This window comes from Cydia fagiglandana, chromosome 3 (genome assembly GCF_963556715.1).
Source record: "Cydia fagiglandana chromosome 3, ilCydFagi1.1, whole genome shotgun sequence".
Classification (NCBI taxonomy): Eukaryota; Metazoa; Arthropoda; class Insecta; order Lepidoptera; family Tortricidae; genus Cydia; species Cydia fagiglandana.
In genome coordinates this window covers 10,902,930-11,026,272 of record NC_085934.1, presented here as the reverse complement: position 1 = coordinate 11,026,272, position 123,343 = coordinate 10,902,930, and the positions used below count along the sequence as shown (strand labels likewise).

Genomic DNA, 123,343 nt, shown 5'->3' with positions numbered 1-123,343 from the left:
TGTGCATTAACACGCCTTCCAGATGGGTGTGAATGTGTGCGAGTTTGTGAATGTGTTGGAATCTGGAGGTCATGAAGTGATTGGATGCTTGAAAAACATTTTGAAGAATGTTCATACTAAACTTTAGGTAACGCAAGGCTTACATGATAACAATGCTAACTTGCGAATTGCAGGCGTCATTTGTTTTACATGGTTATTTTCAGCAATGTTGTCATTGGCAAAGTGTCGGTAATTAATTCCATACCGCGAAATATTCCGAAGAGCAGGAATGAACAGCATCCCCGATGTATTTTGTAAGGGAAATGTGTAGTGTATAATACATACTTACCTATGCAATTAGTTCCTTATATAAGTATGCAGCAGTTCCAGTTCGTCCAAATAGATCGTCCTCCAAGAACTGAAGGTGGTGATGATGATGCTCCTGACCTATGTCGGCCACAGCGACTGTGCTCGTCTGGAGAAGAGCATTTTTAATTCACGTTAAGGTGATCCACTCTCTGGTGCGCCCTTAGGTGGCTCACGTACTCTACTTCTTAGACAGCAATTGACCAGCGGCCGCAGCTCTAAAGAGATAGACGGTCGAATTCGATCATCTTTAGAGAGAAATTGTCAGAGAGAAGCTACGTTTTCTACGAGGTCGCGATAAAAAGATGGAGCCAAAGATCAGACGCTATTAATGCCGCATTTAATATGGGGTTATAAATCTACATCAGTATTTACATAGATGTTTTTATTAAGCAACAATTTAACGATCTGTTTTATGGTATTTTTATCGAGTGACCTTTCGTGACTTTGACCAGAGTAGGTACATTTTCCAACCTTGGAGTTTAATACTATAGGTATCGAAGCGCGATGACGCTACCAATTCGGAATATAAATTAGTGTTGACGCAAATCATCCAACGTCTGCCTATCTATGAGTCTTGATTGCTGTCCATTAAGTTTTTTGCGAGCAATTGACCCCAATTTTCAGATGCGCACGAGCATTGTCACAGGCTATTCAACGAACAATAACAGTTTTTTACTGTTCAATCGTGCAATCAACGACATACCCCTAATTCTAATGATGGTACCTAGACACGAACCATTTTATAACTGAACAATGCCTTATAAATCCGTGAACCGGTTTTTTCTCAGTATTTTGTATTTTATGTAGGGTTGGAATCGGTTGGACCTATTCAATTTTTTTGCAGACAAAAAACTATTTATCAACAAGGTTATATTTTTTTGAGTAAAGTAGGTACTTAGTACTTTATACCTACTTCGATATTTTTTGCGGTTTGTCTTATAATTTACCGATAAAATAATTAATAAGTACCGGTCTAGGTTCATAAATTGCACATGTGTTGCATTATAATTACCCAAAAAAATGTGGTGCCCAAGTGAGAGAAAAATGAGGCTGACTAATTTATATTAACATATTTCCGTAATACCTAACCCATCTTTATAAATAAAAGATGTCTATTCTGGCGGCTAGACAATTTGACATTTTATATGTTAATTTACTGACATTGAATTGAACAGAAATAAGTATAAGTACATATTAACTACCTAGTTCATTCAGATTTTTTCCTCGTGGAAACAAAGAATTACTCACGAAGAGAATAAAAACAAATCATAAATTTAATGTAAGTAAGTAAGTACTAAGTACCTACAGTATACTGTAGGTCTGTATATTAAATTTAATGTATACTGTAGTGTATTTCCATTGCCCAGTTTGGTTGGTGAGGACGAAAAATGGACATAGTTAGTAATTATAGAGCTCATAAAACCTACTCTACGCGTTGCTGAATGTGCGAAGAAGAACAGTCCGCCATTCAAAATGAAATTCTCGATAGAAAATTATTCAATCTCACAGTAAGAGACAAGTAAATAATACTTACTTACAGATTATGTAAATACTAATTCCTCAAAATCGATGTTATGGCACCGTGTTAGCACCATCAAAAGAAACAATGTCTTATTTTCCACTTTGTTTGCTTTGCGTCTATTGTAGATGGCGCCAATGGCGCCTCGAAACTAAGAAATAATAGTTTCTTGGCGCTATGCCTCTACCTACGCGTCTTTGTACGGAGTTTAGAATTATTTGTTATTTTTACCTTATTTTGGTTTCTCTGGTTTCATTCTAATTTCTATTCTATTCGTAAATTAGTTGCCTATTCGCTTCAGTAGGTAGCATGTTGTTGGTATTTTCATTGCAATCTGAAACTCATTATCTACGGTTGATCGTTCAACAGCAATAAAAAATGATGTTTAGGTAGTTAGTTAGTAGTTAGCTATTCAATCACACCCCCACGCGGTTTTTATTGCTTACGATGACGATAAATCTCTAGCCCTGACCAAAGTGCGACTGGACTATTGCACTTTTGTCAAGGTGAACAATAAACATATAATATACCTACGTATTCAGTTATTTAATTACGAGTATAAAATTAATAATCTATAGTTAAAAACTAAATTAAAGCACCCACCTGCTTTAATTTAGTTTTTAACTATAGATTATTAATTTTATATATATAATTTCATTGTTTTAACGTCGGAATTAAAGGTAAAAACAATGAAATTATATCGCGGTAGACCCGTTTGTGTAATTAAATATGTGTACAAAACGCGAGAGTTTAAAGTGTTATAAAGCAGGTGGTAAAAATAGTCAGAACAAAAACAAATTGCCTAAGTAGGTATGTTTCTAATTTGGAACATAAAAATGTTTTTTGATTTCTAAGAAGTACTCATTTACCTAATAAGGTAATAATAGGAAATTGCGTCGATTGTAAAATCAACAATGCCCTAATTATCAGATTGGCACAGTTGAGTTCCAAACACTTGACTTTTGTTTTCTGCAATTATCATAACAATCAAATGGCCCTGGCGATAAAGATAAATAGTACCGGTATACAAGTCATTGTAGCCATCAAGCCAAGTGATGGCCGACTGATGACGTCAACGGGGGCTTGGTTGAGCCGACCAATCACAACGCACCACCGACTGAACGTTGCGTCAGAGACGGAAAAACGACAATAATTAAACAAACACTTAATGAGCTGAAATAATATGTAATGCTGATAATGAATGTAGGTGTAAACTTTGAACAGAAAAACATATTGCCAACAATTGCTCAATTTCTAGTAATGAGTCGATCATAATACCTAATAAAAAAACACGTCATCACAAACTAGGCACCAGGTACCTATACAAAGGTAAATTAGGTATCATCAATTCTATTATGTTTTTACAAAAATTCGCTTCCTTGCTGAATCTGCCATTATGATGATTTGGCGAAATTGGCGAATATATTGTGCAATTAAACCATAGTCGCGGTATATCTGCCACGGTATATATATTTCATTATTTTTCAGGCACGTGATTCTCTTATAATCGCGTCGATTGATAGGTATTTTGCCACCAAACATTCTTAGGTTTTACGCGGTGTCTACCGTTTGGCCTTGCCTCGTTGTTTGATTATTTTATTTAGAACTTTATTACCATAATATTAAATGCTAGGATTCAATATCTCTGTTTTGTGGTGCCTATACTTATTTTTACCATTGCTGATGCAATAGTACGTGCTGTTGCCATGTGCTGTGACGCGGTAGGCGCGCGCGCCACACCTCCACGGCGTACAGAGGTATATTCTGAATTATTTCGCGAGCGTAAGCTAGGCGAACCAATTTAAAGCCAGCTAACTACTCAAACTAAGTAGGTATTGCCGTGTAGCCTGTATATAGGGCTTATCGGCGCGATTCGGGAAATGAATTAGACATTCACTAGACATGAAATAGTAACGATATGTGACGTTCCACGGCAAAAGGTACCTTATGGCCGCAATAATATTGGAACGGAGTTAATAATAGAGCCTAAGCGCCAACTGTAGTACCTAGTATGAGTAGTATGAGTAGCCGGTAGTGTGAAGTATCAACTTCACGATGCACGACGAATGACGATGCACTTTTCTATTAAACTAAACTGACTAAAGTATGGCCACCAGGAAGTACCACTTAAGTTGAGCAACTTACTGTAGGTACACATACAGCGAATTGCAAAATTGTATGACATAATTATGCAGCTGGGTGTACATACAATACATACATGCCTGCCATTTAGTATAAGGACTATGAGGAGTATGAGGGCTAACGTCAAGGATATACATAGAATAGAAGTTGCCTCTATTTTCGCTTCATATGTGGCAATAGTAACCTTGTAGGGCCGATAAAGATGAAAATGAAAAAAGATTTATTTCGGTATCAAAAAATGCAGCTTTTTACATAGTAGAAGAGTATTACATTTTTAATAGGAGTAAGTATTCTATAGTTCGACAGCCTAGGATGGATCTAGGGATTTAAAATAGGGGGGTCTTACACTCTTATGTCACTCTGCCTCAGGAGTTTACAGGGCCAATCTATTAGGGATTCTAGGGAATTGTCCATGCTTGCCTATCCATCGTATTTGATGTCATATCATGTATGAACTCAGGGATTGTAAGTAAATACTCTATAGAGAGCGGAATTTATATTGGTTCTCTTGAGCATTCGACTCCCTCGAGCACGGCAAGCGACGACGATAATCCAGTAAACTGTGGGAGACTTGGACATGTGTATAAGCACGCACGCACCCAAGCTTTCTAAGCTGACGTCACTGACCTCCACATACTGTTTTTGAAAAAACACGAAAAACTAATAATTATGTTTATGTGTGTCGAAGGTTCTTCGGTACCTAATTTCATATATAACAACTTAACTTTGAGTTTTCTTAGTCGCTTTATGAGCTCTAATTTTTTAGGAGACAAAAAAGTCGCACCTTCATGATATAAGTATTATTACCTATAGTACTAATGGTAATTTAATTTTGTTAATTTACTGATATTGTATTTACAGTATGACGCCTTATTAGTATCACTAATTGTAGGTGATGTAACTATTCTACCTTGGATATTCTAACATTTCTATCATGTATTTTACAAAAGTGAAGGAAATCAAATATACCCTATACCTACTCGTAGATAGCAGAAGATTTTGTGTTTTTTGCTACTGGCTGGTTGTGCATCACGTGCATTGAATCTGAAACTTAACACCATATTCAATATTCACATGAATCACATGATAGATTGTTATTGAATTTATGGCTCCTCTACACGATGGACCAGCGCCGGCCACTCCAAGGGACGCATTTATGCGTTAGAGGGAACAAGTGATATTGCTACCTCATTCTACCGCATGTCTGCGTCCCTTGGCCGGCGCTGGTCCATCGTGTAGAGGAGCCATAAATTCAATAACAATCTATCATGTGATTCATGTGAATATTGAATATGGAGCCATTACATGTTGTCCTCGGCCACTGAAAGCCTTGGCTTATACTTTTTCTTCCGAAGGTATATGCGTTACGTGAATATATGGTATTGGTATCTAATTACCACTGTAAGCATTTCAATCTGATTAAATTACGTCATATCAAAATGCAAAATCTTATACCAATTACGAAAACAAAGTTCTACAGCCCCTTTCCAATAGTTGACACCCTGTTTGTGACCTCCACTGCTTGGAATTAAGAAGATTGGTCGCAACTGATAGAACCGTGTCCAGCCTAGAGCATATATAGGGTTGCCAGATCGAAAGGCGCTAGTATCGGGAAACAATATAAATTTTTCGGGATTTTGGGACTTAAGTCGGGAAAAAAAAACATTCAAATTAAAGTAAATGTATTAAAACAACGATATTTTACATTATTGGCACTACGTCAGCTGCGCTGCCCATAGACGTATTTAAATCAAAATAGTATACATTCTTTGAGATCTTGAGTCGCTCGCTCGCTCGACGACAGTTCGGTACTCGAAATTATTGTTTTATAACGTGAAGCTGTTTTTCGGGACGGTTTACACTTTGTCGGGAATCGGGAACACGTGCTAAAAATCGGGAGAATCCCGCCAAATCCCGACCATCTGGCAACCCTAAGCATATACGTAAGCTGTCGCAGAAAAATACAGGAGAAATGTCTGCGAATTGTATACAGGCACATGTGTGCTATGTATACGAGTACGTGTGCCTCGTAACCGCTCCCGCTGGGCCCGCCCGGCGCCGGCGCCGACTGGCTAAATTGATTTAATTGCTGGCCAACGATCGTGAGCGGAATTTTCCGATTGTTGCAGATTGGCATAAACTGCTGCGAGACGTTTTCATTTAACGAAAATTGTTTACATTAACGCGTATGTTACATTCACAGTAAGTATGCATACCTAGTTTGTCATATGCAAAGGAACTCTAAGGAATTCGGCCAAGGCCTGTCCGGCCGCTGACAATCAGCGAGAACATAGACATAGGTAGTAATTAAATAGTAACAATAAATGAGTAAGTATTTTTCTTCACGAGTGACTGTTTTCACTTAAAAAGTAGGTACTCCCCAGCAGCGGAGGTGGTGGATGGTGATTGATCAATGAACATAAAAGACATTAACGCGTACTCGTTCATTTCTTTTTTCTTTTTCCTCAGTGGTCGAACAGGTACCTACCTAAATGTATTAATTTGATTTTAGACTCTACATTTAATTAAATAGATTTTTTTTAATACATTACGAGTACATTCATCAACATCATACTAGATATAATGTAAGCAAATTTTATTATCATTATTACCTGCTATTACTTCACCTAACACTTTTTAAATTTCTATTAGATTTGTTTTATTGCTAAAAAGCAATGAGAATTGTACGAGTAGGTAAGTAATAGGATGAAGTTTATATACCTATCTACGACATGATTTTTTCGGCTCAGGTCCAAATCAGTTAAACCAGTTAAACAAAAGGTATTGTTTCCTATAGGTAGATACTTCTGCTACTGCTAAAGACGCCGTCATAAGTAAATGGGAACAAGTCGTTCAAAAACCAATTTTTCTATCCTATTTATACCTATAAGCAGCAGAACTTGCTATGCGGGTGGGGTGTTTAAAATGATCTGCATTCGCTCTTATTTTATTTCCTTAACAATAAAATTGTGCTCAGCTTCGAACACCTCGCCTGCTTACTACTTCTGCAGCTAGTATAGATATATTAGGTACTTACTCATACATTATATTTTAGGGTCGGTCACGGATGTATTAAATATTCAATATTACATAAGGATTTAACCAGTAAATATTAGATGGGTACATAATACATACATAACATCCGCGACACTCAATCCTACGAGTGGTTTACCAAATATTTTGACAAAAACCCGATGTACGAGAATATGAGATCTATGTTTACTTTGTTCTTGGTGACAGTGGTGACACCAGTTTAGTGTTTTAAATGTATAGCGTCGAGACGACACGACAGCTTTCTAACTGCTTAGCTTATAGGTATTATTAGTTATAGGTGTTACATAACAAAAGGGTTAATAAATTTATAATGGGTATTAGTCTATATGTCGGCGGCTGATCGTAAGATCAGGCATATCGTGAAATTCCTAGGCATATTGTGAAACGTGGAAATCTTTGACCCGTTCTCGGAGTCCTATTTCTGGGCAGTTTGCCCTTCGGGCATATAAAGCAACCTAACGAACCTATCCTACCTATATATATATTGGTTTAATGTGACTATCGTCAAAACATTACACAGGAACATTACGATCTGCCTGATCTCACGATCGGCCGCGGACATATAGATAAAAGACAGGATTATTCTCGTCAGTGCATTAGTTTAACAATCACGAGCGGATGCATTAGGGATCTAATATCCCTTGTTTTAATGTGCCTTTGCCTTGGACATTCAAGAAATGAACGTCCGTAATGTCAGGATTTTTAGGGTGACGTCAGGATATTTTTTTCTTATAGCAGCTCTACGTTGGGGAGTCATCCACCAAGACAGTGGAAACACTGCATGTGGTGGTGGTATTATAGTAACTACCACGCACCCTTCATGTAGGTGCAAAACAATTGAAGACTAATTGTGAACTCTATGAGAAACAATGGTAACGGGTGAAGCTATCTATTAGGTATGTAATATGTTAAACTCAAATTTCAAGACATAACAACACCAAAACCTGCTTTTTGTGTCATCAGTCAGAGTCGTCATAAATTCGTATGAAGGTACCTATTCAAGTGAGTTGATGCTTGAAAAAGATAGTTGTGGATTTTCAAAAAGATAGGTAGTTAGATACTTATTAGGTAGGTATCAATTAAATGCTCATATATTATAATGTAATATCTCGTCTGCCAGCTATAGTCCTAATTCAAGTTATAAATAAGTGATTAGTATTTTACTATACGTGGTATCAACATAACATATCATTTCTAAAGCTTTCCAGGGTTATCCAACAGATTCGTTATACCGGTTATAAAGTACGAAGTTATAAAAATTATAAGTAGTCGAATCATTTTAATCATCTTAATAAAATTTTTATCACTAGTATGAAAGAGCTGAGTATGGCGATTACGAAAGTCAGCCCTAAATACAAAGCAGATAAAATCGAGGAATAAACTCTGTCATGGTGACCTATTGTGCACACGCAAACCTATTCTGCCATTTATTGCCTAGAAAAGGGTCAAATTAACAACATGCTATAGATTCTGCGCCTAACAGTGAGATATACCTACATCTACTTAGTTACAAATCAAACAAAGCAAGTTTCTCTACTTTCTATCTACAAGTGTTTGCTTGAAGACTCCGAGGATACTTGGTTGGAGTGTGAAATTTATGACGCATGTTTATAAGCAGTTCTGCAGCTTGTGACTTAGGTATTTCGCTGACCATTTTAAATCTTAGAACGACAGAGATGATTATAGGATAAGCAAATATTAAAAGGACAAAATAAACTTGGTAAACGACAGTAGGTAGGTACTAAGAGGTCAAAAATAGTACTCTGAAAGTCATCTGCGAGAAGATTGACCAAGGACAAAGAAGTAGAAGAAGACAGGATATTCGGCTATGCCTGCTCTAATTTGTGCTTCCTATTACCTACAGTAAGTATGTATTGTTATTGTCTTTTGCACCACAAGGAGAACGTTCGACGAACGTCGAATGTGACTCCATCGAATTTTCTGGTGCAGGTTCGTATTGCCAGTACGTGTGAACCGCATTGGTATACAGTAACGTTTTGTTTCATGAGCGTCGATTATTAATTCATCGGCGATGGAAAATTACTGTCGCGACTGCTGGTGAACCACTGTTTACATAACAGCTTGAATTGTCTCACCTTCGAATACTTAGGTACAAAGAACTTGCTCGAACAAAGTAGTATGTTACAGAACAGGGTGTTTTGATTTAAAATTACTAAATACATTACGCATTATCATAATCAGAAAGATAATCTCGAAATGCAATCAACGAGATAAGTGGGAAAGCCACATAATCCAGTCTTATCTGTTTGAAATACCCATAGGTGCGAGGTGCGATACCTAAATAATAGGTAGGTATTTATAAAAAGTAAGCTAAGCAAACGGATGCGGATATGCGCTTAAGCGCAAAGTCCATATTTGTGCATGTTTTGTTTTGTCTTTCAGCGAGAATATCTCTTTTACGAGGAAGGTTGCAACTTAAAATAAAATAAAATAAAATGTCTTCGTTCACATGGAGAAACGGTGACAGTTAATATGACTAGCAGTTTTTCCACATAGGTACCGATTGGCTGACGAGAATTATCAAATGCTCATCGTCAGCCTGACGCAACATTATTCACCGAGGTTGAAATCCAACACATAATCGAAAGTAGCGATTACTGCTCATGCTAGACGGCAGCCTGTGATTGGCGCGATATGGAGGCCTGGCCGGGTGTGGCGAAACGTGTTGTTATCCGTTCGGTACAAGGTGAACTGAAGAAGCAAAAACCGGGCAAGTGCGAGTCGGACTTGCGCACGAAGGGTTCCGTACCATAATGCAAAAAAAAACCAAAAAAAGCAAAAAAAACGGTCACCCATCCAAGTTCTGACCCCTCCCGACGTTGCTTAACTTTGGTCAAAAATCACGTATGTTGTATGGGAGCCCCATTTAAATCTTTATTTTATTCTGTTTTTAGTATTTGTTGTTATAGCGGCAACAGAAATACATCATCTGTGAAAATTTCAACTGTCTAGCTATCACGGTTCGTGAGATACAGCCTGGTGACAGACGGACGGACGGACGGACGGACGGACGGACGGACGGACGGACGGACGGACAGACGGACGGACGGACGGACAGCGAAGTCTTAGTAATAGGGTCCCGTTTTACCCTTTGGGTACGGAACCCTAAAAACTAGCCACCAGGAACTATAGTCATCTCAAATATCATTAAGACTAAGCGAATATTTAATTTGCTATTTAGTCGGGTACGTACGACACAAAACAAAAGTGGCTAGACAGACCTGATGTTTTTGCAGGTCGTCAAAAATACAAACAGACAAATTGAGTCATTCGAGGTCGGCTCAAAAATAATCAGGAAGTTTTGCTTTCAGTCGCCACTCACCAGTTACCTACCTAATTAGCTATTTGGGTTGAATTAGCAAAGAAGCCCCTTAGGTATTAGTTAGGTAAACATACTTAGCCAAAGAGATTAAGTAAATTGGTAGTCAATAAAATTTTGTATTCTGCTACAATATAAATTTACAGTACACATGGTGCTACTTTCCCGCCCTAGGGCGGGATTAAGGGCAATATGTGCCTATGTCAAAAATTTAAAGATTCATATAAAACGGACAATACACGTGCGAAAAGGTAAATCGCGACTCGTGTCGATTTAAAATACTCCCTTCGGTCGTGTTTCAATTTATCCCCACTCGTTGCGAATTTCGTACTTTTCGCACTTAAATATATCGTAATATACTATAGATTTTAAAACTGACGTTATTTTTGTATTTACTTCTTTATTATATAACAAGCCTCTTTTTATACTGATAGCACTTACCTACTCGTAGGAGAAAAGTGAAAATTTATAACGCAATTTCATGGCTCCACGATGGGCCAACGCCGGCCACTCCAAGGGATGCGTTAAAGGGAGCAAGTGATATTGCTATCTCATTCTACCGCATGGCTGCGTCCCTTGGAGTGGCCGGCGCTGGCCCATCGTGAGCCATCACCCTCTCGATAATTAATGATATATCTAGGTATAATATATTGTGCTTAAATCGTGTGCAATAAGTTTGTGTTACCCTGGCTCTGGCGCCTGCGGCTTGTCTGCGGTATGTCCTAGATCCTTGATGAACACTGGCCGCCTAGCCAACATGCCAATCGCTTACGCTCCGTAGCGATCGACACGCAACTGTCACTGTCGCACTATTATGGAAGAGTGATAGAGAGACATAAAGCGTTTCGTTGTCGAAGCGATAGCGATTGTCACATTGACTAGGCCGGCTGGTACCTACTCACTTAGCGATCACATTCAGCTAAAACTATGAATCGTCAGACTTTACTCGTATTAACCGATAATTCTAATTCTTTTAATTTATTTCCCCTTCAAGTATTACTAGTTTTCGAAAGGGTTAATTTGATATATAGCTATTCCAAGTTTAACTGGCAGATACATTAAAGCATTTTTGAGATAGGTACGGACGGATCATCTGCCACGAGGAGGCTACCCCTCGATTTTACCGACAAAAACTAGTTCGAGGTTGTCTGGATCTAGTCGGTTTGGTTTCAGGATAACAGAATAAGTACACGTGTCGAAAACTCGTCTCTCTCGTTCGTAAGGCGAAATGAGAGAGCTATAACCTTCGCACCTCCATTTGTAAATGTAAGGAGAGCTATTCGGTGTAATATCAACATAAAAATTACCTACCGTCTGGCCTGCTCCAGTTTCTTTTACGACTTTGTCTCAAACATAACCATGTGTGTCGGGTGTTCAAGTTTCTTTGCAAGGCGCTCATTTGAATGCGAGTTGTTTTGTTCTAAAGCCCCTTAGGTCACCCTACACGGTCGCCGACAAGCCTTCAGACCGCGTGGCCTTGGTCTGTCCTGGACTGTGTAGACAGTTGTTACCAACAAAATTTGACCAAAACTGACCAAGGTCAGACGGTTAGAAGGCTTGTCGGCGACCGTGTAGCAAGGGCTTTACATTATGTAGGTATGTAGTTCAGTACATTTTCGCAAATTTTCCGCGCTAATTGCTAATAATGTAGTCTAGCGTTAACATGCAAATGTTGTTCAGTTTCACTCGCCTAAGAGGCATACAATATGACTATTTTTCGTCGTACGAATAGGTATCATCATTTGAATAACAATATTTTTATTCTTTGTGCCTACATGAGACTATTCACAATGATTTAAATTGTTTAATAATTTATACATAATGTTGTATTACTTATTAGATTTATAAGAGTTCAATGTGTTTTGGCCATGAAGGATAGCGACTTAAGTACCCACGTTAAGGAAATACACGGAAACCCATGAGATATTCTTTTTGAGGATATTTTATTGCATTAAGTCCTTCTTTTTGATCGGTAGCTATTCCCTTTCTCTTCATATATCATTTTTTTAAACATTTATTTACATACAATATATATACAGTGGTACAACTAAACGAAATTAATAACTAGCTTAAATCTAAAATAGGCCACCTATATATGTATATTCATTTTATTTGAATTTAATCACCAATTCACCATATACCTATCCTATCATGAAGTCTCATCAATACGTAAAGTCACGGCTGTAACATGGGTAATTAAACAAATGAATGTTGCTTGTTGTCCTTCGTATTTACGGCTAAGTAAGAACGAATTAGTTACGTAACCGATTAAATAATGTCATTCTAACCATAGGTACTTATTTAATGATTCCCTGAGGTGAGCATGAATCTTGATGAATATTGTGATTTGTGGTTGGCTTTTATTTAGCTAGTTTAGTCAGTTCATTTATTAGCGTAGGCTTACACAGGCATTCCTTCTTTTAGGCTTAAAAAACACCTAAATAGTTGTAGTTGCTAGTTTTTCTTGTGGTAATTTGATAATTACGTGTGATAAGGTCTACAAGATTCAATATTTAAGAGAAGTAGATATGTATTATCTTATATAACGTACCTAAATGTCCGAATGCTTGACACTGCTTCATTAGTAGCCACTTAATCTTAATTATAACAATAGAGATCAAATATAAGGACGTTTACCTTACATGGCAACTTTGGTTGAAAATTAGGTATCAAAATATTGATCGAAGTCCTTCGGTCAAATAAGTCATATGCTCCTTTCCAAATCCACGAATCAATCTATACGAGTAGGAACCAAACAAAATTACACAAAAATATATAAAATTAGAGTTGTGACCTGATGTTTCAACAAAGTGCTAAAATATTAAGAAAATATGGTCACTCATTATGGTACATTTTGTCCCCACTATAATACAATGATCTAAAGTGATGGTAATTGATTTGACATTGTGGCTGTCGATCACATCGATGAGTTACGACGCAATATGGTAAAACACATCCAAAGGATTCGAGCTTGAAGCCGTTCATACATTATGGAGTCCAATAAAGGTTGATTTTGTTGCTCGTATTGTTCAAGGTGCTTATGATAATGAAATCAGGGTGATACTAACAGAAGTATTAAGCCCGATTTAGACGATGCGAGAACTCGCGTGCGAGTTTCATTACATTGCGGGTTTTGATCGGTGGGTTGAATTGGACGTAACCAACAGTCCGCAATGTAACTAAAATCGCATACGAGATCGCACGCCGTCTAAATCAGCCCTAAAGTCAAAATAAGCCGCGCCCGCATACATATACCTAATAGATGTGTTTGCCAGTTTGCCACCTAACAAACATTTCGCTCGCTTAGTGATAAACGGGAATAAGACGAAAAACAGGAATTGTGGTAAAACGCGTTTAAAGATTTCTTCGTCAACGCATCTCACTTTCTTTCAATAATTTAGCAAACTTTAATTGCATATGTCATTGTTTGTGTTGTAATTTACATTATATATAGTAAATGCTTATATATTTAATAAAACCTAGTTCATTGCATTATGCTGCATGGCATTTATAAGACCTTAAAAAATAAGTTATAGTTATATTACGCTTTATTATGAAATGAAATTTTGTGTTTAGGTTTTATTAAAGGCTCAACTCCTAAAGATGCTTTTTAAGATAAAAAGTCAGGGCAATGATTAATAAGTATTTCGTAAAAATACAATTTACGAAAAAATATTATAGGAAGGAAGACAGTTCAATTGAATATATTACATTTTAATAATATAACAAAAGAGTTTTAAATGAAATTACCCACTCGTTTTATCATATTTTTATTACAAATCGAAAAAATGGTGATTTTCTAGTCATTTGAATAGGGGGTATACTATTTAATATCATCATCATCATCATCATCTCAGCCATAAGACGTCCACTGCTGAACATAGGCCTCCCCCTTTTTTGGGGGGTGAATGCCATAATCGCCACGCTTGGCAGGCGGGTTAGCGATCGCAGTCGAGTACACCGAATTTGAGGGACGCTGCTGCCCGTCCACCGGTGGTCTTGGACGTGGTTTAAGGACATACCCGGGTCCTGGACGTAGTTTAAGGACATACCCGGGTCCACTATTTAATATGACCTGTATTAATTAAGTTATTTCAAGTCTGTTTAAGGGAACTACAAATCAAAAAATAATAACACCAATTATAAAGTATACAACAACGCATAACCTTCTCTTGGGACACCATTTGAAAAAAGCTTTTCATCTGAACTAGTTACGTTTTCTACAACTTACACATTTTTAATAATGAATGTAAAACATACTTGCTGAAACAGAAAAAAAAACATTTTATGTTTCTAATATCCATGAAAAACTTATACATGTAAATATTTATGATTATTAAGATAATCAGCCTTAGCATCATCACAAAAAGAGATCCAAAGTAATTAGCTACTGTTATTGCATAATACTTATTTACTTATATTTATTTCAGTCTCTCTATGGCATTATGAAAACGCTACAGGGTAAAGAACATTTTATAAAATCGTATTATAATAATCAGCGTAATAATTAGGTATAAGGTGTTTCGAGATCAAATCCCGTAAATCTTTTTTCTTGTTTTCAGTTAATTCTAATTTTGCACTGAACAACGTTTGTAAATTGATTTCAGTTATACTAGGCATCTTCTTCCTTTTATTGCGTACAGACACCTTGCTGTATTCTTCTTGATTATATGAACTTTTGTAGTAGAATACAAAAGGATCTTCTTTGGTGAATTTCAAAACTTTTATATCGTTCCACACAACGCTTTCACCTTCATCATTCACATTATAATTGTAGCCCCACTCCTTTTGCAATAATTCCATATCCCTGAAAAAATTATAGGTCAGTTCGTGGACAACAAACGGTTTCTTACTTTTTTTTAGCGCTTTTTATTATAGGAATATATTGTTGTGGGCAATATATTGGGCCTGATTTTCTATTCCTTTTGATCTCTTTTTCGATTAAGCTATGTACATTGTCAGCCTCATTCTGAGTATGCCCTGTAATTAAAAAATTGTGAGTGATAGTTTTTATGTTAGCCAAAGAATGGATCGCGTATAAATACATGGTTGTGACATATTTATTTTTATTTTGCCCGCAGCAATTATCAGAATAGAAAATGATATCAATGTCATTTTCCACTTGTTGCGATGCAAGATTCTGTAGGTAGATAAACGCAAGAACCGATTTCATTTGCGCCTCTTTTACCATCAGTCTCAGTCCAGAAATAACAATCGACTTTTTCATAAGCTGTATATTCTTTGTTTTTTCGAGTCTGGTGTTGAGGATTACTATTTTTTTTGGTAAGTTCAGTCAAAGTAAAATTGAAACTATTTAATTTTGATTTATAGTAAAAAGCAGAAGTGTCACCATTAGGGCATTGCATCACGGCTTGCAAATCGTATACAACTACTCTTTTTTTTGGATTTATATTATGGCGATCAATTGCTTTTTCGATACGAGCCAATCTTTTTTCATTTAAGTGATTTTCTTGTTTTTGTTTTGATTTTTCTTTCTCAGCAGGAGTGGAGTTTTCAAATTTGACAGATTCATTGCATAGATCTTTTTTGGGCTGAAAAAATCCTAAATTGAACTCAGTTGTAAAAATTTTGTAGTAGGATCTTTTCCCCTTTCAGCTTGTTGATCTTGAAAGTCTTTGTATAAATCAACAATTGTTTTCGAACCATCTATGTAATATTCTCTTAACGCAGTTTTTTTCAAATATTGTGATTCTATGTGAGGTATAGAACTAATATGCTCCTTAATGCCATTCACTAACTCTTCTGAAATCTTTTTGTGATTTTCATGTCTACCACGTAAATCATCTTGTAAGAAACCGTTACCATCGTGTTTATTTTTTGTTGTCTGAATCATTCTATCCGTGATGTCTAAAGTATTTTTAAAAAATAATTTACAGACACGAATACGTCTATTCTCTACAGTAAAGTAATAAGCTTTATTGTAGCTTCTAGGATTTTCAGCGTTTGTGTATCTATATTTAGGTTGAACATCTACCATGCATGCACTTATGAAAGCTCTTTGCTTGTATAAGTCAGCTAATTGCCAAAAAGAATTAAATAAGGCTGACCTGGTCTCCTCATTAATTTGTTCCGAACACTTGTGTTTGCAATTATGTGTGCAAAATGGTTTAATACTGCGGCCGGGAAATGATTTACAAGATGCAGACATTGACGTGTAAGGTTGGCCACTGTTTCTTAGCTTCTGTACCTTGTTTTGTTTCCAGTTCTCTGGATTCCGAGATTTTTTTCTGCCACGTTTTTTAGGGGTATCTGAGTGACTTGAGTGCTCCGAATCCGAAGAAGAATTTCCTGAATCTGAAGACCTGCTAGATGACGACTCAGAGGATGATGACTTAGATTTAGAAGAACTAGATGACGAATCTGCTATTACTCTTGGTGCGATATGGTTTCGTGACGAATTATCTGTATATGTTGGGTCTGTATCACTCAAATCGACATCGCTCTCATTGGAATGAATGGGTGAGAATACATAACTAGGGCCAGGATTTTCATCTCTTAGCTCATAAGATTTGCGCTGGCGTGTGAGCAGGCCTGGATTCAATTCAAATACTTGATCAGTAGAAGAATTTTCAACAATGTCAGTTTCCTCTTCTCCTGTAGTTTCAGTTTCATGGTGGACGTTAATAGTTTCCTGGGAACGTCCACTGATATTGTCATTAGACTGTAAAAAACAAAACAGTGAAATAAGGTAACGTTTATAAAATATATCGAATACGGTCATTTTCGTACGCTTGGTTTCATTTGTAGTTACAATAGTTCCATAGTGATATTTCAAACATACAAATCACATGATTTAGCAATTTTAGTCTAAATCAATTCAGTGTTTAAACGTGAAGAGGTAACAGACAGACAGAGTTACTTTCGCATTTGTAATATTAGTAGGGATAACAGTGATTATAATACTTACTAAATAATCGATGCTATTTTCTTTGTCAGATGTCCTCTGTTCTAACTGGACCTCTTCGGAATAATTTTCTTTTGTCCGTTTTACCTAAAATGGTAATTAAGTGATCAAACAGATAAGTATTTTAATATAATGTACATAATGTTATAGTATTTTTATAATGAAAGTTACCGTTATAGTATCATCCGATGTTGCATCTTCTTTTTTTCTTTTTTTTGACAGTGACACCCGCAAGCCGCATCATTTCTTCTATTCTTTTGTTCATACTAAAATAAAATGTAAATAAAAAGAAATAAACACATATAAACCACAAATAGCCTGTTTTATTTTATGATAAAACTAACCGATATCTGAATGTTAAAATTATTTTAATACATTATAAATAAATTAACGAATCATCACAAATAGTTTTATTCAACTACCTTCTTTTAAAATTATGAAATGATGCATGTCTCAATAGTACATTTTGTATTCAATAATTATTTGTGGTAAAGTGGTATATTCTTAATTACGTCAGTTTATGATGCACACATTTTTTAGTAAAACGCGCTAATTCGTAATGTTTCAATATTTTACAAAATATAGTAAGCAATTACTTACGTGGTTTTTGATAAAACAAAGATTTATCTCCCAATACGACACGAAAGTGATGACTTCCTCGCAATCAACTCACAACAAGACTGAAGTTGGCTGCTTTAGCATGAAATGCAATATACCTTCCATATCAAAGTAAAACGCAGCAAAATGTGCTATCTCCTTTTAACCCACGGCTTAGGCCGGTTTAAGAAAGAAATGTGATAGTACTACTCGTAATAGGCTGTTTTAATACAAAAACAAATTATACACGAATTTTGAGTTAATTCCGTTTATCACTAAGCGAGCGATTTATTACCCAGAAGATATGGGTGAATCGACTACATATTTCTTGGTTAGGGTCACTTTTAAAACCCGTTTTATGGTAGTTAAAATAACTAATCATACCTACAATTTTATGGCAGTTATAAGCCCTTTACATAATGGCCATTGGCCAATGGCTCATTAGTAGAAGGTAGGTATAGCATTTTCTCAAACATGCAATGAAATATTGATGTTATGTTCCTTATAATAGGCTGCGAAGTATGACGTTTCAGGTGCGGCTAGGACAAAAGGTATTTAATGGAATTTCATACAAATCTTGCAGGCCTAGGCCGGCAAAGTCCTCTTTTTTAATTTTCATTTCACAGATATTTGTGACACAGCATCGTGGCATTCATCCATAAAAAAAAAACTAGAGGCAGTATTGGCTTTATGGTTCGTAATGACACTACGCCTATAAAAAAAAACAAAAAACAATGTTTGCTATAATTTGCAGTTTTATTTGTATAAAATCAACACGAACTTAATAAATAATACATTATTAACCAAATTTTATAATTTTAAATTATAAATTTAACTACACAAATAAAAACATTTAAAATATGTCATCTAAACGTTAGCGGTAAAAAGGTCTACTCAAACACGCGTAGTTATTTTTTTTAAATTGTTATGGAGGTAAAGTTGAAAAATTTTCATTCTGTTTTATTGGATTTATGGTGCGTCGTTGATTTTTTTACTTTAATATGAGTTCCGACGAAATAATGAAATTAATATTAATTGTAATCGTAGGTGTTGGAATTGGCAGCGTAAGCAGAATTGATTTTAAATAACTTGCTGCCTCTGTCAAAGACGAAGTATGAATATGGTTGCTTATGGCAATTTTATTATTTGAGAAACTAAGAAAAATGGCTTACAGTTTATTAGAAACAGTTTTGTGGCATATTTTAAATGAATGTAACTACAAATTCATCAACACTGTGGAAATTATACTTATTTACTCCATGCATAAAGCAACGATGTATGTGAAACATGATATCAATATGAAAGACTATGTAAACTTATGTGACGAAAACGACAGTCAGACGGATACAAGGGGAAAAAATCAAAGATACATGAAAATATACGGGTAGTAAAAATACACGACTCGTGTAAAACATACGCGTGATAATGATATAGGTACGTGTTGGTTATATTTTGGGTGTAGTTTACTTTTAGTTTTTTCTATAAATAAAACTTGGGTTTCGTGGATTTTTTATTTTATTTATTTCATTGCATGTTTGAGAAAAGCACTATACATACCTCGGCGGGAAATGGGGTTGCCCGCGCTCAGACCTATCCGGCCTCGCTTCGCTCGGCCGTCTATATGTCTTCGGCCGGCAACCCCTTTTGTCCCGGCCTCTGTAGTAATGTACTATTATTCTAACAAACTATAGTACAACTATAGCCTAGCTGATAGGACAGAATAACAACAAAAAAGTAGATCCACTCAGATATAGATCATCATCATCATTGGCCTGTAACATCAATAAGATGATGATTTAAACAGCGTCCATAAGAGTGCGGCGCTTCCGCAAATGACTATTAAAGTGACATTCCATTTCCAACTGCAGCTGCAATACTGTTCATTTTCTATGGCAATTGACAATGACAGCGACGCGTTTCCATAGTAAAATGAACAGTATTGCAGCTGCAGTTGGAAATGGAATGTCACTCTTAAGTTCAATGCGAGAGCGGTAACCGGCGTAACCGCGCATATATAAATATACTAATACATATACCTCTATAGAGTACTCTTCATTGTTTTTATCCAGATTTCCAGATCCATGTAATATTTTCCGACATTGGATAGTTGAAGTAGGTCTTTAGTTAGTTTGAATTTTCCCAAATGTGAAAAGAAAACTAATAAAACGATACGATATGATTCGAAGTCAAGTGTCACCCTGTATACGACCGTTGCAATTATAGCACTATTGTTAGATTCTTGGTCTTTGCCAATTAAAAAGTTAATTGCATTACTATGTTACCTCGGCACGGGTTTTCCATGATAGATACTTAGAAGGTTCTTTATTCATGAGTTTAACTAAACCGTTTAACATTACCGATGAGTTAAGTACCTAAATAATTGCAGGCTATAATTAAACACCAAACAGTCATGGTTGTTGCGCATAATTCAGCGTCGGGCCGGCAATGCCTGCATATAGGCGCGATATGTACAAGTATAAACGCGGAAATATGATGATTATCCTGTTTTCTTCCTCGTAATATTTTATTTGAAACCAAGGTCCGTGTTTTTTATACACTATGTTTCTTTGACAAGGAAAAAAATACAAGTTGAACGACTGACCTAATGACACCCGTTTCCGAGGTTTTATAAAAGGTCACTTGGATAAGGAAATTAAGACTGTCAATAACTCAATATCCATACAAATTCACGATGTAATAGTACAGATGCTCAGGGTTTTCATCTCCGCTTGACGAAGTAATGCTATCAAGTATACAGTGTAGAAAGATAAGTCGGGCCCTGGAGGGAAACTACCTTAAATCCTTAAGCTGGCTCGTTTTACTTAAAGGAGACATTCCTTTATTTTTAAAACTGCATTCAAAGATTTTCTAAAACTTGCTTGCCTCGCCCGGGACTCGAACCGACTAAAAATTCCAAAAAATAAACACCTGCTATTTTATTCTACTAGTCGATACAATTAAAGTTAATGATAACATTTCTCCAAGAAACATTAGGTCTTACTCTCGTCTGTCGTATAAAATATCCATAAAATCTAATATTTAGTACTCAAGATGTTTTTTAGACAAGCCAAATTGAAGAAAAAAAGAAAAATCTTTAAATGCAGTTTTGTTTCTTTTTAAAAATAAAGGAATGTCTCCTTTAAGTAAAATGAGCCAGCTTAAGGATTTAAGGTAGTTTCCCTCCAGGGCCCGACTTATCTTTCCACACTGTATGTATATGGTAGGTTGAGGTTGACCAATATTCATTGAAAACAAACGTTGAAAGAGATTCTCTATATTCATAGTTTACAAACATAAAAATACCGATTAATATACAACATATGCGGCTATACATGAATACACATGTGCCCTACACAGAGACGGTTGTATAGAGAATATAATTTTTAAGCCACTTAGATGCCTCGGCCGTAAAACGTACGCTCAGGACGTGCACGACTGCACGCTCGACGCTGAAGGCATATCGCGAAACACGAACTTCGAAATTACGTTATCTGTGTTCCTATCGTTCGAATATGCAAGAGTAATAGAGAGCCAAATAACAAAATTTCAAACCTCGTGTTTCGCGGTAGGCCTTCTGGCGCCGATCGCTATATATTTGATAAAACAAAAGGGGGTCAGCATCAGCGTCCATTCCGTGGCCATCGGGAGAAGCTTCACTTGCCCATCCGCTGTATGGACCACTCCTGCTGGCACAGCGGGCAGCGGTTGTTCTGTTTGACCCACAGCGACATGCAGCAGAAGTGGAAGCTGTGGTTGCACTCGCCCCACACCACTACGCAGTCCTGTTTGCCGTATGAGTCCTTCTTGCTTTCGCCTTGGCAGCGGAGGCAGGCATCTGAAATAAAGTTGAGAATGTTGAGATATTAGACTGGCAAAATTCTGTGATATCGATTTCGCCTAGGTACTACCAAGTAGTACTACTAAACAAAAGAGCTCAAAATACCTACGCCGACAGGGTGTCAAAAACCCGACAGACTAAACCGGTGGCGTACATTTAAATGTTTTCAGATAGGTACATTTAATTGCATATTTTGACTTTACATTTTAAATGACCATGATGGTTTAATTTGGTTATGAATTTGATCTGAATTAGGGATATAGGGGCCGATTTTTGAAATACGAGCGATAGAGATTTGGAATCTAGTGGTATTGACCACACGATTTCAATTCTATTAGTAGAATTTAAATGCCTAGTAGTGGAGATATTATTGAGCGAAATACACGAAATCGAGCGGTCGAAATTCAAAAATCGGCCCCATGATCTGTCAGTGTTAAAAGTGAGGTTTTTGTTGATTAGCTAAATGTCACTGTAGACATTATCATATCATATTAATAATAAATAACAAATCCTGTATTAATTAATCATAACCTGTTATTACAATCAGAATAAGCCTCCGTGACCCAATTTGACCCAAGCCCGCTGTTGATTCAGAAGGTAGTCTACAACACAAGCCATTGTATTTTATGAAAAATCCAATAGAATTACGAAGCTACCTATATGTAGGTATAAAATATATAGAAAAACTATACACTATCATAACATGTTTATTTACAGAGAAAAACAATAAGTTTTGCACATTATTATCAGACAATGACAAATCTCTTAGGTAGATTAAGTGTAGTAACAGCTGTTAGAAAAAAAAACTCGACTAAATTATACCTATTTTAGGGTTCCGTAGCCAAATGGCAAAAAACAGAACCCTTATGGATTCGTCATGTCTGTCTGTCTGTCTGTCCGTCCGTATGTCACAGCCACTTTTTTCCGAAACTATAAGAACTATACTGTTGAAACTTGGTAAGTAGATGTATTCTGTGAACCGCATTAAGATACACACACAATACACAATAGAAAAAACAATAAATTTTGGGGGTTCCCCATACTTTTACTCAAAAATTTTTTATCATCAAACCCATACGTGTGGGGTATCTATGGATAGGTCTTCAAAAATGATATTGAGGTTTCTAATATATTTTTTTTTCTAAACTGAATAGTTTGCGCGAGAGACACTTCCGAAGTGGTAAAATGGATGTCCCCCCCCCCCTGTAACTTCTAAAATAAGAGAACATAATGATAAAACTAAAGAAAATGTGATGTACATTACCATGCAAACTTCCACCGAAAATTAGTTTGAACGAGATCTAGTAAGTAGTTTTTTTTTATACGTCATAAATCGAAAACCGCAATTTTATTAGGTATGTTACTTGCTGTTACGGAACCCTTCATGGGCGAGTCCGACTCGCACTTGGCCGCTTTTTTTAAGTTGAATGCACATATATGCACACCAAGGTTCCTTTTAGTTTTGTTTGAGTTGGTTTTTTTCCATTTACAAACATGTTTTGCCATAGAATTATTCAAATAATATTAGTCACCTCATCTGAACGCAGGCGCGGATCCACCGTTGTGGGCACGGTGGGCATGCCCACAACCCTAATAGGGTGCCCTATTGATTCCCCGAGTAGAATTACGCCGATTTTTGTATCGCAGACGCTTTGGCTGAATTTCATTAGGTATAAGTACGCAGAGTAGTCAGTTGATCGATACGCAGATTTACTTTTCATAGTTTTTTTTTTTGCAGATTTAATCTGACAATAAATGATTACTTACTTACTTACTTATAGAATTATCGTTTAATGAACGTCAAAATTGCCCGAGTAAAGTAACCATTGGCCGAAACACAGTACCTAGGTACTTAGTGAAATAGAACTCCTTGCTGTATTTATTTCAGCTGACAACTCAAATTATTAGTGATACAGAATAAACAGCAAGTTTTTAAATTGTTAACTTATGGAGACTTAAATTTAAACATTCAGAATTTTTTGTACATTTTCTTAAAATAATTCCAGCTTTTAATTGACTGTCATAGGAGTTTTAGAGCGCAGGTCTATATGGGTATGGAAAGGGCTCCATAGACCTTACAAAAAAATCGCCATTTTTGGTAAAATTCCGATTACTTAAGTGTAGGGGCAAGTGCTCTACATGTGGACATTTTCCAGATTTTGGCCTTATTTTGTTCATAAATCATAAACTATTTACAATATCAAAAACTAATTTTTTTTAACAATTATTACATAGTCTATTATTGCAGACTAGTTTTATCACGTTAGCTAAATAGGAACCAGATATATAAAATAAATGTTAAATAAAATTAATATTTTTGTATGATATTAGGCAGGGTTCGTAGTCTTCGTACCTATCGACAATATTCTTGGTACAACTTTTCAGCAAATATTTTGGACTTGATAATGTCTCCGGGTCTATAAAGACCTCGGAATCATCGTTTAGTACGCAAAGCTTTAGACGAATTAAGCTTGATTTTTCGCTAGTCAGGGTTTCCATCCATAGGTAGGTACACTAGGTACACTACTCCACCTCCTTTTTATTAACCATGCTATTTAGTTATCAATTAAACATCTGGTGAAATGCGATAACTGTAGAAAACAACAATGAAACCTTGAAGCTTATTTTGTGATTATTTACACACTTGTATCATTTACCGAATTCACAAAAAAACATATTACGAGGATAAAAATTTAGTTATTAATAATATAACACTTTTATTATATACAATTACAAGTTATTAACATAAATATTTTTTCAGCGCCAAAAAAATCTCCGTACATTTATAAATATGGTGTAAGTAATATAAGAAAACGCATTTTTTTAAGTTCACGATCGTTAGTAGTTCTTTAAATACCGGCAGTGTCCACAGGTAAAACCGTCCACAGTACTTCTACTTAATATGTAGTGTGATCCTGATCGAGTGCCACTTGACAAAAACTTTAAAAAAGTTATAAAACGTCACTCGACTGAAGGTTGCTTGATGAAAAGATTACTCTACCAAATGAAATTCTTCTAATAATTGGTCTGCTAATTTACACAGAAGCGAACTGAATGATATGTGGATCAAGAGTCTACCAAAAGTTAGTCGACCAAAAGTTACATCTCCGAATAATTGACTCTATGAAACCATTTTTGGCGAAACGTTACGTTACGTTACAACGCGAATAGACAATCTGCTAAAAATTGGTCGGAGAATCATTATTTGCAAGAATATAGATTATTTACTTCCAGGGGCAATTATTTCCAGCTTATTGCCAGCTTTTAATTTACAGCCGAAGGAGTTTTTTAGCGTAGTTATCTATTTAAGCGCCATCACTTGCATCATCACACTGACCGGGGTTAAACCTGGAGTTACCATGGTTACTAGTACAATTTGACACAGCGTTAACGGTTTAACGGGTTAACCCCGTGTTAGTAAAACCCCTCTGCGAATTTATTGGTCGGGGAATCATCAGGTATCCTCGACTCGCACTTGGCCGATTTTAGAGTGGCTGTGACCACAACCTTTTTTGAGGGCTGGATCCGCGCCTGTCTGAACGAAGATATTCAGGTTCATTTTGGACCACACTTGATCACAATTGGGAGCCTTTGGACATTAGGTGGGTGATTTTACTGTAGCTTATTCTTTTATAGGTACACATATATAAATAGTATAGGTATATACGTTGTCTTTCTCGCAGTACACAACAACGATCTTCGGGAGGACATTTGAGAGGTGTGCGCAGAGGCGAAAAGGTAGAGGCCCTTTCAACAATTTAATGAAAAGTCCTTACATTTGCATTAATCGGACACCATTTAATTTTAAACCAATCTTATTATCATTTCATCCTGTGGCTTGCGGAGTGAAAGGAAGCGCGTGCAACATATGGCAAAAAGGAAACCATTATACGATATGGACATTTTGAGTAAATCGTTATTGTATTTATATAATCTGCAGTTTATATATAAAGTTTCACACCATCGCGTCGATAAGGTGTTCGTCTATTACGTTACGGTCTCACAGTGTCGGAAACTGGCATATACCTACACCAACAGCCAAATAGTTTTTAACCCCCGACGCAAAAATACGGGCGTTAGGTGTTACTTAGGTATATTATGTTTGACGCCAATGTCTGTCTGTGGCAAAGTGGCTCTCAAATGGATGGACCGATTGCGATGCGGTTTTTATTAGATAGGTACGTGAAAGTGAGTTTCCTTGCGGTGGTTCTAAGCTATGTTTGATAAAATCGATCCAGCAGTTTGAAGAGTATCAGCTCTTTTCCAAAATGATGTAAGGCATTTTTGCCATATAATGGATTTGTTTGGCATAATGCGCAGGAGGATTAATTTTTTATTTTTTTATTATATTTATTTTTATTTGAACAAAAATGTGTTATACAGGGTGGAAAGGCACGACGAAGGCACGGCCTTTCCGCAAAGGGGGGATTGTTTAGCCTAAGCTCTATATTTTCTCCATAGAAACTATGTTAATATGGGCAACCGTTACTAAATTATGGCCTTTTAAACATCCATGCAAAAAACTACCTTGTTCTAAGTAAGAAGTCGGCGTGTTAAATATTAAAGCATTGTGAAATAGATTCTTAACCTCGAAAATATCGTCCGAAGTCACGTAGAAAGTGTCCTATGGCTTGATTAAGTGATTCAATTCCACGAGCTTCTACTAATCTACATCCGCGTCGTTACGTGAAAATACACAATTATTCATAACGCCTACTTATGGAAACTACGTCACAAAATACCTTAAATTGTTGGTTAGGTAAATAAATTGGTCGCTTTTTCGCAGTTGTGCAATCAAGTATGTATTTTAATTAAATTTTTTCATACTCAAAGTATTTCCTCTTTCTACTACTACTTGCATCCAATTATGTTAAAACATTTTCTGTAATATCAATATCCAGAGAACTAAATGGGGATTGGGGACTATTACATTTGAATGGAGTAGCGGTCGCGCTCGGTCGTCAACTTTCCTCTTAAGCTAAGAGGATAGTGGACGACCCATTCTCCATAATGATTATTAATCAATAAGTACTAAAACCTCGACCTCATTTTCATTCAGGATGCTTAATCTAAGTGTTTTTCTTAAATATTTAATGTATCAGGTTAATACTCAAACTCATTAGTAATCTTAATAGAAAATTTGGAATGATTCAAAAACATGATACGGACACTTTTTTCACTATTTTAATGAATATATAGTACTGCAGATTAATAAGTATGTACGTGGAAACAACGAAACATAAAACATAATATTAAAAATTAACTAACTCTCAAAAAAAAAAAGAGTTCTCAACCCACAGCGAACGACTTTAAATAATTAAAATGTAAATTTAATTGGTACCCACTTTTCTATGTAATTGACATGAGGGCATATTAAAATGAAATACCTAACAATTTTACCTTCAATGTTATTGCAATGGAGGAAAGAACACTCAGGTATTTCTAGGTGACACATTAAAATTTATTAATAGCGAGTTTTAACATATATCTCTTCTATCTATGCCATTACCAATACTCAAAAGATAGTGTACAGTCGCCATCAGATATATCGGAGCGATCAAGGCGCTCACAAATATCTGAACACGCCTTTATTGTCAAGGCGTTAGAGCGCTTGATCAGATATTTGATCCGCTCCGCTCCGTTATATCTGATGGCGACTGACCGTATAAATATGTTATACTTAATTTGCAAGTTTATTGTCAAGGCTTTATTTTTTTGTTTAATAAAAGCTTTAAAAAAAGGAGAGACAATAAAATTAAATCGTATAGTTAAAACTATAACTTATAATAGTTATAATAAATATAACTGTTGAAGCACAAATTTAATAATGTAGTAATTTCCTTGACACTTTACGATAATATTTTTTTCAATGTGTAAACATTTTTACTGAAGGTGAACTAGTACAGTCACGCTCATCACACGACAATGTTATCTTCGCCAAGGTGTTAACTTTACAAAAAGGCGTTAAAATGCACCTTATTTGTACGTACGAAACCAAAGGTTTGTTTATTTAACAAGACCTACGGCCTACGGAGTACAGGGCCGCTCAAACAATATATTTAGATTATAAGTACCTATCTTTGAAATGTAATTGTTATACTATCTAATCTAGTATTAATTAAGTGTTTACAACGTAAGTACGTAGTTATAAGTATTTACACTTTAACTAAGTTCGAGGGCAAATAAAATTATAATAAAATTTTACTGCGATTTTAAGTAAGAATTCCTGACCTGTCATTTCAATACATTTAGCGGTTATAATATTACCAACATTTATTTTGAATTGATAGTTGATAGTGCGTAGAATTGACCTTCTGATTCGCTTATAAAAAAAAGTAGGCATATTTTGTATTCCATTTTGGTACAACATACCTAGTAATTCCTGGCAGAAATTTGCTATCATGTCAGATTGCAATTTGCAGATTTTTTTGTATATTTTTAAATCGGACGCTTCAGATTTCAGTACGTACGAATTTCAATTACCTATTACGTCACTTTACACCCATTGCTGTTATTCATCTTATATATGTATTTGTGGAAGTAGGAAGGAATAAACCCAATGATTCATACATAGTCGCAAAAAGAAATCTTGAATGAAAAACGAATGCTCCATCGCAAGTTTTATGGTCTGCCAATAAACCTGTCATAAACTCCGAACGCAATGTAATGCGAATTCCGTCGTCGAAATCAATTATTTATTGCTATAGTTAAACGGAATGGAATCCACCATTACGGGTAAGGCCATCAGAATCGGAGACGATCGTATTATTACAGAGTTGTCGTTTGTCACCGAAAAAATTAAGATCAATTAACTTTCGTCACTTTCTAAGTTTGGGTCTAGTTTTGCGGAATGACTCTCACTTTTAAGTAATCTGAATAACAAATAATTATGAATATTCATGCGGCTGTCCTCGGCTAGACCTACCTGCGTGTACACGAACGCCTAAGGCTATGACTATTTCAATCGATTCAATAGTCGATATGCAAACTCACACAAAAGGCCCGATTCAGATTTTGAAATAGACATCTATTAGATATCTTTTAGACATCACCAAGATACGATAACGATATGTTTAAGATTTAACCTGTCAAATTTGAGATTTGCGGGATTCTGGTGATACTCTTGAACGATTTCCACAGGATATGACTTAGAGATCCAATTCACATCTAATATATATTTTACTCTATCTAACGTAAAAGTGACATTGGTTGCCCGAATTACGCTGCAAAAAAGAAATAGTTGATATAGAATGGATCTAGTACGTGTTGTCTCTTGTGAATATCTTGAAGTTCGAATTACTTCGAATACGGCAGAAAGGTATATTTTTGCATAATTATTTTCCGATAATCACCGTAAATCGAGACATCAGTAAATAAATGAATAATAAATATTTCCTGCCTTTTGTAATTAGTAAGTACCTACTATAAAAATGCTTTTAACCGATTTGCAAGACCGAAGTGATCCCATAAGAGCTCTGTCAACAAAGTTTTGTGTGGAGCTCTAAAAACTAACTTTGCATGATAAATTTAAGTGATAATCTGATAATTACACGTAAATTATTAATAGCGATACCAATACGTTTATTTAAAAACTGCTTTTAAATATCAAAAACACGGTTTACATTAATTAAAAAAATGGCAGGCTACCCGTAAGACTGGTCTATCACGGAAAAATAACTCAGTGAGATTTATTATTCCTATTATCAATATTATATACCGTCGTGCAAACTAGCTACCTACCTATAGGTATGTTTAGCAACACAAACGCTTCCTTGTGATATTATTAATTTTCTATCATTTCCTATCTATAACTGCCACAAGACTTAACATCCGCGTAGCAAGAATTGCCGAGCAAATATACAAATTTGACACACCTACTTTCACGGTCGGGAAACCATCAGAAGATGGCACCCGAATCAAGCGATAATAGTCTTTGTATCAATGAATTTAAGGCTAAACGTATGGCTTTTATCAGTAGGTTCGTCATGCGGGTGTTGCTGACATAAATTGCAATGTTTGTGGGCACAACCCGCCCCCAATCAAGATCAATCAAAGCCTCGTCAGTGCCTACGCACGGACGGCGTAACTTGATATCTTCAATTTGCTATATTGACCTCGTTACGAGATGCAGAAAAACAACCTACATTTTGTTTGCGATTCTAGTCGGCTAAGACAATGAAGTCCTTTGTTTATGTTCAATGACGTAAAGAGTTACGTATTTTATTACCTGTCTGTCGTCAAGCAAGGTATTGCTTAACGCTGTGGCCTAAGGCTAGTGCGGTCTAAAGGCATAATGGTCAGAGCTTAGAACATGTAACTCAATTAGTGATTAGAAAAACTGGGAAGGGTCAATGGAAGCCAAAATAACAAACTTTTATTACAACAATGACGCCATTATGGTAGAATCAACAGTGTTAATTTAATTTATACCTTGTCCAGTCTACATATTCAGACAAACAAGGCTTGTATGGACATTGGCGGTGCCGTAATGTTTGAACGAGATAATTCTAAGAATATATGATTCACGAATAAAAAATCTAAAACTATAGTTAGATTTTAGTAATATTTAGGATTAGGTATGTACCTACGTAAACGTAGCTAAACCACAGAGCTAAATACTGGAATCAGTTATGTAACGCTACCATACATGATCCAAAATTTTTTTATTAAACTATGAGCTTCATCACATCTGATATTTGAGTAATTCTAAGCATTTCTAGCCTGGGGTGGGAGGGAGGGTGGGGTACAAAGACGGCCGCCACCCGTCATCTTTAAAAAAAATCTATTCTGATCCTGGTGGGTACTAGGGCAAGTTTGGTATCATTTTCGTATAAACCAAAGACGTAGAATTCATTGCTGATATTTGTTTTTTTCAGTTTCATAGTGATTTTACAAGAAAAACGTAAAAAGGTGAAAAATTTGGTTGGAGATTTTTGCTACGCGGAGCCGTAACTATAAAAGATAGAAAGTTGAAATTTGCACACTAGATTACATTTATAAAGTGTACAAGAGATAAGAAGCGATTTTGAGAAATTCAACCCCTAAGGGGGTTAAAAAGGGGATGAAAGTTTGTATGGGGTTCAAGTTTTATTTTAAGCTAGGAATTTGAAACTTCGTAAAACGATATGTTATTAAAATACAAGAAAACTAATTTCAGCGTTTTTGAAAATTCATCCCCTAAGGTGGTGAAAAAGGGATTGAAAGTTTGTATGGATATCAAAAAATTTTTCGAACGCGGGACATGAATCTTTCTTTGTATTTGGGGATATTATTAAAAGACAGGAAAAGTAATTTCAGCTTTTTGTAAAATTCATCCCCTAACAGGGTTAAAAAAGGGTTGAAAGTTTGAATCCATTACAAATCCGAGTAGACACACATTTCTTATTGCCTCCCAGGCTTGAAATGCTTAGAATTACTCAAGGAACATATGTGATGAAGCTCATAGCTTAATAAAAAAAATTTGGGTCAACTTTATAACTGTATTTTCGCTTTTTGGTGCTATAAACGGTGTAAAAACAGTCGAATAAAAGTCCTGTAAGCGTTTACTCAACGCGAAAAGGCGCACTTATACAGACTAAAAGTGTTATAAAAATAGAGTAAGCGCTGTATAAGAAGCAAATCGATGCTGTAAGAGTTGATATAAAGCGCTTCTAGTGTTTTAATAGCAACGATAGTGCTTTTATTCGATTATTTGTTCTATAAACATTATCAATTTGCTATTACGCAGTGAAAGTGTTCTATAAAAGCAACCGCACTGCTTTTTCTCAGCAAAAATGTTTCGTAAAAGTAGCCGAATTGCTTTTACTCGGCATTTTGAATGCGTAAGAGTGCAGTAAATGCTTTTATTCAACAAATATGTGCTAAAAACGATCTCAGGTAAGCGATTATATTTCAATTATTTGATTAAGTTTGAAGCCTAATCGTCTTCACGTATCTAATAAAACAAAAAGGTACTTAAGTATTTTTTTACTGCTGTCATCCATGACATTTATTTTTACCGTGATTGTGTACATAAGTTTTTACTGTCTGTAAGTACACGTAATACAGTAAAACCTAGCGCGAAAAATACTTTATTGATAAAACCAAAGGCACTGGTTCATATATATTCATGGGCCGCCTATTTTCTTAAATTTCAATAAAAAAATATTAATTAAAATAAGTAAAAATTTGCTTACACGATCTAGTTTCTGTTATATCTCATTAATTCGACTATAAGTCGAGTAACTGCGTTTACTGCTACACTTATAGCACATGTTGTCGCCATGTTTATGGATTTATAGTCCGGTGGCCGACTGCATGAAACCCTACCTGATAAAAAAATAGAATAATCCTACTCTGTGGGGGTAGCTGACTTTTAGCAGCTTCAACTGCTCTTGGTCGGCCGTGGCTTAACTTGGCAAATTTTGCGCAAAGGGCAAAAAAGTGGTACAAATATTTATCAAAAAAACAAAAGTGGTCAGCTACATCCTGTGTTGGCAGGTTCCTGTGTCCGACCGAATTTGTGGTACCACGTGAGCTACAATTTACTTCATCGAAAAATAGAATGTCACTTGTATGGTAGGATTGCTGCCATTCACATTTTTTTTAATGCGGACGGACTGCAAAAGCTATCAGGCTAAGGTGAGGCCGACCAAGACATACGTCAACAAATTTAATGTAGGTATTACAATCAGTTTTTTTCATTCTATTTTTCGATGAGGTAAATTGTAGTTGTCACGTGGTACCACAAATTCGGTCGAACACAGGAACCTGCCAACACAGGATGTAGCTGACCACTTTTGTTTTGCTGTCCTCAAAGGCAGCTATCCTACCCTGCAAGTTTCATTCTATTATACGATGGGGTTTTTTTTTGATGAATTTTTGTGCCACTATTTTGCCATTTACGCAAAATTTGCGAAATTAAGCCGCGGCCGACCAAGAGCAGTTGATGCTACTAAAAGTCAGCTACCCCTACAGAGTAGGATTTTCTATTTTTTTATCAGGTAGGGTTTCATGCAGTTGGCCACCGGACTATATTGAAACGTACAACATGGCTGACTTGTGCTGTTAATGTAGTTCAAAACTCTTTAAAAGTACTCTAAGCTGAATACATTTTGAATAAAACCTGTAAATACACTTCAGCTCCTATAACAGCGGTTTGAGCCCCATTACCCGAATTATGATATAAGCGCGCTGTTACAGCAGCATTGTTGCCAAATGGTTATTGGATTGCTTTTAATAGGCTTTTATAGCAACAGAGAAGAGAGTTGAGTAACAGTTGTATTAAAGCGCCTTATTCAGACAATTAGCTATTCTATAGCTGTTATATGATTTTAATAGAACAATTATGCTGAATAAAAGTGATTTAGTAGCGCTAATTCAGCATTTATTAAAAGGTGGAATAAAAGTGCTAAAAGATAGAGCTATAAACGTTTATACGACATGATTATAGCACTAATTAGCGAAAATTGCTAAATAGTCGAGTTAACCGCTATTATACGATATATTGGTGTTTCAACAACCGTAACTCGGCTGTTATACGATTACAGGCTGAGTAAATCAATTCTTATACGACTATTTTGCTAGTTGGGTGCTTCCGCTACAACTGATGTTTGCTGGCGGGTGTTTAGAATCCCTATTCGCGTTGTGGTTTAAATCTTATAATTAAAAAATTAAAGGAACTTTATTCGTGGTTTCTGCCCGCGACATCGTCTGTGTGTGTACAATGTATGTACATAGAATTAGTATTTCCAATATTTCCATAAACCACTTCCATAGTAATATCCATACCATTATTACCTCCTTAAACCACAAGGGATGATTTCCGGGTTATAAACTATTCTATGTCCTTCCCGAGACTCAACTTATCTCCATGTTTTCAATGACAAAGTGTGAACATGTCATTAATGTTTAATTTATGAAAGTAGGTATGACGTTTACTTTTACAATTACTCTTTCTCATTTTGTTCCGTTCAAGTCGGTGCCGAACTGCACAGTTAGTTTAGACGGACTCTAACTACTCAGTATTCGGCGTAATACCGAAGGTAGCTAATCTAATGGTAATAATGGCATCATCTTCGCAAACAATTTAAGCTGCGACCGGTCTACATATTTGTGCTGGGCGCGGTCGGTAAGTATAAATATTAGTCTGAATTTGTCTCCCAATTGTATATAGAGATTACATCTATAATCTTACTCTTTATACTGTAATATTAATAATCTACCTACGAGTATATATTTTTTATTGCGTGAAGCTCAGACGCACAACGACAATATTTCCTGCATTTATTGCAATACATTACCTACATGTAACCCTGAGTAATTGGCGATATGTACGAATAAATACGCATATCGATGAGAATGTGAGAAAACTTCCTATTACGAAGATCAGGAAATGCAGAATATGAAAGAAATGTTTGACATATAACTTGTATTTTTCCGAGTAGGTGTGAAATTGTGAATTTAAAATGACTCCTTTTCGCATTGTTTTCAATCCCATAAATAGTACCTACAGTTGACACCCACATTGAAAATGTTCCAGATGTGACGAAGAACTAGATTATGCCGCATTTAAAACCTTGACTTATATTATTGTTTTTCTTTATAATCCATGTAGTTGACACTCATAGCAAATTAATTAAGCCTATTTAGTTTAAATTAATACTAACACTAATCAATTAGGAACGAAGTGGCAAGTCTCAGTAGTAATGTAGACTAAAAAACACAACATAATAGACGAGATTACGTGAACGACGTCTTAACATGACTTGCGATGTCGTCAAGGCATGCTAAGCGGTCATAATATGGGATTCCCAACCTTTTTCGTTTTGACGAAAAATATGAGCATTGATTTTTATTTTGTATCGAAAAGATATAATATCGATGGGATAATGAAATTGAGTTTGTTGTATTATTATTGCTTTTACGTACTGTTGGCAATGTAAGAAATTTATTTGGATGATCATTCCTGGACTTAGGAATTAGACCGTAACCGTAATACACTTTACACTTGTCACCTAAAATATTAAATTCTCACAAAACTGTTTTTTGTTAGAATTTGTGTGACGTAAATGTCTAGGAAGTGTGAACAGTTTTGACAAAACATGAACTCATCCGATTCGTTTAAAATATATGTAAGTGGCATAGCATTAGCACGTGGCTGTTATGTGCTAATATCCTATGCGTTAAAATACTAGGTATATATTTAAGCCTTTCTTGTAGTGACTGTTTGTTTATCTAAATAAATAAATAAAAACTAAATATTTTTCACCACACCAGCTCCTAAGAGCTCATACTAAGAAAGTGTATTATAAAGGTTAGTGAGTACTAACTGTCTCTTTAACGGCTTTTAGGGTAAGGCAAGGTCGCAGAGTCGTTGCCAGTAAAAATTAGCTAATAAATAAATAAATATTATAGGACATTTTTACACAAATTGACTAAGCCCCATGGTAAGCTCAAGAAGGCTTGTGTTATGGGTACTCAGACAACGATATATATAATATATAAATACTTAAATACATAGAAAACAACCATGACTCAGGAACAAATATCTGTATCATCATACAAATAAAATGCCCTTACCAGGATTCGAACCCGGGACCATCGGCTTCGTAGGCAGGGTCACTACCCACTAGGCCAGACCGGTCGTCAAAATAAAATAACTATAAACTGAAATACACATCTATTATAGACAGAGGGTTTGGTCTATATAATAGACATCTATTATATAGACCAAACCCTCAAGTGGCGGAAACTGGATTCGAAATTTGTTACCAACAAAATATTTTAATGTTTAATACTGTCAAAAATCTATAACATAAAGAGTGGGTTATCTCTTCCATCAACTGCCGATCACCTGTCAACGTAAAATATTCCTACTTCAAAGGTACTCGTATTTTTATCTAGGTATTTTTAGTATTTTTACAGTATTTAAAATTAAATATTTTGGAAGTAACAACTGGGAATAAAAATTCCCACAAATTGGTTGGTGGTAGGTAACTACTAAGATTATTTTTCTCAGTTGTTACCACTGGTTTGTTCCTAAAATTGAGTATCCAAGTTTACCGTAGTTTCAGGCATTGACGTCATAGATCAGCGGGGTGATTGATCCGTTGCCCGACGGAGACGTCAGTAGAAAATGAGGCGACATTTATAAATACTAACTACATACGTGGACGCGATCGCGAGTGCATCCATATGATGGACTACGTGATAGGCCCGGCGTGCGTGTTTTTGGTAATGAACTATGGAGTCAAGATCCACGTATTGTTTCGATTGGGTTCTATGACAATGGCAGATGAGATCCATACATTTATAACTGACCTTTATCTACAAGTAAAAATCGATAACAGCGGGCCAAAACAAAATCGCCTTAATAAGTTTATTTTTTTATGTCTAGTAAACGCTTTGCGTGTGGTTGCGTCGTTTTCGTTTGCTATATGAAGGAAAGAGATACAAAACATATTTGGACAAATCCCGGTTAGGTACCACGAAGTGAAGAGGCTAACTTATACCTAACCTACGTTCATATACTGACTTCTGTTGATTTAAGGTGACAGTCCATTTCCAACGACAGCTGCATTACTGTTCATTTTACTATGGAAATTGACAATAACAGCGACGCGTTCAGTACTAGGAGTGCAGCTGCGGTTAGAAATGGAATGTTACCATTAGGTTACAATTGCGTGTCGCCGGTGACGGAAGGAGGTGACTCTTTTATCGCAAATCGCATCAATTAAATAAAAAAAAAGCTTAATTAGGATTTAAGATAACGGATTACGAAAGAAATAACTGTCACTATCAATTTTTTTTTGATAGAAAATTAAATTGTTATCATGACGTTTGACGTCTGTTTGTACAGTTGCTTGTCCCAAAAATCACGTATAAGTCACGTACTGTTACGTTTTATTATGTAAAATTATAAGACAGGGTTTCTGAACCTTTTAATATTTGTTCTATACTGGGTCAAGCAAATCTTGTCAGCAGCAAACGGCGGCAAATTTGAAAAATCGCGGGTTAGCAACACTGTGTTCGAAAATTTCGAAAATCGCGTGTCATCTGTGCTTTATCTGTGGAATGTGGATCGCGAATGACAGCCATCATCTTTGTTTACATTCTGAATCGATTCTATTTCAAGAGATATTTCTGCTGTGTCACCATTAAATACCAATATATTAAATAAGATTGTGCTTAATCAAAGCTAAGATGCCTACAATGCCTACGGTGGCAACTGAGAAATCTAATAAAATATTAAAATCCAGTAGTAGGACATCTACCTGCTGAAGCAATGATTTTATTGATACATTCTTGTTTAACGGCATAGTCCACTTCTAATTTTATTTTGAGATCTTCAAATTAGTTTTTATCAACATCACACACATTTCAAACATTTTCAATAGAGAATCCGCGAGTGACAATTTGAATTGACGGGCGCGCTCAGCGGAAAAAAAAGTTTAGGTTCGATGTACATTGTACATTGCTGCTTTTCTTAGCGCAATACTACTCTTTGAGTGTTGCCCTACTTTAGTTTGCTTTACATTGCTACTGACAAGATTTGCTTGACGCACTATAAATGTATTTATAATTTTTCGAAAACGCATAAGGTAATTCGCACATAATTTGACTGCATTATTTGTGTGAGGATTAACTCTGTTATTTTTCAACAATGAGTTTCACGATATAACTTCTGATACACGTACATACATAAAATAAATTGAATGTAAATTTTCATTATTCTGTCTTTGGTTACGGTTATATGTACCTAATACATTCTGGCAAAATTTGACGGTTGTTCTAACAGTTTGTGGTCAGTAAGCGTTCGTTTTCCTTACGAGTACAGTACGCATTTCGGCATCATAAATTTAACTACTATTTAACTTGGCAAATCTTCAGTTGATAATAACTAAATAATGTTGTACCTATCTAAAAGTATAAGTATATTGAAAATTATTTAGAGGTACGCTCTCTCGATAACACGCTCAGAAATCTCAGAATACAACATCCTGCTCGCTTACTTTCATTCCGATGAGAAAGGATATATCAAGCAAGATGCAGTAAGACAACATTGTTTCTTCATATTACGGTTAAATTAAAAATACATTTTTAACGGTCAGCGCGCGAGATAGCCGTGTGTCGCCATATGTATTCTCCTTATCTGTGCGACTCGAGTAATCGGGGTACAATCTACCGTAAACCTAAGAACCATTACAACTTTGCGCAAACAGAAAGCACTTTTATATTGGTTCGCCGGATCAATCCCTTAGCACGCGCTATAGTTCGTTTTTTTTAGCATTAGAAAGAACTCCACAGAAGTAAGCGTACAGTTTTTATCAGGCTCTTTAATTGTTAATAATTATTGAATTATCTAATGTAGCATGGTCAATACGTATAATTTACTTCAAATTATTACCGCTATAAGTGCGGGATTTGGAACCACAAGCTTACTTCTGCGAAGTTCTTTCTAATGCTAAAAAAAACGAACTATAAGTAAACGATCGAAAGAACACTATGTGTGTAATTTTCTTCGCTTACCGAACACTTGCCCCTCTTGTAATCCAGTGCAGTTGTAATTGTAACCTTTAACCCTTCTTTGCATGGTAATGGAAATTTCCATCATAACATTGTCCTATGAATTAAAGATACTTTTGGAGGTGATTGAAATTTATTTTTAAGACTGTCAACTTTCAACACTAATCCATTTTCTGACTTTTTACTCTAATTTACTCAGTATTTTAATTTATAAAAATTACATTTGTTTTAAGACTAAATATCGGAAAATATGGAAAAACCCAGAAGTTGATGATTTTCAGTATGTTATTTTGGTCGTTTTTTTCGGAGTTTGTAATTGTTTTATATTTATATAAACTTTATCATAGGTATCACTGATAATAGTGTACCATTTTGATGGTACTAAGATTTTTCATATATCTGTTACTGACAATTATATATTTAACACTGTTTTCTCAGTAAAAATCGATGTTATATTTTTTTAAATATTTGTCCCAGAATCAGCAAACAATTACATGACAAATATATTAATTTCCTGAAAAATGAAAAAATCATGCAAAGAAGGGTTAACTCGTAACAACTACACTGAGAGAAAAGTAGGTACAACAAAAACACACTTAGAATTACAAAAATAAACTTAATCCGGGGACAAGGAGAGTTAACTAATAGGAACAAATTGACTTTTGCAATTTCTATTAGTTCTTGCAATTTCTATTATCTGTTTGTTGAAATTATATTTGGGATTACTGAGCTGTTTGTAGAAATAAATAAACTTTACAGAAATAGTGAAACGTCCATAATTATTACTAGTACTTCATTTTTTCCCCCAGTACAGAACTGTTTTTTAATTCCTGGTGATGATTTTTCTCTCAGTGTACGCTTTATCGAAGATCCAACTTAGTACTGATTCTTTTAGGTCGAATACTTAGGAAGTGACGGGACAAACATTGCTGCGCCAACGCGTCGTCGCCACGTCGCCAGGTACATGCATTCACTTTAATCTTCAGGATCTCATTATAATGAACGCTACTTATTGTATTTTGCGGGTCAGTCCTAAAGGTAAAATATATGTTTATCATGAGTCATGAGCTTATAATTCTTTACAACTAGCAGAAAAGTCCTTATCTCCAATAACACTTACATATGAATGTGAAATTTACATTATAAAATACTTTTAGTAATTTTCACTTAAGAAAAACTGTAAATTATTTAATGGTTTCTATGAAATTTGCACTGTTATATTTAATTGAGGTTTAAGTAGTGCTTGTTACGCGTGTGTGGCCCCGCACACATGCGTGTTTTCAAGTTAGTGAGTGTAAAATAAGTTTTGTGGCTGCCTGAGTTTACATTTTAACACATACGTACTTCGAAGTACGTACACTTTGAAAATGTGTGTGTGTCGTGTCAATATTATGAAAGCTGTGAATGTGTTAAGCCTTTACGTCAGTGTTCGCTTGCTAATTCAGATTCGTCAGAGGTTAAAAACCTGTCTGAAATTATTTCAAGAGGAATTAGTGAACACAAGATTGCACACAAGACTGTTTATTTTTTATTAATGGCCCTTTTGTTATTAGTTTTTGGAATAAATATGAAATGCGAACTTTTTCAAATCCAAGAAACAAAGTCATCTTAAAATTAGTGTGTAACATTGACATAAGCTGAACCGTCTGTCCTGTATGGTGGATCAAATTTATTAAAAATGAAAATGTTTTCGATCCCTGCCATGCGGGCGAACCGTTGGTTTGCGCACTTTTCTTCCAGTACTTTTCCATCAAAACCTTGAGTGCTTATTTACGACTCGAAGGCGTTAAACTAGTATTTGTCTCTTTCGCACGCATGGAAAAGCCTAGCTAACGTAGCGCATTGAAGTCACTCAAAAGAAATGTTTATAAGTTGGGAGATAAGTAAGAAGTGCATGCGCTTTAAGTTAGAAAATACAGTGTCTACAGCATAACGGATTATTTCTGTTCAAATAGTGATTGATTTACCCAAGAAAAAGTTTTCTTATATTCATTTGCATTAATCTAGTAAGAAAAAAATAAGCTTTAATTTTACATTAGGTACTATAAGATAGCATTATCTACAATATTTCCGAGTAAGATGGCTGACATTCGGTTTGATTGACATATTGGACAATTTGGACATGACTTAAGAGATCTAGAATGACAACATGGTTTCCGGTTTTGCCCTTATGTTTGCGGAACCTAATCTTATACTTACCTTTAAACGAACAATTCTTGTACCTATATATTGTAACGGTGCGTGTAACGAAGCGTTACACTATCGACCTTCATACTATTTCTGGCACCATACAAATTCTAAATTCCTTTTTGAAATTCAAATCCTATTCCAAATTCCATTCAATGATTTTTATTTTCAGTTCGATCACATACTTTGATCGATAAACATCATTTTATCTAACGGACTGTACTTCCCAAGTTTCTAAACACGACCGTTTAAGTGTGATTTTTATTAGTAAACGTAATAATTCATAAGTGCGTGCAGTTCAGTATAGTGCTCGTTTTGTGGCCCTGCACACCTTCCAGATATATATCTACATCATCACCAAGGCACATATTGTAAGTTATTTGATTTCTAACCTTCTGAATTACGAAAGTATTTTTATACATACCTATCTGTTAACACGTAACCTGTATTGTTACAGGTGCCTTTTTATATAATTAATAAATACCCATCATCGCCCTGGTTCCCGACTTTGATTACCTTCCATCATCCTGGTGAGGCTCCCATCTGCCCCCTCACACTGGCGCCATCAACGTGATCAAACCCACCCGCCCTACGACGCAGAGCAGCCCTTCTCTTCGTGCCTCCTCCGCTACGCTCGTGCTCCTACTCCACGCCGACGCCTGCTACTTTTTGAAGACATATTTTTTTTTTATCAATTTTATATATCTTGTAATAGTTAGCATAAGATTTTTTTCAAAATTCTAAAAGGTTATAGTCGACCCAACTCAAATTTTCGCAATATCTCTTGGCCTAACATCATTTTATTTAATTTTCTATTTTACAACCAACCTTTTATCTAATCCTCAACCGTTTAACCAAAATTCCCCCCTTAAATAACCAATTACATATACATCTATCATCATTCATCATCTTATACCAATTTATCTATATCTATTTTCTAATCCCTATTATGCCAGCGTCCTACGCTTTTTGTCGCGCCACATAACAAAACTCTTAACATAGTGATTACACAAAACATCTATCACATACAATTACACAATCCAAGATTTCCACTGAAATCTCACAAATTGGTTTCAATCCTAAGTGTTTTTAAAACTCCTTGGAGTCACTGAAGTGCGAACCAATCCTGACTTACGGCAGTACTGTTGGAGATAATCCGATAGCTTATCCTTCACCCGATTAAATAAATATACACAACTAAGCCTAATATCACAATAAACTTCTCCTTTCGATTCAATAAAAAATAAAATTTAATAACTACATATTTCATTTATATTGATAACATCAATTATTCTCTTCGTAATAGGTATCCACTTTAATAAACAATGAATCCAGCACTATTAAATAAACCTGAACTCATCTATGAGCTCAAACTCAGGAACATTCAGTTCCCAGCCACCGCGCAGGCTGATGATTTAAGACAGCTCCTCACTCCAAATTTATTCGCGGACCCGTGTTCGAATCTCTCCAGCCCATATGATCTTGAACAGGATATCACCGAAATTAGCAGATGCCTCACAATAGTTTCTTCTCAGCTACAGCTTGCGACCACCAACCAAGCGAAGCACGATAGAATAGCGGTTTTCTTATTTCATTTATATAACAGAATAGAACGTCTCCATATTACCACTGAATTATCTCCAGAAATTATTGACAACTATTCGAAAATATGCGAATTTTTGTCAAAATGTCAAACAAAATTTAACATGTCACAACCGTCAACAACAACGTCAACTTACGCGTCAGCAACCTCTTTGATAGATGATTCCACAAATTTAGACCTACTTGCTCGAAAATTAACCAACCTCTCTGAAGCAAAACCAAGCGATTTTAAAAAATTCAACTATAAAGGCGATAGTTGCCCTTATGATTTTATTCGAAACATCGAAGAGTTTGCAATTGCGCGTAACATTGACGACAAACGCTTACACAAATATATATACGATTTTTTATCAGGCACTCCTTTAGATTGGTATAGGTCAAAGAAAACAACCCTTACAGATTGGAAATCATTTAAAACCCACTTCTTAAAAGATTTCGAATTACATGACCATGACCACAACTTACTACAAAATATACATTCCCGTAAACAAAAACAACATGAACGAATAATAATGTATTTTTCAGCCATGGAAGCCCTCTTTTCCAAATTACATGAACCCCTTTCTGAAAAACAAAAAATAGATATCCTCCGTAGAAACATGAGCCCTTATTACAGTTCCAGATTAGTTCCTACAGATGTTACGTCTATAGACACATTATTCCAATCGTGCAAATGGTACGAAAGCTGTAATACTACCTCTACTTATAGCTCTAGCAACTATACCAACATTCAACAAGATTCTAACCATACCCCCCCTTCCCAACCGTACATACCACCATTCCCATTTAATAAACCGGTCCATACTGTAACAGCACCACCTTCTACGTTACGTTACTCCTGTCCGCGTTGCAGAACAAACGATCATTCTTTAGATATTTGTACAAGTAAAAATATAGTATGCTTCCGCTGTGGCAAACAAAATGTCACTTTTGCAAAATGTACAGTTTGCCATAAATTTCCAAAAAACGCATAAAGGAGAAAAGTAACTTAAATAAAACTACTGCTACAGAATGGAACCAATGGTTAGATACCATTAAATTATTTATGTCATCATACAATACTACATCAGCACTTTTCACTCAAGATCCATACGATGAACGACCTTATGTCAACATCCAGACAAATAATTTAACTTTATGTGGCCTCTTAGACAGCGGCAGTGCTTTAACTATTTTCGGAAATAATTCCCATAAAATTCTCTTATCCCACAATTTTACCATAAATTACGACCATAAAGTCGTAGGCTCTGTAGCCGACGGCTACCCTATATACTCTATTGGTACAATTCAACTACCAATTTCGTACAAAAATATTGTGGCTATTATTACCGCTCATGTTATCCCTACTGTAAAGCAACCCTTGATTCTAGGCACAAATTTTTGGAGAAAATTCAATATAGCTCCCCACATATTACCTGACATAACGTCATATTCTGATAAACATATAGATACCCTAGTTATTTCCACCTGCGACCAACACATCACTAATTATGACAACCTTTCTGAAACTCAACAGTTAATTTCAGATACTATTATTGAAAAATTTAAAAATATTTCAACAGAAACCAAACCCTTAGGACGAACCCACCTCATTGAACATCACATAGATACCGGTGACCATCCACCAATCAAACAGCGATGCTATAGGCTTTCTCCAGAGAAACAAAAAGCTTTATGCAAAGAAGTTGATGAAATGCTAAAGCTTAATGTTATCGAACCCTGTGAAAGCCCATGGCTAAACCCTGTCATAATAACTCCTAAAAAAGATGGAACGTGGCGTTTTTGCATCGACAGCCGTAAACTAAATTCGATTACGCGCAAAGATGCCTACAAACTCCCACTCATTTCTGACATTCTAGATAATCTAAAAAATGCTAAATATCTATCATCGATAGACATAGCAAAAGCATTTTGGGAAATACCCCTACGCCCTTCTGATAGACCTAAAACTAGTTTCCATGTACCCTCAAAAGGCATGTACATGTTTCGCGTAATGCCTTTTGGATTGACTAATGCCCCTGCTACCCAACAACGCTTTATGGATGCGTTATTCCCTTCTGAAAACCTTGATAACTCAGTATTTACCTACTTAGATGATATTATCATCATAAGTAATACTTTCGATGAACACATCACTTTACTTAATAAAGTTTACCAAAGGCTAGTACAAGCCAACATTACTATAAACTTCCCCAAGTGTTCATTTTTCAAAAAAGAACTTAAATATCTTGGTTACATAGTTAATGAACACGGCTTTCAAACAGATCCTGACAAGGTTAAGGCAATACTTAACATCCCACCTCCCACAACTCCTCGAGAAGTTAAAAAGTTCCTAGGTACAGCAAGTTGGTATAGACGCTTTATCCCCGATTTCAGCACAAAGGTTGCACCACTAACTAAACTTACCTCCACTTCCAAAAAAGCACCACCATTTAAATGGACATCACTAGAAGACAATGCCTTCAAATCCATTAAAGAAGCTCTAGTCTCTACCCCTGTTCTTGCTTGCCCAGACTTCTCAAAACCCTTCGCAGTCCACTGTGATGCATCCAGCTTCGGCATCGGTGCCATGCTGACCCAAGAATTTGATGGCGTTGAGAAACCCATTGCTTATATGAGCAAATCCCTAACTGGTCCCCAAAGAAATTACTCAATTACAGAAAGAGAACTCTTAAGTGTCTTACTAGCCCTAGAACATTGGCGTTGCTATCTTGACAACGGCTTAAAGTTCACAATCTACACAGACCATTCCGCATTACAATGGTTTCTCCATCTAGATAATCCAACCGGACGTCTAGCCCGCTGGAGTATTCGTCTATCTACATTTAACTTCGAAATTAAACATAAACGTGGTAAAGATCATCTAATCCCTGACGCTTTATCACGCTTACCTTCAGTAGACGTTATTAACTACAATAGTTCTAATACCAATGACGACTGGTATAATAATATCTACGCTAAATGCAGTTCTAACCCCAACACCACTCCAGATTACATAATACATAATAATAAATTATACCGATACTCAAAAACCCCTTCGTTACTCCAATCTGAGTATAATTGGAAAGAAGTTATCCCACTAGAGTACAGAATACCCATTATCACAGAAAATCATTCCACCCCAACTTGCGCTCATTTCGGAACATTTAAAACATACAATAAAGTTAAATTGAAATATTTTTGGCCAGGAATGTACAAAGATATTTCAAATTTTATTGCCAAATGCGAGACTTGCTTAGCTTGCAAACACCAAACCCAACTAAAACTTGGCCTAATGGGTAAACCTAAGCAATGCTCTCGACCTTTTCAATGCATTTCAATAGATTTGATCGGCCCCTTGCCTACTACACTAAAACACAACAGATTCATCTTTGTCGTTACTTGCTGTTTTTCAAAATACTGCCTCCTCTTTGCGATTAAACGTGCTACGTCATCAGTAATCGTTCATATTCTAGAAAACCTAGTTTTCCTAGTATACGGAATCCCACAGACCATAATTCTTGACCATGGTCCTCAATTCGTTAGTCAAGAGACAACGGATTTATTCCACTCCTATCAGATCCCAAAAATACACTATTGCGCAATTAAATGCGCCCAACCAAATCCCGTGGAGAGATATAATAAAGTTGTTACCACAGCAATATCCTCATTCATACAGGATGACCACAGGAATTGGGATATCAACCTACATAAGATACAATTTGCTATTAATACTTCCGTAAATGAAACAACAAATTATACTCCTTCTTTCCTTGTATTTGGTCGCGAATTAGTCACATGTGGATCAGCATACGATAAATCTGATCTCACAGATGATATTATATTCGCGCCCAGAGACGAATACGCTGATAATCTTGGTCTTCTCCAGCCTGTCTTCTCCGAAGTACAAGCCCGTCTTTGGAGAGCACACCAAACCAATTCTTCATCGTATAATAAACATCACCAACATTTCGAATTCAACGAAAATGACATCGTCTGGAAACGAAATTACGCAATTAGTAATTCTCCTAAACACTATTCTGCTAAACTTGCACCCAAGTTTATTAAATGTTCTATCCTAAAAAAAATATCACCCTTAGTATATGTCCTACAAGACATGTCCGGCAAAATGCTCGGACGATGGCATATTAGAGACCTTAAACCTATCCCCAAAATTCTAAAATAAATAATATACTGTTTTTCCTTAATTAGATTCTTATTTGGCTCAAACTTAGCTACTTTTCTCCTAAGCTCCTAACTTGTAAAATATTGTATATAATGTTATACATTTATAATTATATCTCATCCCCATTATACATTTCGGACTCATTACATTTCGTACATACCTACTTAGTACGAATTTATACGTTCATTTATACTATTTAATTTATATAACGTTATATTACGTTCATATAACGTTACTCAAAACTAACTCTACCAGAGTTAGAACAATACTTATTTATATATTTCTTCCCTTGACATAACGTTCATATTTACGTACTTAGGTACATACGTACCGTACAGTACATTTATTAATTCCATTAAGGAATTATCTTATAATATTTTGTAGTAATCCTACATTCCATACGGCATTACTTTGTTGAATAAATTTCAACAATCGTACTCTTTGTAGGTACACATTATTGTAGATATTATATTTAGATTCATTAATATTCAGCGGGTGGTTACTGATTAATAAGCCTTAATACCAATGGAGAGCGATTTAATGAGTACGTCCTCTACTTAAAGGAGTACTCTATTGAAACTTATTTTGGTTAAACAATTAACCAAAATTTTATAAGATGATGTATGAATGACCTTTGGTATGCATGTTTAAATCGCCTCTCTTGTATGATAAACATTGTATATAACATCCCCACCTTCTAAATTTATCACTCATACCCATATTCATTACATTATATTTACATTACGGAAAAATCCTTTGGCCATAAGCCCCAGGATTTTCCCTTCCAGGGCGACCCCGGTAGTGTAACGGTGCGTGTAACGAAGCGTTACACTATCGACCTTCATACTATTTCTGGCACCATACAAATTCTAAATTCCTTTTTGAAATTCAAATCCTATTCCAAATTCCATTCAATGATTTTTATTTTCAGTTCGATCACATACTTTGATCGATAAACATCATTTTATCTAACGGACTGTACTTCCCAAGTTTCTAAACACGACCGTTTAAGTGTGATTTTTATTAGTAAACGTAATAATTCATAAGTGCGTGCAGTTCAGTATAGTGCTCGTTTTGTGGCCCTGCACACCTTCCAGATATATATCTACATCATCACCAAGGCACATATTGTAAGTTATTTGATTTCTAACCTTCTGAATTACGAAAGTATTTTTATACATACCTATCTGTTAACACGTAACCTGTATTGTTACAGGTGCCTTTTTATATAATTAATAAATACCCATCATCGCCCTGGTTCCCGACTTTGATTACCTTCCATCATCCTGGTGAGGCTCCCATCTGCCCCCTCACATATATATGTATAGTTATTTATATATATTTCGGGGATCTCTGAAACGGCTCTAACGATTTCGATGAAATTTGCTATATGGGAGTTTCCGGGGCCGTAAAATCGGTTTAAGTTACATAGGTCGCAGTGGCGGCGCGTCAAACATAGCTATAGGCAAGCCGGGGCTAATTTGGCTTACACATTTCCTTTACAACTTTGCTCAAACGTCCAAAAATAGGCAAGCCGGTGGGAATCGGCTTTTATGGACGCGCCGCCACTGATAGGTCGTGCACGTTGGGGAAACGTGCATTGTTTGAGTTTTTCTATGTTTTCCGAGCAAAGCTCGTTCTCCCAGGTATTTCATTTTTATACGCTGTATGTAGTTGGTTATTTACCTACCTATACACGGTGTAACATGAGGAAACCGAATAATTTTAACCACGCATTTGTGAGGTCAAAAGAAGGAAAAAATGTGATATGAGTTAAGGTCAATTTCGCCAAAAAAATAATTTTTTGTTTTGTTTTTTTCAAAATTTTTGAGTGTATTTGTACATAAAAAATAAATGTTATTGGTAAACTTGTTACTCAAAATTGATTTTTACATTTTTTTTTTCGTAAAACCTTCTTTTTGCAAAGTGTTACTTGTCACTTTTTGACATCTATCAATAAGGATATTTAGACTACGTCCCATAGCAGCAACATTACCCTCAAAAAAGTTTTTTACATTATGTAACAAGAAAAACTTGTTTATTTTTAAATTAATATTATCTCTGAAACTAGGCGTTTTTAAAAAAAGTTTATAGGACATTTTTGTCTCTAAATATGATCAGGAATACGCTGTTAAAATTATTCGGTTTACTCTTGTTACACCGTGTAGGTATCATAGGTCAAATACGAGCGAGTCAATGATTTTTATTTTATTACTAACCGGTTATTACATAACACACTTAATGCCAGTTTGTAGTAAGTATTTATATCAAATGTGTGCGGGTATTAGTTGGGTCAACAACATTAATTCGTATTTTTTTTCATCCAGAATTCCAGAATGAGGAGCTCTTCTAACCACCCAAACTTAATCCAAATCTAACGGAAAAAAAATCGACCAGTACGTATAATTTGGTAACAAAATATACCTGCAGCACGATATAAAGCACGATATTACATTAAACGTGACTTAATCAAAACCTGTTTTTCAGATAAAGCTTCTGAAAAGTAACACGAAGAACTTATTATCCGCTTATTAATAATAAAATAATAATCGCGACGATAGAGAATGTTACGGAAGGTAAAGGTCCATCGTACGCACTGTTAGCTGACATTTCGTTAACATAGCTGCAATGGCATGAGGACCATGAGGTTCACCGACGATCATTTCACAGTGCTGCTGTGCTGTGTGTGAGTACTTACATTTGTGTGAATGATCTATACGGCTACCATCAGTTTGGCATTGACATAAACGCTATCGTGAACGTAATTTACTTTCTATGCATCTCGCTCGTACTGACATATTAGTGCGAAAGAGATATATATAAAGTAAATTACGTGACGATAGCGTTTATGTCAATGCCAAACTGCTGGTAGCCGTACTAATGACTAATAGACAATCCGCTTTACGTAGAGTATTGATTACTTAACTTTTATACATTTTCATGCCAAACTTGACGCTTTTATTAGTAATGCTAATAAAAAGGAAGTATCTTATTGATGGCAAAGAAATGTCACCTAACATTAAGTGCACGTAGGTACGAGTAAAAGTTGCACTTCGCAGGCTCGAACGATGCGTGCGCAAGAAAATCTTGATTAATAAGCATTCCTGCACATGGCGCCACGATCGGACCACGTCTCGCGCGTCTAGTCGACCGACCAACCACGATCGACAACTCGGACAATTATTCAGAATTTAAAAATATGATAACAACATGCAAATCATCTCGGGGCGGCTTGCTCGCACTAATACAGGCACAAGACGTTCGAAGATTGACATCATTCTGTAAAATCCGAATACGTCTCCCGATCGCTTTCCGCACCACCATCAATGACGTAAAACAGTCGTAGATTAATTATATTCAAATCTGTTTCCTAACGAATCGCTAATAAGGCAAGGCATTCTTCCTTAGACGGGGATAATTGTTGCACGCTGTGACGTTCTTACTTAGCAGGTACATAGGTAGAAATCGAACGTCACAGCAGATGAAACAAGATTAATACTAGGTAATTAATTACATTTCTAACGACAAGACAATTAAAGCAGTTATGTGGAAATAATACTACGAATCGTTCTGTTCTGTTTGTATTTCTATTAGTAACATACTCTTCATCATGTGACAGAGGATAGGTAGTACAGCGGCGGTATCTTGGTCGCATTTTTATCACTTGTCATGTCGTGAGTCACTTTCACACTTGCAAACTTGTTAGAACATGGCAAGCATGATGACAGATGATATAATAATAATTATATAATTTAGCCTATATACGTTCCACTGCTGGGCACAGGCCTCCTCTCAAGCACGACAGGGTTTGGGCTATAGTCCCCACGCTAGCCCAATGCGGATTGGGGACTTCACATACACCTTTGAATTTCTTCGCAGATGTATGCAGGTTTCCTCACGATGTTTTCCTTCACCGAAAAGCTAGTGGTAAATATCAAATGATATTTCGTCAGATGATAATGATGATAAAACCGAACCATGTTAGCGCTACAGGAAATAAAATTTATTTACGAGTAGACGCTTAAAGTTTAACACGAAAATCTCAAAGATAGGTAATTAAAGTTCTGCCTCGTGGATGATACCTTAATGCGGGGTAAGGTAATAAATAGGTAACATACCTACCTACTTTATCTTAAGACGATAGGTACATATTAAAGCATCTAAGCAAACCTTGGCTATGAGATAAGATAATTTCTGCAAATTTAAGTTCAAGGGTATTACGGTCATTAACCTACTGCTGTATGTTATATTCATAGCGTTAACCCATCCGTTGGCACGCGTTTGGGCCAAACTTATTTTAGGGAAAGGTCACTTCTATGGACAATACCTACAATAAAAGGTATCGACTCTAGTACCGTTTTTCTTATTTGACTCTCAAGTAGGTACAAAAAAAAATCCCGCCTGTAAAAAAGAGGCAACAAAAAATTTACTTTATCTAGATTTCTTTAACGAGTTAAGCATACTATAAAAAGTTTATGTCCCGTTTACACTCGCTTGAAGAAAAATCATTATTTTGTTGTTGCTGCACACTATTGAAATAAAATGTATGCACGGTGCGCACTTGAGAAACATTGTGTCTACTTGTTATCAGTAGGTATATTAACGTCATAAAGTACCCGTGACATACAGACACACATTACTTAAACCAACGACGGAATAAATTTAAACGAATCTCTTATTACGTTTTTGACTTCAAAAAACGGTTCACATGACATGACTGACAGTTTTATCCCTTCACCATAAATATACCCCGCCCGCAGCTTTCAAAATTACCCAATAGAGCCTGGGCTATAACCGCGAAAATCGAAGTTCGCAAATTGCGGGCATTTTTCTCTGTCACTCTAGTTACGCCTTCATTGGAGTAAAAGAGAAAGATCCCCGCAATTTGCGAATTTCGGTTTTCGCGGTAGCCCCTCTGTGCGGAAAGAGAAGAATCGTGGAACGTATGGAGCTCAATACATGCCACGACTCTTCTTTCCGAACAGACTCTACACAATTTAATGCTATTAAAAGTTGTGATTGGTCACTAATAGTTTTGATTGCTAAAATAAAATTCTATTATGTTAAACATTTTGCACGGCATTACAATAGCGCGCAGTACACAGTTGAGTCGCTCTCGGCCTCCTCTCGGCATATACACGTGGGGTCATTTTAAAGCTACTCAGACTTACATAGGTGTTATAGTTATAGTTATCCCAGTTCGTTGCCTTAAATATACTTCTACTTATAGAAAGATCTAAAACCAGAATACACTGGAGTTTATTTTGGTATGGACATGTTACGGAACAGCATCGTTGCATCGGTTATGTCGGAGATCCTTTTATAGTGGGTTACTCAGCGCGCAAGCATCCAAGATCAAGTATAGAAACGAGGTTTTTCTTGGCGTTCCGATAGGCGGGTCGCACGCTATAAATAAATACGCAGAATGCAGTACGATCGCTCCTAGCCGGATCGGTTATGGGACATGGGCTGTGAGTATAATCGCTTATCAAGAAGTGGCGATGGCGTCAGTATTCGTTCAGATAAATCAGACTAAGTGAGCTCGCGCCCAATAGCATAAATCATACAATGTCATTTTAATAATTTAGTAGCAGAGATGCATCATTTTAAAATTCAGAGATTAGCTGATGGTTTCATTGGAATCTTTCCGCTGTCCAAAGTAGATAAATTATTGAAAATGGAAATCGTGGTAGTAGTTATTGAAGTACATAATATACATCAAGGACATTCTTTGACACGAAGGCAGACCAAAATCGAAAAATAAGAGCGATAAAGAGGCGGATAACAATTTTAAATATTTCGACAGAAAACAATAAACAAAGTTAAAAGGATCAGAAAATAACTACGGAGTGGGATTTGGCAGACCCAGAGTAACTTCTTGGATTGGCCAAACACAGCAGTCGCGGAATTGAGGGAAGCCTTTGTGCAGTCACGACAGGCTTCAAATACTAACGTAATAAAAGAACCTTGATGCCCAAGTGCATTGGTTCTCCTGAAGATCTACGCGCTCGGTAAGCAGTTTAAACATTGAGTAGGTTCCTGGCGCCAACGGCGGACCTAATCTATCTGCAATTGCTAGTGTGAAGGTGTGCCTAACACGTCTGAACAAACTAGACAACTCCAAGTCGCTTAGGCGATTAAGAAAGTTTAATGACAGAGTCAAAGTAGTATCGATTAAATCTGAGCAAGCTTAAAAACACGTTAAGTACCCAAGTCTATTGCTGGATTTACTAGTTAAGTGGTAAAAGGCTAATGTTTTTCGAGCCCCTTATACGTCCCGGCGTATATGGGAAGTAAACGACCAATAAAAGTCTAGTCTGCGTTTTAATACCTTATATTGGATTTACATTAGTGTTTAGGAGTTCACTCGTAAATAAACGGTTTTAGTTTAATGGCATGTGTCTGCAAAAGTCAACATTAAGGGATTGGTTACAATACCACCACTTATTTTTTACGAGATATCAGAAGATAAATATATAAAAAAACTGGTCAAGTGCGAGTCGGACTCGCCTTTCAAGGGTTCCGTACATCACATAATTTTCAACATTTTTTTGTACGTGAAACGTCTTGAAAAACCCGAATGGGTCAATCAAAAACCAGATGTAACATGAAGTTTTCTGGCGTGGTGGCTTATATCTTTACATCTCTGAAGATTAAATGCCGAACAATAGTACAAGTGTCCAAATGCGTAGAGCTGAAAACAGTGAAAACTCGAGCGTCCGACGGGTCGCGCTTCCTATAACTTCCGAAAGTGTTTTAAAAGCGAAGACCGAAGAGAGATAATACCTACAGGTTGGCCAAAAATAAAAGTGTACTTCCGTAGCCAGGGAGGTTTTGGGATTATACTGAGCGACTTTTAGTATGGGACCAACCCCGAAATCGCGAAAAAAGAAGTATCCTCCCATAGAAAACGGACCAGCCCAAATGTATGAAACAGCCAAATTTTTCCTCGCGATTTCAGGGTTGCACGTTGGCAACGGGAATACACTTAGTTTATTTTATAGCCACCCTGTATACCTAGTGCTTTTTAAAACACGTAACAATAGTAACCTAATCAATCAGTACAGTCAGCAACAGAAGTTGCTAAGCTGGTACAATAAGAGCATGTCAAGGTAATTTTCAACACCTCGCCCGCTTAGCAACTTCTGCTGTTGACTGTACTACAAGTACCATTGCGGCTATGTGCCAGTTACAGCCTAGTCGCATTTTTTGTCTTCAGTCCGACTCACGCTTGAAGCTAAAGGAACGCCACTTTGGGACGCTTCGGGCCTTCGGCCTTATGCGGATATCGGCCTATGGCCTTCGCAATAGCTGTCTACATCACGTTTCACTTAAACCATTGCGGCTTTGTCCCTAAAAAAACGTTAACCGCATTTATGTTCTTAAATCCGACTCACGCTTGACTCTAGATTTCTAATAGGTTTTCCTGTCATCTTTAGGTAAAGGACTATTTTGTGTATTTTTTTCAGAATTTTAGACCCAGTAGTTTCGGAGATAGAGGGGGGGGAATGGTCATTTTTTGTCTATTTTCTTGAATAACTTCTAAAATTTTTATCCTAAATTTATAACAAAAATATATTTGAGATTCCCAAAATGAGCTCTTTCGTTTGATATGTAACACAATATAGTTTTCAAAACTTTGTTTTTTAATTTTATCGTTTACCCCCCAAAAGTAGCCCCTATGTTTAAAATTCATTTGTTGACGTTACATATCCGTCTTTGGGTCACAGACTTACATATGTGTACCAAATTTCAACTTAATTGGTCCGGTAGTTTCGGAGCAAATTGGCTGTGACAGACGGACAGACGGACAGACAGACGCACGAGTGATCCTATAAGGGTTCCGTTTTTTCCTTCTGAGGTACGGAACCCTAAAAAGAAGGTAATACTTACAAATTAAATAAAAGAATGTTGTAAACATGAAATACTTACAGTATGTACAAGTATTAGTTTCACTCTCGGAGAAGTTTTGTTACCTTGGGAGGTTTACCTTTTAAGGTTAGTTACCAAAAGATACCAAGAACTATAATGAAGGTATTATATAATACGCAGACCGCAGGACGCTAATAAAAATTAAATAATCATTATGCAGCCGCGGCCTTGTGGCAGCTCGTGGTATTGTTAATAATGCAACCAATCAATACGCAGTGTTGGTTTTACATATTTGTTCATGGTGACAGCTAAATGCCAGCAATTATACCGTCGTTAAACCATGATTATTAGTATTCTATACTATAAATAGAATGACGACTATCACGAGTAATTAGAATACAAATAGCAGCAGAAGTAACCACGTGAACATTACCTATACTGTAAAATGCTTAACACGACTGACGACATGACTTAAATTATTTAAGTGAGAATCCACCACTAACCACCTTCAAAGCGTTATAGATCCTATATATATATATCAAACCAATTTGTCAGTCAGTAAGAACCAGGAAAACTATACTCATTCTTTTCTTTCGGGTGCTAGTACCAGTGTAAGACAACGATAGTATGATTCTCTCTGACTATGATTAAAATGAGACAGTCCTTTGACAAACTATCCTATATAGTCATTCAAAATTAAAATTTATCAAAGAAACCCAAAGATGATTTTAGAACCTAGCGAGTCTTCTCTGTTTTCTCAGGAGGCGTAAGTAGTGTTGTGGCGCCACAGCGAGCCGTCGCGACCCCACTAAACCCCATTAGGACATTTATAACAGGCGGAGTAGATTGTAAACCTTTCTGAATTATATCTTCTTAGGTACAACTAAAATATAATGAAAGAAATAGAAGTATGAAATGGGGGATTGAAAAATTTAGAGTGAAGTAGGTTTGGAAAGTCCAAAAATAGTTTAGCCTACACCACCATCTTTGTCACCTTTTCCTCCTAATTTTCCTTTTCCCAGAGGCATTGCGATACATCTATTTTGGCTTTTATAAACACGTCGTTAGAACAGTAATCGGTAATCACTTGCGTACATGAGCTGTGTTTAAATTGAGTCATGATCATGAAAACATAATGCTATTTCTAATTAATCATCTGACTACGGATCGTGATCAATGCGATGCTTTACGCATGAGAACGACACTATTAAACTTCCTTTGGCATTTCAGACACGTTTGTTTTGTGCTTAATATAATGTTAAGGAGAAATGTGAACTGGGGTTCAGTTTAATAAATTTTTTACAAAGAACGTTTATTTTGGTGTTCCATTCTCAAACTAGGTATCCTCAGCTAAACTTATTATTAATTTACAGAGACCCTCACTATTGCATGTTACTGGAATATATATGCAGTTGTAAGGATCATGTTATTTGAATGTACATATTTGTGGAAGGGCTGCCTTGACCTTCATTACGCAACGAAGCGCCAGTAGCGGTTATACCATCACTAAGCGCATTGCCTTAGGACCAGAATAAGTATGATCTCTGGTTACATATAGTTTTTAAGGATCGCACTGTTCAACTACAAGTGGTCGAGTGAGGCGATGCGCTCGTGGTGATAACACTCAGTTGGCTTGGAGGACGGTCGTTGGCATTCGACGGCCTTGCGATGGACTGAAACTCGCAATTTGAATGCAGAAGGTAAATTCAATGAGTTTGAATGAGCGGATGTGATATGGCTAAATAATTTAAACAGCTAAATTTTGTAAAGGTTCGTACCTACTTACGTCGTAGATCTGTGAGATCTATTAACGTTGTAATGACAACATTTCATTAAAATTAAATCTACATAATTATGTATCTCGGAACGTTTCTTAAGTCACTAGACATGATTGTTTTCAAAATTTGCGTAACAGCACAAGTTGAAAAATATAAGTATGTATGTATAGGATTTCGTTCTAGTTGTCGTCGCTAAATAAACGTCGAAATTAGGTCTAAGATTATTCCTGTTCAGCCATGTGGCATAGGTATGTAAGTAAATCCTGTCACGCTATATATGACATGTGGAAGTAAATATAACACAGATCGTATTCAGGTGATGTGATTAATTGATTATGAGTTATTATGAGTATGTGATTGTTTGGTTTGGCGTACAGAGTCATGTTCTATGCTGTCGTCTTCCGTTACAATGAGCCGACGTACCACAGACTTACGACGTACAGTCTGATGCAGAGATATTTGACCCCCTGTAGTCAATTATCTCTGCAGCTGCTGTTCATAGCCTGCGGTGTCAACTACATAGGTATTTGGAGACCTTATATAGTCCGTTTTGTGCGTACATTTGGTTATATTGGGTAGCGTCTGATTGCAATACGTCAGGACGTGTAACGCGTCAAAGCAAAACGGATAGATTATTTAAGGCGAAGTTTGATACGTTTGTAAAATGTTAGTAGCTGCGCAGACATTTAAAATTGATGACAAAACGGGTCATCATCCATCAAGCGTGTAAACGCTAATATTCATTCAGACGTGCGTAACAAGGAGAAATTACGGTCTAGATTAGTTTGTTTACAGTCAAATTATAAGCGATTAATACAGATAATTATATATAGTTACGCCAATCAACTTTGAAGACTCATTGATCCCAATAAAACCTTTAATGAAGTTGGCAATCTAATCCCAATTCGAGGTCGCCCAAATATGTCGTTAAATCTAAGATCAGAGTTTTAAAATACATACATACAGATATAGAGTTGATACTAATATTTTGAGTAGATGTATAAGTTCTATGTATCTTACCATATTTTAATAGGCAATTAGCAATTGCTGGGAAGCCAATTGGAATTCGTGGTGCAAAATGGTTAGAAGCTCGCATTCTAATTGATTTCGAAGTAATCTCTTGGAACTCAATGTGGGTAACATTTACTGTTTCGCTGCTAGGAACCTGCCTAGGCAAGTTATTTTTTTTGGCTTGGGAGCTTAGCCTTGAAACTGTTAAACAAAAAACGACAGAAAAGAACTAGTTGTTAATGTTGCTTTGAATTTAAAACTTTGAATTTACAATCTATTTAATAAAAGCGTTAGGACTGGCGGACATTTATCTAGAAACCCACCGTAAGGACCGGTCATAGCGACTAAGGGATCGATCAATGTTAAATATAGTGACAACGGCGTCGGTTTCCAAATACCATTTATATTAAACGAACCTAACTCAAATAAGCGTTAACTTCGTATAACGTTTAACGGAACATCAAAACTACTTTAATTTTTGATTACATCACGCAAGGACAAACTAAAAACAGGCTTCCCGCCTACATTAGTAAAGTTAATACCTAAGTATTGATTGCCCTGGATACTGCAACACACAAGTGCACAATGACCTGAAAACTAAGTAACCAAGGTGAATGTAGTTTATAATTTAAATACCTATCGATCAGCACAGCAGCCATCTAAATATATCAAAAAAAGAATGAGTAAAATGCTAAATTATTATTGTAATAATAATATTCAATATAGGTTCGTTAAGATATATTTTAACAATTTTTGGCTCTATAGTTGACGTCAAAGATATATTTACACTTTTGAACCTACTATTGTAGTAAAGAGGCGAAACATCTATTTACGCATCTATCTTATGTAGGTACAGTGAAACCTGGTTAATTGGCACCTGGATAAATGCAAAACCTCAATAATTGCAACCAAAAGTCAGGTCCCGGTCCCTTGAGACCAAAAGGCCTCTATAATTGAAATTTTGGAACCTCTATAATTGCAATTTAGATTTTAGGGCTTTTCGTAATTTTGCCTCTGTAATTGACCACATCGCAACTTAAGACCTCTATAATTGACACTGTGCTAAAAAATCCGTTATTTTTGCTCTTGTTATTACCTCTATTATTGAAACGAGTCTTACTTATTACCTCTGTAATTGAAATAATGTAGTTGTAGACAGCAGAAACAATATTTTAATAGCAATGATCATTTTATTTTTAACTCCATCCAGAATTTAATTTATTTATTGGGTATCTACTCGTATCACAGCCTGTAGTAGGTGAAATAGTTTCGATCAATAAAACACAAAGTACGCTTTTTACATTCTAATAAAACTTTCTTCTACAATTCAAGGGATTTTTTTAAACCTAAATGATAAGAAATTAAGTGGTAATTAATGTAGTGTAAAAGTGCAAGTATAAACAGAAGCAATACATATATAGATACCCAGAAACCCAGAACGTAAGCGTGTAAATCTACTTTAAATGGTTATTTGCACCTCCATAAAAGACATTTGTCAGAACGCAACCTCTATTAATGAAAACCTCTATAATTGACACAACGATTTTTTGAACCTCGTTAATTGACACGACCTGTTTAAATGAAAAACCTGGTTAATTGACAAAAACTGGCCGGTCCCTTGAGATTGCAATTATCCAGATTCCACTGTATACATCTATCTTTAATATTTATACTTACTTATACTCTTTGCTTTAATGTCTACGTCGTACGGCGACTTTGGGACGTGACGTATATTTACACGTAGACGTGAGATGACGTGTATAGAGGATTGAAGTTGGCGTGTACCGCATTTTGTTAGTGTAACCTAACTTACACCTCACTTACTCATACATAATGCGGTATATTAAAAGTACTTACGTGTATGTCAATAGATATTTTTTATATCTTTTCACCACACCAGCTCGGAAAGGCTTACATTGCGCTACAGAAACCGATAGCAAAGTTGCGTTTTATTCACATGTGAGGCAAAGTAATCAAATGCCAATTTTGAGTTGTTTTCATATGTTTGCTGGTTGAATTAACTTTTAAATGATGATGTTGAATGATAAATATTTAATGACATTCATTTGGATTTGATTTGGTTTGTTTTTGTTTGATATCCTACAGTTAATATTTGTGTGGTGAAAAATTTTGTGTTCCACTCGGGGGCAAATTTTGTTTAACCCTCGTGCTTTTGAAACCCTCGCAACGCTCAAGATTCCATTTTCGAACCACTCGCTACGCTCGTGGTTCAATTTTGGAATCTTTCGCTTGATCGGGTATCAATATTAGCACGAGCGGTTAAACAACAACTTTTCCCCCTTGTAAAACAAATAACTATTCTCTTACTCATTCTAGTCTACAGTCTACATTAGCTTAAAAATTTAACCTGTATAACATACTGTAAGAGTTTACGAACTGTATCATAACAGTATAACCGTATTGAGATGACATTAACGTATTGTACCGCTGTTGCACTAAAATCAAAACCATGTAAACCGGCCTTTACAGCTGTTTTAGTTTTCCAGTGGAGAAAAAGGAGAATGTACAAGCGATCAGTATAGTCTAGGTGATCTGCTGACATGACACCATCTACATAGAATGCTTGTGATAACATGCACATGCCACATTTCCACACACGCGGCTTTCAATCTTAGGCCACGTAACTAATGCAAAAAAGATTATATGAGTTACGAAAAACTGGTTAAAACTTGGAGATATCCAGAGGTATTCTTTGATAACTCAGCCTCAAGGTAAGTGGTTACCATCGCCCACGCCCATACTCTCCAGATCAAAGAATTATGCTCAGCCAAATGGACACTTGGATCGAAAGGTTTGAAGGGAAATAAATCGTCATGGCGAATTTCAAAAGTGGCCATGATCCTCAGAAATAGGAACTAGAGAAAGAAACGTCAATCCAAGACAGTTAGTAACACTTTTGTGTAGTGTAGTAGTAACAGTATCGAAAATTGAATGCGCAACGGTTTAACGTAATTTTAGTACATTTCCGAGATGGAGCGATAAAAGATAACAAAATGCAGCCATAATGTATCACGCGTCTATCCTTACGGGAGTGTCTTATCTTATCAGCTGTAAATTGTGATAAACATGACTGATTCAAAATTTTCCATACATGCCCGGGTGATAACTTACACATTTGTGCATAAAACACCTGATGAGATACACGTCGCACTCATTGCAAATATTAACAATATGGTATATGTATAACTATTGTATGATAATTCCAATATAATGTCATAATATGTACCTATACTTATGTGAAAGTGAGAGAATGGATAAATTTATGTGTATGAATGAATGTTTGTAACTGTTTAACGCAAATATTACTATATGGACTGGTGGGTATGGAATTATGAAGAGTTGAAGACACATCGTGTGTTCAAAACGCAACATTTTAACCCAGGAATCATCCCCTAAGTAAAAAAATCGCGGCTCTTATACCTGGCGCGTCGAATGATAATTCCTAATATCTGGGAGACCGAGCTTTGCTGGGCATTTTCTCAGAGATACGACCTAGCTAGATCGATTTATTATAAACCGGTTTTCGGGCACGATAGCAAATTTCATCGAAATCGTTAGAGCCGTTTCCGATATCCCCCAACCAACGAATACCCTCAATTGGCTTAATAATCATCAGGCATTTGAGGGTAGATTTTGTTTACTTTTATTTAAATACCAAAGATAATAAAGCGATATGATCCACTCTCGGACAATTAAGTACCTACTGATAATACATGGTTATATGGTTTATTTGTAAACACATATTTCTAAATAATAAGTGTCTATTAGCTAATAATTTTAAATCAATGTCTTGCCTGGTGTGTTTAGTCTGAAAATGCAGTTGGCATTTTACATTTTGATAAGGACAATTAGTATGATTAATGTATTGCCATAAATAAATCAGTCGTCAATATTGCAAATTATATCATTGTGATAAGATCCATATCATATTTATTGCTCAATCACCAAGTCTAATAACACCACACCCATGTATAAATATTATAGGCTTTGGATGATTGAGACATGACCATAAAAAGTAGGTAGTTTTCAAAATTTATTAAGTATAAGATGTACATATTGTGTTAGACTCTAAAACGAGGAACATCTAATCATAAAACTAATTTTGAGACTTTTGTATCTAATCTAACTATAATACAAATAATAAACTTAGACTTTATCCGTTTTTAGCAAATTGACTCTTAAATTGGCTGGAAATTAATATTAAGGTCTGAATCAAGACTGTTTTTTAGTCAGTGTTCTAACATATATTCATAGTTCGAGAAGGTTGTAGGGAGCTTTATTCTTAAAAACAAAGAAATAAATAAACATACATAATAACACTTAAAAACCAACAGATAAAAAAATTGGCCTAGATCGCCGTCAATGGGCAAGGTGCCCAGAAGGCTGGCCGTATTTCCCCGCTGTATGGCTATACTAATGCGCTGGGCGAAATAGTGGCCAGCCCTCTGGTCACCAGAAGCCTCTATTAGGCGCGCCGACAAGTCTTTGTACAGTCGACGCGTACTTGGCCCCCATGGCCCCAAAGTTTCGACACCAAACGCCGCAAATATGTAGCTGCTTCCCAGAGATTTGCGGCGCTTGAGGCTTTCGGCTGAGGAAGCCGCAGCGCCAGCAGAATCTTTGGTGCTCGGAATATGGGTCGGTGTCAGGGTATCAACGCCAGTAGCGTCCCAAACTAGTGGCCTATATACCCATGCTCCAAGGCCCCAGTGTCATTCCGTCGGGTTGAATGAAATAATTGTATCAAAGCAAAACAAGTAATAGGTAACCGCTTCGAGTACCACTTCGAGGACATTCGCAATTAATTTCACAATAAAACAGCGCAGCCTTAGGCTCCTCTCCTTCATAAGAACATTAATTAAAAAACATATAAAGGTGACATGATGGACGGACATAAACCGATATAAGCGCAGACGCATAACTCAGAAGAATGTTCTCGACTGACAGTGTGACCCGACTAGTCTAGCGTGTAGTACTTTTCCACTCATTTTGGCTTCTCTACACATGTGTACACGTACGCACACATGAGCAAAGCAAACGCACATCAACCAGACTCTGTAACGGTTTGACGTATTGTTTGAACCACTGTTCTATCGTGGTTCTATCTTTGGTTGGTCCCCAAGAAGATAAAAATAGCGTATTACAACGTGCGAAAATAACATACTGCACTAACGCTAGCCAGCACTGCCAGAAGTACCAGTTAGCATTGTACTTAATGGTATGGAAGATATTAATTAAATAATGATAATGAAAGACTCTACATTTTGTATCAGTCTGTTGAGGACTGTCTATTTCGAAGTAACCATTGTCTGTGGAGGGTTTGCATGTTTCTACCCGACTGGTGAAGAAGGAAGGGTCGTGTTTTTTTAGTGGAAAGAAATATAAGTAAGTAAGTGGTAGTTAGATTTGCTTTAGCTTCAGAAGTAATTTTTAACGAAATATATTGTAAAGACACGATTTTAATTTAGCTTTTGTAATACACCTATAGCATTACCGAGCACACATAGGTGTGGCACTCGCAATTCTGGTGACTGATGTAATCACGCGCAACAAGACAAGGCATCATGACGCACTCCGTGACGTGACGCTAAGCTCTGCGTACGTGACGGAGCGGAGGCGCGGCCCGAGCGAGCTTTCGGGAATCACGCGCCCATTCTCCCTCATAAAACCATTATGCATTAAGTGAAAAAAATAACAGTTGTAATTTCACTCTTAACACACGGCCGTAGCGTATATAATTAATGTCTCCATGCTTATGTTTACCATAGCGCACGTGATTTGGTGCACGCGCTTTAATACTGTGGGTGCAGTCTAGAAATTTCTACCCGATAGTTTGGGCACCTCATAAAAAACGAGGCCATCACAATGGGCAAACTGCATGAGCAGCTTAGTCTCTATTGTTGCGATCGCGTATTGTGTATGTGTAGCGTAATATAGTTTGTTTTAGCATTTAGCATGTAGAGCATTTATTTTAGTAAACGATGCTGGTTTTGACGTCAATGAGAATTGGGTTAGTTTTAAATTTAAAATGCTGTACATTTGTGTATTTATTTTACACATGGTGTTTCCTTTCAGTCGATCCGCGCATTCTGCGCAAGCGGCGGAAGGTTTTCTGTCGGCTCTACGTATTTCAGTTCCGATATTTGTCGTTTTACGTTTTTCACCTGGTAGATCAAGTCAGGTTATACGAATTTGTATTCTAATACAATTTACCTAAGCTACAAAAACATATCTAATAAAAAAAAACACTTAAATAATTTTGCAGCATTAAGTAGGTATCTCCATCTCCTAAATCATTGTATTGAATCTTACTTCCAATTAAACATTTGTTGCGCCCAAATTTCAACAATTGCGGGTGGCCAATTTCATATAAGTGTGCTTGTTAGACACAATTGGTCTAAAATGGCTTGATGGCGCATTTCAATCAAATCAGTTAAGCGTGGATGAACTCAATGCAGATTGCTTGCGCCGGCGCCGGCGCCGTGACGCAGGCGACCCGCCTCCTCGGCCACTATCAGGAAACTATCGGACAACCACACCCTTTCTTACGTAGGTTATGACACACCCTTTTTATGAATACCTACCTATATGTATACTTTACAGGTTAATAATATATGGCGAAGAAAGATGATCGAATGTTATAATGGGAGTAAAAAGTCTTAATTTTAATATGAAATGTAACAATGTAATACATAGGTAGTTTTATTTAAGTTACTTCTAATTCCGTTAAATTTTAATTTAGAGAAGTGGCACAAATTTCATATCATAAAATATTATTTTTTCACTTGGGAATTTTTAAATGTACTTATTGTATTATTACAAATACATAACCAATTAAGGATAAAGTACAGGAAAAACGATATTATTAGGTATTGTTAGGTTAGACCTTACAGTTACGTTTCCTATAGTCAAACACATAGTCATTAAAAAATAATGGGCAACAACGTAATAATTTTATAAGTATTGCTGACTTACAGTTAAATATTAAAAACACGGCCTAGTGCGTGTCGGACCTGACCACACATAATGAAGGGTTCAGATGAAAATCACCCAAAACTCCATAACAATATAGGAACGGGAACGGGAATTACCCGAACACACCTTACTTCACATTATGCTAAAAATAAATAGTAGGTAAAGGTAAGCCATTAACGCAAGCATTAAAAATGATGATTCATTATTATTTTTAGTCAATAAACTATTATTATTCTCTGTAATTACATGACGTCGTGGGTTCACGAATGTATTTAATTTCCACTGGTGAATTTCCACTACACTGCACTACAACACTACAAGGACATTAAATTTTCAGATGTTTTGTAATTCATGAATCATGTCATGATGATCGATATGAGTAGGCGGGTTAAAATTAGTTATCATGTAACTAACTAGGTATTCCAATTTTAGAATTCGTATGCATGGCGTATCTTATCAAACTCCGGCTGGCCGCCACGCCATAAAACTTATCACAAATTAGTTCCCCGCAACTTTAGCAAATGTTAAAGTTTCATATATTAATTTATAATTATTCCAATATTATACTGAAGTAGACGCAGCATAAACTAGTCTGTCTACATTTAAAATTTGAACAGTTTATGCTAACATTTGATTGAACCATAATTCAGGTGCAGACTGTTGATAAAATTATGGTGTGTGTGCACACACACGCGGACAGGAAACTCATACATAGACACGTGTGGCTTACACGCGGAGGCGCCGGGCGCGGGCGCGGGAGGGGGCGGCGACCAACCTTCTATAAAACACTGCGCTGCCATCTGCAAGTTTCAATAGATAACTTGAGCTCTGTACGAAAAGGTACGCGCTACCAACATTTTCGCTTGTTGAACTTTCAAAGTTGAATGTTGTGCACCCTTGCAGGAACGTGGCGCCGGATCTAAACTTTTCAATGAAAACGTGATAATTCCGTGGACTTTTGTAAATAAACAATACGTATACGACGTCTGTGATAAAACTGTGTTGAAACAGCTTTATATTTGGGCTAGTAAACTGTCATAGGGACCAAGTTTCTCCACACTACATGATGTGTGTGGTTTATCGGTGATTTTCGATCCTGGATCTGAAGAAAGAATTGAAGAAGATAAGATATAGGAAAATTCGAAGTGTATATTTTTATAGACATTATCATTTCGACGTCCCCTGACACCGTGTTCAGTGCCTTTAAGAACTTTTAATCAGACTGTTCCAAGTGCTTTGAACGTGAAGAAGACAGGAAGAATTCAAGATGAGTTTTAATAAGAATAATCCGAACCCCATGGGGAAGATTATGGGCTACCTCAAACAGCTGTCCACCGAAATGGTAAGTTTCTCATTTATACTTACAATTAAAGAACAAAATCAGCTTTAAGTACAGTTATTTTCCGCTGACACAAATTCATGTATGGACACTGGACTAGGTATTTGTGCATACGTAATAAGTAATTAACATAGCCGTTGTCAAATGTCACCGTTTGCTTTCAATCGCGGTTCGATACGTACACTGTAGCAAAGGAATGTGACGTGGAATGTTAGTAAACTGAGTTTAGATTAGCGCGCTTCGCGAAGTTTCTATGGGGAACGCCGCAAAGCCGGTCCAGAAAGCTCTCTCGGCTATGCGCGTCGCACAACATAGGACGATCGATGGCTTGATGGTTGCTAAGCAACGCATAACATCTATCAATCCCCAAACAATTTCTTAAATACAAATTTAAGGGCCAAATCAACATTATTTTTTAGAATTAGGTATGCCGAATTATGCCGGGGTGCTACATCAACTTTCTATGACGATTTACGAACAGCAAAATTTGACAGACAATTCGCTGGTGACATTGCCATTTGCATTTCAAGAGCTCTGATAATTCCGGGCGAATTAGCGGCCTGTTTTTTTTCAAAACAATACTACTAAGTTTAAATTGAAGTATAAAGTTAGCATGACAAATCTAACGCACGCGCGACTAGCGGCAGCCTAACTGAACCAAGCAGACGGCCTTGCAAGGTCGGCGCCTCGCTCGCGGCTATCGCTTCGCTCAGCTTTACTTTCCATTGCCTCTACAGCTACATCCAACTATCATCACCATTTATTTAAAGAATATGAAGGCAAAGATATGCAAATGCAAAAAGATTCTTCCAATAGCTATCGTAAAAAAATACTATAATCAGATAAATAAGAATGAATCAAAATAAAATTTACAAGATTTCTACTCTAAATATTTTAATCAATTAGTTGGTATATTTAATTGTTCCATAGTCGATGTCTCTATAACTGTTGCCGCAGCCATACAAGGCAAAAAAAAAACACAGGCAGGTTGATAGGTAATATTGTCTTTTAATTTTGTGGCTAGATAAAATTATAGTATGTATTTCGATTTCTGACTTCCATTGCCACTACTCCTTAAACTACCCATATCGCTTTGGTTTTGTTATAATTTATTTCGCTATTAATGGATTTCAATTATTCAAATAATAGATTTCATCAGCAAGATAGTTTTTAGATAAAATCAAAGAGTTGATCAGCTATTCCTATTTGTCTTACAGTGTTTCTTTTTTTTCGATGTTTATGTTATTTAGAAATATAAACTCTTCAGCTTCAATAAATAAAAAAAACTATCCTTGAATATAAATACAATCTACGAGTAGCTGAAGTTTTTCAAACTCTTTTCGTGCCTGTAATTTGCTGTAAAATTTGTTATCATAAGTAGCGACACCTATGGAAATTGTTTGCAATATCTCTGCAGTTGGGGTAGAGGTAGTTGTTTTTCTCAAATTCTGCGTAGTTCCTGCACTCTCTCATAGATGGCGGCACTGTTTACATGTTTTGATATGGAAATAAATAAAAACATAAACATAAACTCCGGACCTGCAATACACCGGATAAAGTGCCGCTAATACACAACTGGGATTTCATTATTATGCCAATTTTATTGTATTGACGCGCGACACACCCACACATTGACAGTTATCTCAGACTCAGACCATTCTGCCGTCAGTCGGTCCGAGACGTCAGTGCAGTGAATTTGTAAAAAGAAAAAACGCGAAAATGCCGGCACGCGTTGTTAAATGCTGCATTAATGATCAAAAGAAAAACACAGACACAATAACTTTACATTTGTAAGTTAATAAATTATCACGTTATTGTATGTAAAATCAGTACTTATATATCAATATTATTTACAAAACTACATGCGTAATAGAAGTGTGACCAGTAAGTTAAATAGGGTAATTTCCCGGTAGTAGGGTAGTTGATTGATACCCTTCTTATTAATCATTTGTATATATCTGTGAGATCATTTCGGTAAATGGCTAAATTATTGATTAGTGTAAGTATATACTTCAAACTTATTATGTCATACTGCTTGGGTAAGGTAATTTCCCGACAATTGGGACTTTTGGGAGATTGAAGAAGCTTTTGAAACTAATTTTGATAATTATTGTTTGCTGTGTCATTAGAGAAAAAAAAGACTCTTTTTTTTCTTAACCGATATCGAATAGAGACGAATGTTGTGTTGTATATACGGATGTTATATGTTTACTGATCCTTGTTTATCAACTTTATCACTTTTTCCGATCTGTTATTATTCTTTGGTAAAAACCAGATATCTCTATTGTGATTTTAAATGATGTTTGCACAAGGTACCTACGTGTAGGTTGAACAAGTAATTAAAATTATAAGGACCAAGCTAACTCTGCATGACATTTGCAATAACAAAGTGTGCTAATGTCATCATTAATGTCAAATGTCTATGAAAATATGACGTTTGACATTCCCTCACTTTGTTCTGTTCAAGTCGGTGCAAAGTTAACAGACGGACTCTAGGTATTTACCTACTTGTTCAACATAAAATGATGCTCAATTATTTTTTGTTATAAATAATTATTTACAATCGGGGAAAATTTTTATTACATGGTATCATTTAACTCTATTGACATAAACAAAAGATAATGAAACCGCAACTAATGACAAATCTCGGCTTAACTTAACATTTACATGCATTTAATGGCCATAATCTAAAATTTATGATTAATAATAATTTATTTGTTCTATAGCAACACTGCTAAAGTGATCTACTAAACCCTGAATTAAAAAATGTTAAGGGCTACGTAGAATCTGTAGTCAAACTAGGAAACCTAAAGAATACTTATACAGAAAGCCTGTATTCATGTGGAATTATGAACCCCTCTAACATACCTATACCCCTACTATAATGTAGGTACTTTTTGAGTTTTATAGTTTCGTTCCAGTAACCTTGAACACTTAAACTAAAAATATCAATGTTCAATAAAACAAAACTAAGAAAATAGTTATGGCAATAAAAACAATGCATTGCATCACTTTAGAGCTCGCATGCACCAGTGTTGGGCAAAAAGTAATTGAATTACTAATTAACAATTGCAATTACAAAATGTAATTCCAACAAATAATTTCAATTACATGTGGAAAGTAATTAAAATTTTAATTACTAATTACAATTGCAGAATGTAATTAGTAATTAAATTATTAATTACATTTTGTAATTAAAATTTTTAAGTTAATTACTTTTTTGAATTACAATTACTTTTATAGAATGCAAGTTTTTGATCATCTTTATTTCCAAAATCAGATGAACATTTTGAATGGTTTTCAATTTGACTAAGCAACATTGTCAATGTTAACTTTGGTTGATTTGGTTGGACTGTAGCAAAGGGAGGGCTGGGACTTAGAATTTTTTTTCTGATAAAGTGGTGTCATTATGATACTATTTTTAAATGATTGTAATGTGTAAATCACGTCAAAATAAGCATCTTTTACTGAAAAAACTTTTCTCTAAAATAAAAAATGGCTGAGTTAGACGCCTCCAAAGATTGATGTTTTTAAAGGGAGCTGGGACTTGGAAAATTTTCATCGCGAGTGGTGTCATTATGACATATATTTTAAATGATTGTAGCGTATAGAACACGTCAAAATAGGCTACTTTTACTTGAAAAACTTTTTCCTAAAATTGAAAATAGCGGACTGTATCAAAGCGGGCCGTTTCTGGGACTTAGAATTTTTTTTGAGAAAATGTAAAAAAACAGGGGTTTCAAAACAGTTCTTAATAAAGTTTTAGAAAAAAGTTTTTCAAGTAAAAGTAGCTTATTTTGACGTGTTTTATACGTTACAATCATTTGAAATATATGTCATAATGACACCACTCGCGATGAAAATTTTCCAAGTCCCAGCTCCCTTTAAAAACATCAATCTTTGGAGGCGTCTAACTCAGCCATTTTTTATTTGAGAGAAAAGTTTTTTCAGTAAAAGATGCTTATTTTGACGTGATCTATACATTACAATCATTTAAAAATAGTGTCATAATGACACCACTTAGTCAAAAAAAATTCTAAGTCCCAGCCCTCCCTTTGCTACAGTCCAACCAAATCAACCAAAGTTAACATTGACAATGTTGCTTAGTCAAATTGAAAACCATTCAAAATGTTCATCTGATTTTGGAAATAAAGATGATCAAAAACTTGCATTCTATAAAAGTAATTGTAATTCAAAAAGTAATTAAGTAAGTCCCAGCCCCCCCTTTGCTACAGTCCAAGCCAAAAGGCACCTTAGGTCGGCGCTTACGTCATTATTAGCGGCGCCCCAGTAATAATGCGGTGCTACGCGACGTAAGCGCCGACCGCCATATTCAACGTGGTTTGTCACATAGTACCCTGTAAAGGTATGATTCCAGGGATAAAAAATATGTTATAACGTTATCCAGCGTATAATGGAATTCATAAAAGTTTTTCTTTATAATTACTCCAAGTAAATTTGTTCATATTTGCATATTATTTAAAAGGTAAATGAAAAGTAATTGAGTAATTCAATTACTAATTAATGTAATTACAATTGCAAATTACACAGAAAATTTAATTACATGTAATTACATTTTATGTAATTGAATTACTTTGTAATTAATTACATGTAATTGAATTAGTAATTAAATTACACGAGTAATTAATTACGCCCAACACTGGCATGCACACAGAATTGCAGACACATATTACTAGAAAACAAAAGTAATAGTCGGTAATATTAATGCTATAATTTCACAATGTCCCATCTAAATATTGGCCTAAAGTTAACATAGGCTTGGCTAATATTGGCTGTGTAAAGGCTAAACGGCTATGGATTATCGAGTCTAGTTCATGCTAGTACTTGTCTAACGTGACCTACCGCTCCCTAGACCGATGCGGTATCAGGTAGAACTATTATACCGGTTTTACCTGGCGATCATCTCTGCCTCGCTGGCCTCCGTTACACGATTGAATGAACCCATAGCGTCCGGTATGGAAACGATCGAAGCGTACATACACAATGTACTTAGTGTTCATAACATAAACCCGCCCTAAAGAGTTCGATGTGACCTTGACAAAGTGACAAGTTCAGGGTTCTATTGATTCCACCAATACATGTACTTCCTTACTAGATACGACTTTTACGGAAATTAAGACACTTTCCAGGTCAAGTAAATGAATAGGTAGGTACGTTTATGTCTGAACATTTGCTCGCTTGTTGACGTCTGGCCCCTATTTTTTACTGTTTCCATCGATATCTAGCTAAGGTCACTACATATATGTCATGATAGGGTGGGCTCAGAACTGTACCCACGTTGCCATGTTACCATTGTAGAGTATTCGCTAAAGTCAAATAGGTATCACTTTTGAAAAATTTGTAAAATAGACATCTGGGTAAGAAAAGTTGCAAAACCTAGGAAACCCTTCCCTTCCGTTTTTAAAACTGCATGTCTGGTTTTGGTTTTTGTGGTTTGCGTTCCAGCGCAGTGACAAAATTACGTAGGTACTTATTCAGGAATTTGATCGATTCGTAGCTAACCGACTTTCAAAGGTTTTCTAATAACTTATTTATAAAAGAAGTTTCTGGTTCAAAGTTTTAAAAATACTTTTAATACTATCTAACCGAGTTCAACATTATATTTAACCTAAATAGGTACTTATACATTATTTATCCGAACAAGTAAAACATTTACATACTCTATTTAAACATATGATAAATGCGAGTATGTAATTAAGATATCGGCGGTTCGGATATGTTCGAGCGCCTTCCCGGAATTCAAAGATGTAGAAACAAAGGCAATAATACCTTGCGGTTATTAATAGGAAATATAAGAATTTAAAAAAAATGCTGGTTGTGTGTGAAAGAAAGTATTTTTTCGTAGAGGCAATCGATTTAAGCTAAAAATAAGACACCTACTTCCATAATTACAAAAGTAATTTTGATTAAATATTAATGTACTTAACATATTAAAAAGGCTCTATGGCACCATTTCTCAAAAAATATTAGAATTATTTAAAATTGTGTATACATATACATAGTAATGTTAACACTTGCTTTGTTTCTTACTGCACCAACATTAAGTCTGCCATTTGTACTTATTTTCATTCATTATTGCTTATAATTTTAAGTTAATTTATGTTTCATCCCTTTCTTACAAACACTATATATATATATAAGTCAAATGACAGATTAAGATAAACGATAGACAGCTAATTGAGGATTGTAGTGAGAACATGAATAACCAGAATAACGCCATAAATAAATAAATGTACCTATACTTTGTAAAACAACCAGAGCTAACAAAATTAAGCTGTTTATTTTAATATATAATAAAATAGCATGTGAGTCAGCCACGTGATATTCATCTCATCTTGACCCATATTGATGGTTCAATGACGAACGTCATATGTATAAAGTTACAGTATCAAAGCCAATAATAAATATTTAATAAATTAATTAAAGTTTATCCTTTACTTTTCCGTCAAGTAATTAAGATAAAATTAAGTTATCAAATACTTTGGGAAGTAGTGACAGCTGATGTAGATCTACATCAGCTGTCACTAGCTGATGTAGATCATAAAACAAACTTTTCTCAGAGTTGTTGTGGCATTACCTACGGTCTGTCATTATGACATGTCGGTGCTATAAATGAAGCAAAATGAATTTGAACAAAATTAATTTAGAGTGGCTTAAAAATTACAATACTTTTCTTTATGAACTAGAGGTAATTACCGATTAGGTGATAAACTCGAGTATATCAATTAATAAGTGTGTACAAAGAATTGAGGAAGACGACAATAGCGATGTTTTACTCTACAGGTAGGAATAACATAAACATCGTTATAAGAAGATTATTTGATAACGTCAATAACATCAAATAATGAGCGCTGTGTGGGTGGTCATTACAGCTCCCGCCTTCCTCACAAGGCTTCAGTATGTGTTGATTCTGTGTGCGGGGCTGTCTTTAACAGGACTCTAAGGGTCAAGACGGGTTACCTTTATCACTACCCGATCATGCCGTGGCCATATGACAAGTTCAATGAGCATCGTGTTTTCCCGATTTGACCCCCGACTCCCTAAGTTCACAATGTGTTCTTATCGTCTTGGACTTACGCAAATTAGATAGCGGATGTTAATAAATGGGGTGCGTTTGTGGACAACAACTTCAGTCTAGAATCTCGCGCTAGCCGCTTGACCAGTTAAGTTAGTGTACGTATCGAACAGCAGATATTGGCAACGTAGCTCTTTATCAGTCAGTATGATATTGTGAGCAAGGCAGATTTTTTTAACGAATATGTTTTTGTTATAGGGTGGAAGCGAGCAGGCCCGTCGCGGCCAAAGTGACGAGGAGCGATTGTACAGGCAACGGGGGCCCAAATACGCCAGGGTTCCTTCTAGAGCGACCCTCTCCGCCTCGACCACATGCACCTCCTTAGCGACTTCATGCGGATCACAAGGGACACTCGCTCCTAACTACGCGGCCATCCCTGAACAGGTTTCAACAGAAAGCAGCAGCGAAGACGAACAGGATTCCTTCAACAAGACCCGCAGGCACTTCCAGCAGCTGCGCCAGATCAGCCTCGGCAACGAGTTCAAATACAAGATGGAGATGGAAATAAAGAGTGAAGGAAGGAAGGATGAGAACCTGCGCAACTCGGTGCCGTTTGTGAAACAGCTGAGCCTTGACAGTAATAAGGCGAAACCTGAGTTCAGCATCAATGGAGACACCGCTCCGTACGCTCCGACCACTCAACGCATATATCTGTGGACGCAGGTACGTAAATCGCAGTTTTGTACTACTACTATTACTGATAAGCATATTTACGAATGTTTAGAACTTTCCTTTTTGGCTATAAAATTTGAGCCATAACGTTTCTAGATAAGGCTTTTCAGTCAGTAGCTTATGTGGATTTCCAAGAATCAAAACGTGAAGTAGATTTACTGCAAAATATGTTAAGCTGCGTAAATAAATTGTGGCAGTTTAAGCAAGTCGTAAGTTTTTTGTTAAATTAACTTGCTATTTCTCAAACATTTAAGAAAACTAAAAGGAAGCTGTGATATGTATGTATGTATGTATGTGATTTTTTCAGGCGAGTGGTCGGTACTAGTACATTGTCGGTTGTCGATTAGGGGAACTTCTAATTGCATCTGTAGGTATGTCAGGAGGTAACGCTTTATCGGCTTTATGTACAATCGACAATAACTTACCTTTTGATAGAAAACGACACACATTTTTAGCTTCTCGTAAAACCGAGTTAGTTTGTATACAAACAAACATAAAAGCGGCCTGCGTAGGTTCCCGTGTACTCAAGTGCGAGCATAAGAAGTCCGACTCGCGCCTTGAACTTCAGAAAGTAAAGCGAAATGGCAGAGCAAAAACGTGTAGCGGTACTTTTCTAGTTTTTTTATACATCTTTATCCAAAATTAAAATAAGTTTATGAATATTATTAGGAAAACAAATAAAGTGTTTTTAAAATGTCTCAAGTAAATCCATTGCAGGTGCGAGTTAAACGAAGTTTTGGGCGAAAACGTGAACGTAATGTGGCTAAATTAGTGTATCTGTTTGTTACAGCTGGTTGCTGCGTTTGCTGTGTCAATGGGCTCTCTGATTGTCGGTTTTTCATCAGGCTACACTTCACCCGCTTTTGACTCCATGAATAAGACATTGTCAATTGACGAGACCCAGGTTAGTATGACACAATAAAAAAATATAAATGTTGAATTTTAGAGATAACAAATAAGGTCAATCGTTTGTCTTTTACAGTTCCACAGACATACCTAATCAGTTTAAATTAAACACATACCTACGCGCTATATACTTTGTCATTCCTAGCGGCCGTGCTGAACAAAACTATAATTATATTATTTACAAATTGGCCTTACATTCACGACTATCAATAAGTTAATAGGTTATCGATCAGGTATAATAAAAACATAATTTTGTTTACAGAAAAGCTGGATAGGCGGTCTCATGCCCTTAGCTGCTCTGGTTGGCGGCATCGCCGGGGGTCCTATGATCGAAATGCTAGGCAGAAGATTAACCATAATGGGAACTGCTATCCCCTTCTTCCTTGGCTGGATGCTCATCGCGAACGCAATTAACGTGCCTATGGTGTTTGCCGGCCGGGTACTATGTGGCGTGTGCGTTGGAATCTCCTCCCTCGCCTTCCCCGTCTACCTAGGAGAAACCATCCAACCGGAAGTGAGAGGTGCCCTCGGATTACTCCCGACTGCCTTCGGTAACACAGGAATTCTCCTCGCGTACCTTGCTGGAGCGTACCTGACTTGGGACATGCTGGCATTCCTCGGAGCTGCGCTTCCAGTACCATTCTTTTTACTAATGCTTTTGATACCGGAAACACCTCGCTGGTACGTCACCAAAGGAAGACCAGAGGATGCTCACAAAGCCCTTCAGTGGTTAAGAGGAAAGAATATTAACATTGACAAGGAAATGAGAGACCTGACCCGGACGCAAGTGGAATCTGACCGGGCCGGCGGCAGCGGCTTGAGCTTGCTATTCACCAAGAAATATTTGCCTGCAGTCTGCATCTCGTTAGGATTGATGCTGTTCCAACAATTCAGTGGAATAAACGCCGTAGTGTTCTATGCCTCAGATATCTTCAAGAAATCCGGCAGTACCATAGACAAGAACTTGGCGTCTATTATAATTGGCATTGTTAATTTCATATCCACTTTCATAGCAACAGCTATTATTGATAGACTGGGCAGGAAGATGCTACTGTATATCTCATCAGTGTCTATGATTATCACTTTGGTGGCTCTGGGAGGTTATTTCTACGTGTTGGAATCCGGAGCCGATGTGACTTCGATTGGATGGCTGCCTCTCACGAGTCTCGTGATATACGTGCTCGGATTTTCAGTAGGCTTCGGACCCATTCCATGGCTTATGTTAGGCGAGATCTTGCCATCAAAGGTCCGCGGAATGGCTGCTTCTACGGCGACATCATTCAACTGGACCTGCACGTTTATTGTCACCACGTCATTTAAAAGTATTGACGCAGCCATCAACATGTCTGGCACGGTGTGGTTGTTTGCCGTCATTTGTATGGCTGGCTTATTCTTTGTAATATTCTTCGTGCCCGAAACACAAGGCAAGAGCTTAGAGGAGATTGAGAAGAAATTGACAGGTGGTTCGCGCATAAAAATACGTAGCGCTAATACCACGAGACACATTAAGAATGATTGTTAACAAGAGATTACTTATTGTGGTAGATATGTGAATACTTTCCATAGTGCGTGAGGCACGAAGGCTGTGTGGCAAGTCCACGAGAGTTGCAATAGGATGCACCGAGCTAAGTCGGTGTATTTATTGAAGAGACTGATTTGGATTGTAGCCATTTAAATCTCATTTACTTAATTTAAGTATAATAAAATTAATGTGTAAACTGTCCATAATAGTTCCTTTAGAGTAAGGATTGTATTATGATCTGTGAACTTTAAGACCATATATTGATCATGACAAAACATATTTTTTTAGATACCAAATGTTTATTTGTAAGTAAATCTTTAAATCAATTAGAGTTTGACCAAGCTAACTCTGCATGGCATTTGTAATGACAAAGTGGTGATTTGTCATCATTAATGTTAAATTTCTGTGAGAATATGACGTTTATAATAACACCTCCTCACGTTGTTACGTTCAAATCAGTGCAAAGTTAGCTTAGACGGACTCTGACTATATTTAAAATATTTGGAATTCGACATTCTTTTAGATTATACTCAAATGCCTTCGTATATTATGGAGACATTGTTTTATTTATATCGTTATTTTTTTATTTAATAAAATGCATTTTAAGAGTTTAATAAATTGTTTCATTTCAACTAGGGAGTGCTCCCGGTACTGGTTTTCTATACAAATACAGTACCGGAACCGGGAATTCCCGGTTCTCGCCATACAAACTCAGTACCGGGAGCATTCCCTAATTTCAACCCATACTCTATATCACTAATTGCACTTGGAATATATAATACAACAGTAAAACCGGCGTGGAGGTGATAACTGATAAATATTCAATGGAACTTGAAAGGCTCATTATAAGCACTTGATGAATATAATAAATAAAAATACAGAGTAGAATAAATAAGAACCTAATTTAATCCAAATTATTGTTCCTAGTTGCCATCTGAGCAGAATCTTTATATATGAGTTAACTCCACACGTCTCATTGTCATGATGTTGTAAGCTGCCAAGTCTACCACGACATGACGACGACACATCAGTTCACTGTAAAATTTGTCCACATAACTGAGGGCCTACCGCCAACCACGTTCGACGTGTTGCCTCTCTGTCGCACTTGTAAATTCGTACGTAAGTGTGACAGGAAGGTAACACGTCGAACGTGTTACGCGGTAGGCCCTCTGTATGACCCCATACATAGGTAAAGCATTTTTCAAATAGCTTGGGTGTCATCAGTTTGAAGTTTAAAAATACTTATAGGCCCCATGCATGAACTATAGGTGGCAGCATAGGAGCCGTCAGATTTTTTGCGCGAGGCATAAATGCATAGATTAGTATATGTTATAACCATAAATGTGTTATTTATGCTTCCGATGTAGCCCACAAGATGGCAGAACCTACTGTGCACAAGGAAACGTACTGACGAGAACGGTAGATGGCAGCACTTGCTTGTAGCAATGTACATGTGCACATATGTTTCCATGGCAGACCCTCCAACGCGTACGGTCCCTATACATAGAAACTCCCATAATATATTACATATCTAGGCTCCGCATCTACACCGTGTTTTTATTGAATTCCGTTAACTTCGGGGTATGGTTAAGTATGTTTAAGAGCAGTAAAGGGCATAGATAATTTTCAAAAAAAAAATTTTATTTGCTTTTATTTGTAAAAAAAAGTAATTAAATGTAGCATATAACGTTGCTGTAACACGGGCATTACATTTAACTCAACCAAACAATTAAAATCTGTGACATATCAATGTCATTTCGAACATTGATCGACCGAGATTGTACTTAAGTTTAGTAGCAAATGTATGAACTCATTCTAAACACTAATCAATATGTAAACCGGCCCTAAGGCAAGTGTACACGTTTGTAGAGGCGTTATAGAAAAAGATAAATTATTTATTACCTGGAGTTAATTAGAATATTGGTGTCTTTGAGAAAGTTACTTGATTTAAGCTCAGGAATACACCCTTGAAATTAATGGAAATAAAAAAAAAACATGGTGTATAATCAGTAACTTTTTGGTAATAGTACCAATAAGCACAACACTTGTAAATGTAACAATTGAAAACTAACTCTATTTATTATTTAATCTTGCACAAAAGGCAAAGGTAATGAGTTGTCAGCACACAACAGTTGTGATGATTAGCCAGAAATAAATATAAAAAGAGGGTCAAAGGTATGCTGCCAGTAGGCAAGTAGGCTCTAAGTATTAGAGGGTTTAAATTTAAAGTTTTACATCCAGAACCTAAATTAATTACAGTGCCATTTATTGATTGTGTCCACCAGTCTAAGAACCATCACTGGTGTCCCATGGATCCTTTAAGAAACCCGCAACTACACTCCAGTTTGAAAATAATTGGTAACATTCATTTGTATCCATAAACAAACAGCATCTCACATCTTTGGGTCCGAAGAAAAAAATGTGACTAATTTTTGCCTATTTACCACTATGACTGTATCTAACCTCTAATTTTATATTATACTTAAATCCTACCGAGAATAGCTATACCTACTGTCAACCAATAATACATTGATAGTCACCATGGAGTCAGTAATTAAACTTGGTGCATTGAGTTTAATGGGTGAGTAACATATGAAATAATCATAATTAAAATTACTTTTCGGACACAGTTTATCTTGGCCAGCAACATTTTATGAAATCATAAAGTCTTAGTCTTAATTGCTTGATACTTTCTAAAAATGCATTTTTTTTAGCGGCACCAATCATGACACATATTTAAGTGAAAATTAGTTATCATATCTTTTCATGTGTTTAATAAAAAATACTGCATGCTTACTTATAACTTTTCTCTAGTGATGGTCAGTATGGTGTCATTTCTTTTAAATCACACGGAAATTTAATGAAATGTTAAGTTAAAATTAAGCAGCGCTATGACTAGAGTTAATGCTAAAATGTTGCTAGTGTATAAAAACTGATGTAAAGTACTATTTTACAGGATTTCTGGTTTACGTCTCATTATTGGTGCCACGTCCTATGCGTTATCTACCTTTAGAATTACAAAAAACAGTACTAACCCATAACTTGGACGCGGCAAATCGCGCAGGTATCACACTCGACGTCCCAACTCCACATAGCCACCGCGTTCCATTTCTTCAATGTGAACATTTTATCCGACTTCTGACCATCGTTATCGCCTCGGTCTAGACCGTCACAATCTTCTCCAGACATATTCGACATTCTTAGAATTTTGTTAAAACAAAATAAGGTTCACAAAACTTTACAGAAACCTTTGAAATGTAATTATGTATTGTTGTTTTCGTTTCGACAGCTGACATACAACGTGTGTACGAAGTTAGCTATTTTCAAAACCTTACGGTTTAGAGACCACTATTCTTTATGATGATTTTCATGCAAAACAAAAAAATATATATGCTAGGACAGGACATACTTATATTATTTAGACAATGTCATATTGCATTTCTTCATTTATATTATTACACTTGGTCAATACAATGTGCACTAAAATAGATTAAATAGCAAACTTTGTAAACACAAATCTTCGTAGTGCTAATGTATGCCTATAGATGGCTCTGACATCAAAGGATGTTTTAATGTCTTTAAAACGATCGAGATGGCGCTAGTGTCTTATAAATAAAAGTAAAGGTAAAGTTAAACAGTTTTGCAACTTACTACGCAGGTAATAATTTGATCTAATGTAGGTACACCTCTGGTTCAATAAAGAAATATGTAATACAATACAAGGAATCCAGAGTAATAAACTCCATAAAAGACCGCATGCCTATTACGTATTATCATAGAGAAATAAAAGTAAGTATTGTATACTTACCACTTACCTAGAGTTAGACCAAGGAAAGTCTGCAGCGATTTTTATAGCCCATGGGGCGCAAGTGTTATTTATATGCCTACGTCATAATTTCATAGAAGTGTAACGTTGAAAATAACACTTGCACTGCGTGGGCTATCAAAACCGCTGAAGACTTTTCTTGGTCTAACTCTAATACACAAACGTCATACCAACGCACCAGTTCGGCTTTAGACAAAAGCATTCCACAATCGAACAAGTTCACAGAGTCGTGGAGCGAATCAGAAAGTCACTGGAAGAAAAAGAATACTGTTCTTCAGCTTTTCTAGACATTCAACAGGCATTCGACAGAGTGTGGCACAAAGGGCTGCTTTGCAAGATACGCACATACTTACCCCACAGTTACTTTAACTTGTTTCACTCCTATCTATCAGATCGCCTATTTCAAGTTAAAGAGGATGATGAGACCTCTAAGCTCTTAGAAATAAAAGCTGGAGTGCCCCAGGGCTCAGTGTTGGGACCGGTGCTCTACACGATTTACACGGCTGACCTACCACAAGTGGATGGGATCACCACGGCCACTTTTGCTGATGATACTGCCATACTTGCAAGTAGCAGGGATCCTGGTATCGCATCACTTAAGTTACAAAACGCGCTAGAGGACATAACAAAATGGTTACAAAAATGGAGGATAAGAGCAAGTGCATCAAAATCTGTCCAAGTTACTTTCACGCTCAGGAAAGGAAACTGCCCTCCAGTTACTCTGGAAAACTCCACACTGCCCCACCATGACAGTGTCCGATACCTCGGCTTACATCTAGATCGACGGCTTACATGGCAACAACACATCAAAACAAAAAGAGAAGAACTAAGATTTAGATTTCGTGATTATTACTGGTTACTTGGAAGAAACAGTAAACTCTCCATAGACAACAAACTCCTAATCTACAAAACTATTCTTAAGCCAGCATGGATGTACGGCATACAACTTTGGGGCAGTGCCAGCAACTCCAACATCGCAATAATACAAAGAATGCAAAACAACATACTGCGGTCCATAAGCAACGCTCCGTGGTTCACAACCAACTCTGAAATACATAAATACCTGCAAATCAATACTGTGAAGGAAGAAATCCTTCACGCAACTAAGGCATATCACCATAGATTAAGACACCACCCAAACGACCTGGCAGCAAAACTAACAGACAAGGGATATGATAAAAGACTAAAAAGAAAAGACATCTTCCCTCATACATAGACAATCCAAAATTGTCAAAGCGAAATGAGTAGAAGCCCTCGCTGGAGGACTCGCTCGTCATGATATAAAGCACTCAACCAATCTGCTTATAGTCTGACTGATTGCAGATAAAACTAGAGAAAAAAAAAAAAAACTCTAATACCAAAGATCTATCAAGTTGAACTCTCTTTGCCTAATACCTAGTCTTAAAATTTGTTGTGGGTGGTGTTGTAGTTAGTTCAAGATAAAAGCGTGCTAATAATAATGTGGCAACTGATATTGTGACAACTGATATAGATGGCGCTGTACAAGGTTTACTGCTATTTACAACTCCAACTAGGATTGCCTATTACTTTACTTGGAAATGCCTGCCTGTTATCATTAACATAGGCACATAGGCACCGAATAAATAATAGAAGTACAGAAGACTCACTCTCTAACAAAACGCGTCTGTTACGATCAGCACAGATATGGCCGCTAGGTGGCGACAGCGCCACGCGCGGCTTATGGCAAACCCCAAAATTGGGGCCGAACGGATGTACTTTTAGCTACTTACCTGTAGCAAAGCGACGAAATCGCGGAGTGAGATACGCCTGCTAGAAGCAAGAAGCGAGGCCAGAAACCCTTTTCGCTGAAGATAAGAGGCGCGGCGCGTGTTTGTGAACGTCCTTTGCACCTCTTTTTTTATAGGTATTACTGCCACTGTCGGTGCCAAATAAGCTCTGACGTACCTACTTTAGGACCCTTTAGGACTAAAACACACACTTCAACCTATGCACATTACTACTACCTATACTTTAGAGACCTTAAAATGCCCTAAGGGAGTCCGGTAATAGCTCCAGTGATCACAATTATCACCATCTATTTCAGCTATCAACTACTGCAGACGATTTTTTCTTAGATCTTACCTCCATAAGATATATAGATAAGGTACCACATTCGACGTATAAATTGGCTCAAATTGGGTCAAAAAGTTTGTAACTAACACAACCAACATTGGTGATAATACTACAGTAGAACCCGCTTAAGACGATTCTGAGGGGACCTAGCAAAATACGCGTCTTAAACGGGAAATCGTATTAAACGTGAAATAAAAACGAGTATTATTTCATGTACAAACAGCGCAGCGGTGATAATGAGCGAATGATAGATTATGGACACTAACAATAGGCTCAACTATAAAGTCGTGGAGTAACTAACTGCAAATAAAAATCTGGGAGCGATAGCTTGCACTCCGTGGTCCATAACCGTCAAACAGATGGCATAGCATTCTCACGCCGACAAGGACCCGACAAAAGATATTAAAGACAAAATAAAAAACCTAAGGTAGGTAATAAACACATTCAAAAATGTTGACTAACGGCGTATTGCATAACAATACGACCGTACGATGGTTATGGCAATAACACAAACGTGCAGATGGTTCGTAACGGGAATTTTAGATGGCGTATTAAGCGGGACGCGAGTCGTATTAACCGTGAAAAAATGTATGAAAACAGGCCTAAAATTGCAGGGACCGGCGTAAAATGGCGTATTATGCGGGAAATCGTTTTAAACGTGATCGTATTAACCGGGTTCTACTGTAATAATATAATAAAAGAGGAATTTTTTTTTTTTTAGAAAGTAAAGTAAAAGGAAAAGCTGAAAATGTGCTTTGAAAATAAAAGGACTTTTATGAACTTTGACGTGTAAATATTACTATTACACACAATTGTGTATAATGTTGAACAGTCTATTAATTTAGTTGTCTCTGTGTCTATGAAGCCGTGACGTCAGGGAAGGAACGGGGGCTGGGCCTGAACACGTGCCCCTAATGGTCGTGCAAAAGCACGTGTGGTATGTTTACCGAGTGGGACACAAACATTTGCAAACAACATGTGCTTCGAGAATTGACGATCGAGATCAAATCTTGATATATTTAATGAAACGTCGCGCATTAATGGTAGGTACCTAGTAGGTATACAGATAGGTCGTTGAACAGATGAAGAGGCGTACCACGGAAGCAGTTGTGGATTTGCCCTAGGCCCGGGCTTAGGGCGGCAAAAAATGAGGGGCGGCAAATTGTGACTAAAAATTCGCTGATGATAACAAGAAATAACTAAAAATGTAGTCAATATGATGGGTGCTGCGAAAGGGGCAGCTATAGGGCCTGGGGCTTAGGGCGGCAAAGACTGCAAATCCGCCACATGCACGGAAGAAAGAACGAGCGCGCCGCGCTCAGACAGACAGGTAGTAGAGGTATCCTATCAGTACTAGGTACTTTCACTTTTGACTCAAATATGCTCAATGTTGTGACAGTCTATTGAACTGTTACTACATAGCATTGTTATATTTTCGTAGATAATTTGCGTAATGACGTTACGGTAGTGAAATTTTAATTATCAACCTACAATGCTAAAATTAAAATTTCCAATTATAAAGAAACTGTAAGTAGGACAACGACATGTCTGATAAGCATTTCCTTAGTTTTCATTGTGTAAACCTGAAATGGCCGGAAGTTGGTATCCAAAACATCGATTTCCAGCGTCAGACATGCAGTTTAAATAACAAATATTCCTCGGAAACATAAAATAAGCCTCGTCTAAGTAGAAGTAACTTGTACCTACTATTATAGGTACACAAATTGACTTTACATAAATAATATTCGGTTACTTAGATAAACGCAGATATCGCAGAGTTTTCAGGGAAGTTCTTTATTAGCTTCGGCTTTGTATGTAGTAAAAGGTATAAATTTACTTCTACTACCTACATCATCTTCTCTGTCGTAGAGCGTGGGGTCACGTTGAAGCTTCCGCATCGGTAGTAGAGACGGACACAGCTCTTCGCACGATCTCCCGCCATCTCTCCTTGTTGGCAGACTGTCTGGCACAGTAAGATACGCCGTTTCCCACTGCGGATTTTATTTGGTCGCTACATAAATATTTTGGTGAATTACTTTGATATCTACGTGTCCTATTTACGAGTATGTTGTATTTCACCTCTCGTCAGCGTAGGCACCCTCAAGAGATGCCAGTTTTTCTTCTAGCGGCCCCGGAACCATCTATATTATCTCCTTAAGGTCCTTAGCAAGTAAGTATATGCCTAATAGGTATACATCTGTTTTAATCTTGTAAATAAGTAGGTACTTATGTTTCTGGCAATCATTAATCAAAATAACGATTTATTTGTTTTCTTTCCCCGTGTTCAGGCTGAAACGCGAAACATTGTTTTATATGTCATACAATACAACCTCGAGCTCCAATCAGTTTTGTCAATCAATTTGTGCCTATATAAATCGCGTCGTGTGTACTGAGATGTCATTTCTTCGGTCGCCTACGCTGGCGACGTATACATATTAATTGTGCGTGAAAATTAAACCGTTTGACTTTGACCAGTGAAGTGTTTTTATCAGTGTGACATAATAATTAAACGAAAATGAAGATATTAATGAGAGCGGACACCCATTACAGCATAGCAGTTCGGAGTGAATATGAGGAACCAAAGTATACATTTTCACAGGTAAGTGCGGAGTGCGGACATAATTGTTTCTGAATACCTATATTGTTTTGGTGCTAATAAGAAACGACACTGAATAATTTTTAAGAAAAAAAAACCGACTTCCATGGGGGCCGATGAAAGATTATTGTAGATGGTACACTATGTAGAAAAGGAGGTAAAACCACCCACTTTTCTACTAGCATTTCGCTTCTGTATAATAGCTCCTCTACAGTATGGGCCAACGCCGGCCACTCCAAGGGACGCAGCCATGCGGTAGAATGAGATAGCAATATCACTTGCTCCCTCTAACGCATAAATGCGTCCCTTGGAGTGGCCGGCGTTGGCCCATCGTGAAGAGGAGCCATGAGGGTCGTAATTCTAGCCTAACCTAACCCACTCCTCAGATAGCAGTTCGGTTCTGTGCGGATCGCAGTTCGAACCTAATCAAACCCACTTTTCAAGTAGCATTTCGTTTCTGTAAGGCTCGCAGTTCTAACCTAACCTAATCCTTGTTCGGTTCTGTGAGGATCGCAGTTCAAACCTAACCTAACCCACTTAATGGCGCATGCCGTGCGGTGTACGGGGGTTTAAGCGGGAGGGGCTAGTAAGATTGGCATCATCGTACTTTATACCTACATAAATTTTATGATAGGTAATCATAGTTGTTTATTTAGTTAAGGTATCATAGTGGTTTTCTGGGTCAAGGTCCGGGTCCGAGTCCGGGTCCGAGTCCGGGTCCGAGTCCGGGTCCGAGTCCGGGTCCGTGTCCGGGTCCGAGACCGGGTCCGAGTCCGGATTCTAGTCCGGGTCCGAGTCCGGTTCCGAGTCCGGGTCCGAATCCGGATCCGAGTCCGGGTCCGAACCGGATCCGGGTCCGAACCGGATCCGGGTATGAGTCCGAGTCCGGGTCCTAGTCCAAGTCAAAATCGAAATTCGTAATCACCAAACGTGTACCATGCGTCATTGAAGAGTTCTGTTTTGGTCATCATCAGCAGTTCCACTTCATCAAATGCGACAGTTTTTAATGTAAATGCTTGATTTTATGATGAAAATACAAAAAAATCTATACGCATGCCTTTAATATTTGAGGAGTTCTCTCGATTCCTTATGGATCCCATCATCAGAACTCGAGCTTGACAAAAATGTGGCTTAAAAACTTAACTTGCTTAACGAACATAACGAAAAGGAAAAATCGCCAAACGTGAACTATGCGTCGTTTAAGAGTTCTGTTCTGATCATCATCAGCAGTTCCACTTCATCAAATGCAACAGTCTTTAATGAAAATGCTTGATTTTCTGAGGTAAATACAAAAATCTCTATACGTATGCCTTTAAGATTTGAGGAGTTCCCTTGATTCCTTATGGATCCCATCATCAGAACTCGAGCTTGACAAAAATGTGGCTTAAAAACTTAACTTGCTTAACAAACATAACGACGAGGACAAATCGCTAACCGTGAACTATGTGTCGTTGAAGAGTTCTGTTCTGATCATCATCAGCAGTTCCACTTCATCAAATGCAACAGTTTTTAATGAAAATGCTTGATTTTCTGATGTAAATACAAAAATCTCTATACGCATGCCTTTAAGATTTGAGGAGTTCCCTTGATTCCTCATGGATCCCATCATCAGAACTCGAGCTTGACAAAAATGTGGCTTAAAAACTTAACTTGCTTAACAAACATAACGAAGAGGACAAATCGCCAACCGTGAACTATGCGTCGTTAAAGAGTTCCGTTCTGATCATCATCAGCAGTTCCACTTCATCAAATGTCACTTATTTGGGTGTATATGCTTGATTTGTTGATAAAAACCCAAAAATCACTATATGTATGCCTTTAAGATTTGAGGAGTTCCCTCGATTCCTCATGGATCCCATCATCAGAACTGGGTTTTGACAAAAACGGGACCAATCTGTATGTATATACATTCAATCAAAAAAAGAATTTTCAAAATCGGTTCAGTAATGACGGAGATATGGAGTAACAAACATAAAAAATAAAAAAAATAAAAAAAAAAATAAAAAAAAACATACAACCGAATTGATAACCTCCTTCTTTGAGATTTGGAAGTCGGTTAAAAAACATACAACCGAATTGATAACCTCCTTCTTTGAGATTTGGAAGTCGGTTAAAAATAAGTGCGTTTCCCGAAAGTTGAGAGTTCTGGATTTCAAGTTGAGAATTTGTATCGGCAGTAAGCGCTGCCGTTAGCCGTGTTCCAAAATTGTAGCCCACACAGACGTAGTTAACTACGAATAGGTACCTAGGTGTATTATGTATTAATGTAGAAACAAAAAAAAAACAAAATGAGGACTGAAATGCACTCACTTTAAGAACCAAAGAAATATTTTAGAATTTGACCAAGCAAGTTGGCAGCGATTTTAATACTAGTACGGACTGTGCTGTCGAAATCGCTGCTAATTTAGCTTGGTCTAACTCCCTTCCCATCTATATGTCGCAGTAAGATAGATAAAGCCGTTATATAGTTATAACCCTAGGGATATAATTATATGACGTAACATAGTTATATGAAAGCGTTTCATTACTATCTTACTAGGTATATAACTATAATACGGCTTTAGTTTAGTGATATAGTTATATTACTGGATTACGTTTAGTGATATAGTTATATTACTGGATTAAGTTTAGTGAAATAATTGTAGGTAGGAGTGCAGCGGTGCGGCGGAGGTATAGTTATATCCCTAGGGATATAGTTATATGGCGTATAATACTTTTTAGCAATATTACGTAAAAGTACAGGTCGATTCACGAAAGCTGGCGCGAGATTTCTACTGAGTGACAGCTATATTTTCATTGAAATTCTGTCAAATCTCGCGCCAGCTTTCGTGAATTGATCGCAATGCCTCATAAACCCTTAAAAATAGCAGCATGAAAATATATATAATAGTTATCTTACTAGGAATATGATTATAATTCGACATATAACTATATCCCTAGGGATATAACTAAACCTTCGCCGCACTGCCGCACTCCTAATACCTACAATTACTATCTTACTAGGAATATGATTATAATACGTAGTTACGTACTATACGGCATATAACTATATCCCTAGGGATATAACTATACCTCCGCCGCACCGCTGCACTCCTACTTACAATTATTTCACTAAACTTAATCCAGTAATATAACTATATCACTAAACTAAAGCCGTATTATAGTTATATACCTAGTAAGATAGTAATGAATCGCTTTCGTATAACTATGTTACGTCATATAATTATATCCCTAGGGTTATAACTATATTACGGCTATATCTATCTTACTGCGACATATACACGGGATGAATTTCGGAATAAAAAGTCTAACAAAAATCCATACGTGCATAAATCCAAGTTTTTCGTGAACCCACAGTCAAGGTCTACATCTACATTATCGACATAGGCAAAGTTTCGAAAATATACACTACCTTAAGGATGACTCGCGCTAGACCGGGCCGGGGCCGGGCCGGAGCTTCCGATGCTTCGTTTTCTATGGAAAGCACCACGCGATCACCGACCAGCCGTCATAGAAAATGGCATGTTGGACGCCTCGGCCCGGACTATCGTGAGTCATGCTGTACTTATGGAAAATTGGGTTATTTTTTGGCACGTGTTGTTGTTGTCAATATTGAATACTCTGTTCCTATGATAAATTAGGAGATAACTTTTTAAAGGTTGTCTTAACAGTAAGTAGTTCCTACATAATAGTTTCTACTAGCTAATAATTTAAACCTGTAGGAATGTCTGAATATTAATGCGTTGTATTACATGTAGCAAAGTATGGCGAATGTAGCATTTAACACGGTGATTCGAGTTGCCCTTGGCAATTGATTTATACCTACCTATAAAACGAATTATATTACAGCGAACATAATTACTTATTTTCTTTAATTTCCTTTTCCTTTATTGATTTTAAATAAAATGATAACAAAAATCTGTCATGGTTTCCTACTTTGCGTAGGTACCTACTTACCTAATAATTTGTCGGGACAGAGCGTCTATTCTTCTTATTTCTATTTGTATTAGGTATCTTTAACTAACCCTCCCATGTTCCATACCTACTGATAAACACCCTTTCAATAGTCGAAATAGCTTCAAATTCGAAGACCATTTGCAAATTGTTTCAAAAATGAATCAGAGTATTACCTATTACTAAATAAATTAACGCTGATCAGCAGTGTAAACAACAATTTATAGACATTATTAGTTATTAGTACAATCAGTAGCAGAAGCAGCGAGTAAAACCTATGTTCAATCAAATTGTTCTTCTACGCTTGTCGATCATTTAAGTCTAAACAATAAAGTTTAAGGGGGAGGCCTATGTTCAGCAGTGGACGTCTTATGGCTGAGATGATGATGATGATGAATAAAGTTTAAGAGTCAGGTGCATCAACCGCACTTGCCAGACTGGTCAACGTCACTCGCCAGTAAACTGAAACTTCCCATACAACAAAAAAATAGCCTAGGTAGGGTAGGTTTTAACTGTGAGAGACAGGTGCCCCTTGCAGTGTTCGTAGCTGTACATCACCTTATTTACTATGAAAGCATATAAGACTGATTTTAGATTTAGCTAAACATCAACAGATGACTGATACAGTAGGTACGGACATCTAGAAATATGATAGCGCAGCAATACGCAATTTACCTAAGTTTGGTTTTGATTGTCCATCAATATGCGTTTGATTTTGGTTGTCCATGAAAAAAACTACGCATGAAAATACTCTCTAGTGGACTGTACTCACAAGTGGATGCAATCAGTGTTTATTAGACCCTAAATTAATAATAGCAGACAAACAGGCCACACCTCTCGCAGTTGCTCGGGCCGCAACGATGGCATGTTCACGCTAGGTCAGTGAACTAGTGGCGTTACTTTTTTTGTTGACCTTTGATACTTTTAGACGAGAATAGGATTAAGGATGACTCACGGTAGACCAAGCCGGGACCGGGCCGGAGCTTTCGGCGCTTCGTTTTCTATGAAAAGCACCACGTGATCACCGTTCAGCCTTCACAGAAAGTTACATGTTGGACACCTCGGCTCAGGGTCCTAAAATTAGGATAATAATAAAAGAATGGTTTAAATTTAATTTCGGATTTCACGCTTAAGAGCTTGAATGGCTTCGTAATTAATTTAATACCTAATTGCATTTTTTAAACTAAATATTATTTTTACAGGTATTAGCAGCCATAGCCGTGTCATTGGGATCAATGGTTGTTGGGTTTTCATCAGCTTACACCTCACCAGCTCTCGTCACCATGCAAAATGACACAGCATTAAACGTTTCGGAAGAAGAGGTATGCTTTACGAAGCAATTAACTCATTAATATAGGGATTGAGGTCAGAATCCATTCTTCCCAAAATCAAAATTGATACAAATACACAAACAACTCTCTCCTTGCTGTTCCTGATGCAAAGGTGCACATTGCACATGATGGTTGTGGCTTTTCGACGCTGGATTATAAATTTTTGAACAGCCTCTTTTATTTAAAATATCTTTGAGAAGATTGTAAATAAAGTATTAATTTAATGCAAACTTTAGGTAGGTAGCTTTTTATAATGCGTTGTGTTTACGCTACACAATAAACATCGTGCCGCGTAAATTTACTAGACAGTCAGGCGCGTAGGTAGGTATGCTTGTTTTGCACCACTTTGGTTTTAAACCAAATGTACTTTTTATTGTTGACAGGCAAGCTGGGTCGGAGGTTTGATGCCACTAGCGGCTTTAGCGGGCGGGGTGTTTGGTGGACCTCTCGTAGATTACATCGGCCGCCGCAAAACCATACTCTTCACCGCCCCACCTTTCTTCGTAGCCTGGATCCTCATTGCAACGGCTACAAGTGTCCAATTAGTTCTAACAGGACGTGCCATCTGCGGTCTATGTGTAGGCATCGGATCATTGGCTTTTCCCGTGTATTTGGGTGAAACTATCCAGCCCGAAGTCCGCGGCGTATTAGGACTATTCCCTACCGCTATAGGAAATATTGGTATACTTTTATGCTACACTGCTGGAAAGTATTTAAATTGGTCGCAACTAGCGTATTTAGGAGCAGCCCTACCTGTCCCATTCTTCATTCTCATGCTATTGATCCCGGAGACTCCGCGCTGGTATGTAAATAATAATCGTTTGGAAGACGCTAAAAAAGCTTTACAGTGGCTTCGAGGGAAAAATGCTGTAATAGACAACGAAATCCGAGACATACAACTAACGGAAGCCGAGACGCAAGATTCCGAGTCTACTATTCGAGAGCTATTCAGCAAAAAATCCATGAAGTCCATTTGTATTTCCTTAGGATTAATGGCATTCCAGCAATTGTCCGGTATTAACGCAGTTATATTTTACACTGTGAAAATATTCAAAATGTCCGGGAGTTCAGTTGATGAAAATTTGTCAACAATTATAGTAGGAATTGTTAACTTTGTGTCCGTATTTATAGCGACTGGTTTAATTGACCGCTGTGGGAGAAAAATACTTTTATATATTTCATCCGTAACTATGATACTTACTTTGGCCATTCTTGGCACTTTCTTTCATGTTCGAGATAATATGGGCCTGGATGTTGCGACTTTAGGATGGTTGCCCCTGACTTCTCTCATGGTGTACTTGTTAGGTTTTTCAATGGGATTCGGTCCAATACCTTGGCTAATGATGGGGGAGATTTTGCCAGCAAAAATTAGAGGTCCAGCTGCATCGATCTGTACGGCATTTAATTGGTTATGTACATTCGGTGTGACCAAATCCTTCCATAATCTAATAGATGCCATTGGTCCTAATGGTGCGTTCTGGCTATTCGGTTGTATCTGTTTCGTGGGCTTATTCTTTGTGGTAGTGTGTGTGCCTGAAACCCGAGGAAAGAGCCTTGAGCAGATTGAGAATAAGCTCACAGGTAGACCAAAGGGTAGAACACGCAGACTTAGTTCGATAGCTAACATTAAACCTTTGCCTAGTGGTTGTTAGTAGTAAAGAAGAATGAAGTAGCCAAAATTACTTATAAAAGTAAATTAAAATAATATCGGACGACAAGATTGGTAATGTTAATTAGTTTATAAAGGAAAAAGTTAATGAGAGATGCTACTTATGTGCAGCAATAACTTTTTTTAAAGTATTATGCTAATCAAGAATTTCATTATTAGATTTATAAATAAGATAAATATGTACTTAATCTTATTATTTGTAGTCACCTAATAAATATATTTTGTGAAATATTTACCTAGTCCCGTTTTGTTAGAATAATTAGCAAATAGGAAAGTGGTGTAACTAAGTATATATTTTGTAAACACACTAAAAGGAACCAGCTCCAGAAGGAGCAGCTAAAGGGTCCAGCTAGAAGGGTTCGAACCATACTGTTCTACCTTAGAGATGGCTAGGGGGCGCCACAAGCCTTCAGTAAAAAAAGTGCATATACTTGGAAAATTTGACTAACGTCTCTGTGACCCCGGTGGCCGAGTGGTTCAGGCACCTGCCGCGATAGCAGAGGACGCTGGTTCGATTCCAGCCTGGGGCACTGGAGGCCTTGGTCACTTTTTCTTAGTATATGACATTTATTTCAGTTTATAATTTATATAGTAGTGTTTCTACTTGATAAAAACAAATTAAAAAATATTTCCTGGAAATAATTTAATTTGTTCAAAATACTTCATTGTTCCGAAGAAGTTATTAGGTTATTATTATTACGCATATATTGTGCCTTACTGTTCAATACAGTGTGCAAACTGTGGTATATTGTAGCGATTGATTGAGCCTCTCAATGTATGATTGATCGCAATTAGTAGGTAGTCTCAAATGCTGAGCGATGATATAATTGATATGTGATTGTTTACGAATGCCATGTTCATAATATTATGTAGGTACTATGATTATTGATTAGTATCATTTGATTAGGTGCATTATAATGTTACTTTTTAGTATTTGAAAATCATCATTTAAAAGTCAATTCTATCAGTCAACATAAGGAAACAACTGGAAAATTGCATAAAAAACTTAAATAATTAATAGAATCAGGCAGTAACGCCTGAAATTTATAGTAATTAAAACAAAAATATGAATATTAGCAAAGCAATCTTTTTGTTTTAATTATTTGTTATTATGTGTATAAGAATAAAAAAGTTATAAAATAAAAATGAAAATGACAATAGATCTGGTTAGATCTGATATTTTGTTAAACATTAATTAAAACCCATTCTTGAAATAGGTTTGTGTTTTTATTTTATTCTGCCTAGTTCAGCTACCTAGTAATTCTAGAGTAGGTGATTTCAGCCATAAGGATATCGTAATTGTATTGTGTCAATTACAATAAAAAAAATACAACATAAAAATTAAAAGCTACTGACCAAATTATAACAGCATACAAATATAAACAGATTCTCTCTTTTCTCTCTGTCACTCGCCATAAACACATAGGTATGCCATTTCAGTTCAGAAGTGATTAAAAGTTTCAGAAATTCAGTCGACACACTCCAATGCTCTAGAGTCTCTAGTCTAGACTCCCTAGAGTTGTAATTTTGTATTGAATTTTGGTTTTCTAGTATCGATCCTGTAGTCCTTTCAAGTAGGGACCTGTGCACCTATCTATACTGTGGGATAATAAATAGTCACAAATTTAGTTAACTTTTATATTAGTGTATGTACTAGGACGTAGATTAATACAAATATACCTAAATTTATTTTATTTGCGATAGCATTACTGTAGCATCCAAGTTCATGGGCAGCAACCAAATACTTGATGTCATTTGGGTAGCGACATCCTGAACCTAAAACAAATGAAAATATACTTTTACAAAATTATATTAGCAGAAGAAACGCACAGAGAACAGGCTAAGCTTAAGGGTAAATAATGCAATAGACTGGAAAGTGGAAACCAAATATATCAAATGGCAAGTTTGATTGTAGACTACACTATTTCAAAAAGTTACGTTACTGTAACCATATCTTTAGCTTTCTGTCACATTCTAAAAACAGATGAGACTGGTACACTTGCGTACAAAAGTGCATGGAGATGTTTCAACCGTAATATGCTTTCATTAATGCGTACCTACCTAGTTCAACGCTATTACGGTCGTAATCTATCCATGCACCTTTGAACGCCACTATGCATATCTCAGGCTCTGAACCGGAGTTCATGTGGTACAAATATACAGATGGACAGAATATCATTTACCTTTACACTGAGGTGTCAGAGGCACTGTCGCAGACGCAACTGTCAAATAAAACGGTGGACAACTTTCCACTGAGGTGGCTTGGTGGCATGCTTCTGCCAGGCTTATTTCCACTGCGCTGGCACTGGTGGCCGATTGACATGTCACATCCCCAGGCACGGATCCAGTGGTCTGGTTACGCCTATATGAAAAAAGAATATATATACAAGCGTGTGGTTGACGTAACTGCCGGCCTAGCCAAGGTCACAATCGCTATCGCTTCGACAACGAAAAGCAATATGTCTCTCTATCACTCTTCCATATTAGTGCGACAGTGACAGTTGCGTTTCGATCGCTACGGAGCGTAAGCGATCTGCATCTTGGCTACGCGGCCTGGTGACCGAAGAGCTGGCGGCTCAGCAGAAAAAGGCGGCAAATTTGAAAAATGTAGGCGCGAAGGGATATCGCGTCATAGAAAATTTGAATTTCGCGCCTTTTTCTACTGACAAGATTTGCTTGACCGTCTATACAATCGTTATCTCAGTAGGTACTTTTATAGTCAGTAAAGTAGGTAGTAAAGATACGATGGTAAAAAATCTGCCTTCGTAGTCAAGGGAAAACGTTACTTATACTTATGCTCTATAACGTGTGGTGACAAAAAAACCTCTTTTCGCTCGTGATCTAATTCCACAAAGCATTACCATTGATCATTGTCAGGTTTTATACTGACATAAAATTGAAATCCACTAAAAATGAATTTTGGCAAATTTTGAAACTTTCTTAAATGTTTCTTATATAAGAAAACAATTCCAGAAATTGCACACCCTAAGGTAAGATATAGTAGGTCGGTACATATCTTGTAAGTGTTTTCTACACACGTACCTTGGAAAAGAGTCCGTTCTAGAGTAACATACCGATAGGCTAGTTGAATCTTGGGTTTGAATTCTCAACATTCTCAAAGGGTTGCTTACAAAGTAGTAATTAGGTATTATTCTGTACAAATTGATGCCGTTGGCGTCCACGTAGTCTTCAAAACCGATGGTACCAGAGTTACGGTCATTCCAATCTGTACTGCATAGAGGGTTCACAATTCTTCTTTGACCTAAGTGTAAATTGTTTTTGTTAGACACTCTGCTGCTTAAAATTTAACCGACAACTGATTGTGATTTATAATGCTAGGACTATCTGTAGGTACGGATCATAGTTTGTTTCCGTAACGGTGTGATATTACAGTCTCCGTCTACGTTTCTCGTTGTTACGTGGATAAAGCTACAATAACATACCTGCTGAGAGCATATGCGATAATACTATGATTAGGTTACAAGACATAAAATCAAAAATTGTTTAAGTCGGTCAATAATTAAATAGGTAACAGAATAGAATACTGAGGTAAATAATTTAAGAAAAACATAAAGTACTTAGCATCAAAAGCTTCTAAAAAATACATACTCGTTCTAATGTTTTCAAGCAAACTAGATAAAATTTCTGGTGATTCTCTGGCCGATGACAATGTCACCGGTATAAAATCACTTCTTGAACGAAGTAATGGTGCAACGGTCTCACTCCCTGATGAAGATGATGCGAACACCAATCGTAAGTCTGCAAGTAACAAACTAAAAAGGTGAGCTAATAATTGTCACTTAAATATTTATAAAACACATTAAAAGAGACGTTGTAGGTACTTAATCTCACAAATAAGTAGGTATGAGTACCTGATTACATGATATTTCCTGTCGCCACAGGATATAGCACTATTATAAATCTAATTAACATTAAATCGGGTTAAATCAATAAATTGGCGTTTACAGATTATTAGTACCTGGAGCAAAGCGCCTTAGCCAAATAACGTGGTTCATGGCTTGATTCCAGTCGTTACCCGTGAGTGGTATGGTATCGGAGAGAAAGAGAGCTACTGTAGCATTTCCTCCAGAGTATTGGAGAGACATTTCTGTCGCTGCTTGTGTTGTCATCAATTCTCGTATCGAATTTAACGATTTTACTACATCGAGGGTACCTGGAATTAGCATAACATATCGATTAAGTTATGGATGCTCCCGTGAAGAATAAGAAGAAGCAAATATTATTTTATTTAGATTGAAGTATACGGATCGCAAAGTGAACTAGGCATTTCACCTACCTATTTGCGCTCTGTATCTTAGAGCAAAATCAGTGTAGAATTTTGCTGCCGAAAACGTTTTATCAATAATCACTTCACCAGTTTCTGGGTGAAGAAGAGCAATACTAGATCCGTGTTTGCCAACTTCAATATTGTCAACTATATAAGATATCAAATTGCGGTTTATTTCTGAAGTTATTAAAATTAAATTCACTTTTGGTCTTATCATTTGGCTGACAGATACTGGGCAGAGCGGATCACTGTTCATGTTGAGAGCTGGAAGATAAGTAAATAGATTGTAAAATATGCCTTTATCTTAGAACTATGCCTCAAAGAAAATTTGAGAGCTTACGTATGTACGAATGGAAAGCAATCACAGTATTGTTGACGAATTGCTCTATCCCCCTTATGTTGGTGGTCCCTGAGAGTGAGGACGCGTGGTATAGGGCTATTGCTGGGCCTAGGCTCCGCTCAATCAAGGTCGTGGAAGGAGCGATGTCTGGTATGAGCACTATGCGATTGCACGCCCGGAACCGGGGCTCGTGCATAATTCCATTCTAAAAATATACGAATTATACCGATTACTTATGTTGGTAGCTATTTTAAAAATTCAGCCTTGATAGCAAGATGCTAGAGGGAATTCCATCGAGTGGTTAGTTGGTATATAACTGTAAAATAAGTACGTCATACGTATATGTACGTTATAAGGACTAGAGAATGTAAGGAGAAGTAGCTCAGTCAATATATACGTTACCGAAGTATAATACATGTCTATTAGCTGAGACAGTCTCAACTCCGGAAACGCGTTCACATTAGACAGTCCCAGTTCGCTGAGGATGAGTCCGTCCAAACCGCCTCGGATCTCAGCGTCAGTAAGCTCCAGGTCTGTCGTGCGGGTATGGAAGTAGTGCCGGTTGGCGTAAGAACTGTTCCAGCCGCCAGTACCTCCCACTGTTATAGAATTCCGCGTCATTCCTTGTCTGATTGCGGTCTCAGCAATATCTCCTTTGAAAAAAAATAACAAATATCTTTATCTAGTTAAATTGTAATAGCCCAAGTTAATTAGAATTACTCTATATGGCTTAACAATGAATACCAAGAAAGTAAGGAAATGACAATTCGTGTCATTTTAAGATTTTTGTCTACTTAGTAGGTTAAAAACGTAATCAAATTATTGTATGATTCCCTTAGGTATTTCATTATTGTATTTTGTGATAGTCTCTGGCAATGCAGACCTTGGCACTTTCTTCTTACGTATCTCTTTGAAGAGAGTTTCTAAGTTTTTCTTGAGTAGGTAAATAAAAGTAGAGCTGAACTAACTTCATGGTAGATAATATCAAGTTAGTTAATTTCTACTTATTTATTACTCATTTTCTTCAAAACTTACCTGCGACTGTAGCCGCATATCTATTATTAACGACAATCGAGCTGTCAGTGAACCCTGACTTCAGGGTAACCAGGTCAGACACCAGCACGTTTTGTTCCTCCAGCCCTGCAGAAATGCCTGCTATCACTGGGCCCATGGCGACATCACCCCACGGGGTAGATACTACGCCAGTCTCTATTGGACAATTGGTTGTTCCTAAAATTTGACGGCCGAAGTGATCCTTGATGCCGCTGAAAAGGTTTGTTATAAAGTATTGATATGTAGTTATATTGTGATACCGTTAATGTATGCCTATTTAAAATGTTATTCAGGGAACAGTTTAGTATTAGGTATCTGATAACTATATAAGAAAAGGACATTGCGTTGTATTAGTGACAATAGTGACTATGAAAAGTGAAAAAAAAATGTAAGGATTCGACAAGTTACGTTCCTGTGTACAGCATCATTCCTCTGAAGTCAAATACATCCTAAAAACATACTTGAATCTAAAAGTACGTATCGGTATTCGGTAGGTACGATTTATTAGATTTTATAGCACCTCTTACAGGCCTATTCCAGAAATTCAGTTTTTTTAGATGTTACAGCTATCCTCAAACAGCCTCGTGAAATCCACACATCACTTGTGTTTTGAATTCAGTGATCCGATAGAGTTATACTCACTCACTTCACATCAATGATCTCGATATCGTCAGCTTCTCGGTAGGCAGCCAGGCGCCCGCTACGGTTGCCGGGCAGCGATATGCTTTTGCACGTCCATTCTTCGTCGCCTCTGGCATTCAATAATATGCTTGTAGACACCATGAAATGAAGTGCACACTGAAAAGTCAGTAAAAAATGTGTAAGACTATTTTCTAATTTGAATTATAATAAATAAATATGGAAATGTTATTCACAAAATTAGATAGTACCTACCTTAGATGGCTAAGCTTTGATTAAAGCCGGAGTTACATTTACGAAATTAGTGGCGTCAAACTAATTTTATCGTAAAATCGCGCGGGGCACGAATTGATTTGCATTCATGAAATTAATGCATGCATTACGAAAATATTAAATTACACAGAAAACTACATGGTACCTAAGTATAATTAATTATGTCACGAAATTAATTTCATGCCATTAATTTCGTAATGGAATTCCGGGTTAGTGATAAAAAAGATGTAAGTGATCGTTATAAATATTATAAAATGGTAATAATTGCAACGTAGACTAGAAATGTTAAATTAAAGAAGCCTGTAGACGTTATTATTAATATACCTACTAATTAAGAGTTACAAGTGAAATTGATTGGCCAAGCCTTAATGATGCTGTCAGAAAATTTCTACATTTTGCATCTTTGCATTTTGTTAAACAAATAGTAAGGTACTTAAATATTTAATAATGTTACCTTTTCTTCAGGCGTTAGACTGTCTGTAGGCAAATTAAATTGGTTCCCTGGCAAAAGTTTATTTAACAGCAACATGTTCTTATATATTGGAAATCCAGTAGCACTGTATGGTACTACGAACTGCTGCACTATCGCTGTCGGATCATATACTATTCCATCTTGTCTAAACCTGAAAAAAATAATAAATATAATAATATTACACATTTAATAAAGAAGTACTGTGAACTCTAATTTCAATCTCGTAAACAGAAAGTGACGAACTGCTGAGTTGTTAGTTCAATGCGCTAGCTCAATGCATCATATAAGTAAATATTTTGATCACTTTATTCACAAATTTAGCCTTAGTTTTCTCGTCGATCTAATTACATGCTAAATTTAAACAAAGCATGTATTATGTAGGTACATAATTTTATGTCTTGTATGGCAAAACAACAAAATTTTAAGTAGAAACACTAACATATGCATAATGGCGGTGGATATTTGCCGTATATCTCCAACGGCATTAGGATGGTCTTCGATTTTCCTTATTATGTCTAGCAACACCGACAATGTCATTGGCGGTAAGTTGTTTCTATCCAATAAATTAGGTTCACTATAACAATCCCTCAAAAATGGCGACAGCGTTTTGCCTGCAGTCTGAGCGAGTGATTTCACCACACAACCAAACAAAAGTATTGTTATTAACACTGTTTTATTCATTTTGTCTAATTTATATACTAAAACACTAAAAGAATAACAATGAAATTGTTATTTCATTTCGTAGATAGCTATTGTCTATGTGTGACTAAGGGACACTGTTATCACTGTATGGTTTCCAGTGAAACAATCTTATCTAGGTGAGTAGGTTGATAATGCAGATAGCCGCTTAACTCCCTATTAGGTCCACCTTGGAAATGGTGTTTGGATCACACACATTTACTTTTTAATGAACACGTTACATTTTAATGAATTCACGTAAAGCGTGTGCCCTTCTCAACGTATTATATCGAAGAACAGATGCACTCGTAGTGATTTGGCTACTACAGTCAGGCACACTGAATCTATCCTACTTAATTGCACAGATAATAAGGTTAAGCAAAAAGATTATCACCGAGTACCTGCCTGAAAATAAACGATCATTATCAAACTGTAGATAGTGTAGATGGTTGGCAGTCTTCAACTGTGCGTTTCTCTAGAAACTTCCTGCCTCGCACAGCTAAACTATGGAATGAACTGTCGCCTGCTGTATTTTCGGACCGATACGACCTTCAAACCTTCAAAGAAAGAGCGTACATACCCTAACTTACAACACCTCTGATATTGGTGTCCATGGGCGACGGTAATCGCTTACCACCAGGCAGATCGTCTGCTCGTTTGCCTCACATATAATAAATTAATTTTAAAAGAAGGACAAAATGGGTTGACTACAGATTATATTTAGTTACAGAATTATTGGGGCGATTTACTACAAGGAATAAAAACTGTAAATTTACTAAAAATAGTTTATTTTTGTATAAAAACATAGGTTTAATGTCGTATATTTAAGTAATATTTTACATCAGTTATTTAATATTTGACATGTGTATGTATTTTATTCACACGATTTGCTACCCTGTTGAAATAAACAATCCTTATTATTATATTTTTCTAATAAACATCTTAATTATTATATTATTTATTACAATTCGTACGTATTATATAAGGCAGTTAAATATAAAGCTAAAGGCATTGTCACAATGTACATTATAAATATTGTTAATCATTATAAATACAACTCAGGTGGGATGGGAGTTAGTAGTCAAATAACTAGTTCGAAAATTGCGATTCCTTGTTTCTCAAAGCAAACAAAATATGGCAGCTTGGTAACTAAGATGACTAAAATAAACATTAATTCACTTAATCTAAACAACATGGTAATTTAAAATGTATTAAATAGAACTAATACGCATACAAATGTTAGTTCATTCTAAGACGATCGGAACAAATTGATGACGAGGGCAGAGACGACCATCAAGAGGCTTGCGGCGATGCTGGTCGAGCTGCTGTAGCAGCCGAAGCTTTCGATCTGCACGGAATACCTCACGTTGTACGGGAATCTACACGCTGCTTCTGTAAAGCGCAAAACATTTATGATTAGCTAGTATTATACTAAAATTTTCGCCAAGGATTGAAGGGAGGGACGAATTTTTAAAATATTTATGATAGTTAAACCAGAATTAACAAAAGTAAAAAAAAACCGGACAAGTGCGAGTCGGACTCGCCCACCGAGGGTTCCGTACTTTTTAGTATTTTTTGTTATAGCGGCAACAGAAATACATCATCTGTGAAAATTTCAACTGTCTAGCTATCACGGTTCGTGTGATACAGCCTGGTGACAGACGGACAGACGGACAGCGGAGTCTTAGTAATAGGGTCCCGTTTGAATGAAGATACCGACACTAAAGGGCCTCTCTACCAAATGAGAGATTGTTGATTAGAAATGTAATGAATAGAGAAGAATCCAAAAGAATATTACCTACGTAAAAAATGGCGTTTTACGACTTGAAACTTTTGAAATCATGTAACTGGAAATTCCGCCAAGTTACCTGTGCAAGTGGCAGTGAAGGCAGACACGCTGGTGGTGGTGGACTGCACGGAGACGTAGAGGAACGGGCAGGAGTTGACGGTGAAGTAGCCGTCGCAAAGGTTGCGCATGCTGATCTCCACGTTGCCGGTGCTGGCGATGGTTTGGCACGTGATTGCGTTCTCGTCTAGACCTAATGCTGTGCCATTTTGTCTGAAATAATACGTATGGACATTGTAGATTAAACTTTTACAAATATGTGGTTGTATATTACGCATTGTTTATTTTATATACATATAAACAATACGAAACTCCCAAGGTTTATAAAGCGAAAATTTAAATAAACAAACATTGTCTCAATCGCAACCTATACCATACGACCAAAACGTCGTAAGCGCTGCGAAATTCATGGCGCTTACGCGTTAATTGTTAGATTCACGCTCCGTTTCCATGCCGTTTTCGGCCGTCATCAACTCGTGGCAGTCGTGGCGCATTTAAGAGTTCAATGACACAAGACTGACTACCTTTGAATGCCATCGTCGAAATTCAATTGAGAAAAAAATAGAATCACTTGCCTTGGTTGAGTAAAAGTCCGCGAGTGGCAAATAACGAGGCTGCCCACGCCGGCTCCTGTCCGCGCAATGCGAAGCCTCCTGTTCTCGTCGTCGGTGTAGAAGTAGTTGGGATGGATGGAGTAGTAGTTGATGTAGCCGGGCTCCACGTAATCGTCGAAGCTTCTGCTCCCGGAGTTCACATCGTTGGGGAATCTTGCTCCGCAGAGGGGATTGATTATTCTTCTTCCGACTATAAAATTGTAACAAACATCATTAATTTCTTTTTAGTTTAATGTATGCTAACAAAATTAATGTCTTTCAACAATTAAGTCCAATCCGGCTCTCATGGGAACGGGACTATTCAAGGGTCCGTTTTCATAAATAACTATGGATTTTTTTTCACTATGCAGTTTAAAATTTATAAAAAAAAGTTAAAACCTGCTCTTAATTTTAAATTTATTTGAAAATAACTAATACCGGACTGTACTTAATAAACTAAACTCTTAGGTATGAGTATAACTGATATAATAGAGTGCACAAAATTACCTTGTTGAATACGATTTAGCGTAGGAGCAAAAGCTTCAATGTGGTTGACAGTGGTTGTTAGGGAAATGGTATGGATATCCTGGTGCATGTCGCGGACCAAGTTCCACAGGTTATCGTATTGATTCGTCGAAGTTGCAAATAGAATCCTCAAGTCTGAAAATTAAAATTACATGAACATAAATTTTATAAGCTTGCAATAATGATTAAAGGTATAGTCTAGATCTTATTGGGGCAAGCGACAGACGAAAATCTATTAACCCCTATACGAAAACAAAATAAAGACGATATTAGTAATTAGTATTACCCAGGCAGCACAGGTAAAAATAAATGTAAGTTCCACATGACATGTATGCTCTTTTACTCCTGAGCTGGGCACCCCTTTTCACTAGGACCGCAGTATTATCCGGTCTAAGCATCCGACACGTTATTTTCTGTGACAGCTGATCGGTGATAACGTGGTGCTTTCCATAGAAAACGTAGTGCCAGAAGCTCCGGCCCGGCCCCGGTCCGGTCTAGCGTGAGTCATCTTTTTAGGGTTCCGTACCCAAAGGGTAAAACGGGACCCTATTACTAAGACTTCGCTGTCCGTCCGTCCGTCCGTCCGTCTGTCACCAGGCTGTATCTCACGAACCGTGATAGCTAGACAGTTGAAATTTTCACAGATGATGTATTTCTGTTGCCGCTATAACAACAAATACTAAAAACAGAATAAAATGAAGATTTAAATGGGGCTCCCATACAACAAACGTGATTTTTGACCAAAGTTAAGCAACGTCGGGAGGGGTCAGTACTTAGATGGGTGACCGTTTATTTTTTGCTTTTTTTTGTTTTTTGTTTTTTTGCATTGTGGTACGGAACCCTTCGTGCGCGAGTCCGACTCGCACTTGCCCGGTTTTTACTATTTAACAATAGTTTACATTTTCTAAAAATCTTACCAGGCACAGTTTCGTTCAAAATGCGTGCTTGCTCCCAAACTAATTCATTGTTCTGCAGATTCCCGCTGTTCAATAGGAACAGAAGCACCGACGAGTTGCCGCCAACGTAATTGTGTAAGGTTTCATTCTCCATTTTCTCTTGCATAAAAGTACGGATATTTGTGAATGTATTCTGCAAGTTCACCCCCGTGAACACTGTGGAAAGATGGCAAAATTACAATCACGCCTGATAAATTACCTATGTTCCAAAATAATTAGTTAATACATACTTGATTGGTGTTTGGCAAGCGTGTACTCAGAATGGAAGTCAGCCAAAGACCAAGTCGTGTTGATCACAACTTGACCGTCAAAGGCATTCAGTAGTGTCACACTGGAGCCGAATTTGCCGACTTCGATGGAGTCCAAGAGGTAAGACACTGCTGGGTAGATGACCTCATACTGCCAAGCGGCGTCGAGTACCAGGTAAAGGTTTGTCTTTAGGCGATAGTTATGGCTTGATGCAACGGTATCGGTGCTGGCACAGTTCAGGTCATTCATGGTAGAAGCTGTAAAATTACAAAACCATTATTACTCTCTTCATCTCACTTAAAAAATAACTAGAGTAGAGTCCATGTGATTTTTAAGGAACCATGTAAAATAGCTTAAGACAGGTTTTCTCAATCTGCGAACCACATGACAAAAGAGCACCAATTTGTATTTAAGTAAATTTAATTATTGGTACTTGTCGCGTATCCCTTTACGATCGCTGACGAACCCCTGGGGGTTAGCGTACGAAACTTTAGTAACGTGTATTAAACAGCAGAAATTTAAAAAGTGAATAATAATACTAATAGAGGAGCGTTACGCAAAAACAATCGAATTATACTGCAAATAATATGAAATGTAATTATTGACTTCCAAGACTAACAGGCATAACTCTGGAAGTTGGTAACGGCGCTGTTGACCAAGTCGTCGAAACCTCCGGTGATAGTTCCTCTCAAAGGTATTTGAGTATCTAAAGCCGCTGCGAACGTGTATGTTTCAGTCACTAAGTTGTCTGCTGTGATGTACTCCTGCATCAATGATCGACGGTTGCATGCTCTAAAGCCATGATTGAAGACTCCGTTCTGTAAACAGTCAAAAATTTTAAAATAATATAAGGTCAGGTCAGGTTTGATAAGTGGTATCGGTTGGTATTAAAAATAGATAGCACGATCGTATGTTTTGTAGGTTTTAGATGAGAAAAACATGAGGTCTGGTTTGATAAGTGGAATTACAAAAAATAGCACGACTGTTTGTTTTTAGCCCCTGCAAAATAATGTATGTACCTCTTACTTACGCCACATTACACACGTAATAATGGATAAAGTTAACACAAGTAATATAGGGGTTAACACAAGTATAATGCTAGATGTATGTATACTTGATACAATTTTACTTACACTTGAGTAGTACATGTCGATTAATTGTGACAGTTTCAAAGAACTGTATGTTCCGAGGGGAGTATTTAAATTAAGGCCCAAAACAAAACCATCTATGTCGCCACGGATTTCAGGATCCGTCATTTCGATGTTCTGACGAGTGCGCAGCATGTAGTATTTGGGCGCCTGCGTACTGTTCCAGTAACCAGTAGCTCCAATGGAAATTGAGGCACTTCCTCTCTCGGTTCCTTGGATCAACACAGCTTCGCCTAAGTCGCCTGTCAACATACATATTTAACGCTTGTTAATCTATGGTCGGACAAGAATATTTTTGTATCGCTTAACTAACTTAGTTAACAGACGGTTTGGGTCTTATTTATTAATGCCTGTGTATGTATTACCTTGTATTGGCTTGACTTGTGTATTGACTTGGATCTGTTCATTTAGGTACATACCTGATAATGTTGCCGCATATAGGGATGAAACAGTTTGCTGGACATTAGGGTAGTTAAGGACTGAACCCTTTGATAATTCTTGAGTCGGAACACGCTGTGCTTCTGAACCAGCGGCAATCCCTGCTATCAGGTTACCAGCAGATACTTCTCCCCAGGTAGTCTTAACTGCACCACTCAGTATGGGACATAAGCTTTCTCCGAGTAGTTGACGTTCAGATTTGCTGCCGCTAAAATCGTTGTACTCAACATCATTCTTCGGATTGTATTGTCTCATTTGGCCGATCTTGTTCTTAGTATTTCTAGAAAAACAAAATAAGCACCATAATAGTTAATTCGATTATGAAACACAATTTAGATTAACTCATCAATAGTTAATAATATCGACACGTACAGCACGTCAGGATCAATAATTTCGACGTCTGCGTCGATATCTTCGGAAACCTGTCGTGCCGTCCTCAGGGCGCGGTATTGAGAGAACTCATTGCAATTTCCATTTCCATGAAGTCTTGCATCCACAGTTGTGGACAACATGGCATGAATGGCGCACTGAAAATAAGTTTAGTTATAACTAAATGCATAAATGCATTTTACGACCGAATCGTGAGTTAATTAATACATACTGGAATGGAAAAGTTGAAGTGGAGGGATCACAGACCAACCCCTTTTCAGTGGGAGGGATGGAGGTGCACAGTTCATGTTAAGTACATATATAGTTATAGATTTAGGGCGAGTTGCACCAACCACAGTTAACAGATTGATCAACGTCATGCAGCAGAGACCTATGAAACTTCCCATTCAATACAATTTTGCGAACACTTTAGCGGTGACAGACGGTTAGGTGCAACCGACCCTTATAGACGAACGTAGAACTTTAGTGAAAAGTTACGAATAGAAAGCAAGTCATAATAACAAGTATATATACTTATCACTAAAAAGTTACTTATATTATGCATATCTGTATCTAATTACCTTTAGTGGCGACGAAAGGGTAGTATTTTCAAATACTTGGAGATTGTTAGGAATCAACCTCGTCAAAATTAACTTATGACGATAAAAGGAATGGAATGTAGCCGCCCACGGCAAAATGTTGGCGGAATTAAGCAAGTTCGATTCCGGCTGGTGGTACTCTATACCGTCTTGCCTGTACCTGTAAATTTAATAAAAGTACTATTTAAAGTTTAAACGGTTGATTGGAATTAAAGGTGAGGTTAGTATGTCAACTGCATCTGCATTACTGTCTTAAGGTGACAGTCCATTTCCCACGACAGCTACATTACTGTTCATTTTACTATGGAAATTAACAATAACAGCGACGCGTTCAGTACTAGTAATGCAGCTGCGGTTAGAAATTGAATGTTACCATTAAGGTGACAGTCCATTTCCAACGACAGCTGCACTACTGTTGCGACGCTACTGTCGTCCATTGTCATTCATTTTACTATGGAAATTGACAATAACATCGACGTGTCGGAGCAGTAGTGCCGCCGCGGTCAGAAATGGAATGTTACCTTTAGCGGCGACAACAACGACGACGTCGCAACAGTGCAGCTGCATTTCGTCATCCGAACGTCGCTTTAAGACAATTTTATCACTACCCGTCAATGCCGCGATTTCTTGATTAAACAGATCCCTAGAATAACACGCCAAAAACATATGTCTTACAAATACAGTGTATGTATGTAATAAGTATGGAGGTATGTCTCTATATATGAATGTAGTTCTCGTTCATGAGTATCTGCTATTAAACTTTAATCGTTTTGCCTATACAGTACTCGTAGTTCTCATAGTTATTTTTGATGCTTGCTTGTTTTACATGTCTTCCCTTTTGCATCGGGTGGATGGATGAAGTAAAAAAAGAAATGAAAAACTCACGTATGTAGTAATGTAGTCGCAATCTGCCTGAGGTCCATGTTGACATTAGGGTGATCTTCTACCTTCTGTATGATATCAACGAGCACGCTGATCGTGGCAGGGGCCAGGTTGTTCCGGTTGAGGGTGGGGTCTGTGTAGCACTCCCGCAGTTCTGGAGCCACACTGGTCTGCGCCGTGAGCTGCCCATGGGCGCTGCCGATGACGGCAGCCAGCAATAGCCACCACATTTTATTCTGTGGACATCGACAGGTGTAACTTATTACTAAATATTGACTAAGGAGGACCATGAAATGAGGCCGCGGTAAAAAAGTGGGCTGACATTGACTTCTTGAATACTTCGTTAACTGGATTGAAGGCAATTTCGACTTGTTTTTAGGACAATTGTTGACATAGCATTTTACTAATTTTATGACGGCGCTATAGTCTCCAATGAATTGTCAAAAATGCCTGCAGAAAGTTAATATTGTACGAACATAACTTTGACGACCGGTCTAGTCTAGCGGGTAGTGACTCTGCCTGCGAATCCGACGGTCCTGAGCTCGAATCCCGATAAGGGCATTTATTTCTGTGATGAGCACAGATATTTCTTCCTAAGTCATGGATGTTTTCTATGTATTTAAGTATTTGTGTATTATATATAATCGTTGTCTGAGTGCCCACAATACAAGCCTTCTTGAGCTTACCGTGGGACTTAGTCAATTTGTGTAAGAATGTCCCTATAATATTTATTTATTTATATAACTAATCTCGAAATATATTGGTCATGTACCACTGTTACAGCAATTGCATGGCTGAAGCTGTCAAAAAACGAAGTGGAATCGTTTTGCTCAATATCCGTTTTAATATCCGCAAATGCATTTACGAGTATAATGTTTGTCTTTTGTTCCGAATTCGCGGAAATGAAAATGTGGTCATGAGGTTTTCGATAAAGAAAATCGATGACGAACTCTATTCGGCATCTGCGATTATACGTGTTATCAGTACGGGGAGCGGTCGCGGATGTTTCATCGTGTAACTATAGGTCCATACAATTGAATTGTTTTAACATTAGATTATGTGACATTAGTGTTATATTTTGACATTTAAGTTTATTTTATGCTATGAATAGGTATGATAATTTCAATACCTATTTTTACCGTCGCAATAAGTAAGGTCATGTTGGGGAAGATTTGCTTGGGGTACCTACTTAAAACAAACAGTACGAGGATTCCCTTATAGTGTTTGTCTTACCCTGCCTTACCTTAGTTAAAGAAATAATTATAGAGGTAAAACCCCCTACGGTTTAATAGCCCAAAATTTGGGTTCTGTATTAGGTACTATATCAGATATCGTACATTTTCCAGCATTTTTGGTGCAGCAGAGACGTGTTAACGGAATTGGTACTTATAGATAATTTCAACTGAAATGGTTAATTAAGGTTAATATTAACGTAATCAACGCTAATTAATCATTAGGGTTGACATTATTTATACCAATTCCGTTAACACCATTCCGCTGCACCAAAAATGCTGGAAAATGTACGATGTCTAATGACATAATTTGTTCTAGGAGATATTCTAGGGTACATAGTTTATTTTATAGTGTTGATTTTAAGATTGTTTTCAGCCACTTTCTTTGATAGTTTCATGGTATTTTTTATGCAGTTCATTAATTTTCTTTTGGGGAATCACTTTAATATTAAATAAATAAAATAAATTTCTGCCCAGAATATTCAGGAACTAAACTAAATTTCTACCTATGGTGGTTGAGGCTCCGTTTTATCTGTCAGAGTGTTTACTTATTTTCTCTATATGCAAAAGTAGTAGAGCAGTACACAATTTCAGCAAAGTGCATAATGATATCTAAACCAAAAGGCGTATCTAAGTATATTCGAATAAAGATTACAAAAGATTGCCCAAGTTATGATATTTGCTTGCTCCAGTTATGATAACAATTTGTAGGCTACAGAACCGTTATACTAATCACGTCCTTATTTACCTTTGAATCCATTGATTGAATTAAAGTTTTTTAAACAAAGAGATTGATATTGTTTCGTGGCCAACTAAAATAACAAACTCATGAGTCATGTTACGATATTCTGCAAAGCACCTTACCTACCTACCTATTTGATGTTATTCACCGAAGTACCTTCATAGCTTTAACACTTCTAACTAATTCTATTCTACCTATATAATGTATACGTACAACTGTATTTGTTTGTAATAAAACAAACCCAGGCTGCTTTTGCAGGCTTTATATTAAGGCTGTTTTTGTAAGCTAGGTATATGTTAAGGTGATACCTGTTGTTGTAGTAATCCAAAGCTTATCACTTCACAGTAAATAATAATCTATAACTTTCGAGATCACGTCACATCACCATGTGCAAAATTAAGTAAAAATTAATTAACAAACAATACAATATGTGACCAACGTCAAAAGCAATGGCAGAATGACTTTATCAGCGCAAGGTGCGACCAACGCCGTAATATGCTAGGTCGACTGTAAAAATAAAGGGTATCAAGTGTAAGATAAGATAATGGAAATCAGGTCTAGATAAATTTGTCGCACATTGTTGTGGGAGTATGAAGTTTAGCTTAATCCGTCAGGGAAGAAAATTATTTATTTAATGGAATATTGTGAAATATATCTAAACATAATAGCAATCATTACTATCATTAGTCAACGCAGTGCTACAAGTACTGTAGCTAGAATCATCTTTAATTGTAATTTACACAGCAAAAAAAAAATTAAATTTTTCAAGACTATTTTTATAATTAAATATGAATAAAACACGAACAGCCGCACAGCATTTTTGAGGGTTCCTAAAGAGTCTGTTCGTCCGTCTTTATCTTTATTTTTTACCTATGTCGCTATTCTATTCCTATCATGTAACCAAAACTAAACGTGGAATAACAATAGTAAACATTATTTATAGCGTCCATTTCGAAGGCGAGGGGATGTCAAAATCAAACAGTTCGATAAACCCAAGACATGAAAATACAAAAAATATCGACGAGGATGGGATTCGAACCCACGCGTGCAGAGCACATTGGATTAGCAGTCCAACGCCTTAACCACTCGGCCACCTCGTCATATGATCAAGCGGGCAAATTTTGGGATCACTACCATTAATTTATTTAATAACATTTTATTATTTATATTAGCCAATAGGACACTTAATCATGTTATAAACATAAGAAATTTAGAAAATAGAACCACATAGAACGCTATTTTACCATAAATTAAGACAAACATGTAATAGACTAGTTAACTTCTAGCGACATCTAGCGAGAAGAGATAACATTAGAACGGTACTGTAGTAAGGTACGTGAGGAGATTTTTTTTATGTTTTATATTATACCATATTTTTAATGTTTTATACATACAATTTATTTATCAAATAAATTAAAATAGTTGTGAATGTTTTACAATCTCATATTAAAAAGAAACATTAAATCAAACAATTCGTTTAACCGCCGCTTAACGCCATCTAGGAAGTTGGCTTTGAAGCGCTTTGAATACATGTGCACCATACGTATGTAAATGTATATCGAACGCCCATAGGTGGCGCTGATATCAATATTTGATATGTTAAGTCTCATTAGTTCTTTACAGAAGAAAGTTGATTTTGTATGTATTTTCAAATTGTGTGTTAGCGAGGTAATGTGAAATAATTTGTTTTTATTATCTACCTACTGTCCTATTAGACCTATCATACAATACAATAGTATGCACAAGTAGGTAAACGTAGGTAGGTAAGTACGTTGAAAAAGCCTATAAAACTATCAACTGAGTGAGAAAATACCTATTTTCTTAAGCATGTTTCGTTTTATTTCACGTTCGACCTCCTCCGGGCGTCAGGCGTTAGCCACCAGTCAGAAGAATAAGGGGTGATTGCGTACAAACCACGTCAGACTTACGACCTTTTGGAGATAGACACGTGGTCCCCGACTAGGGACGCGTTGCCTAGCGACGCGATCGTCGATCCGTCTCGGCTCCATTCATAAATGGCCCCAAATTACAACGCAAACAACTCAATGCCCTATGACATTGCTCTTAGATGGTTGTCAGGCTAATTTGTAACGACTTTCGGTGCGTTTGGGGACTGATTGAAGGACGTACCTATTGTTATTAATACAATAACCTCACATTTTGCAAAGAGACGTCGTCGGCGTAGCTAAGTATTTTTCACCACACAAGCAGGTAGAGGCTCTCTTGATACTCCAAAAACTGATGAGAAAATTACATTTGATCCACAAGAGTGGCAAAGTAATTAGATGACAATAAAATTTATGAGTTGTTTCCTCATTATGGCTGGTAGAATTGCCATAAAAGTGATGATTTTGAATCATAAATATTTAACAGCGTTCATTCGGATTTGTTTTGTAATGTTCACCAAGTTATGTGCCTAATGAGTATTTTCCTCGCGTTGTTGTGTTGAGAAATACTGCAATACTGTTAATTTTCTATGGCAATTGACAATGACAGCGACGCGTTTTCATAATAAAATGAACAGTATTGCAGCTGCAGTTGGAAATGGACTGTCACCATTACGAGTACATACCGACCAACACTCATCTACCGTTCATCGAGACGATTCTAACATGCAGATTGCTTAAATAATATTCTTCAAACCTAGTTCTTTCCGTCTTCAACATTAGTTCATAATGTTTAAATACTAGGTGACTTGGTGTTACCAAATCACGGGTAGGTAGGTAAGTACCGGGTAATATTTATCTACTCTATGATTCGATGTTATTTAGTCAATTATTCGATAAATTGTGTGACAGATATTATTGTTATGGCACTTATGGCATCAAACGTTATGTAGGCTTTAGCAAATTTTAATCTACTAATTACTATTACTATAATAAGTATTACTTTTATAAATTTTGTGGTTCAAGATTCAATAGTGTTAAAACGGCAAGCCGATGGAAGTTAAGTTCTGCGGAATCCTATTTTCGGTCCGATATTAATCTGAGATTTCATTAATTCATTTATAAAACTAAATATAGGTACTTAATTATTCCTCAAACCTTTTCTTGGAAAATACCTAAAATAAAATCGAGAGTTCAAGCTTCGCTTGTTTCGAAATATAAGTACTTACTAGAAAGAATTATCTACGAAAAATAATTATATTAGGTACCGACTTAATTTTAATAATCTTATCTAAATGATTTCAAGCAGTCCCAAAGTTTCCTTCAGAAATTTAATCAAAAGGTGACAGGTGGCGCTACAAGGAGGTGCTCAGAGCAGAGACAGTGTTTTAGGAATTTACATAACAAGGACACGGGCTGACTCCGAACGGCCATTAGGAGACACTCCGACTTTACTCTTGGAAATAACCAGATATTGTTACCAAGGTCGTGAAATTTCTCCATCTAGCTACCTGTATACTCTAGCAAAGAAATATAAATCCGCGTGTAAATTGAATGTTCTGAATTGAATCTGGTGTAGTATAGATCAGTGAGTGTTTTTCAAAGTGTGGGACGGTCGCGACACTTGTCCAAGGGGGTCGCGAAGCTCAGCTTTGAAAGAAACTTATGGAAAGCAAGTTGTTAACGTACATATCACCAAAACAAAACATTATTTGAAGTGGGTCTCCCATACAATAAACGTGATTTTTTTGCCAGTCCGACTCGCACATGGCCGGTTTTTTGTTTTGTTTTGATATCGACCATTGATGGACTGTGCGGAAAGAGAAGAGCCGTAATAAAATGTATGGGATCTCATACATTTCACGACTGTTCTCTTTCCGTACAGACTCCATATATTTAGATAGAAAATCGTAGAAACGGGGTTTGGGGGTCGCGAATAAAATTTAGTGGTCATAAAGGGCCGTGACACCATAAAGTTTGAAAAACACTGGTATATATATGTAGATGATACACAAACCGTAACTTAACAGTACTTACCCACTGTATAATGAAATAGAAGAGGAAGAAGTTATTTTTCTCTATTATAAGTATATCTATGTATAAACCCCTAATGGGTGAATCGCAAAAAAGTTGTACGTAACAAAGCGCAGATAACTACCTGTGATTAGTCTTAAGAGTCTGCAGCAAGCTCGGTTCTCCATACAAATGTATTTATGCTCTGAAACTTTGTACTTACAATAGGATAAGGTATATCTATGTAGCTCCAGATACCTCATGTCATTGTATGTGCAAAGTTTCATTACAATCTAACACGTAGTCTTAAAATGAGAACGAAACTCCGTTTGAATGGGAAACTGAAATTCGGGCGAACTTGCAGCATATTACCTACCTATGTTAGAAAAGAAGAAATACATTTTTTCCGTATTGTTTGGGGATGGTCTAAATTCTAATTATAGTCCAGCAAAACTTAAAACTTAGGCCACAGGGCACATGTAAAATTGTAAATGTGTAAAATAAACCAAAAATATAAATTAATTAATTTAATAAATCATTTATTATTTTAGCTAGGGATTACAGATTATTCATATGTTTAGCTCCTAAACTTCTCATATCATAGCCAAGGCTTTGCCTTTTCTACATCATCTTTAATAGGATTAATTAAATCGACCTATGAACCAGAAGGCCGGCTCAGCATCAATGCCGTCTAGACGGAGCTCTCATTTAGATCGGTTCGGTTCAGGGCATTACATTGATTTGTGCGACGTCTACAGCACTCCGCACTGCCGTGTGGAATAGGGCCCAAAGGGCATAACTACAGCGTCTTTACAAACGAGTGTACGATCCAGAGCCATATACAATACCACGAACAATGAAGGTGCCTATGCAAAAAATTAACTACAAAAATGTTTATACACTGAGAGAAAAATCGGCTGACAAAGCACAATAAATGCTTTGTCATTTTTTTTGTTGTTGTAAGAGCAATAAGCTTTGTGGCGAAAACAAAACGAGCTTATTGCCACCGACAACTTTTTTATTGCTACACAGTTTATTGTATCGGTAACAATATTTACATTGCTACCGGAACAACCTATGTTTCCTTTGTCATGGCCTTCATATAATATTGCTAATTTATCAAGGTTAGACTTAGCTTCTACAACAAAGCATCTATATTTTGTCGTAGCGACCAAACTACTTTGCTGTTTTATCAAATCACGTGGCTTGTTACTGCAACAAAGCGTTTCTGTTTGTTCCAGTGACAATGTCACTTTGCAATGTTATCAAAGTTTTACCTTGTTGCTGGAGCAAAGATTTTATCCTTTGTTGCAGGTACAAACGTACCTTGCTAATTTATTAAAGTTAGATTTTGCTTATATAACAAAGCAGTTATATTTTGTTGTTCTAACAACTTCACTTTGCTCATTTTAAAACTAAAACGATTTGTTGCTGCCACAAAATGTTTTTTTTTGTTCCAGTTACAATATCACTTTGCAATGTTAACAAAGTTTTACCTTGTTGCTGGAGCAAAGATTTTATCCTTTGTTGCAGGTACAACGTGCCTTGCTAACTTATCAAAGTTAGATTTAGCTTATATAACAAAGCAGTTATTTTTTGTTGTTCTAACAACATCACTTTGCTCATTTTTAAACTAAAATGATTTGTCGCTGCCACAAAATGTTTTTTTTTGTTCCAGTTACAATATCACTTTGCAATGTTATCAAAGCTTTACCTTGTTGCTGGAGCAAATATTTTATCCTTTATTGCATGTACAACGTGCCTTGCAAACTTATTAAAGTTAGATTTAGCTTTTACAACAAATCAGTTATCTTTTGTTGTTCTTACAACATCACTTTGCTCATTTTTAAAATAAAACGATTTGTTGCTTCCACAAAATGTTTTTGTTTGTTCCAGTTACAATATCACTGTGTAATTTAATCACAGCCCATTCTTGCTGCTGAAACTAGGTGATTTTCTTTTATTGCACTAACAAAGTGCCATTGTTATTATATTCAAATATGACTTAGTTTTTATAACAAAGCAGTGTATTTTATTGAAGTTAGCCTTTGTTGCTGTGAATGTTACTAAGGTAGGTACACTCGACGTCAAATCAAGACTTTAACAAGATTTTAACAAGATATAAGTTTACGACCAATTTAAGCACTAATACATCATTTCCCGCCCCGATTTCTATTCATTTCATAACCGAATATTGGAAACTCGAATAACCGGTTGTTACGGTTATTTTCGGTTATAAATTCTATGAATTTATCTTCTTTTTTGGCTGTGACACCTGTGACTATAATTTTTGTCATTCGTGTACTTAACGAAAATGTACCAAATTTACTTCCCTATTTATGAAATACATATTTTGATTGAATATTGTATCACGTCCAAGGGCATATTTTAACTTTTACTGTATTTTGTGTGCGTTATTAAATAATTACAACCGGCCGAGTGCGAGTCAGACTCGCGCACGAAGGGTTCCGTACCATTACGCAGAAAACGGCAAATAAATCAAGTTTGTTGTATACCCTAATTCAACTGTCTAGCTATCACGGTTTATGAGTTACAGCCTGGGGACAGACAGACCGACGGACAGACAGACGGACTGCGGAGTCTTAGTAATAGGGTCCCGTTTTTACCCTTTGGGTACAGAACCCTAAAAACGATGATTTCACTCACATTCCTTAATACTGTACATTTATTGTCGTAATTCTGTAATTATATTATTGTAATAAAGTTTATAATTTTTTGTCGAGATTCGAGAATAACCGTAACCGATTATAAACGATTATTTTTCGGGCATAACCGTAACCGAAACCGGTTATGAAGAGCCCATCAACGTGCACACTAGCGCCACTGCTAAATAATGGTGATTATTTAAATTTAACGAAAGATATTTAAAAGAAGGGGGCCGCTACGTACTGTATTTTGTATTTAAATACCTTTTGAATACATCAGACTAGGTTTTATGTTGCTGGATTCGTCGAACAAAAACGGCCGTTTTAACTTTGGACGCATAGATTGACGAATCCCGCAACAGATCTTTCGTTAAATTTAAATAATCACGATTATTTAGCAGTGGCGCTAGTGTGCACGTTGATGGGCTCTGAAGTTTGGCCGGTTATTGCATTTCCTAATCATGAGTGAAGTGAGTAATCGAGCATCACTCAAATCGAACCTTTACATCAAAAATGTCAAAAACAATTTCCCTCTTTAATTATTTTTTAAAAGTTAAAGGCACAAACTTATTCTGCCATTCAATTCAGTACCATTCAATATATAATATACTTGGTCAAGCAGATCTTGTCAGTAGAAAAAGGCGGCAATTTGAAAAATGTAGGCGCGAAGGGATATCGTCCCATAGAAACTTTGAATTTCGCGCCTTTTTTTACTGACAAGATTTGCTTGACCAGCTTTAGTTTGTCAAAGGACTGCCGCATTTCAAAGATAGACAGAGAGAATCATACTACCTTTGTCTTGTATTAGCACCCAAAAGAAAAGGATGAGTATAGTTTTTTTTTGTTCTTATTTACTGACAATTTGGTTTGACCAACTATACTTAATTATGCAATAAAAAGTAATATAAGCTGTATGAACACGGATGAGATAAGTTGTTATTAATTTAATATTACTGTATTGTTTTTTATTTCCCGTCCGCTAAAACAGGACAGTAATAGTTTGTTTTTTTTTATTTGAGTTTTACAATAAAGAAGAATTTCCCGTACTATTTTTGCTACAATACGGAGAACATTTCCGAGCACATTGGAAAAATTGATTTTTTTAATGCATTTGCGATAATTTTACGCGAGTGTACAAGATTTAATTCGTCACAAATTTAATTTGTCAATTCGACAACCTACCGAAACTAACTTTGTAAAAATGGCAACTCGCGGGCACGGGCGGGGTACGGGGTAAGGGGTATGTATGTTGTCGTTTCGTTTAGTTTTTTTGTCTTCAAATACGAATGTCAACGGTAGAGAATGGACGCGCGCCTATATTACTTAGTGCTACGATTCGATCACCAAGTAAAGTGCTTTTATTATGAAAAGTGCAAAATGGACATAAATAGTTTTCTTGACAGTGCCGGGCTGACACATTTGTCGCAGCGTATGGTGGGTAAGTGTTTATTTATTCTTATGAATGTTATAAATATGAAAGTGAGTTTTTATGTTTTGTTTTACTCTTTTATTCACGCATTAACTTTTCAACGGATTATCAAGACCATTTTCGTTTTTCTGCTAAAACATACTGCGTTCGATCGGGTCGGATCGGGTCTTTGGGGTGATGGAGTGTTATTTTGTATACTCATGTCTGTATATAATCATATTCATGGCCACAAATCAAAATATATCCAGCAGAGGTGCGACACAAAGTGTGAAAACACGAGGCGTGTTAAAATAAAACTTGATGTGTAGCCGTGTGTAGATATGACGGCCGTCAGTCCAGAGCACATTATTTTGGCTACCTCTATGAGCAGGACCACCGTGCTATTGTTTTGTACAAAGATGTGGATCTGAACTTGGAGTATAATATACCAAGACTCCAAGGTGATGGGTTCCAAAGTTTTCAAACTCATTGCGTCGCACTTTTGACCATAATTTGTCGATCCAACAAAACTATTGTCATATCGACAAAGGTACATATTTACTAACTAAACCTTGTTTCTGTAGCAATGTATAACATATTGGATTGTCGTTTCGGTGACGACCGGTCTGGACTAATGGGTAGTGACACTGCCTGTGAAGCCTATGGTTCTGGGTTCGAATCCCGGTAAGGGCATTTATTTGTGTGATGAACACAGATATTTGTTCCCGAGTCATGGGTGTTTTCTATGTATATAAGTATGTATTTATCTATATAAGTATGTACATAATTATATCATCACCTAGCACCCATAATAGTACAAGCTTTGCTTTGGGGCTAGGTTGATCTGTGTAAGATGTCCCCTAATATTTATTTATTTATATCGACAAAGGTAACTATTAACTAGTTACAGAATGTTGTTTCTGTAGCGATTTAACTGAACTTTATCTTGCTTTCAGAGGAGGGAGTGACACTTGATTTTTTGCTGCAAGCAAATGATGAGGAGTTGTCTGAACTGACAACAAAAGTTGCAGACAAAATAAGACTGAGATCTTCATTAGAGAAAATTAGACATAAAGTTGGTAATTTTTTTTTAGTAGTTAAATAGTAGTATTATTATTGAAGATTTTCCGTAGCAGCTATAGTTTTGTAGTTCAGTTGTTAGTCTGGTTGAGTAGTAGCAAAGAGAATAGAGTGTATAGAGATTCCGTCGTGGTAAATTATGTAGTCACAGTACATTTACTGCCGTCTTTCAACAGAAGATTAAAACTGTTAGATCGCCATCTACTCGAGAGTAGGCTGAAGGTTATGGCGCTATCGCTTGAATAGATAGGAGGCTGCCGCCATGCGCCTATGGAAGGCGCCGAGGCATCTTCGAGCTCCCCGTAGGGTTAGGGTTCCCAGGCGTGTGGCTCTGATGCGCCCGAGGCTGGGGTGCTGCCGCGGTGGCGCGAAGCCAAGCGGTGGGCCCTGAGCTCCCGCGTAGGCCGCCCCACGTGCCGTGCTCCATCGCCGCGGACCTCGCCTCGCCGCGATCCCAAGGTGACACTTCGACAGGCGCCTCTTCATAGCAGAGGAGGACATTTTAAGTAAGTATCTTTATAATATTTAAAACTTTCGCAATAGACGTGAGATATATGTATCTTTAGTTAAGCGGCCCATATTAGGATATCAGCATAAGACCATATCATATTTGGCATATCACGATTACACGCCTATTATCACACGTTTCACGACAACAGCTACCTTGGTTGGCAGGTAGGTACACAAATAATCCTGACACCTTGACGTATTTATGTAACTATATAATGTGGTGACTGCGTTCAGTCTCGCTACCTTAATGACAGCTCCGTAGACACGGTCGCCACTCACACTCACATCGGTTCTACGAGTTATGTAAAAAATATAAAAGATTTAAAATTTGAAATAACAAGTTTTGTATTAATGGATTTTCTTTAAAATGAGCTTGTTAACTGCATTTTACGTGTAAGTTTCTGGACTTTTATAATGCCACCTGCTAGGGTCTGTGCGGAAGGAGAAGAGTCGTGAAATGTATGGGCTCCCCTACATTTCACGACTCTTCTCTTTCCGCACATACTCTATTTACTTGTTATTGTGACAAAAAAGTCTTAATTTAATTTAATTTGTTATTGTTTTTGGTTTTGGGTTTGTTTGTTTCGTATAACTTGCGATGCTCACTGATTTATTTTTATTTTAATAAGTATATATTCTCATAAAGTGAAAAGTACAATTTCTTTTGAGAAAATAAATAAAATTTAAGTATAATACAGAATTCTTAAAATTGTTTCTTTTTTTCAGAACGCCCCTTTTATGAATGATCCCGGACTGTTCTCTCCAAGGTCCAGCGCATGCAGCAGCCCAGTGCCAGTAGCTTTGCCTGAAAGGCAAAGTATATTAATTCTAGGACCAAATGGAACTCTTGAGGTATGTATTTTGAATCTTAATCCTTAAAAAAAGAATTCTGGGTGGGTAACGGAAATTTGGTGGGTAAAGATTTTAAATCATTTGAACAGCTTGGCAGATATTTCTGCCGGTGACTGTACCTACCTAACATTTTTTTTTTTCAGGGTACTCCATTAGAGATCAGACCAAGTGTACAGCCCACTATACAACAGATCACACCTGTGCAACCACCTACGATACCGGCCACACCTGTGCAGCCTCCACAGCCTCCACAGGCGTTGCAAGATTATAATAGGGAAGGATACTTCGAACCAAAGGTAAAAACTGTTTTCATTAGTCTTAAGAGGATATTCCGCGTTAAAATGGAAAATCTGCCTTTTATTTTTATTAAAACACTTTTCAGTCTTGAAATCACCAAAAACGCAACGTTGCCAGCTAAGTTCGAGTCCAAGTGTCCCCTAAGCGATATTTTGGTAATTTTTGTGATTATGGAATTTTTAATTTTCACAATAGGATTGTGAACTATAAATATAAACTAAATTTTCCATATTGAATGCTCATACACACACACACACACACACACATAATCACGCCTATATTCCCGGATGGGGTAGAGTGGTAGACAGAGCGTTAGAGGTCACATCATGCCACTTTTGACAAAGTTTTGAGGCTTATGATATCATCAAAATCGGCACGCGGTGACAGGTTATCAGTCTATCGCCCACGGTCCAATCCATGTCCCGTTACTGATTTTTACAGTAGGTATGCAGTAGGTAAAGCAGCTGGAACATTCTATGTTTATCTTTGTCTCCCAGCTCAGCATGAAAGTTAAGCTATTGGTCATAATATATGTATAGGTAATGTATTATAAATGGTTGCATTTGATTGTTTTGCAGTTGGTGAGGAACAAGCAAATTCAACCGCGTTGCTGGGAATTGTTGCTTTGCTCCGGCAAATGCACACTATCGCAGTACCGAAAAAAAAAGTGTGGAGGCTGTCAAGGCACGAGGCAAGCACTGGTTTCCTGGCGCGCGTTGCAGCAGCGTCAGAGATTGCCACATATTGCCCTCAACAAGAGGCATTCAACCTCTCAAAAGGCATAGAATCAACCACACATACTTGCGGTCGGACCTTCATGGGCTAATATACACACGTATGAAATTGTTACCACTGCTGGAGGGCTAAGATACCAAGTATTGTGAGACTATAAAGGTGACGTATAATTTATACTGGGCATTGGACTTAGCGTACCCTAAGGTAGCTGCACCATATTTAAGATGAAATCTAAGTTTGACTCTGAAGGAGTTCCATTAAGAGAACTACTTTCGCTATTAAATTCGCTTGATCAAACTTTTGAACGCCTTTTGATAAGTGTCTCGCGCCATTAAACTAATTTACTAATAAACCTTATTTGATAATACCTAGCTTGATACAGTTGCGTTGACATTAACACGGCGTTCTTGACGTCCAAGGGGATAAAGCAGCTACACTTTCTTTGCACGAATATTGTAGAAAAAAGGAAAATGACTACTTGTGCGGTAGGTATGCAACACTTCCTTTGGCAGTTTTATTCGGTTGAGGAAGCACATGGCTTTTTATCATAAATAAGTTACAACTTTGATGATCATTACTTTGCATACCGTGATCAAGATGCTCCTTCCGAAGATGAGCCCGTATATCTTGATTATGACACTATGCAGTATCATTTTCCTTGCAATCTCATTAATATGAGTCATGGTGGGCTGACTATGAAATATGTTTTTTGCGTAAGCCATTGTAATGTAATTAAGTGTACTCATTACTACTGTTACTGTTCCGATTAAAGGTTCCGGCATATTGAAAGCAGTTTCGCCGCTGTACTAATAAAACATTCCTCCTATACACGCTGATGTTGGTCTCTGAGGCGTCGGTCACATGCAGGAATAAACACAATGCTCTATGAGACGCCGCAAAGCGACGCTGATAGATCTGCCGCGCAGACATGAGTATCGCTGTGCGGTGTCCCATACCTACAACATTGTTTATTGGTACGCAGGAAATCAACCCTTAAAAACGCAACTGTCCGCAACCGCGTTTGACCCGCTTTACTACAGCTATTATGACAGTTTGCGCGGCCCCACAGGGTCATTGGCGTCATTGTATAACTTCAACCCAATCCGGAAAACAACGCAAATGTATGGTCTAAATAAACTAAAGCTGACACTCAGCTCATACGTTTCCGTTGTTTTTCAACTTGCAACAACCCTTTCGGCTCGGCCACGACATTCAGTGCTTTGCGACGGCGGCAGCGATAACCATAGGTTGGAGCGAAACAGCGATCGGATCTTTCGTTCCCACCTATGGTTGTCGCTGCCGCCGTCGCAAGTCGCTCAACTCAGCTCAGCTCTCAAACTGCGCCGCCCCGCGCTGTTTCTGCCTTGCTTTTTAGTGTGCCGGAGCCTTAATAAAGAAAATTATTATTATTATCTATGTGGACTTTAGAGTGGTCCAAAAAACGCTTTTTATATTTTTGAATGTGCTGTTATTTGAGGTCGGTAATATTGTAGGTAGGTACATGTAACAAAGGAATATGTTATGTTATTTTCTAGAGGCCTGGAGCCTCAACTGCTGTTACCTAATTACTTAGTGATTAGTAAAAGTATCTTTGAAATAAATACACATTAATGTACAAGTTAATGTTTTATTCACTATTTTTGCATTTCCCTCCTAGAACATAGAACATAGAGGGCAAATTTCTTTTTAATCACCGCCAATTAATTGTTTTATTTAAATAGTTTCTAGTAATGTAAGTAATTGTTTTAGTCATTACATAACGTCGCGTTGTTTTAAGCTGTCAACTCTGTAAACATAGTATTTTAGCTATCTATTGCAACTAACCAGTTGTACCTACCTTACCAAACGTCTTCAGGGGCCGATATTATAAGGGGGCTAGCTGTAAGTTACAATTTACAAGCGGAAGTCTCTTTCTATCGTCTTCTGCTAGAAAGAGACTTCCGCTTGTCTGCGCCAGTAGTTGTATCCATGAACAGAAAGCGCTGTTATAGCTATAGCAATAAAAAATGGCAGCTAAAATTATGAATAATCCTATAAAATATTGCAAGATATATATTTTGTTTATTTCACTGTCTGATAATGTAGATTCAGGCTCTCATTCAGGATTAAAGGCTATTCAGTGTTTGTTATTTATCTGTCAGATTTAAAAAGTTTATTAGGTACCTTAATGAATAATGCTATTTGCGAAAGTATATATTTAAAAAAATGTATTAAGTATTGTTCATATCTAAGGCATAACACAAAACTAAACAACTTGCATGATTTTTGAAGAATACTTTTTCATACATTTTATAATTTAAGCTGCCTTTTTCTCATCGCTATGATGACAGTCTAAAGAGTGAGTGACTATTGATAGGGTAGCACCAACAGATTTGTTGGAATAGCTAACTAAATGCTGTGTTTACAGATCAGTGTGGACAGCTTAGCAACATGTTATTGGTATTAATTACAGTTGCTGGCATATTAAAAAGTAGCTTGCTCTCACATAATATAGGTATATTGTGTCACTGTAGCAATACATTGTGAGACACACATAATATAATATTGTTGTCACCGAAAATTAAAAATGAAAATGAAAAAATGTTTATTCGGTTTTAGAATTACTTATACAATTTTGTGTTGGCGCCTCTTTTTAAGTAACAAATACCTGTGTTAAGAGGCACTCTGAAAACAAAAATGTTGTCAATTTTACAGCAGATCTGTGACTGCAAAACTGTATCACTATAGCAATATGTTGTGTGACACGCATATATTGTTGTCACTCTGACAACATAAATGTTGTCGATATGGCTACATAACTGTATCACTATAACAATATGTTGTGTGACACGCATATATTGTTGTCACTCTAACAACAAAAATGTTGTCGGTTTGGCTGCAAAACTGTGTCTTTATAGCAATATGTTGTGTGACACGTATATATTGTTGACAGTCTGACAACATAAATCTTGTCTATTTGGCAGCGGAGCTGTGTCACTGTAACGATACATTGTGCGACACACATAATATCGTCAGGTGACAAGCAAAACTCACTAATTACCACCACAAGTTCATAGCCATAGTGAACCATATTAGTACTAAAAGAAGGTCGATTTTTGGTTTTTTTTTTTAGTAATTAGAGACTTTTGCTTGTCACCTGACGATATATTGAATATATTAATATATTGATATTGATATATTCAATACATTTAGTGTGTCTCACAATGTATCGCTACAGTAACACCGTCCGCTGCCAAATAGACAACATTTATGTTGTCAGACTGACAACAATATATGCGTGTCACATAACATATTGCTATAGTGGCACAGTTTTGCAGCCAAATCGACAACATTTTTGTTGTCAGTCTGACAACAATATATGCGTGCCACACAACATATTGCTATAGTGACACAGTTATGTAGCCAAATCGACAACATTTATGTTGCCAGACTGACAACAATATATGCGTGCCACACAATATATTGCTTTAGTGGCACAGTTTTGCAGCCAAATCGACAACATTTTTATTGTCAGTCTGACAACAATATATGCGTGCCACACAACATATTGCTATAGTGACACAGTTATGTAGCCAAATCGACAACATTTATGTTGCCAGACTGACAACAATATATGCGTGCCACACAACATATTGCTTTAGTGACACAGTTATATAGCCAAATCGACAACATTTATTTTGTCAGACTGA

At 36.7% G+C, this 123,343-nt stretch overlaps 6 protein-coding genes, 1 long non-coding RNA gene and 1 other non-coding gene across 8 annotated transcripts; 3 read left to right on the top strand and 5 right to left on the bottom strand.

Moving 5' to 3' along the window:
- Window positions 1-13,882: 13,882 nt before the first annotated feature.
- Window positions 13,883-17,145, bottom strand: LOC134680272 (uncharacterized). The gene is made up of 5 exons (XM_063539367.1): window positions 17,140-17,145; window positions 15,978-17,055; window positions 15,257-15,383; window positions 15,017-15,210; window positions 13,883-13,920 (listed from the first exon to the last, which is right to left on the bottom strand). Exons 1-5 carry the CDS (start codon window positions 17,143-17,145, stop codon window positions 13,883-13,885), a joined length of 1,443 nt encoding a protein of 480 aa, XP_063395437.1.
- Window positions 17,146-21,183: 4,038 nt separating this feature from the next.
- On the bottom strand, window positions 21,184-78,698 carry LOC134680119 (RING-box protein 2). The gene is made up of 2 exons (XM_063539169.1): window positions 78,451-78,698; window positions 21,184-21,760 (listed from the first exon to the last, which is right to left on the bottom strand). Exons 1-2 carry the CDS (start codon window positions 78,611-78,613, stop codon window positions 21,579-21,581), a joined length of 345 nt encoding a protein of 114 aa, XP_063395239.1. The 5' UTR covers window positions 78,614-78,698; the 3' UTR covers window positions 21,184-21,578.
- On the top strand, window positions 64,681-76,033 carry LOC134680019 (facilitated trehalose transporter Tret1-like). The gene is made up of 4 exons (XM_063538996.1): window positions 64,681-65,222; window positions 72,514-72,978; window positions 73,778-73,891; window positions 74,156-76,033. Exons 1-4 carry the CDS (start codon window positions 65,148-65,150, stop codon window positions 75,413-75,415), a joined length of 1,914 nt encoding a protein of 637 aa, XP_063395066.1. The 5' UTR covers window positions 64,681-65,147; the 3' UTR covers window positions 75,416-76,033.
- A 4,950-nt stretch (window positions 78,699-83,648) lies between the features above and the next one.
- LOC134680018 (facilitated trehalose transporter Tret1-like) lies at window positions 83,649-91,152 on the top strand. The gene is made up of 3 exons (XM_063538995.1): window positions 83,649-83,934; window positions 89,088-89,207; window positions 89,600-91,152. Exons 1-3 carry the CDS (start codon window positions 83,851-83,853, stop codon window positions 90,866-90,868), a joined length of 1,473 nt encoding a protein of 490 aa, XP_063395065.1. The 5' UTR covers window positions 83,649-83,850; the 3' UTR covers window positions 90,869-91,152.
- Window positions 91,153-92,519: 1,367 nt separating this feature from the next.
- LOC134680017 (uncharacterized) lies at window positions 92,520-98,716 on the bottom strand. Its single transcript, XM_063538994.1, has 12 exons — window positions 98,390-98,716; window positions 97,933-98,101; window positions 97,213-97,364; window positions 96,549-96,778; window positions 95,916-96,166; window positions 95,514-95,718; window positions 95,183-95,437; window positions 94,865-95,059; window positions 94,495-94,644; window positions 93,928-94,147; window positions 93,069-93,247; window positions 92,520-92,661 (listed from the first exon to the last, which is right to left on the bottom strand). Exons 1-12 carry the CDS (start codon window positions 98,629-98,631, stop codon window positions 92,522-92,524), a joined length of 2,388 nt encoding a protein of 795 aa, XP_063395064.1. The 5' UTR covers window positions 98,632-98,716; the 3' UTR covers window positions 92,520-92,521.
- Window positions 98,717-99,667: 951 nt separating this feature from the next.
- LOC134680016 (uncharacterized) lies at window positions 99,668-108,532 on the bottom strand. The gene is made up of 13 exons (XM_063538993.1): window positions 108,516-108,532; window positions 106,237-106,469; window positions 105,334-105,511; window positions 104,756-104,910; window positions 104,365-104,663; window positions 103,931-104,187; window positions 103,417-103,615; window positions 102,779-103,054; window positions 102,510-102,704; window positions 101,575-101,727; window positions 101,050-101,278; window positions 100,497-100,687; window positions 99,668-100,020 (listed from the first exon to the last, which is right to left on the bottom strand). The coding sequence occupies exons 2-13, from the start codon at window positions 106,461-106,463 to the stop codon at window positions 99,878-99,880; spliced, it is 2,502 nt and encodes an 833-aa protein (XP_063395063.1). The 5' UTR covers window positions 106,464-106,469; window positions 108,516-108,532; the 3' UTR covers window positions 99,668-99,877.
- Window positions 108,533-109,225: 693 nt separating this feature from the next.
- Trnas-gcu (transfer RNA serine (anticodon GCU)) lies at window positions 109,226-109,307 on the bottom strand. The gene has a single exon. It is a non-coding gene; the product is annotated as a tRNA-Ser (tRNA).
- A 9,211-nt stretch (window positions 109,308-118,518) lies between these two features.
- On the top strand, window positions 118,519-119,799 carry LOC134680529 (uncharacterized). The gene is made up of 3 exons (XR_010100461.1): window positions 118,519-118,622; window positions 118,766-118,918; window positions 119,498-119,799. It is a non-coding gene; the product is annotated as an uncharacterized LOC134680529 (long non-coding RNA).
- Window positions 119,800-123,343: the final 3,544 nt, after the last annotated feature.

Excerpts from the sequence above, each read along its gene's own strand:
- LOC134680272 (XM_063539367.1), bottom strand. Across the intron at positions 15,211-15,256 it reads ATAAAAAGCGCTAAAAAAAA|GGATATGGAATTATTGCAAA; the intron begins GTAAGAAACCGT and ends TAATTTTTTCAG. Across the intron at positions 13,921-15,016 it reads TAAAAGGAAGAAGATGCCTA|GTCTTATAAATGCCATGCAG; the intron begins GTATAACTGAAA and ends TTATTTTTTAAG.
- LOC134680019 (XM_063538996.1), top strand. The coding sequence starts at position 65,148 with ATGAGTTTTAATAAGAATAATCCGAACCCCATGGGGAAGATTATGGGC. Across the intron at positions 72,979-73,777 it reads GCATATATCTGTGGACGCAG|CTGGTTGCTGCGTTTGCTGT; the intron begins GTACGTAAATCG and ends TGTTTGTTACAG. Across the intron at positions 73,892-74,155 it reads TGTCAATTGACGAGACCCAG|AAAAGCTGGATAGGCGGTCT; the intron begins GTTAGTATGACA and ends TTTTGTTTACAG.
- LOC134680119 (XM_063539169.1), bottom strand. The coding sequence starts at position 78,613 with ATGTCGAATATGTCTGGAGAAGATTGTGACGGTCTAGACCGAGGCGAT. Across the intron at positions 21,761-78,450 it reads TTGCCGCGTCCAAGTTATGG|ATGCCTGCCTCCGCTGCCAA; the intron begins GTTAGTACTGTT and ends ACTTTATTTCAG.
- LOC134680018 (XM_063538995.1), top strand. The coding sequence starts at position 83,851 with ATGAAGATATTAATGAGAGCGGACACCCATTACAGCATAGCAGTTCGG. Across the intron at positions 83,935-89,087 it reads CAAAGTATACATTTTCACAG|GTATTAGCAGCCATAGCCGT; the intron begins GTAAGTGCGGAG and ends TTATTTTTACAG. Across the intron at positions 89,208-89,599 it reads TAAACGTTTCGGAAGAAGAG|GCAAGCTGGGTCGGAGGTTT; the intron begins GTATGCTTTACG and ends TATTGTTGACAG.
- LOC134680017 (XM_063538994.1), bottom strand. The coding sequence starts at position 98,631 with ATGAATAAAACAGTGTTAATAACAATACTTTTGTTTGGTTGTGTGGTG. Across the intron at positions 97,365-97,932 it reads GTCTAACGCCTGAAGAAAAG|TGTGCACTTCATTTCATGGT; the intron begins GTAACATTATTA and ends CTGACTTTTCAG. Across the intron at positions 94,148-94,494 it reads GCTTGAAAACATTAGAACGA|GTCAAAGAAGAATTGTGAAC; the intron begins GTATGTATTTTT and ends ATTTACACTTAG.
- LOC134680016 (XM_063538993.1), bottom strand. The coding sequence starts at position 106,463 with ATGTGGTGGCTATTGCTGGCTGCCGTCATCGGCAGCGCCCATGGGCAG. Across the intron at positions 103,055-103,416 it reads CAACTTCCAGAGTTATGCCT|CTTCTACCATGAATGACCTG; the intron begins GTTAGTCTTGGA and ends GTAATTTTACAG. Across the intron at positions 102,705-102,778 it reads GCTTGCCAAACACCAATCAA|TGTTCACGGGGGTGAACTTG; the intron begins GTATGTATTAAC and ends ATCTTTCCACAG.